Source organism: Panulirus ornatus, chromosome 64 (genome assembly GCF_036320965.1).
Source record: "Panulirus ornatus isolate Po-2019 chromosome 64, ASM3632096v1, whole genome shotgun sequence".
In the NCBI taxonomy this organism is placed as follows: Eukaryota; Metazoa; Arthropoda; class Malacostraca; order Decapoda; family Palinuridae; genus Panulirus; species Panulirus ornatus.
In genome coordinates this window covers 1152913-1297091 of record NC_092287.1, presented here as the reverse complement: position 1 = coordinate 1297091, position 144179 = coordinate 1152913, and the positions used below count along the sequence as shown (strand labels likewise).

The window sequence follows — 144179 nt, the reverse complement described above, 5'->3', positions numbered from 1 at the left end:
GGCTGGCGCCAGTGCACTGTGGGGAATGACGAGTGCTTCCGCAGACTTACGTACGCATACCTCACCTCTCGTGTCACAATACCTCACCTCTGGTGTCACAATACCTCACCTCTGGTGTCACAATACCTCACCTGTGGTGTCACAATACCTCACCTCTGGTGTCACAATACCTCACCTCTGGTGTCACAATACCTCACCTCTGGTGTCACAATACCTCACCTCTGGTGTCACAATACCTCACCTCTGGTGTCACAATACCTCACCTCTGGTGTCACAATACTTCACCTCTGGTGTCACAATACCTCACCTCTGGTGTCACAATACCTCACCTCTGGTGTCACAATACCTCACCTCTGGTGTCACAGTTGTTCGTGTCCTACTTACTGAATCAACGAACTGTGTTCTTTGTTGTAGGTCATCACAGGTAATTACACCGAAAGTTTTTTTTTTTCTTAATTTACGTTTGGTAGCACACTAGAGTTCAGGGTGGAGTTCTTCTGTCTATTTGTACGAGCGATGCGTAAATGTTTGCACCTACTGATGGCAGACTTCGTTTGTCACGTGTGGACGAGACCATCAATTTGTCTTGTCTTGCCGTTGAAGACGACCAGTTTCTGATGTAGCTGAACCTCACACTTTGATAATCTCTGATATTTTCTTATATATATATATATATATATATATATATATATATATATATATATATATATATATATATATATATATATATATATATCTTACAACGCAGACAATTATCACTTTGATTAAATACACTAGAAAGAGAATCGGTCACAAAACTGATCCCTGTGGCACACAACTTGTTACGTGTAATCATTGTGCTTTTTAGTCGTGTAGTCACTACAGCATCATCATCATCTGTATCATCATCATCATCATGTGTATCATCATCATCATCATCATCATCATCATCATCATCATGTGTATCATCATCTGTATCATGTAATATCACCTATTCTGTGTAGGTAATCCACCATGTATGTTCACAAGCCATGCACTCTGGACGATACTTCCTTCTTCCTCGCTGGTGTCGTAAAGCGTTAACATGATCGCGTTCTCGTCCTCTCACTACAGACCCACCTGAGGTGTAGTAAGGCCACGGTTGTGCACATCATGTCTGGAAGCCACGGGGCACGCCAGGTGCGCCTGCTGAAGCTGTTCTCACGTGCAAAAAAAGAAAAAAGTGGAATTAGCAAATACGAACAAGTTACCACTGAGCACAACGAGAGAGAGAACTTGGTCAAGGAATTAAGGCGAGATTTGCTGTTAGAGCTAATTAGAGGCGCTGTGGTAATTACATCACACACCTCCCACCAATCTTTTATTGAAGTGGAAAAAAAAAAGAAAACATTTATCGTAAATTAACAAGATACGAGGTATGAACATCTCTTGTTCACCAGCAGATCCTGGCCCACTTACCGTGCTGTTATGTGTTGTGGCCAAGTTGGTTATGGCCAGCTGGCCGGAGGAAATGTTATAGTGATTCCTGGATGGTGTGTGTGTGGGGGGGGCGTGGTCGCCCCCTGTGTCGTATCTTTCCCAACCTTTGTCGTTGGTGGCCCAGACTGCCTCTCCCGCGTGAGAGGAAGATCATGTGAGAAGTATCAGGTGAGAAGTATCTGGTAAGGAAGTATCAGGTGAGAAGTATCTGGTAAGGAAGTATCAGGTGAGAAGTATCTGGTAAGGAAGTATCAGGTGAGAAGTATCTGGTAAGGAAGTATCAGGTGAGAAGTATCAGATCAAGAAGTATCAGGTGAGCAGTATATGGTGAGGATCAGTTGACGAGTGTGATGCGAGAAAACATTTTTCAGTGATCCAGCAACGTTGGAGAGATCTCTGAGATGTGCCTGCCACAGCACGCTGCCTACACGTATGCCGCCCTTGGTGTGACCCTTGTACCCTGTGTTGATGCTCACCTCACGTGTGTGTCAGTTAATCTGTTGTAGGTTTGTACAGGTCCAGTTGTGTACAGGTGGAGGATGTAAGTGCAGTATACATGTCCAGCAGTGTACAGGTGGAGGCTGTAGGTGGAGAATACATGTGGAGAGCGAGACACACCTGCAACAGTAAAGAATTTTGTTTTAAAAGAGAGGAAATGTTGCTGCTCTGTTTCCTGGTGGTCTTTGAGGTGTGTGTCCAGCTGGGTAGCCGCGTGCTTTGTGTTAAACGCCCCTCCCTTCCCCGCTCCCCCTGTGTGCCCAGGGTCCTGAAGACGCTTGAAAAATGTATATATATAAAAAAGGAATATGGAAAACTCGGCGGCGTTGGAGCAGAGGCTGTGCCATTAGCTGAGACCCCGAGGCCTTTGTCTGTGGGCTGTGGACGCAGACAATGGCCTGGGGGGCATTTGGGGGTGGCTGGGGCCGGGAATGGACGTACGCAGACACCCCCCCCCCTCCCCTCCCCTTCTCCCCTCCAAAGACTTCTGGGAAAAACTCAAGGTGGGAAAGTTCATTACACTGTGTATATAATGTGCTAGTGTAGTGGGCGGGGTGTGTGTGTGTGTGTGTGTGTGTGTGTGTGTGTGTGTGTGTGTGTGTGTGTGTCCCAAGACGTGGCTTGACGGGTCACGGGACTACGGTGGCGTGGAGGACGTGGAGGGACAGTGGGGACTATGTGGTGTCCCCCCCCCCCCCTCCCACACATTATCCAGGAAGTACAGTGACACTTGACAGCTTATCTAAAGTAAAGTGGAGTGGTGTTGAGGCGGGTCCCGGGAGGGAGGGGAAGTGGCAGTGGGTGGAGGGGGGAAGTGGCTGTAGACAGTGGAGGGGAGGAAGTGGCGTTTTAGTGTGAAGAACAGAGGGTATATGGTTCACAGTGGCAATCTAGTGGAGAGAGAGGGGAACTCTCTCTCTCTCTCTCTCTCTCTCTCTCTCTCTCTCTCTCTCTCTCTCTCTCTCTCTCTCTCTCTCCCCACACCGCAACAGTATCCCAACACCCCGACAGTGTCCCCACCACTGGACAGTGTCCCCACCACTGGACAGTGTCCCCACCACTGGCCAGTGTCCCCACCACTGGACAGTGTCCCCACCACTGGACAGTGTCCCCACCACTGGCCAGTGTCCCCACCACTGGACAGTGTCCCCACCACTGGACAGTGTCCCCACCACTGGCCAGTGTCCCCACCACTGGCCAGTGTCCCCGGGGATGACATGCCCTTCCGTCTGGTTTTAATCATAACAATATCCACGGCAGCCAACACTAACAAATATGAATAGAAATTTGAAAAATTGTATTTTCGTACGTGGTCATAGTGGACTCATGCTGGCGACGAGGTATTTTTATTACGACCATAAGAACATTAGTGAGTTGTATCCAACACAAATAGCAAGGACATGTATTGGCAGGGTTATAGATGCGATGGTAACTAAAGTTTGTAGTTATGTATAGATACTGTGTTGAGAATGAGGCGCCACATGATGTAGGTCACGGTCACATGGTGTGCTCACCCACGTCAAGCCCTGACCTTTGACCTGCCACCACAGGGTCACGATGGAGACCATCAGTCGTGAGGGTCATCGTTCATGTCATCTCTCGTTAAGATCCTCTTTACTTTTCTTGACCTTTTGACCTCAGAGTTAAACCATTCCAAAAATATAAAATTACTTGTTGTTAAGTGTATTTGTTTACTAATTATGGTTTGGAAAGATCGGAATTAACAGAGAGACAGACACGAGCGTCGACCCTAGCACAGCACCCGGTGGGTCTCACACGACTCAAGATTAATAAAAGAAGCAAAGAAAACACCTTGTGTTGTGAGGGTGACAAGAGCCTGACCTATGACCCCTGCCGGAGGGCCTCCATCCACACATACACACACTCACCTGGCATACCAGCCATCATCCACACACACACACACACACCTGGCATACCAGTCATCATGCACACACACACACACACACACACACACACACACACACACACACACACACACACACCTGGCATACCAGTCATCATGCACTCACACACCTGGCATACCAGTCATCATGCACACACACACACACACACACACACACACACACACACACACACACACACACACACACACACACACACACACACACACCTGGCATACCAGTCATCATCCACACACACACACACACACGCACACCTGGCATACCAGTCATCATGCACACACACACACACACACACACACACACACACACACACACACACACACACACACCTGGCATACCAGTCATCATCCACACACACACACACACGCACACCTGGCATACCAGCCATCATCCACACACACACACACACACACACACACACACACACACACACACACACACACACACACACACACACACCTGGCATACCCATCATCGTCATCCCAAGACTTGTCTCCTATATATAATACACAGAAATGTGGCTTTCTAGTCACAACTGACTTCCCAGGGAAGCTTAGCATCTTAACCTTAACATTAACCTGTAATATTCACGAAGGAGTTCAGCAAAGCTTCTTAACTTTATAAGTTTGTTCATAGTTTACGAAAGTCTGTTCCATGTTGGGCCAACTTCCTCACTTATTGACACAGGTAGTCCAAATGCATCTCCAGGCTTCCAGAAATGATATATATATATATATATATATATATATATATATATATATATATATATATATATATATATATATATATATATCTAGATAGTTAGATATATAGACAGAGAGAGATAGATAGATATTCTGCTCAGTCAGAGGACGGTAAAGATTTATTTGAAAGTAAAGATTGACTGTACAGCTAAAGCAATTATTAGTAAAGAAGATTATCTTTGCTGCTCTCTGAAAAATATAGTTTTATGAATGGAGAAATAAATTCTTGTGTTGTTATTTTACGCAGTGTTTGGTAGCGTGTTTGATTACTAGTGACAAGAACTATTTATGTGTTACTCTTGTATGTTTGTACCTTGTCTTCACTCCTGTATTTGTACAAACACACACACACACACACACACACACACACACACACACACACACACACACACACACACACACACACTCCAGCCTATGCCAGTTACCCATTCTATCTACCATCCCCTAGAGGAGGATGAACGGCTAGGTGAACTGTGGACCGGCTGCCGCGACTAGGATTCGAACCAGGCGGCCCTTGCATGCATCCCGGTCAGTAACGCTAACCACTACACCACGGAGGGCCCGTCTCTGTGCATGTGTGATCCGTCATTAAGCAAACACTCGCTATAAAACTCATGATCGTGTGGATCACACGATCATCTATCACTCGAACCAGACCCCCGGTCTTTAGCACATGGCCTGGTAGTCAGTGGCCATGATCCCCACGGGAGGGCCAGGTAAGGCCATGATCTCCACTAGAAAGGCACCACAGGGCCAGGTTGGGGCCATGATTCCCACCAGAGGGTCACCAAAGGCCACGTGCGGGCCATGATCCCCACAAGGGGAACACCACAGGGCCACGTGGGGCCATTACTCCCACTTGAAGGCCACTATAAGGCCAGATAGGACCATGTTTCGCAGAAGAGGGCTAGGTGGGTCCATGATCCCTATTAGAGGGCCAGGTGCGGGCCATGCTCCCCACCAGAGGGCCACCTCTGGACCATGCACTAGTGACACCACTGCCAACCTACCTACCTACCTACCTACCTACCTACCTGCCTGCCTGCCTGCCTACGTACCTACCTACCTACCTACCTACCTACCTACCTATCTCCCTACCGAGCGACACGAGAGGAAGTTGATTTTGGTGTGAGCGACTTGATTAAAGGTGTTTTCTGATGCATTCCCGGCCACGCAGAAATGAATTCCTCCCTCTCCCACCACGGAACTAATGTATGCTCCCCTCCCGGTTCCCTCCCCGCCAGCGGAGGATGAAATAAAAGAGTGATATTAAAGTTACGTCATATAATAGATGTAGGAGTGTGATAGCTGGGCGACGCCACGCCAGCACGGCCCGTATCACGGGTCTGTGAAAATGTTCTTGTGAAACATGGCCGTCGTGAAGCGGCACATCTTGTCTGATGTTCACACTGGGGTGTTTGTACTTCTCTCTTGAGATGTACGTGATCGTGTACTGTACGTGTGACACACACACACGCACACAAGGGTGAAGTAGTGGTAGTGTGATGTGAGGGAGCAATATTTGGTTGGTTGTGTGGAAACCTAACCTGAAGGTTGAGAGGTGGTAGAATGGTTGAGGAATGTCCGGTGTGGTTGACGCTCGTGATCAACAAGAGGATCATGAGATGTGAGTGTAGGGCTGGATGGTGTGATAATTGAAGTTATGTGTGGAGGGCATGTGGTTCCTGCTGAGAATGAAAATGGGGAACAGTATGTCCAATTGTGTGACTGAAGAGGAATGATGATACATTTGGTCTAAATAACATACATATGTTCCGACGGGTGATAGATTTGCTTGATAACCTCAGTATTAGGAATGTTTTTCATGCTGAATACGAATCTGGGGCTGAAGTGGTGTTTGGACGTTAATAAGAACCGTAATGAAGCATTTAAAGATTCTTATGGTTATTTGCTTCCTGTTTATTGGGTACTGGAGTGAGTGAACAGTATTGACATGGTGTACACGTACGACGTGTGGTTGATGCGGTGAAGCAGGGCTTATGACGCGATCTGGGAGGAACATGTAGTAGTCTGATGGAGACTTGGCCGTGGACAAGGGGGATATGGTTTCGTGTGCATGACGCATGACAAGTAGAGAGTGGGTGTATGTGTGCACATCATGCCCTGCTTCGTCTGCTGCGGACACTACTACCTCGCTGAGGCAGGAAAGGCAACCATATATTTGCTTTTCACCTCCTGGGAACCATAGCCTTAAGGAAGAGAACAGATATTAAAAGAAAATGGAAGTGTTTTTCCAGTGTGTGCCTGAAGTGGCCCATACTTTTAACAACCTTCTACCGTTTCTACTTCGTCACTCTGGTGATAAAAGATACAAAGTTATGAAAAGTTTGTAAGATACAGGAAGTAAAGTCAGGTTAGGTTGCTCAGATCTTCCCCACAACACCCCGGGAGAGAGGGTCGTGAGCGGTGAGTGCAGCTTACGCTCCCTCGCTGGATAGTTTATAGTGAGGGAGTTGGCTGCACCCTGGTCCTTACTGGCTGCGTTTACCCGGGAGTCGAGGGTCATTAAGGAAATGGAGGTCATTCTACAACCCCCGGGACCCCGGCCTCTCTACACCAATTGGAACAAAATGATGTGACGGTTCCACGTCACCATATTTTGCTCAGGTCTCTCCTGCTCTCGGAGGTCGGTAACACCACCTACACTTTCTGTGTAGCGGTCAGGTTGAGGTTCGCGCCTGAGGTGATGCTGAGCACTGATCCTCCTGCTGGTCAGCAACACCTGCTTCGTCCCTGCTGGTCACAATGTAGCTCATGATAAAAATGATGATCCACGTTTGGTCCGCGGGTTTAAAAGGCTTACATATGGATCTGTTGATAATTTTAATTTTGATAGATGTTCAACGATGAATTTGGATGGGGTGAGGGCTGGTTCAGGTTAGGGCTGGACCAGGTGAGGTCTGGTTCAGGTGAAGGCTGGTCCAGGTGAGGACTGATCCAGGTGAGGACTGGTCCAGGTGAGGGCTGGTCCAGGTGAGGACTGGACCAGATGACGGCTGGGCCAGATGAAGGGTGGTCCAGGTGAGGGCTGGACCAAGTGTGGGCTGGCCCAATACCGGGACATCTGAGGCTGGCCCGTTAGGGTAACCTCATTACATCGTCCTCAACAACATGTTAACTTTTCCCAGTTCAGAGGGCGAGGCAATTTCTGGGGCGGGGGCGGGGCGGGGGGCGAGAGAAGCTGTTTTGGTGGTGTATGGTGTGAGGAAGTCAAGACGGTACATGTGCCCCACAGGCTCAGGCTGGAGTGTAGGTAGGGGCGTCCCTCTCCCTCACTGGCTTCTACCCTGACGTGGCTGTAACCCTCCTTCTCTCTCTCTCTCTCTCTCTCTCTCTCTCTCTCTCTCTCTCTCTCTCTCTCTCTCTCTCTCTCTCTCTCTCTCTCTCAGATACTGCTGACCGATGGTTTTGAAACTGTTGGCAAAGCCTCATCATTGGGCTAATGAGGTTACTCGGGTTAGATTGGTTGGTTAAGCTTATGGAATGATGATGAGCACATGTGGCCCACTTGGCGCCTCTCCACGTAGGCCCACAGCTTCTACGTCGCCGAGAAAACTTTGTATTGTGTTCACGTATTTTGTAACTTCATAGATTAGGTTATTCATGTGAGAAATGTTGAGGTATTAAAAGCCTTGTTATGAGCCGGTCTTATCTCACTACAGTGGGCTAATTTCTCAGATAATTTCTCATCTTATTTTCATAGTAATCTATACAACACAGGCATATATGTATGACCCAGTCAGTGCCATCTCGACCAAACCCAGGGGAAGGATGAGCAGCTCGGGTTGGTTGTGGGCTGACTGCCCTGCCCAGGATTCGAACCACGGCCTCTCATGATTCATGGTCAACGACGCTGACCACTACACCACGGAAACCCCGTCTGTGTATGTTGTGGGAGACTTGTTTGGTGCTGTCCCTGGTAGTATGTTGTGAGGAACACAACACGTGAGGCGACATCCTCACACCACACACGTGACCCTTGACCGGGAGAGTACAAGGGCACGACGCGTCGACCGCTGAGGAGGGTGGTGCGGTCCCGGAGCACTGGGTTACGACCCACGACTACCTCTGGTCCTTTCAACACGACCACTGAGCACGACGTTATGTCTCGTGAACACGACAGTACGACCCTTGGGTATGATGGCCTGACCTCTGACCTAACCCAGAGGGTACACTCGTGCAGTCATGCTCAAGCTGTTGTACCGTCGTGCTCAAGGGGCTCTACCGTCGTCATCATGAAGATAATCCACTCAGTCTTCCATAGTCACCCTCACCCTGTCACTACACCTCCCCACACACCTCCTGCCCTCACACTACACCTTTCCACACACCTGCTCTTACACTACACTCCCCTCGTCTCTGTCCATTTAAGCTAACAGAATCCAAACATACTCGGGGCCTCGTAATGCTATCTGAACACCGACACACACGACGGAGGGCAAAATCTATATCGCCTTCCTCCCATCGGTAGCAAACCAAGGCACTGGCTGGAGCCGATCCTGCACACAGTGTATAGGATCGGTGGTCAGCGGTGGGGTTAGGAGAGCCTCATAAAGCCCGTCTGGCCTCTGTGAGTGGCCAGTGAGGGCCTCTTTCTCCCTCTCATGTTTTGTTGACTCCGTCCGGCGCCACAGTTTTATTGCCTCGAGAATTATCAATAGCCGGGATCGTGGGGGAAGTAATTCAAGACTTTGTAAACTTGTGAAATGTGTTTTGGATCTGAGGGGTTATTGATTAGGGGGGAGCAGAGTGTTGAGAGACCTAAGAGTGTGTGGGAGGCTTGGCTGGCTGCTATGGGATATTGGGGGTATGCGAGGACCTTGCGGTGCGTTGGGATATGTCACGGACCTCGAGTGTATTGGGATACCGGGATATATCTAGGGTCCCGGGGATGTATTCTGAAACTGGGTGTGTTGCAGTCGTAGAATATGTGGACGTCACACACAGTGTTGCCATAGAGCGTCTTGAGGTCACAGAATGTCTTGTAACAAGAGTGTGTTGAGGTCACAGAGAGTGTTGAGGTCACAGAGTGTGTTGAGGTCACAGAGAGTGTTGAGGTCACAGAGTGTGTTGGGATGTTACCGAGGGAGTGGATGAGGGCAACTGTTGTGCTTGAGGGAGGAGGTCGGGACATTCCAGCAGACCTCAGGTCTGTGTTCGTGAGCAGTGTGGCCTGCAAATAAGATTTAGATGACCCGACAGCAGATGGATGACTCCCGGCAGAGGACGAACTACGTAAGTGTGAGGTAACTTGTGTTCAGTGAAAGGAATTACACGTAACTGATTCTTTTAGACTTGTATGACAGAATCAGCTCCTGTGTTAGCTGACAGCGACGTATGGGTAGACCATAAGGTCTTGAGCTGTTTGAAGGCATGTTTGTCATAGTTTCAGACAAGAAGCTGGATTAAGGCAATGAGTTGTCCCACCATGGAATATAGAAGAGACAAGGTAGACTTGATAACAACCCTTACGTTTATGAATCAGTCCAACTCGACAATAAATAGTTCTTTGCAAGATGCAAGCGAAGAAGAATGAGAGGCCGTCGGGAAGAAATTGTACGAAATAATGATTAGAAAAAATGTAAAGATGTACATACGTGTGTTTGAGCTGGTGATTGATGGAAAGAATGATGGAAACTACGACTTGTGACTGTAGACAGGTGACTGTAGACAGGTGACTGTAGACTGATGTTTGGAAGTTGTACCATACCAGAGAAAGACCAAGAGATGGGGGTGGGTCTGTGCGCATGAGTGTAAACTTCCCTCCGGGAACATTGCAGATGGTGAGTTAGACATCACGTATGTGTGGAGTGTTCGTCGTCTGGTCACAAACCTGGTGACCTGGCTGGTAGTGCTGACCTGATACCAGGTCAGCATTTGTTACGTGCAGGCCACGCTATACTCACGATCGGTGTCAGGAAAAACAATAAATATGCATTGGTGGGCTTAATGGCTCGCTTGGCCTGGATGTTCCAGTTGATGCCCTCATATAGAGGCACAGTGGCAGGGTAAGCCTGAGTTTAGGTTGTGACCACACCATAATTGATGCCATGGGTCGCTGATAGATTTAGGTGGACTTGCACATGGTATAGTGATACACGTTCTCCCACATATGGCTATGGCGGGACGCCACCCAGAATCATTTACATTTACAATAATGCGTCAAATTAATGATGGACTTGTTCGATATCCAGTGTTAGTCTGGGGCCCACACACGTCATGTGCATCCTCGCGTTATAACACGTTCCATTTTTCGAGGAAACAGTTCGCAGAAATATGGTGTGTATATATATATATATATATATATATATATATATATATATATATATATATATATATATATATATATATATAAATTCTTCTTCCTGAGAGTAGGGGAGGGCCTTACTGCCTGTGGTTAATTAGAGATTAACTTTCTAATATTTACTCCCTGGTTATTAAGGAATTCCTCAGTGACACCATAGCCTAAAGACTAAGATTAAATTCTCATTTAAATTCCAGTTTACATTTTTTTTTTCATTTGTGATGATTGAGTAGTGGAATTAATTCGTTTATGTATATTCATGTGTATATATATGTCTGTATATATGTAGTAATTTATATGTGGCATAGAAAACTGTTCATACTCCCCAGACACCCCATATATATATATATATATATATATATATATATATATATATATATATATATATATATGTATATATATATATATATATATATATATATATAGTCTTTAGTGTCGAGGCCAGAAGATGTCACATGGACCCCAAACACACACCACAAAAATGGTTATGAATATATTTGCCATCCTCTGTTTATATATGTATAGATTTGTATTTTCCTGACGTCCACAGGTGAATGGTGTGTGATCCCTGCTTCCGCCCCACGAAATCATACAAAACAAATACTTGAAAGTATTTTATGTGGGACGCTGATGTCCCGCATCAAGACTTCCCCAGCTGCAAACGTATGTACACTTGTATTATTGTACACTTATAGTACTGTACACTTGTAGTATTGTACACTTATTACTGTACATTTGTAGTGTGGTACACTTGTATTATTGTACACCTATAGTACTGTACACTTGTAGTATTGTACACTTTTATTACTGTACATTTGTAGTGTGGTACACTTGTAGTAATGTACACTTTTATTACTGTACATTTGTCACCCCAAACCCCGATCATGTTCACCCCACAAGCCTAATCATGCTCACCCCACAACCCCGAACATACTCACCCCACAACCCCGATCATGCTCACCCCACAACCCCGATCATGCTCACCCCACAACCCCGATCATGCTCACCCCACAACCCTGATCATGCTCACCCCACAACCCTGATCATGCTCACCCCACAACCCCGATCATGCTCACCCCACAACCCCGATCATGCTCACCCCACAACCCCGATCATGCTCACCCCACAACCCCGATCATGTTCACCCCACAAGCCTAATCATGCTCACCCCACAACCCCGAACATACTCACCCCACAACCCTGATCATGCTCACCCCACAACCCCGATCATGCTCACCCCACAACCCCGATCATGCTCACCCCACAACCCCGATCATGCTCACCCCACAACCCCGATCATGCTCACCCCACAACCCCGATCATGCTCACCCCACAACCCTGATCATGCTCACTCCACAACCCTGAACATACCCCACAACACCGATCATGCCCACCTCGTATCCCAATAATCGTCACCCCCACACGTCGATTACTTCTCCCCACCTCTCCCCGCACCGTCTATCTTCTCCCCATCTTAGATTACCTCGAACTAGGAATAATCACTGAGATAGATACATACGAATTAATGCAACAGGTAGATAGATGATTATTCATTAACAAGTGAGTGGTTGTTTCACATGTCCTGTTCCATTAATAAACATGACCTCGTCTTGTCCTCGCGAGATTATGTCCTATAGAGACCGTGTTCTCGCCATATGCTATACACGAATGGGAAAATTATATACGCTCCGTATAGAGCTAGAACGCTATACGTCACACACCACCTATCGCTAGAGCGCTATACACCAACTATCGCTGGAGCGCTGTACATCACACTATAGCTGGAGCGCTATACATCCCACTATCGCTGGAGCGCTATACACCACACTATAGCTGGAGCGCTATACACCTCACTATCGCTGGAGCGCTATACACCACACTATCACTGGAGCGCTATGCACGAGAGTCAGAGTACAGAGCGGCAGCTAAGCTGGCTTTCAAATCCGATCTATTTGTCTTTTTAAAATTAATGTCAAAATATTGTGGATTGGTTTTATCGGGTCTGCTGAGAGAGAGAGAGAGAGAGAGAGAGAGAGAGAGAGAGAGAGAGAGAGAGAGAGAGAGAGAGCTGGTGTCTTTTATATTTTTGTATATTTTCTGAAATTGAATATTTTCCTTCTTCGTGTATGTGTTGATTATAACACAGTGCGTCACCAGGGGGCAAACTGGACCCTGCTGGGGTAGTTAACACCTTCAGGTGAGCTCGTTAACACCTTCAGGTGAGGTTGTTAGCACCTTCAGGTGAGGTCGTTAGACCTTCACGCCCTTACAAGATGCAGAGGAAGACGAGTTAAGGAACAGGTGTGGCGACATGTGGTAGACGTAGCGAGATGTGGTAGATGTGGTGGCAGGCACCTGCCTAGTCTGGTGAGATGTGGCAGATGTGGTTAACATAGATCTCCTCACGTGCACGAGACGAGCAGAGGTGTGTGGCGGGATGTGGTAGGAAGCATCTACCACACCACACACTACACTGTGGTGGAGCAGGTCGCCCCTCGGTACCCACTGTGAGAAGTCCTCAACCTCACTACATGTTTTACAACCTTAAATGATTAATTTTCCTCGCGTAAATTAATATTTTACATTAGTGTCGGTGTTGCCATATGGCGGGGAAAAATGCTAATTAATTTATGCATGCACGTTGGTCGGTATCGGTCAGTTGGTATTGGTAGTTAGGTATCGACAGTCTCCAGCCTGTGGCTTTTCGGTAATTTTCGGTTGACCTTTTAATAGGGTACGACCTGTGCGACCCTTAGGTAGTAGGGCCTGACCTTTTGACCTGACCCTTAAAGAGAAGGTCAAAGATCAGGCCAATATTCCTAAGGGTCGTGCTTGAGGGGTCGTAAGGTCGTGCTCAATTGGTTGATATTCATAATGATTGTAACAGATGAAGAACTGAATGTACGAGAGTCTGTCATCATGATAACATGGTCAGTATGTTAACTGGCAACACACACACACACACACACACACACACACACACACGAGCAGCCTGCTGTGTTGACCTAGGTATAAGGCTCGGTATTTCAAACACCGCGACTGTCATGACCACACGTCATGCACAAGACTCAGGCGATTGGGGTTCGTGTGATGCACAAGACGTGGCTGGCTGGGACGTGGTTGTCCATGTCATGCATTAGACTCAGGGCAAGGCCGTCCGTGTCATGCATCAGGCTCGGACCATGAGAGTCCATATCATGCATTAGGCTCTGGCCATGAGACTTCTTGTCATGCATTAGGCTCTGGCCATGAGGGCCCGTGTCGTGCATTAGGCTCAGACCATCAGAAAAACAAGCAGAAGCCGGTGCATGGTAGTGCATGACTCCTTGGCGGGGGAGAGAGCCTGTTCAAACATTCTCTTGGCATCACTTTATCTAATGCTCGCCTTTGATCTTGTATGTATTGGCAGACGCTGCCCGGGAGAGAGGCTACCGTCCCTTCTTCTGGAGTTTCCATTTTCTTTCGATCAAAGTCGTTTGCATTTTTTCTTTCCTAATTCTATTTACGAACAGAAACGTTGTGTGTCAATAAGAGGGGAACCAAATATGGAACTAGGGTGTAGCGGGACCAGTTTGGATGGTTAGCTGTCTTCCTGTGTACACAAAGCCTGACCAGAGTTATGTGAGGGCGACCTGAGGAGTACGTATTATGGCTCGATGATTTACACACACACACACACACACACACACACACACACAGACACACACACACACACACACACACACACACACACACACACACACACACACACACACACAGAAGATTGTATGAGATACTTTATAAAGTCGCCTGGGAATAATGCGTGGAAGATCAAGGTGGAGGAGATAGTGGTCGAGGAAGCCCACAGGGACGCCCTGGAAGGCCGCGGTAGCCCCCAGAGACGCTCTGGAAGGCCACAATGTCCACAGAGACGCTCTGGAAGGCCGCAGTAGCCCCCAGAGACGCTCTGGAAGGCCACAGTGCCCCCAGAGACGCTCTGGAAGGCCACAGTGCCCCCAGCGACGCTCTGGAAGGCCACAATGTCCACAGGGATGCTCTGGAAGGCCACAGTGGACCCCACTTACGTTCTGGAAGGCAACAGTAGCCCCCAGAGACGCTCTGGAAGGCCACAATGTCCACAGAGACGCTCTGGAAGGCCACAGTGCCCCCAGCGACGCTCTGGAAGGCCACAGTGCCCCCAGCGACGCTCTGGAAGGCCACAGTGCCCCCAGCGACGCTCTGGAAGGCCACAGTGCCCCCAGCGACGCTCTGGAAGGCCACAGTGCCCCCAGCGACGCTCTGGAAGGCCACAATGTCCCCAGCGACGCTCTGGAAGGCCACAATGTCCACAGGGATGCTCTGGAAGGCCACAGTGGACCCCACTTACGTTCTGGAAGGCAACAGTAGCCCCCAGAGACGCTCTGGAAGGCCACAATGTCCACAGAGACGCTCTGGAAGGCCACAGTGCCCCCAGCGACGCTCTGGAAGGCCACAGTGCCCCCAGCGACGCTCTGGAAGGCCACAGTGCCCCCAGCGACGCTCTGGAAGGCCACAGTGCCCCCAAGGAACTTCCCTGGTAAATGCTGGCGAATTTCTGATTCCGGTCATGATCGGAGCCTCTAGTGGGAGGAAGAGGCGGTCGTGTTGGGATGGTGGGGGAGAGCGGGAGCCAAGGACTGGAGAATCTCGCCTTCTGTATTAGTGCTTTGTAAAGAGAAGCAGCCAAAAGAGGAGTTTTTGTTGAGGGTCGTCAGTCTTGTGTTCCTTACGCTACCTCAGTGTGAAGGTCACCTGCGAGGAGCCTGTACCATCATCAGTTGGCGAGGAAGACCTTGCCATTGTAAAGTGGTCCAACTGACTATGCACCTGCGTGGAGTGCAGCCTTCGATCTGGAGGAGCGTTCTAGAAGGGAGTTGGGATAGCATATGGCAATAACAATATGTTTATGAATATCATTTAACTTGTGGTATTCGTTACTTGAACACATTACGAAATTACGATATCATGTTGGGGTTTACACATCAACAACAGTAGCCTCATTTGCATAAACAATTAGCCACAAACTGTGTAATACATATTGTAATAAGATCAGTCCTTGGTATTGACTGAGGCAGCAGTAGCCGGCCAGACATATAATGGAACAGCTTGGATTATGTCACACTGGAAAATTAATGTTTCCTCTGTCTCTCCCTCAAGGAGTCAAGTCATTAAAGTCAGATTTGTGTTTCCATCAGAAGGTTTTACGTCTGGTGGCGTGGCGATGGTGGTGGCGTGGTGGTGGTGGTGGCGTGGTGGTGAGTGGCGTGGTGGTGAGTGGCGTGGTGGTTGCTCAAGCTGGTCATGCTCCTCTCCCTCAGGGATTGCTCGTGACGCGTAATTACCCTACCACTGTGGTGTGACCCCAGCTAACAACCTCTGGTGAGATATTAGCTTGGCCCTGTGCTGCAGGTGTTAGCTTGGCCCTGGTGCTGCAGGTGTTGGCTTGGCCCTGGTGCTGCAGGTGTTTGCTTGGCCCTGTGCTGCAGGTGTTTGCTTGGCCCTGGTGCTGCAGGTGTTAGCTTGGCCCTGGTGCTGCAGGTGTTTGCTTAGCCCTGTGCTGCAGGTGTTTGCTTGGCCCTGGTGCTGCAGGTGTTAGCTTGGCCCTGGTGCTGCAGTTGTTAGCTTGGCCCTGTGCTGCAGGTGTTTGCTTGGCCCTGGTGCTGCAGGTGTTAGCTTGGCCCTGTGCTGCAGGTGTTAGCTTGGCCCTGGTGTTGCAGTTGTTAGCTTGGCCCTGGTGCTGCAGGTGTTTGCTTGGCCCTGTGCTGCAGGTGTTTGCTTGGCCCTGGTGCTGCAGGTGTTAGCTTGGCCCTGGTGCTGCAGGTGTTAGCTTGGCCCTGGTGCTGCAGGTGTTAGCTTGGCCCTGGTGCTGCAGGTGTTTGCTTGGCCCTGTGCTGCAGGTGTTTGCTTGGCCCTGGTGCTGCAGGTGTTAGCTTGGCCCTGTGCTGCAGGTGTTTGCTTGGCCCTGTGCTGCAGGTGTTTGCTTGGCCCTGGTGCTGCAGGTGTTAGCTTGGCCCTGTGCTGCAGGTGTTTGCTTGGCCCTGTGCTGCAGGTGTTAGCTTGGCCCTGGTGCTGCAGGTGTTTGCTTGGCCCTGTGCTGCAGGTGTTTGCTTGGCCCTGGTGCTGCAGGTGTTAGCTTGGCCCTGTGCTGCAGGTGTTAGCTTGGCCCTGGTGCTGCAGTTGTTAGCTTGGCCCTGGTGCTGCAGGTGTTTGCTTGGCCCTGTGCTGCAGGTGTTTGCTTGGCCCTGGTGCTGCAGGTGTTAGCTTGGCCCTGGTGCTGCAGGTGTTAGCTTGGCCCTGGTGCTGCAGTTGTTAGCTTGGCCCTGGTGTTGCAGTTGTTAGCTTGGCCCTGGTGCTGCAGGTGTTTGCTTGGCCCTGTGCTGCAGGTGTTTGCTTGGCCCTGGTGCTGCAGGTGTTAGCTTGGCCCTGGTGCTGCAGGTGTTAGCTTGGCCCTGGTGCTGCAGGTGTTAGTGTATGGTGTTAGATCATGATGATATTCGTCCACATCATAACCTCCAGCTACAGAAGGAGTCGTCCCACCCCCCCTCCCCCCACAGTGGGTCGTGCCCTGCAGGTGTTGACACAAGACAGCCAGTCACAGGTGGTGTCGACAGCTGTGTTACACGTATTTACCATCTGCCATGTGGAAGCCTATGATGTGAGAGCGTGTTCCAGCTGCCTTCTTTACCTCCGTTTTCTCTCCATCTTATCCCCTGACTTGTGTGTGTGTTTGTGTGTGTGTGTGTGTTGGGGAGACTTCCTGTAGGCTGGGCAGCCAGCGGTCAACCCTACATAGGAAATCGATAATATTTGTTAGCTTTGGAAGTTGATACCAGGACCTTCATCAGGAGCTGTGGTGGTGGTGGGGTTTTTTCGCAGATTCCCCCCACCCCCTAACCCCCTGCCACTGCTGTGTCAACACCGATGGTGTTCGCTACACAGGGATGGGTCAAACACACTCACACCCTACACCCAACACCTCCTTACACCCTGAGCAAGTGTGGGAAATAGAGATCTTGTGTGGGAGGGTGTAGCGTACCAGGGTTACTCTGCGTCGTCCATATGATCCTCGAGCAACACACACACACCAATCAACAGTTGACGTGGGAAGGTGTTTACACCTGTGGCTGGCAGGTCCGCTGTGGGGGAGGGGACGCCGGGGGGACAACCACAACCCCACCTCCCCCCTTCCCAGAGTCACCCACACCGTGAGGGTGTCCCCTCCCGAAGCGCGACGACCATTTACCACGACGGTACGACCCTTAAACACGACGGTACGACATTTGACGACCCTTATTCTGTGGTAGCAACACAATTACTCCCTCCCCCCCTCTCTCTCTCTCTCTCTCTCTCTCTCTCTCTCTCTCTCTCTCTCTCTCTCTCTCTCTCTCTCTCTCTCTCTCTCAGCGTCGCCTTAAGCCTTGAGCCTCGAGCAACACAACAGTAGAGCGTAAGAACCACGCCAGGAAGGCCAAGAATCCTTGTACACCACCAGAGACGCCACTTGACTTTTCCAAGCCTATATTCTTTTTTAATGCTCATGGAAAAGGCGTTGAAGGAAACGCGTGAGAGGCCCGGCGAGCGAGAGGCGGGGAGTGGGTCTAGTGAAAGGTGAAGTGTGTGAGCTATTGTCGCGTGAGGCAGGTGAGGGACTCAACAACTTCTTGAAGCCTCGTCGTCTTCTCGTTATGTTGTTACCAGCACCAAGATATCCTGGCCTGCTCACCTCACACTTGAGATGGTGCCCACCTCCGCCGCCAGCCTGACGGTGTAATGGTTGTTGTGCTTAGAGCACAGGCAGTTGCTCCCGTGCGCTCTCATCATCCCCAGCTCACTCTTACAGACGTGAAGGTCACTCGCTCAGACCATCAGAGCTGCCGTCAGTGGGGTAACCTGACCTTGACCCTTCCTGTGACGGTACCCCTGAGCCTTCCTGTGACGGTACCCCTGTGATGGTACCCCTGAACCTTCCTGTGACGGTACCCATGTGACGGTACCCCTGAACCTTCCTGTGACGGTACCCCTGAGCCTTCCTGTGACGGTACCCCTGAGCCTTCCTGTGACGGTACCCCTGAAGGTGTGGGTCGGGTCATTAGCTGGTGGTGGTGGTGTTGGTTACCGAGCTGGGTTGTGCGTCTGTCTGTCTGTGTGTCGTCACCATCTTGAGTCCCCCACCCCTAAGTCAGCCAGGCTGGCCGACCCTGCCAACTGCCACTGGTGACGCGGACCGGCGCACTGTACACTGCTCTGATTATGATGTTGGCTTCGACGGGTCTGTGGCTAGGTCACGTCCTCCAAGTAACTGAAGTGTCTCTCTCTCTCTCTCTCTCTCTCTCTCTCTCTCTCTCTCTCTCTCTCTCTCTCTCTCTCTGCACTGATATATGTGTTATTTATTTTTCCCTTTTTAAGTTTAACTTTTTTCGTGACATACTTGGCAGCCTTCATCCACCACCCTTCCCTGTTCTTCTCTACAATATGTTCACCACATGTGTCTCGTTCATCCTGTCAACATTAACATCTGATAATCTGATTATGATCATTTTCACACATTTTCGTGTTCATTCATCGTTTACTGTTCCCGTGGCTTAGTGCTCCTGTAGTGCGTCATCCACCTACCCTTGGCTGTGTATTCCTCCCGTCCTGAGCTTGTATGGGCCTCACGTAAAGCGACTCCTGCAGCAGGAATGCAGTATCTCTCCTCACAGGATTTCGCCTCGTGCTTCCTTGTTAGGTATTCTGAGGAGGCTGGAGATGACCGGGGCTCCTGCCTCCTTCACCCGAAGGATGCCACAACCAGACGTTCACTCACACCTGGGAATATATATATATATATATATATATATATATATATATATATATATATATATATATATATATATATATATATATATATGTCTTTCTTTTTTTCTTTCAAACTATTCGCCATTTCCCGCATTAGCGAGATAGCGTTAAGAACAGAGAACTGGGCCTTTGAGGGAATATCCTCACCTGGCCCCCTTCTCTGTTCCTTCTTTTGGAAAATTAAACATCAGGATTGTCATTTTGACTAAGGTATTGAAAATTTACGATTAAGTCACGCATACAGATTCCTGCAGCTTATTTCTTGCTGGATGATGTTGGTAGTGAGGCCTTCAGTCACTGTGTCTCATCTTCTGTATTGTGAATCTGTTCGGACTGAATTTCATCATCCATGTAACAGGCCAACTCTGAAGAGTGTCTGGGCCCTCTCGTAGGTGGATGCAGTATTCATCACTTTGTACTCCCCTCCTGACTTCGGCATCATCTGCAAACATGTATAAGTATGGATCTAATCCCTGGCAAATCATTTACGTAGAGTAAGAAGATCAGTGGTCACAGAAATCAGCTCTTCGGTACGCCCCCAGTGACTCAACCCATGTCGAAAAGGCCCCTCAGACATACGTCTTTTGTTCCCTTCCACTAAGGTAATTTTCTGTTCATCTAAGTAGTGTCCACCCTGTTTCAGCCTGAAGATCCAGTCGTATAGTGTCAAATGCTTTCAGGCAATCCAGACACACACAGTCCACCCGTCCCTCTACTGTCCATCTCTCAGTTTCTCTTGCCTGTCGTCGCTCACTTGCACTCAACAGTCCTTCATTTTGCTCGTTCTCATCCACAGTTGTCTTATGATCCAGGTGTTTCATCACCAAGTAAACCTCCACCAGTCACGACTGCCTTTCATATCACCTCGGAGTCACCACCCTGGACTTACGGTCGCCACCAGTTACTACTACCCCTGACCTCGGGGTCACTAAGAGGGGGTCAGGGTATTTGGTGTCACGATACATCACCAGTGTCAGGCCGGCCGCCAGGGGTCGTGCGGTCCAGGAATTTTTGCATTTTGGAATAGCGGCGGTGCATTGTTGATCCTACCATCAATCTCAGCCATCTCCCTCCTGCTCGCCCCCCCCCCCCCCCCCTTCCCTCTCCCTCCTCTCCTCCACTCACTCGCCTCCTCCTGCCGCCGTCCACCACAAACTCCATCATTCAGCAACATTAAGAACTGTTTTCAACACCGATCAAAATCTGATCATATTGCCGTGTGTCTGACAGCGACTCACTGTCTTAGAATACGTGTCCGAGTAGACAGGTAGGGAAGATTATGTGTCCTGGTAGACATGTAGGGAAGATTATGTGTCCTGGTAGACAGGTAGGGAAGATTATGTGTCCTGGTAGACAGGTAGGGAAGATTATGAGTCCTGGTAGACAGGTAGGGAAGATCATGTGTCCTGGTAGACAGGTAGGGAAGATCATGTGTCCTGGTAGACAGGTAGGGAAGATCATGTGTCCTGGTAGACAGGTAGGGAAGCTTGTGTGTCTATAGGCTTGGTATGAAGATTAGGTAAGGTCAGGATTAAAGAAATCATCATTATTAATAAGGTGGTCAGCTATATATTGATCTGGTCAGAGAAGATTAATTACGTAGTTAGCTATAGATTGATCAGATCAAAGAAGAATGATTAGGTAGTTAGCCTATTTTTATATTTCGTATTTTTGTGAGGGTGATACATTTTCTCGTAAACCTCAGTATATGGACTATTTTTCATGCTGAATTTGAACCTGGGGTTGAAATATATGTTGGGGGGCGACGTTAATACCTATAAATATATTAAATATTACTCGTTTAGAAATTGTTGTGATTATTGTGTTCGTATTCACTGGAACCTGTGGCATTAGGGAAGTAGTATGAGAATCTTTCCGTGATTCTTTTGTTTATAGAATTGTTTTTATCTGTTACAGATGAGTGGATGTCAGAAGACACTGGGGATAAATAAAGCACTTGATTCGTGCCTTTTGGTTTACTGAAGATGGTTCATTAAACCGAAACGGAAGATCTTTGAGTACGAAGGTACGACCCTCGAGCACGACGGTACGATCCTTGAGTACGACGGTACGACCCCTGAATACTACGGTACGACCCCAGCAACACGACGATACGACCGTTCAGCACGACGGTAAGGCCCCTGAGCATGTAGGTACGACCCCTGAGCACGACGGTACGACCCTTGAACACGAATGTATTAGTTCATGGCTATGACAGTCGAACCTGTAACTTGACCTTCAGTGGTCGTACTGTTGTGTTCCAAGGATTAACTTGTTTTTTTTTTTTTAAATCGTCAAGATTTAATTCATTAGGAGACAGACTGGAGCGAGATAAACAATCAAAAATGATGAAGGTAATATTGGAGCCTACCTGTAACGGCTCTGTGTAGGTTTGGACTAGAAGGGACTCCGTGATTGGCTTCGTCAGCCACTTTTGGACCAATAGGGAAGCCCTGATTCCCTGATTGGCCTGATGAACGACATTACGGCCAATAAGAATCGTGATAACAGCCAGGACAACATGGATGTTGTCATCCTGCCCTTCCAGTAGTCTTGGTAATTACCTTTGTTCATCTACCTTACGTGAGGTCTTGTTCACCTTGTTTTTATTGTGTAGTTTGAAGTGTAATTATTGATGGATGCAGTACCATGTAACTCAATCGATTTTGCCGTTTTCTTTCTTGGAGTTTAGAAAATGATTGTGACTTCTGCCTATGGGAACTTGTAGTGGTGAGATTACCGCTTAGAACTATGGACTCACGAACGGGCCCGCCCGGGTTCGATTCCCACGTAGGCCCGGGATGCGACTGTATATATGTGCTCGAGTACTTCATTATGTTGGAATGATGTGTAGATGTAAGAGTTTGAATCATTGATGTTACAGTCTTAAGTGTGTAGTTGTGTACCCACACACACACACGAGTGATGATGACAGCGTGGCCCCGGGCTCACTGTGAGAAGGGTGGTAAGTAAAGAACCACATCACAATTTCCACCATCGGCCGCCCCCCCCCAAAAAAAAATCCCAAAGCCTTTGTAGTTGGTGAGGTAATCTCTCGTGTGTCCAACACTTAGGCGAGAAAACCCGAAGATTGCTTCCCGGGCTTCTTATGGCGCCAGCTACGGATATGACCAAGTCCTGCACACACACTTTGATCACGGACCAAATGGTTTAGTGAGGTGCGCGTCCTGGTGGCTGGCTGTGGTCCTGGTGGCTGGCTGTGGCCGGGGTCCTGGTGGCTGGCTGTGGCTGGGGTCCTGGTGACTGGCTGTGGCCGGGGTCCTGGTGGCTGGCTGTGGCTGGGGTCTTGGTGGCTGGCTGGGGTCCTGGTGACTGGCTGTGGCTGGGGTCCTGGTGGCTGGCTGTGGCCGGGGTCCTGGTGGCTGGCTGTGGCTGGGGTCTTGGTGGCTGGCTGGGGTCCTGGTGGCTGGCTGTGGCCGGGGTCCTGGTGGCTGGCTGTGGCTGGGGTCTTGGTGGCTGGCTGGGGTCCTGGTGACTGGCTGTGGCTGTGGTCCTGGTGGCTGGCTGTGGCCGGGGTCCTGGTGGCTGGCTGTGGCCGGGGTCCTGGTGGCTGGCTGTGGCCGGGGTCCTGGTGGCTGGCTGTGGCTGGGGTCCTGGTGGCTGGCTGTGGCCGGGGTCCTGGTGGCTGGCTGTGGCCGGGGTCCTGGTGGCTGGCTGTGGCTGGGGTCCTGGTGGCTGGCTGTGGCTGGGGTCCTGGTGGCTGGCTGTGGCCGGGGGCCTGGTGGCTGGCTGTGGCTGGGGTCCTGGTGGTTGGCTGTGGCTGGGGGCCTGGTGGCTGGCTGTGGCCGGGGTCCTGGTGGCTGGCTGTGGCTGGGGTCCTGGTGGCTGGCTGTGGCTGGGGTCCTGGTGGCTGGCTGTGGCTGGGAGCCTGGTGGCTGGCTGTGGCTGGGGTCTTAGCGTTGATGGCGTCTCGTGGCGTGGTAATAGGAAGGGCAGCCATGCGTGCACAATATATCGCATCATAACATACATAAAACATCAGGAGAGGAACCTTCATTTTTACTTCACGAAGAAGTCTTCGCTTTCTTCTTGTGCGACGGACGGTCAGACTCCAGCGGGTCTGGAAGGGCCTGCTCGCTGGGCAGGCTACCTCACAACCACCATCTCCGCGGGAGGGTGGCATCCTGCGATAATATCCACAATGATAATCGTAACATTTCAGAGGCTGGAGTAATGTTGGCTACGAGTCGTGCTTCACTTACCCCACGACACGGGTGATGGTCCTGTTAACTCCACCTCTACTGAGTACCTACTGGCCAGGATCCAGGGTTCGAATCCCAAATAAGGCAGTCAGCATACACCTAGGGTGTACGTGTATATATATATATATATATATATATATATATATATATATATATATACATTTTCCTCAGATTTTCAACTTCCTCAGATTTTAATGAAAATCTGTGTATAGATGTTATTCTACATGGTGATTAAGTATCTAGAGTCAAATGACTGAATTTCGTAATATTAAGCGTTTGATTAACACTTGGATTAATTATGATAATATTCATATGCTAATTACTCGACTGATTATACGAATTTTTAGGTTTTGACCACAGATTTATATTCACCATACTTAGAAGCATATATGTTATCCATTTATATGTATATATATATATATATATATATATATATATATATATATATATATATATATATATATATATACGCATAAGGTTAAGAGAGGAGACAATACGAGAGTAAAACTAGCTGCCGTACCACACAAACAGTTTTGGCACTCTGTATGAAATCAAGCGAGCGTCCTTGATGATAACAGCAGGTGCTGTTTGATCCAGACACAGTCTGTGTTGTGAGGAACACTTTTCTGTGCACATGAAAGGAAAGCCCTTGAGCGGAGGCTAGGCAGGGTTGGTGGTGGAGAGGCCCACGACAGCCCGAGCCCCACCACACACACACACACACACACACACACACACACACACACACCTGCTCACGACAGTGTAAGTGGAATTCTGTCAGAAGCCTTGAAGATTGAGCCGACCACCTGCATTGTGCTGTGCAGGTGGGCGGACACACCTGTGCTGCTCCCCCTCACCTCCACTGTGTGCGTGTGTGTGTGTGTGAATGTCACTGTGTATGGGAAGGTGAATCATGCTCCGGTCTTACCATTTGTTTCCAAGCCTCGCCTCATATGTTCCAGGCACGCCTCATATGTTCCAGGCACGCCTCATATGCTCCAGGCACGCCTCATGTGTTCCAGGCACGCCTCATATGTTCCAGGCACACCTCATATGTTCCAAGCACGCCTCATATGTTCCAGGCACGCCTCATATGTTCCAGGCACGCCTCATATGTTCCAGGCACGCCTCATATGTTCCAGGCACGCCTCATATGTTCCAGGCACGCCTCATGTGTTCCAAGCACGCCTCATATGTTCCAAGCACGCCTCATATGTTCCAGGCACGCCTTCCAGCCATAGCCCCTGTCCTCAGACAAGGATGGCTAGGTTCTATACTGTATTGTAAGTCTGAGTGGACGTACGTTATTTACCCAGGGAGAATGATAATGCCAGTCGTTGTTAAAAAATGATTTAGTTATGTTATTAAGCGTCCTGCATGTGGAGCTCAGTGGGGGCTCGAGACGAAAGCCTGTCCAGCTCGGGGCTTAATGTGAGCCCTGGACTCTTGTGGAAGGGGGGGGGAGGGGGAGGTAGCAGGCTGTTTGAAAGACGTGGTAAACTAAACTGTGGTAAACCAGTATGAGAATTTCTCCCTGCTTTATTGGCAAATGTCAACAGGACATACTTTAATGATTCGGTTATCATGGAAAAGTAATTAGAAAATAAAAGTAGATAGCAAGGCAAATTGATAGTTAGATGTGTTGATAATTAGAGAGATATGGGTTTTAAATTATTGGAGACTGAATATACTAGAACCATCCCTGAGAATGTATAGAAAACACGACGTGTGGGGCTTCTTAAACTGTTATCATTATTATCATTATTATCAGTTTTTACATGACTACATCTGCTATGAATTATATATATATATATATATATATATATATATATATATATATATATATATATATATATATATATATATATATATATATATATACTTTTGATATAGGTAGAACATGTGGCAGTTTTTATTTAAATTGGACTTCACCATTTTTTCTTTGTCACATTCAAGTTATATGGTTTTCATTCTTCGTTCAGAAAGAAGTTATAAAAACTTGATTCACCAGCGAAAACATTTGCAGACACATGAATGTGGCTTGTCTGCTGTTGAGCCACATAGCTGGTGCTGTGTGGCAGCTGGTGCAGCGGAGCCGCCTTACATACACATACCCCATCAACTTATGTACAAAATCGGGTGACCAGTTTGTTTTTTTTTTTTGCCTCGACTGCCGATCGTCCGATCATGGCCAGGCTGCCTCCCGATATTATGAACCTGGATAATGTCTGGTTATCGGCGGAATCTATAAGACATTTTCTTTTGATAAGTTTTTGGAAAACCATTGGTGTATAGCTGTGTATTTCAGTGTATTGATGTACACAGAACTGGCAGGTCATGTCAAGAGGTCATGACCCGACAGGTCAGGCCAGGTCGTGGATCGTGACCCGTCAGGTCAGGGGTCGGGAGCCCCCCTCCCGTCCTGGCAATTGTCTTAGTGAGTTGGTCTGTGTAGGGAAGCCTTTTATCACGTGGCAGCAGGCGAGGCCCGGGCCACGGTCTGAGCTGGATCATAATCCACGGGAACTCACTCCTCCACCCCCCGGGAACTCCTCCACTCCCGGGAACTCAAGCATCCCTGGGAAACTCTTACGATCCCAAGGACCTCCTTCATCCCTGGGAACTCCCGTGTCTCCAGGGAACTCCTGTATCCCGGGAACTCGTAATGTATCCCAGGCCGTGAGTGACCTGGATGTCTTGGGTTTTGACTCAGACTAGCAAATTAAGCGTTTCTTGTATGATTATTTTTTGTTCACATTGTCACCTTGTTAACGATGAGATAACAAGGTCATTAGTACGCATGAATGGTGATGAATTAGGAAATGTTCCCCCCCCTTCCCCCACCCGACTCGTGGAGGATTATGACAATTACAGATATAATAACCTTCATTACTGTCAGGTGATGACTACCCTAAGGGAGATTTGTTTATTTACCTGCTCTGTTATCAGGTTCATTCTTTCCATTTTACTCTCGTCCTGACTCTTATCGTTATATATATGCACAAGCCACTGGCTGGGCCACCGTCATAATGGCTCCGGACGATGATATGAGAGACATAGGACGGTCTTTGTGGCACCAACACCGCGGGGCAGGAGTCAACACTGGTATAACACTTGGAGTAAATATGGCAAAGTTTAGGTGTGTGCTATCAACATGGCCGGCTTTGTTATACTCTTGTTCAACATGGCCGGCATTGTAATGATGTTTTACGAGCTTGTGTGAATCTGAGCAGGACGGTACGACCCTTCGTTGTGATGGCCCGACCTTTGACCTTACCCATGAGAGCCAGGTCAATGATCGTACCGTGGTGTGCATAGGAGTCAAACACTTTACGAGTGTACATGCGTTCTGCGGGTGAGAACAGCTCCTGAGAACAATAACTTGGACCTTTAATGAGGACCTGAGCTGTGAATCGTTATATGTGAGGGCAGGAACATGGCGGTATGAGGGGTCCATGAGAACTGTGAGGGAGTGAGCGGACGATGAGAGAGTCATCAACCGCTTTGTTCATGACCTGTGATCGTGGCGGCCACGCCTGTACCTATATGTGTGGGTGTCAACACCCCAGACACACACCTCTTCCCCCTCTTGACGTCACAACCCCCCCCCCCCCCCCCCCCCATACTGACGTCACACTCAGAGCTCTGCTTACGTCTTACGTAGCGTCCTGGGCCGTCCCTGTGTGGCATGTGATCTGACGCATATATATATATATATATATATATATATATATATATATATATATATATATATATATATATATATATATATATATGTTTGTTTGTGTGTGTGTTTTTGTGTGTGTGTTTTTTTTTTTTTTTGTGTGTGTGTGTGTGTGTGTGTGTGTGTGGCAGATACCACAACGGTGATGAGTTCTTATTATGAAAAGTTGGAGGATCTCGATGAGTGAATTTATTATACTTCAGTTCTACAGACAATTATATGCATTGATTTGTTAACTTTATTAAAGATATAAGAATAATCAACAGTGGTACAGCAGTCTTATCATGGTATGATACTGCTCTTCTATAAAGCCACAGAGTATTATAGGCCACATAAGACTCGGAGAACAGGACTCCATAACACAGGCTTGAAGCCTTTCATATAGATGACTCTTAATCTATTATGCTCTGTAATCAATTAGCCTCTCCACTGGTGGTCACTAACCTCGCATTTAAAGGTGCATTGAGGCCTTATACCTGGTTTCCTCCACCGTCTTGGCCACGTCAGCATACGGTGGATCGTTTGCCGCGTCTTTGTGGGAGGCGATCTCCTCCAGCTCGTATGCTATCTCCTCCACCCTCTTACTGGCCTGGGCAGTGCAGACGGGGTCACAGTGATCCCTGGTCACACACCGCCCCTTACCCTCGTCCATCACCATGCCAGCCTTGCACTCGAAGTGGAGTTCCGTCGAGGCAAGACCTTTCTCGAGACAGATGTAGAAACTTTGACAGTCTAAAGGATCAGGGATCTGGATGTTGCCCTCCATGCAGTAAGGGACGCAGGTCTCCCTGCAGCAGGCGCCGTCGCTCTCCACGCAGTACCGACCGTTGAAGTAAGGCCTGTCGGAGGGGCAGAAGAAAGGCCCGTGCTTCTGATCCGTCTCACAGAGGTAGTAGGCTGAGCAGTCGAAGGGATTTGTGAGGAGGTCGTTGTCTCCGCCACACTCGTAGTGGCAGGTGCTGGTGGTGGTGGTGGTGCAGGAAGGTGTGCAGCCATCGTCAGGCACACAGTCGTTATGTGTGGGGTCAAACTTGTGGTCACGGGGGCACCTGAGGACGTGGTCTGTGGGCCTGCCGCCCCACATGCAGATGTAGTACTGGTGGCAGTCGGTAGGGTCCACAGTCCACTCATGCGCTTCCTTACCGGTACAATCAGGCTTACAGGAGGGGTTCTGCCCCGCCGCCAAGCCTGCACACACTGCCTGTAGGAAGGACACAGCCCGTGTTACACGTCATGACCCACACACACACACACACACACACACACACAGACACGCTCGTCATGCGTCGCGAACCACACACATACTACGCATCATGAGCCATATACGTCACAAGTCATGAGGGACGCCTGTCACACGTCTGTCACAAGTCATGAGGAACAGTAACGTCACAATATTGCTGTACTGGCAGCAGTGGCTGGTCTGTGTCTCGTGTATGTACGTATGACGTGGGTGTGAAAGGTGTATGAGAGGTGTGGCCTACACGTGAGGGGTGTGTACACAGCACACTCGTGTAGGATGGACAGACATGTGAGCAGTGGGAAATATATGTATGTATGTATGGTGTGTGTATGTGTTGCGTGTTTTGTGCAGTGCTGTGTTTGTGTTGTGTGAGGGAAGTGGGGGGGGGGGGGAGTGTAGGGTGGTGTATGTATGTGGGTTACCTTATCTTAGACACAGTAGCCCAAGCAGGGATGTCATGACGCCAGTTACGGTAACAATAACCGAGGACATGAAAAATGTGTAAGAGACTTCGATGTTGTCATTCATAGATCATGTGTACATTGTTAGGTCCATAGATCATGTGTACATTGTTAGATCCATAGATCATGTGTACATTGTTAGGTCCATAGATCATGTGTACATTGTTAGGTCCATAGATCATGTGTACATTGTTAGGTCCATAGATCATGTGTACATTGTTAGGTCCATAGATCATGTGTACATTGTTAGGTCCATAGATCATGTGTACATTGTTAGATCCGTAGATATGACCTGTGTGGGAGGTCGAGGAAAAAGCGTGAAATTGTGTCGAGTAAGAAGCTTGGTGAGAGGCTGCAGGTGAGTGTGCAGGGAGAGAAAGGAGGGAGAGGTGAGAGTAACAAGTACACAGACCGGTGTGCCAAGCGAAGTGAATGGAAGAAAAGATCAAAGTAACTGGGGAGAGAGAGAGGCAAGAAAGACGAACAGGAATTGGGGAGAAAAACTCCGAAATATGCTCTTGAGGTGTGAGGGGAGAGGCCAGGGGGAGGCTGAGGAGAGGGAGGAGGCAAAGAAGGGCTGGGGGAGAGGCAGTAGGGGAAGTGAAGGCTTGAGGACGACCTCTCACATGTGCACGTGGCAACAAGAATTCACAAGATTGCTTCTGTTCAACTTCATGAATATCGTCCTCTCACTAGATATTCTTCTCTCACTAGATATTCTGCTCTCACTAGACATTCTGCTCTCACTAGACATTCTGCTCTCACTAGACATTCTGCTCTCACTAGACATTCTGCTCTCACTAGACATTCTTCTCTCACTAGATATTCTTCTTTCACTAGATATTCTTCTCTCACTAGTTATTCTTCTCTCTAGATATTCTTCTCTCACTAGATATTCTTCTCTCACTAGATATTTCTACAGACTTTCTGGGACCTGAAGACCTTATCCATGCGATATACTTCCGCCACCACTGTACCTGCGCTGTCACATACTCTCCCTACCACCATGCCTTCTCTCTCATACTCTCCACTGCTGTACCTGCTCTCACACACCCTCTGGTTACATCATGTACTTCATTAGCCTCTCCCAGCTTGATGTCTCTCACTAGTTGATTTAGTAGGTACTTCAGTTTCCCCTTCCCCAGCAGGGTTCACATTTCCCCCTCACCCTACTCCACCCCATCAACTCTTCCAATCACCCCATCCATGCCCCCATCTGCTTCCCAGGAGACACCCCAGGATTCTACCCTGCCAGTGAGGGGGGAGGGGGGGGGGGGTTGGTCATCATCACCGCCAGCTCCCCTCGTTAGGGTAGCCAGGGATGGTTGTTCAGGGAAGACCTGACACACTCCCTCGGCTGTGTCACTTCCCCAGCTGTGCAACTTCACTAGTGAGTAAATGTGTGGTGAGGACAGGACACAGGTGTGTGGTGAGGACAGGACACAGGTGTGTGGTGGGGACAGGACACGGGTGTGTGGTGAGGACAGGACACGGGTGTGTGGTGAGGACAGGACACGGGTGTGTGGTGAGGACAGGACACAGGTGTGTGGTGGGGACAGGACACAGGTGTGTGGTGAGGACAGGACACGGGTGTGTGGTGAGGACAGGACACGGGTGTGTAGTGAGGACAGGACACAGGTGTGTGGTGGGGACAGGACACAGGTGTGTGGTGATGACAGGACACAAGTGTGTGGTGAGGACAGGACACAGGTGTGTGGTGGGGACAGGACACAGGTGTGTGGTGAGGACAGGACACAGGTGTGTGGTGATGACAGGACACGGGTGTGTGGTGAGGACAGGACACAGGTGTGTGGTGAGGACAGGACACAGGTGTGTGGTGGGGACAGGACACAGAACCTACTACCATCAGGCACCACCGGCCTGTCAGTAGACCCACCAGCCATAGTAGCGGTAGACGTCGGTCCATAACCACGAAGATGGCGTCTCTTGTCTCTTGCAAGGTAGATGGTCACTAGGGTAGATGGTGGCCAGGTGAGAGCGGCTGAGCCAATGTGGGCAGGTACAGGTGAAGGTGGCTGTGTATGAAGCTGCTGCAATGATAAGTGTCTGTTTGACAGGGGTGTGTGTGTGTGCTGCTGATGATAGCGGCTTATCTCTGTTGTGTGGTCGGAGATCACCACAGGTGTGTGTGTGTGTGTGTGTGTGTGTGTGTGTGTGTGTGTGTGTGTGTTGAGGATTCACTGCGCCAGAAGCCATTCTTCAGTGTAAAGTTCTGCACGCTGGTCGCCTGAAGGACCGTATCTCTGTGTTTTAACTCGTTATCTTCACACACCCACCTGTGCCGCCCTGGATGCTGACGTCATACGTTAGCTCACGGAGACAATGGTGCTTGTATGTTATCGCTGTCTGGGGTTGCCCTTTCCTGCTGTGGTTCCCTGTGATTTTTCCCTCCACCCACGTCACGGGTTACCACAAAACACGAGTTAACTTAGGTCACTGGGTGACCCAAGCCACGGGCTTACCTTGGTCACGTGGTGACCCAGGTCACATCATGTCCTTCACCAGGACCAGCTTAAATGTCAGTTGTTATATTGGTAGGAGTCATACGTCCATCTGGCACTCTGACCTGACTTGCCCTTATTGTAAAACGATGAGTGAACGAAGTCCCTCAGAATGTGTTAGAACTATGGGAATTTCGCCCATACCTTCCAAGCTCCTTGACTGACAAAGAATGACGTAAGACATGTGTTGTGCCTTGTTCTGTGATGTGTAATCATGGTAATCAACATGACGATCATAATTCTTATAAAATGACAAATTGTTGAGAATTAATGTGCAGAGTAGTTGTGAACCCGTGACGTGGGTTGGTAATGTGGGTCACATGACTTCCCTGCCATGACGACTGTTTTGATGCAGTGAATTAGGCGCAGTAATCTTACATATTATTAACGCTCAGTGATAATTGTTTTGATGTCCACCCAGGGGAAAAAGTCAGGCCATTAAGGCGCTGTTGCTTCAACCATGGGAAGTGGTGGACGAGGGCTGGCCTGAGGTGGACGAGGGGACGGGCTCAGGTGGACGAGGGCTGGCCTGAGGTGGACGAGGGGCCGGGCTCAGGTGGACGAGGGCTGGCCTGAGGTGGACGAGGGGACGGGCTCAGGTGGACGAGGGCTGGCCTGAGGTGGACGAGGGGCCGGGCTCAGGTGGACGAGGGGCCGGGCTCAGGTGGCCGAGGGGCCGGGCTCAGGTGGGACAATACACAACAGCTGTTCTGGTAATAAAACTTGTTGAGCTTATAAGAGGGTAAAGTAATTAGGGACGTCCGCTGCCGTACCAGACCCACGCGTAATTATTTCTGCGTAGTTGGTGGTCGAGTTGATTATGTTGTGATGGCCAAGTTGACGTGAGGGAGCTGCATGGACGGAAGGACAACACAAGTAAGCAAGCATAGAGTTGTACAGATATTCCATGTTTTGCTGGTCTGTCTCTTCTTGTACGCGTAGCGACAACACATGTTCTTTCTTCTCTCGCGGAGTCAATAATAGTACAGTGTCCGCAAAAAACACTGTCCACCTCCTATTTATTTTCAAAGGCATCGCACGGCTAAGGTTTATTATGGATACAAGCATATGAAACTGTGAGGGTGAAATCATCGTGCATGTAGTCGCAGAGACTAATGGTTGTAACGGTGTGAGCACCAGCAACCCGCCTCAGTGTGCCTCAGGCTGTTTTTCTTTACTCTTCCAGGCTGCTACGTCATTGTGAGAATTTCGCCTCTGGGCGCTGTGTTTCTTCCACCTATGCTTCTGAATGGTTGGCTCTTACCGTTCGAAGCATGAACAAGTCCGAATTCTCGCCTGGAGGTAAGTAAATGTGGATACACGAGAGATGTGTAGGCCCACCAGGCGCTTAGAACGCACGATCACACGGCTGTTTCCTGCATTACCTCATCTGTGCCTCGCTTCATTCAGGAGATCAAGATCCTATGAACCCCAAACTTGGACCTAGAATACTTCAGGAACCTTATCTATTCCATGCCCAGACGTCTACAAATGATGACCAACCCTAGAGCAGAGATGAGAGAGTCATAAGACGCAAGTGTGACATCGCCTTTGAAAATATATACGGAGGCGGACAGAGTTATGTGCGGACGGTGAACTATTGTTTTGCGTGTGTGCTCTGCTGGTGAGGAGATGGTGATGTGGACGAACGAGGCGTAGGATGGTAGAGCGGTTTGTTCTGTGAAATGATCAAACATATGATGGTATATGGTGGGTTAGTAGTGGTAGAGTGGAACCATTGAAGGTCACTGACTGGGGTCATCTAATGGGTTATTAGCTGTGTAATCGAACTATTAAGTTCACTCGCTGATGGAATGGTGGCGGTATTAATGACACCGTAACAAGGGCTAACTACCAGACTGTACCTCAACAACTGAAGGGGTAGGCAAGTGCTCTGGGTCAGGGGAGGTTCCTCTCCTGACGCAGGTGCAGAGGCCTGCCAGGAGCAGTACACACAGTAGTCTAGCGTCTTACAGTTAGCCGGTGACACATGAAGAAGGTGGTCAAGACCTTTAATGGTCGGTCGATGGATGTAGTCTGAGGTCGCCATCGACCTTATAATGTCCACCCTGGCAGGTTACGGCAGGCCTAACTGCCCGACCAACCAATCAGCCAGGTCATCCCGGCCTAACAACCCTCACGTCACACAAACCCTACCTGGCCTCTAGGAAGATTCTCCCCCCCCCCCCATCTTGAAACTCCCCCCTCCCCTTCCTCCACTAGGCGGCCATCATTATCCCCCCCCACACACATGAAGGTCCCCCCCTCCCCCCGCTCTTCCTCCCTCTCTACCCCCCTCCCTCCCCCGCCACACCCACGCCACAGTGGTAACAACATTACCCACTGTACAGATCACGTTACCAGATTCTCATCTAATCACAGTCGCCAGTCAAACCCCCCCTCCTTCCCCCCAGCCCTTTAACAAGGTGTATCCTCTCCCCCAGACCCCAGGTTCATCAAGCTTACGTAACACAACACTGCCTTGCTTTCCACAACGATACGAAAGGCGGGACAAACAGACCCCGACAGTGTCGCAACGGCTGTCGTAACCTACAACCGTGACGGGAGGATACAACCGTGACGGGAGCCTACAACCGTGACGGGAGCCTACAACCGTGACGGGAACCTACAACCGTGACGGGAGCCTACAACCGTGACGGGAACCTACAACCGTGACGGGAACCTACAACCGTGACGGGAGCCTACAACCGTGACGGAAAGTACAACCTACGGAAGAAATCTGGAAAGAAGTTGTTGATGGTTCCACATTAAGTGTTTTATAATCAGACGTTTTCCTGCAGTGAGCCAGTTTGCACACGGCCTCCCCCCACCCCCTCCTGCTCAACGGGGCCAGCAGCACCAAGGGTCAAGTTATGTGAGGTCAGAGGTCATTCCACGCCTGTCATCCGGCACCACGACTCTAGCACCCTACCCCAGGCCAGTACGACCCCCGACACCCGGGAGAACGACTACATGGCCTTCCCCCCTCCTTCGTGTCGACCTTACGACCCCCCTCCCCCCGGCCGCGACACTCCCTGCCTACCATCTTCTCCCTGTGGACCATTTTCACCCTTGGTCTCCCCAGCCATATTATTGTCCTAGGCTTCCACCAAGCCACCCCCCCCCCCACCCACCGTGCACACGGCTCCCTACCTACGTCTGGAGGAAGCCTCTCCTCCCCACCCCTGGCCAACATGGCGGGGGAGTGGGGAGACGGCTGCTCTCCTCCCCACAAAACAATTACCAGACTGGGGAAGTCACACTGCCAAACTTCTCCCTGAGACTAATGTGGTAACTGTGGTGCCAGGTAGCCTGGGGTGGGGGTGCCAGGTAGCCTGGGGTGGGGGTGCCAGGTAGCCTGGGGTGGGGGTGCCAGGTAGCCTGGGTGGGGGTGCCAGGTAGCCTGGGGTGGGGGTGCCAGGTAGCCTGGGGTGGGGTGCCAGGTAGCCTGGGGTGGGGGTGCCAGTAGCCTGGGGTGGGGGGTGCCAGGTAGCCTGGGGTGGGGGTGCCAGGTAGCCTGGGGTGGGGGTGCCAGGTAGCCTGGGGTGGGGGTGCCAGGTAGCCTGGGGTGGGGGTGCCAGGTAGCCTGGGGTGGGGTGCCAGGTAGCCTGGGGTGGGGGGGTGCCAGGTAGCCTGGGGTGGGGGTGCCAGGTAGCCTGGGGTGGGGGTGCCAGGTAGCCTGGGGTGGGGGTGCCAGGTAGCCTGGGGTGGGGGTGCCAGGTAGCCTGGGGTGGGGTGCCAGGTAGCCTGGGGTGGGGTGCCAGGTAGCCTGGGGTGGGGGGTGCCAGGTAGCCTGGGGTGGGGGTGCCAGGTAGCCTGGGGTGAGGTGCCAGGTAGCCTGGGGTGGGGGTGCCAGGTAGCCTGGGGTGGGGGTGCCAGGTAGCCTGGGGTGGGGGTGCCAGGTAGCCTGGGGTGGGGGTGCCAGGTAGCCTGGGGTGGGGGTGCCAGGTAGCCTGGGGTGGGGGTGCCAGGTAGCCTGGGGTGGGGGTGCCAGGTAGCCTGGGGTGGGGGTGCCAGGTAGCCTGGGGTGGGGGGTGCCAGGTAGCCTGGGGTGGGGGGTGGCCAGGTAGCCTGGGGTGGGGGTGCAGGTAGCCTGGGGGTGGGGTGCCAGGTAGCCTGGGGGGGGGGGGGTGCCAGGTAGCCTGGGGTGGGGGTGCCAGGTAGCCTGGGGTGGGGGTGCCAGGTAGCCTGGGTGGGGTGCCAGGTAGCCTGGGGTGGGGGTGCCAGGTAGCCTGGGGTGGGGTGCCAGGTAGCCTGGGGTGGGGGTGCCAGTAGCCTGGGGTGGGGGTGCCAGGTAGCCTGGGGTGGGGGTGCCAGGTAGCCTGGGGTGGGGGTGCCAGGTAGCCTGGGGTGGGGGTGCCAGGTAGCCTGGGGTGGGGGTGCCAGGTAGCCTGGGGTGGGGGTGCCAGGTAGCCTGGGGTGGGGGTGCCAGGTAGCCTGGGGTGGGGGTGCCAGGTAGCCTGGGGTGGGGGTGCCAGGTAGCCTGGGGTGGGGGTGCCAGGTAGCCTGGGGTGGGGGTGCCAGGTAGCCTGGGGTGGGGGTGCCAGGTAGCCTGGGGTGGGTGGTGCCAGGTAGCCTGGGGTGGGGGTGCCAGGTAGCCTGGGGTGGGGGTGCCAGGTAGCCTGGGGTGGGGGTGCCAGGTAGCCTGGGGTGGGGGTGCCAGGTAGCCTGGGGTGGTGGTGCCCAGGTAGCCTGGGGTGGGGTGCCAGGTAGCCTGGGGTGGGGGTGCCAGGTAGCCTGGGGTGGGGGTGCCAGGTAGCCTGGGGTGGGGGTGCCAGGTAGCCTGGGGTGGGGGGTGCCAGGTAGCCTGGGGTGGGGGTGCCAGGTAGCCTGGGGTGGGGGTGCCAGGTAGCCTGGGGTGGGGGTGCCAGGTAGACTGGGGTGGGGGGGTGCCAGGTAGCCTGGGGTGGGGTGCCAGGTAGCCTGGGGTGGGGTGCCAGGTAGCCTGAGGGTGGGTGTGCCAGGTAGCATGGGGTGGGGGTGCCAGGTAGCCTGGGGTGGGGGTGGCCAGGTAGCCTGGGGTGGGGGGTGCCAGGTAGCCTGGGGGTGGGGGTGCCAGGTAGCCTGGGGTGGGGTGCCAGGTAGCCTGAGGTGGGGGTGCCAGGTAGGCTGGGGTGGGGGTAGGTCTACTCACAGGTAGACTGGTCGCCTGGCTCCGCCTGGTGCCGTTGTGATCACCTGACGGGAAGGTCGTGAACGCGGGAATATAATTTAATAAAACCGACTAATGTGACCAATCGAGGTGAGTGATGGCAATATAGTGACACACCATGTGGGGGGGGGGAGCCTCTCGCCCCCCCCACATGGTGATTCTCTCTCCCCCCCCCCCCCCCCCCCCCCCCCCCCCCACGTGGTGGCGGGTACCACAGTACGAGATAACTCTGGGTAAGTGGGCGGGGGGGAACGACGAGTTAGGGTCCTAACTACCTGTCCGCGGCGTAACTACCCTCGACCAACTACCACACAACTTAGTTAAGGAAGTCATTAACCACTTCCAGTAATTGGCTGGCCGCGGTCACGTGTGCAGATGGTCGGAATGTTGGTTGGGCAAGTCGGGAACTCCGGCCATAATGACGAGAGGTCGCCAGTGACCAGATCTGTGTAATTACCACCATGACGCACTGGGCCGAGTGTGTGGCCATCCTACGACGACGACGAGGAGGAGGAGGAGCCACTGTGTTATCTCTACCATCCTGTGTTAATAAGAAGGATGTAGTGTGGTGTGCGTGGTGGGTCTCAACGTAGAGTGACCCCCAGGTGTGACCCCCTCAGAGTGCAGTAACTCTGGTGCAAAAAATCGTTGTATAAATCTTCGACGGTTAAGCCAGGCTTTGAGTGGCCCGGGCCAGGAGCTGAGCTGGCCCTCAGAACGTTGGTCAACACCTGTGGACCAGACAGTACACACACACACACACACACACACACACACACACACACACACACACACACACACACACACACACACACACACACACACACACACACACACACACACACACACACTGCATGGCACGTAATTAAACTGATTAATAACATCGCTTCTTTTTGGAAAAAAAAGTTCCCGAGAAAAAATTATCATCTTGTTAGTTAGTTATTTTGTAATGTAAAGAAAATGATTGGTTCCAGAAGTGAGAGAGAGATTAATGATTAGTGTGAACAGTGATCGGGATTAATGATTAGTTTCAGCCATGAGAGGGATTAATGATTAGTTGCAGCAGACAGATTAATGACTGGCTGGAAACAATGAATTATGTAAGTATATGTGTATGTGCTTATTGTGTGTTCTTTAATGTCATGGGGACCGGTAGCAAGGATTGTAGGTAACGAAGTAACACGGCTTTAAGTAACGAACTAAGACGGGTTGTCAACAACGAGTGAACAGCACTTGGTTACTATCATCAAGTTAATTATGCAGGAAGTTGCCTTTCTCCGAGTACTTCAAATTTTCGCTACTCTTTTTACTCATGTATTTTTATCGGAGGAAAGATAACTTGATTAATTTTCTTCTCTGTCTTTCCAGGCGTCTGACTGCTCTCTGGCTGGGTTGTGGACACAAGCACTGCCTTCCTCGAGGGTCGTACCGTCCGTCCTCAGTGGTGGCACCATCGTGCTCAAGGGTCGTGGTCATTCATCTCAGACAAGAACTGTACACAATCATCTCCCATCACTTGAGCAGGTCGAGCCGCCAGGAAGAGGGTGAACATGTTGGATATGAAGTATCTCAGGTCAGTATGTGGTGTCAGAGGTCAGTATGTGGTGGGAGATGTCAGTATGTGGTGTGAGAGGTCAGTATGTGGTGTGAGAGGTCAGTATGTGGTTTGAGTTGATAACATATAGGGAACGTCTGTGTATGAGAAAGGTGTGGTAGAGAGCGAGGCAGGATATAGTAATGATAAGGGGTTTGCAGAAGTAGTTTGGGACATATGAAGAGGATGAAGGAAGAGAAAGAGAGACTAAGATGGTCTTCCTGTCACAGGTGGAGGTAGGGAGTAGGCGGGAGAGACGTAGAGGCAGAGGAAAGGAGGAGTGAAGGAGGCTTTGGGGTATCGGGGCCTGAATATTTCAGGAGAGAGAGAAGCGTGCATGGGATGGAATGAATTTGATCAGCATGGTATATGGGGGGTGCAACGTACTGTCGTCAGTAGACTGAACCCGAGTGTATGAAGCGCATGACCCTGGATGACCTCCTGACCTGGAACTACCATCACTGCCATAGTCGTACCATCACAGAGGCAGTAGAGAGAGCGCGGGTAGTAGGGCAGGGTAAACTGAGGAAAACCTCCCCGGTCCACGTCGTACGCAGGCTTCCTTGAGGCAGTAACATAGGATGAAGAGGAGGAGACGCCTTAGTTCCTCCCTTCCGGCCGCAGGATATGTCCCGTCCTGCGACTAGCAATATCCTGCCTCCCACCAGGTACCTCCTGACCTCACCAGGACCTCAGCCTGGCCTCCTCAACCCCCCCCCCCCCCCCTTTTAACGTTTGGGACACAACAATACATGTCTTTGAGCTTTGTTTTCATTGGCTGAAAAATATCAGGAAAGTTTTTAATGTTTTTTTTTTTATTATTATTATTGGCTTAGGTAATACGCAGAAGGTTACGACAGCAAAGCACACGAAGTCTGCGTCAGGGACGGACGGACGGACGGACGGACGGACGGCGATCCAGAACCAAAAGCTCTGGTGCGGCGAGTGGGGTGGGAGGGGGGGGGGAGGTTCGTCTGTCGGCATCACACAGTTCACACATCTCTGTCAGTGATAACAGTGTTTTCATTCGATTACGGACGTACACAAATTATTTACTTTATAGCCATTTAATGGTTGGTTCCACTTGTTGAATGGCGGATAAAACTATACAATACACATTATTCCAGAACACCAGTTGTTCCAGGCTTACTCTCTTATGTGTAATTCATTGATATGTTTTCCAGTGGAGAGCAGTAACGACCCACAGCGTTATGTTGGCAGACACACCATCGTAGTGCATCACCAAGATTCCCATCATGAAATGTGTCGTCATATTGGAATGGTAACATTGTAGGACCTGCAATGGTAATGTGATAAAACCTAGAATAGTAACATGGAAGGACCTGGAATAGTAACATGGAAGGACCTGGAATAGTAACATGGAAGGACCTGGAACAGTAACATGGAAGGACCTGGAACAGTAACATGGAAGGACCTGGAATAGTAACATGGAAGGACCTGGAACAGTAACATGGAAGGACCTGGAACAGTAACATGGAAGGACCTGGAACAGTAACATGGAAGGACCTGGAACAGTAACATGGAAGGACCTGGAGCAGTCGTGCCTCCGTCCCACCGTTATACATCTTCACTCCTAAATTCGTACAAGAAAGTGAACTTGTTTGTAAATGGATCGGTTGAAGGTTAACGATTTCCGTCAGTATGGTAATATACATCGAAAAAGGAGTATAATTATGGTGGCAAAGTGCATACTAATTTGTTTACTAATATTTAATAGTTAACGTCTGGGACACCTCCTAGGGATGACGGGGGAACACACATCCCAGGGACGTACTTTTATAACTTTGCCGTAAACTTTGTAACTTTCCTGCCGACTTTGCTTCGTCTAAAGCGACTTTCCTGTTAAGTTCACTTATCGTTTTTCCTTTATTTTAACGACCAGACAGACAGGCCACGGGAGGGTCGCGGACCCCACCACGCTTCCGTAACCTTAACAATGATAAAATAAACGGTACGACCCTTTGAACACACCGGTACGACCCTTTGAACACAACGGTACGACCCTTTGAACACGACAGTACGACCCTTTGAACACAATGGTACGACCCTTTGAACACGACGGTGCGACACGCTCGAGTATGGTCTTCAAGCCACCGTGTTGTCGTACTCAAAGGTCGTGCAGTCGCGCGGCGTAGCGTTAGTACAGGACTTTAGTTTTGGTCGACGATGACGTCACAAGAGTTCTCTAAGGAATTATTTGAAGAACAGCGACATGTGGCAAAGAACAGTCGAAGAACAGTGACTCATGGCAGCCTTGCAGGGAGTGAAGTGTCATGCAGTCATGAGGATCCATCGGTTGTAAAGGATGAAGATGTACGTTTAAGATCGGCATTGGAGACAAGCGGCGAGAACAGGTAATGGTGCTGGAGAGGACCATTTCAACTTCACCGTGGCAGAAAACATGTTTATCCTCGCTACGTGTACATAATAGCCATCGTAGTTGCCTCTCCTTAGCTCCGCAGTGAATCGCCAGGAAGACGGTAATGTTGAAGATAACATCTTGGTCGTAACATCTGAAGACGTGGATGAAAAAGATGTCAGGAGGTCGAGCGATCGCGTTTTTACAGTGACCGACGTGTCACATGCAGAGTGAAGCATGCTCCAGGTCAAAGACTATTGAAAAGGAATAAAATGACAGAGAAAAAGACTAGAACTTAATCATGGCTCGGCAGGGACTTGCAGATGTGACTGTTTAAGGTAGAGAGGTTTTAGGAAGAAGGAAGGACGAACGGAGGAAGAGAATTATACCACAGCTTACCTGTGTGAAGAAAGGTGACATCATAACGGTCAATCCTCGAGCGTTCGATTTCCACATAGAAACTGTGGGAGGCTGTAGCTAGACGCGTGCCTCAGGTTTGAGCTTTAGAGGCTGGGACACAAGGAGGAAGGCTCTCAAGAACAGTGACCAAAATGATACCTGTAGAACAGATAAAACAAGAACATCGCGGCTTGCAGAAAAGGATGGTTGAAGGCTTCCCATTCCGCTCTGGTTAATAGAGAGGAGGAAGAGAAACCACTCCAGATATGTGAACAGTACTAGTGCGAATAATGCCCGCTGTGGACAGGTGGCTGCAGCCAACATGAGTGTATGGACTGTTAACGGATAACGTGGGTGTTAGGAACACTCCTGTCAACTTTCTACGCCTATCAGTCTCCTCCCCCCTACCTTTCAACTCTTTCCCCACGACTATCAGCTCTACCCACTACTGTCACTTCCCACAACCATCAGGTGCTTCCACACCTGTCAACTCCAAAATTAGCATTAATGTTCGTGCGTCAATTTGGGTTAGTGGAGGGAACGCGCCAGATGGTAACCTAATAAGAGAATATCCAAATGACAACAGCTGGTGCTACGGGGTGATCTGGCCTAGGTGGTGGTGGTGTGGTCTGGGTGCTGGTGGTGCGGGCCAAGTGTGGTGGTGCGGGCCGGTTGGTGGTGTGAGCCAGATGATGGCGTGGGTCGGGCGGAGGTGTGGTACGGGTGGTGGTGGGAGCCAGCGGTATTGTGGGCCGCGTGATGGTGTGGGCTGGGTGGTACTGTGGGCCAGGTGATGGTGTGGGCCGGGGGGTGGTGATGTGAACCAAGCGGTGGTGTGGGCCGGATGATGTGAGCCAGGCGGTGGTGTGTGGGCCGGTTGGTGTGTGCCGGGCGGTGGTGTGTGCCAGGCGGTGGTGTGTGCCGGGCGGTGGTGTGTAGGCCGGGTGGTGTGTGTCGGGCGGTGGTGTGTGGGCCGGGTGGTGTGGGCCGGGCGGTGGTGTGGGGCAAGTGGTGATGGTGTGAGCCAGGCGGTGATGTGAGCTGTCAGAACCATTATGTGGTTGGTGTAGTTGCTGTATTTGTATATCTGTCATTTCCGCCGTTCTGTCTCGTGATCTCTTGTTTTATGGAAAGCCTTATAGATCTTCCACGAAAATGGCTTCTCCATAAAACAAATTCAGAGCAAGGGAGGCCGGTTTAGTAACGTTGAATTTTAGTTTTGTTACCCCCGTAAAAAGCCAGTTTTCTTATATGATTACCTCAAGGAAAATGGAAGGTTTTGACCGATGACTACTGATACTTGTGAGGAAAATTTGAGTCTTCATGTTAGGAGGTTTCTTTACTTAAAAACGGAGAAAGGAAAAAACATCACAATTATAGAAAAATGCAAAGTTTTGCTTCGTCTGGCCCGCCTTATACGTACCTACGGTTTTTTAAACAGATGGTTTAAGCATCTCGCAAAAAAAAAAAAAAAAAATTCCTCCGTTGAGGTCTCGCCTGCATTCCAGGACAGTCGACTCTTGAGAATTGTATGTTTCAGTCACATAAATTTGCCAACAAATCCACGACACTGCGTATTTGTACGGGGAGGGAGTTCTACGTTCGGGGGGGCCCACTTCAAGAACATTTCAATTATATAACATTTTAAACGTGTGTTGGCTGTGAATATAGTTGCACTTCTATCAGGTAGCTGTCTTGATTTTCTGTCTCTGCCTCCACCACACGTGGACTACTGGTATTCTGACCACAAACATACAACCTCTCATTTTCACACAAAACATTTGTCAACACTTAACACAGCTTACTCTTCGTAACTCTAGACTTTCCTGCTGTGATCACTACGCGTTAGTCCTGCCTTTTGGCAAAACTGTAGGAGGTATAGGTAGGTGAAGGCAGGAACACTAGGTAGTAGTAGATAGGAATATTTGGTAGGAGTCACAGCAAACACTGAGCTAGACTAGCCCTCTGCCAGTGGCCTGCACAGGGTGAGGCACTAAAGGTTAAAAGAAATGGCACTGGAGTTCACTAGTTATGGAGACTCTTTTGCCATGGCAATACCTTCAGGGAGTTCCAGGTGGGAACAGGCATCAGAAATATAGACAATCTGAATGATGGCACTATAATTATTAGTTTAGGTGAGGGGAATGACTAGTAATTGTGCATTCCAAGTATCTGATGTTGCGTCATGATGGAACGAACGCCTTTTTTCCCAAATCAATTTTCTGTGACTTCAAAAATTGAAGTACAGTGTTTGATCAGGTACCAACAGATGGGTATGTGGTTGAAGCGTGTGATAGCTTGAAGAACCTGTTCCTGTTGTAACAGACATCTCTTATTTCAGGTTGGTTGGGTTCGAGGGCTGCAGGCCTGTCAACTGCCAGGGTTATTAAGACCAGCAACATCAAGCCTCATCAATCAACCACAAAAATCATTAATATCCAATTCACGTATTGGAAATAATTCTCAGAACAAATACACAAGAAAAGATTGATAAATGCACACAGAGACAACACCTATATCATTTTTTAATTAAAGAGGTGAAATTTAGCAATCAAAACTTAAAATGTTACACGAGTTTATAGACGTGCCATAAGAGCAGTTCATTCATCCTAAGGAAAACTGAAAATGCAACTTGGGTATATTTTGTAAGAAAATATAGCAATTAATGACAGTAGGTTAAGTATTATATAGGAAAAAAAAAATTTGCTGTGAAATACTGATACAGGAGGAGCTATGTACCAACCTCAGTCCATATCTAATATGAAAAATCATGAAACTAAATGGCCTGTAGATATTCTAAGGGTTATTAACGTAGCCAGAACACAGCTTTAAGATTTTGTCTTTATTCACAAAGATGAACAGCAACTACAGGGCGAGAGTAGCCTGTTCATATCAATATATAAATAACTTGATACAAAATATATATTTGTGCATCATACATTTTTTGCAACTCGTCTTGCAAAATGTCGGCAAAATACTGTACGTTTACATATATCAACAGTAACGTGCAATAGATGTCCCTGCATGCATATGGCAGTCAAAAAAACAATTTTTCAGCGTTTTACAGAGCCACGCGACGATGCAAAGTTCAATAGTTGATTAACGAGGAGAAACATCCTTTTAATTCTCACATTTAAACTTGAGGGAATTCCAGCCGAATATGAGAAACGAATCTAAACCCCTTTCAAATCATTGTATTGATCAACATATAACAACTGGTACATTCCACCAACCTCTCAATTGTGATGCTCTTAATGATATAGCTGAAGCCTACGTTGCCTGGTAATTCAACTTATGCTACAACACTATTTTTTTCCGCTTTAAAACAAGAAAATCATTATTAATACCTAACCTAATCTTCCCTTTTAAGCAATTCTTGCATGTGAATATGATGGCATTTCATAAAAAAATAACCATATGCAAACTTTGAATCATCACTAGCGTACATCATATGACTTAAGATCTTTGCATATTAATTTTTTTTTTCTTTTTACTGTATAAAAAAACAATACCATATAACTATAGTGTTAAGCACACCGCAATCCTTACCCTATCAGATAATCAGTGTGGTACGTGCAATTCCTAATATGATCACTCATCATCTGACAATCTGTTGGAGACCATTTGATAAACGTCAATTGAGACCATTTGATAAACGTCAATATCATCTCTCTCCTTAACCAGCCGAATATCACAGTCAGCTCTGAGGTGTTATACATTGTACTCTTTAACTTCCATCACTGAGACGAAGGCGAGAATGAGCAACATCATATGGTGGGATGAAGCAAGAAGGTATGAGCTTCAGTGGCATCGAAGGCAGGTCTAACTGTTATATAGTCTGGTAGGCTGAAGCTTTTGCAACTTGATGCTATCCCACAGCCATCCGACCACCACTCTTTTTCCTTTGTATGATGCTGGTGATGACACATCCTGAGGAAAGAAAGAAAAATATGTCATTTTCTACTATTATGCCCGTGGAGAATATGCAGACTGATGATGGTTACGTTAAAGCTGGAAAAAAATTCAATGATTTGAATCACGAAGACACTACACTGCATCCACCCTGTGACTTATAGACTAGAACTGGAACAAAAAACACTCATGATGGGGGTCTTAAAATTATGAACACTGTGCAACAATGAAAGCCAACAAGATACGAAGTCCTACCTCATGTTGCAATATCAAGCGTAGCTTTTATTCGCCAATGGTACTTGGATAAATATGGTCTAAGTTATTAAATAGTACAGTACATCAGTTCATGAAACATTTTCATCGCTTACAAAAAAAACTAACTACTACAGGTACTCCAACAATGTGTTGATGCTTTCAAAACTTCTGCCCCTATTCTCACTCACACTCTGTTTCTAAAGCATGGGTTTTCCCACCTAAATCTAAAACTACAAATATTTCATTCTGCTCTTTCTAAAACAATAATGTTTGTCAAACAACCTGACCCTAACAGTACATGTGGATCACTATTTTGTAAGAACGGAAGGAATGACGTGTACCAAACACATACACATCAAATTTCCCCTTCTCTGCTTACACTTTAAGGATAAGTCGATCTTCAAAAATCCTTTATATATATAAAACCATTACTGTACTACCAAAAGTATCAGTAACTGATCAATCTAACAATTTATACCAATTTCTATAAACCCCCCGATCCACATGAACCTTAACACGGTGGTGGGGTTTGTGTGGAGCAGTGATGGCTTGAGTTATGGCAGAGGCATCTTCCTTTCCCTGGTACGTAGGTTTAACCATGCTCCAAAGGTCAAGCTTAGAGCTCTCACACCAACACATGTAGGCTATCACCACCTATTCTTTCCGTTCTCCCCTTCTTAACCTGTAAAAACTGAAACTGGCCATTAGTTTTGAGTTAAAATGAATTTCCAAGAATACTCTAAAACTCTTCAGAACGCTAAATAGCCTTAGGTGCTCCAGTTCTTGGCTTATAAGCCTTTTATAATCCATTTCTATAAAACCGATAGCCTCATCATAATTAGTACTTATCAACCAAATAACACAATTTCTCATAAATATGCATAACTATCCAACAAAAATAAAATACGACAGTGATGCTATATATCTTGACAGGAGCCTATACTTCATGCAGAAGATAATGTAGAAATCCAAGTCATTTTAAGAGGCCACGCGCTCGCAGGCCTGTTCAAATGTATCTTTAGCCACATCATCTTGTGCTATCACCTTGATGGGGTAAAAAAAAAAAAAAAAAGTATCATTAGCTGTAATATCAGACAAGTGCAGCACACAGCTAATAAAAAAGTATTGCATCAAACCTAACCATTTGCAAAGCACAACTCTTCGACAGTATGATAGTGCAGCAAACCTCATCACTGGTACTGAAGGACACCCCACCATGCTGTGCAAGTAGAGCAGAACTTACTAGCTGTGTAATACAACACGGATATCAAGCAGTACAAAAGAGAAACATAAATGACAAACGGTGAACTCTTTAACTAATCTGCAAGCACAGCATATCTTAAAAGTAGCACAACTTGCCAGTAGAAGAGCACAGCTTAGTAAAGTGGTATAACAAAACTTGCAACTAATGCAAGCACAATTTAGCAGTAGATAAACAAAATTTGCTGTTAGTAGTACATCACAACTTACCCCCATAACAGTTAAATTTACCAGTAGTACAACACAACTTACCGCTAGGGCAGCACAGTTAACCAAAGGCAAAGTCCATGGACGCTCACTATAAGGTAACTCACCTTGCCAGTGACGATAAGGTGCGTAGCATCACATGACTGATGATCCGGCAGCACGACGCCTCCGTATCTATATAGTCATCAGTTAAGGAATATTTCTGCAATAAACACGGTAAACACATCCAGGACGGTCACTAATACACACTTTACTCAACTATTTTCATAGTCCAAGGATTACTACCGGGACCTCACCTCACTCAAGGCTGATGTTAAGCTTTCAAAATTCTGGATCATACTGTTATATTCAAACGACAGAAAAGCCAAATGCCCTAATGCAGCAACTACATCACCACTGTAGATATACAAAACTCGATACAAATGAACAAGTGTATTTCGGTTGAGCCTTGGCATGTATTACCTTCCTGCTTCCTTCACAAGCGTTTTTCATTAACGCACTCCTAAGAACAAACCTCCCCCATAAATTCCTCCCAAATTCTTCAGTCAACACTCCCAAGACCCCTCTAAAACTATGATCCCATTCCATAGTCTTCTGTCTTCAGAAACACGTCCATTCAATCAACGATAAAACCTTATACCAGCCAGATAGGCTTTAGGGTTAGCTCCGACCGGATCAAAGGCGCGCTCCCGCCTCAGCAGGAAGGAGACAATTCTGCACTCACAGGTGGTTGACACACCACATTACAGAGACCAGAGATGCCTCGCCCTTATGGCCATCACTAGTATAATTACTTACCACAACGGAGAAGGGTCACCAATCCTTTTCAGATACTTGCGGGTAATGGTGTTGCACCATTCTCTTTATCGACTGTGCTTCACCGGGGAAAAGAAAAGGCGTTGGATTAGTTATGTAAACTGATAAATAGAAAATAGTTGTAATGTTTTGTTTCCATATGGTACGTTGGTTGTGAATCCCCGTTATCCTGTGTGGTGATGAGTTTTGTTGGTTTATAGAGGCTGTTTGCGTGTCAAATGATGATGCGTTGGTCTAGCATGTCAAGTAGCTACACTTACCTGAGAACTGTTTAGCAGTATATGAACATAAGACTGGAGCTCCTCTCATGCCAGTGAGGTTCAATAAGTACTATGTTCCATGTTGTACTGTCAAAAACTTGTGTCTAGTTTATATTTCTTTGTCGTCCTCTAGTTTGTGTGTGTGTGTGTGTTGATTCTCAGACACTAGCACCAACTGGTTTTAAAGTCTCATATGTCGTCGTCAATATTTTCAGTAAACAAGCGTTTCTCACCTGTTACATGACGTGGAGACTGTGTACCTGGAGTGCGGAGGACAGATGGATGCGACTCCACCTCATCGTCTCCACACCAACCGCACATCAACAAAGGTCATGCTGGCAACTTCAGGGTAGCTATTGTTCAGTATATGTATGTACCCAACCTTGAACCTCAAACCCATGAACATTACACATCTAAGTCAAACACGATAACTATGCCATTTTTTTTTTTTTTAACTTGTACATAACGTAATGAACCTCTGTAATTCTACACACACTAATATACTTTGAAAAAGTAAAACAAGATATCTCTATACGATCATGAAATCAATTTGTATTCATAAAGGGTGGATTATGCGCAAACACACACACACACACTAACGTTACCAAGCGTAACTCTAATGGCTGCAGCTACACGTATCTTATCAATCAGAAACTACCAAAGACCAACAAGTTATTAGAAAAGGTGTCTGATACACGAACTCTCCCTAATCTGTCTCGGAATTAACTATTTTATAGTATTATCAAAAGTAAATGAATTATGATAATCCACGTCAAAACATGGAAAGCAACAGCCTGAGCTGTCAAGGTTGCAGTGGTGAAGGATCTGGTCCGTGGTACACCAGCCAGACAGCGAGGTCGCACATGACCAACATCCTACTAATGCTACCGCCTCTCTTATTTATATTTCTCAAAGTTGCTCTATAATATACCTCACTTTCACACAATCCTCCATCTTTTTTACTTTCTCAAATTCCCATCTTAAACCGTCTTCTGCTATCTTATGACAATATCACTAGTGGTCTTACGATTTTAAGAACAAATTGAGCGTAAGACAACCAGCCCATTAATATGACGGTCAAGGAATAAAAATTAGAAGAGAGTGTGCGGAACAAACAGGAAGCAGAGGTAACTGCAGCAGTCACTGGCAACCCAAAACACACCTAAATACGGTTATAGCCGATATGGTAAAAGATGGAGTATCTGACAAGGCTTTTCAATGTCATTTTTATATCTGTAAGCCTAGCTTTATATATATAACATGCAATCAATCACCTAATTAACCTCCGTTCACGATACTGAAAAAAAAAAAAAAAAATCCTCCCCGATCAAGGTCGCGGCTGCCGCCACTCGCTGATCTGTAGCCTCGCCCTACATGACGGCTGTGGAAATGCCTACTAGTTATCACATTCTCACCAGATTCAACGCAATAAAATATTTCAAGAAAATAAGATAAAAATATGAATAATTCAACACAAAATATTTCACGAAAATTATATTAGAAATATGAGTTTTAGAACGGTGATGACACTAACCTTTGAGTCAACTTTACCTTGTATATATATATATACAGGAAAAGCAACCATTGTATTTAAAGGAGCCAAGCAAGCAGGAAGTCACAATTCGAAGGATTGCTAGTTTCACGTACGTGAAATCCGATTATCAAATTTCTTGAAGTACCTGATGTCGGTAACGCTTTCAGGTAGGAACGAACCCCATCATCCAGACGACACAACGATATACTATGCACGAGGGTGAACATGAGGGGACTGTTGGGTAAGAAAAGAGTAACATCGAATGTTATATACCATATAAGGTACTGACGGTGAATAATATGGACACATATGAGACCATTAGGCTGAAACAAATCAACTATTACTTACCATGGGACACTCAAGGCATCTCAAGACCTTCATTTACTTACGCTAATCACTTCATAATCAGCAAAAATTTCTAATTGTTGTAGAAACGCCACCAAAGGTAATCTAACGTCTCGAGGGTAAACATTAAAAAAATATGTAAAGCTGGTCTAGTTTATTATAACTTAGTGTACATTAAAGTATCTAGCTGAACATTACGAAAACAAAGGTACTTTAATTCGCTATGACACGGGTATCACTCATGAGACACTGCAGGGGATGAGTCGCCAATTTTCTTCACAGAAGAAAATAAACACGTAACACCATCACCAATAGGTTCCACTTTGACGCTTTTTTTTCCTTTTTTTTTTTTTTTGCAAAATTCAAACAAGTTACATTACCCCATATATATATATATATATATATATATATATATATATATATATGACCAGCGGTACTGGCGGTTGAGTCAGGGTTACAAGGGAGATCGGTGCTGGCGTTTATGTCAGGGTGACCCAGGTTTCGGGGCATTGAGAGCGTAGCCGCATCGCTTGAGTGCAGCCAAGATGTCATCGTAAACACTCGGGTCCTCGATGGTAGGAGAGATCTTGATGGTTTTATCCCGGGCCAAGTCGGCGATGCTCTTCCTAGCGGTTTTCCCCGAGCGGGTTCTGGGGAGGCCCTTCACCCTCGCACTCAACCTGAAGGCGGCCACTGGTCCCACTACCCGCCGCACCACCGACACCAGCTCCTTGGCCAACTCTTCCTCCGTCATTTGGTTACCCTCCCTCGCCACGTACAACCCAAGGGGAACTTCACCCTTCATGTCGTCCGGGACGCCCACAACAGCTGCGTCCACAATCTCCGGGTGGTCCAGCATGGCCTCTTCCAAGCACAGGGTGCTCAGGCGGTGGCCTGCCACGTTGATAACGTCGTCGTCACGTGAAACGATGCTAACGTAACCCTGTGAGTCGTACATACCTGCGTCCATGGTGTCGTAATAGCCTGGGTAAGCGGTGAAGTAACTGTCCACGTAACGTTCCGAGGCGTCGTACAGGGTCGACATGCACCCTGGGGGCATCGGGAGCCGGGATACGATACGACCCAGCTCCCCTGTGGACGCCTCGCCACCCTCGGGCGTCAGAATTTTCAGGTCGAATCCGACGAAGGGTTTGCCAGATGCGCTACGAGGGGGGTTAAGGGACATGTTCATGCCGACTGCGTGAGCTGTGATGGCATAGCCCGTCTCAGTCTGCCACCAGTTGTCAAGCACCGGCACCTGGAAGGTCTTCTCTGCCCACTGCCGCGTCTCGTGGTCCAGGGGTTCACCAGCTACAAACAAGTATTTGAGGGATGAGATATCATACTTGCGGCGTAGCTTTGCCTCCGGATCCTTACGTACGATGGCCCGCAGCGCCGTCGGTGCCGTAAACATGCCCCTCACCCCGTGCTCTTCGATCACACGGAAGAACTGACCGGCATCCGGTGTGTCCACGGGCTTACCCTCGTACACAATGGTGGTGTTGCCGTTAAACAGGGGAGCATAACAAATATACGAATGGCCCACTATCCAGCCCAGGTCCGAGGCTGCCCACCACACCTCGCCTGGCTCCATGCCATAGATGGCCTTCATGGTCCAGGGGAGAACAGCGGCGTGGCCTCCCGTGGGCCGCACGATACCTTTGGGTTGGCCAGTGGTGCCAGAGGTGTATAACACGTAGCAGGGATGGTCAGCGGCCACAGGATACGGGTCCACATACGGCATCGTTTTCATGAGATCCTGCCAATCCAAGTCCCGCTCAGGGATCAGGGACGCCTCCGGCAGACCCGGCCGCTGCAGTAGTACGCAGTGGCGGGGCTTGTGGGAGGCCAGTTCGATGGCCTCGTCTAACATAGGCTTATAGTGAACTATGCGGGAGCGTTCCACGCCGCACGAGGCGCTCACCATCACAGTGGGCTGTAGGTGCGAAATGCGGGTAGCCAGTTCTCGAGCAGCGAAGCCCCCAAAGACAAGGGAGTGCACGGCGCCCAGCCGTACGGTGGCCAGCATGGCAACTACCGCCTCTGGCACCATGGGCATATAGATCATGACGCGGTCTCCGGGACCCACACCCAGCTGCGCCAGTCCGCCAGCTAGCAAGGACACCTCCTCCTGCAGCTGAGAGTAGGTCATCTTGCTAGCAGTGCCAGTCACGGGAGAGTCATGGATTATAGCCACCTGCTCTCCTCGGCCAGCGTTAACGTGCCGGTCAACAGCGTTGTGGCACGTGTTGAGCTCGCCGCCCACATACCACTTGGTGAAGGGCTCCTGAGAATTATCCAGCACTTGGGTGTACGGTTTAAACCACTCTACCCCCCGGCCCACCTCGTCCCAAAACCCTTCTTTGTTGTTAAGTGACCGTGAGTGCAATTCGTCGTAGCTACCACTTGGCCCCCTTGAGTGTGCTGGGCGGTTGGGTGTTATGCGAGTCTTCACTACTGAACACACCCCATGCGGAGCCCATTGCTGCCCCAAGAAAACTGTTCTGTTCCTCACACAAGCACTGACATATCTTCTTACACACGTCGTTCTGATATTCAGACAAGCAATAATGGCTTTGTTCAATCCAGTCTTACAAACTAACATTGTTTCGTTATTTCTCGCAAATAAACACTTAGCTACAACAGGTGGCCACAACGTTGGTGATGCTAGCGCACACGAACAACTGTCGTTGACTGCCCTGAGTTTCTGCCACAGAGTTCGTACTGCAATATTGTTAACATCACCATTACTATAATATCATCACCATGATGTCGCGCAGTAGGTCTGTGTAAAGTGTCAGCGTCAATGTAAAATATATGAAAATATTCAACAACTCCAGCAGAAGACATTCGTTTATACTTTCAAAGTTCCTGATGTGCTACGTCTGGCAGTGCATGGAGTCGTGCGCTCGGCAACAAGTTGTTCAGAGTTGGACTTTCCTCCTCAAGGTCGAACACTCATCTACCTCCTCAACGAAAACAACGTCGTTTTTAAAGGGAGAGGGACGATGAGGGATTGACATAAAAAAGTAACTTTCCAGATAAGTTTTCCTCAGACAAGCTACTAAACTTGTTTGTTTGAACCTCTGAAGCATGACAGTGCGACCCATGAGAACAACGGTATTACCCTTAAGTGGGGTGACCCATTGGATCAAGTAAAGAAGTAGGTCATCATGCCAAAGGTTGTACTTTCGTGCATAAGGATAGCATTCTCGTACTCGAGGGGTCAGTATACAGATAAATTGTAGTCGAAAGACTTGGTCTGTCCAGGGTCTTTGACGACTATCTCGGATGGCCATTGCTCCAGCGACACAAAATAAGGTCTTCAAATCCTCCACAGGACTTCCAAGTACTTTAAGAAATAACATTAAATGACAACCACATTAAAGATAAGGCGAGATAAATCTAATCAGTTCTATAGATACCTAAGAACTTATAAAACGCTTTCTCCACACTCACAATCCTTGAACATGACGGTATGACGGCCTGCGCTTTAACCTGAATTCTCCCAACCCCCACAAAACATTTAGTTCAATGGTACTTAAATGATAATACAATATAAATAAGAAATGTGTCTAAAACTTGACAAATCCTTCATGAACAAATTAGATAATCTACACCCGTCTTGCTCATGGCGTTCACGCAGACCAGGAATAAATAGATGCGGGCTGTAAATGGATTGGGGTCACAGCGGAAACAAAAACAAATACATCTAGGACACTTGTACCATGGCTGGTGCCAAGCGAATAAACCAGTTGTACCATCGACCAACATAAAGCCACGTAAAGTATCTAAGCAGAGATCTAGTGTATATACTGTAAGATGTGTCAGCGTTTCACGTGTTACGTGAAGATGCTGCTCTCCCTCAAAGAATCAACTTCGTGTGTAAAGTGAAAAGGCTGTATGTACCTGATCCACAACCGTAAACTGCTGACTGACAGAAAGATGCATAGACATATATCGCAGATTCACGCGCTAAAACAGCATGAATGAAATGCAGACTTGAGGCCGGGTCATCGTCCGTTCAAGCTGTTCAGGGCCACCGAGAGCTGTGGGCCCTAGGCACGGCCAATGAGAGGGGGTGCAAGGAGTACACATCATACATGGGGCCCGGGGGTCCAAAAGGGGGCTCGGGAATTTCCTGAGATCTCAGAAAATGCATAAATTAAACAGAGCGCTCCATTCCACCCTTCTCATCTTTCTTACCCTTTTTGTCCTTACAGCTCATGGCATAAAACCGTAATGGATGAAAAAAAAAAAAAAAAAGACGTGGAGAAGGGAAGGGGGCCCGAAAGAAACTTTGTACCCTTGATTAAATTCCTCACAGGTGCCCTACCCTAGGGAAGAGTTGGCATACTGTCGCCCTGGAGTTGGAGGGCCCTGGTAAGGAAAAGAAAAAAATTGTCGACTATGTACATTTTCTCTTGTTTGGTTAATATATCTATTTTTCAATTTCGTCACTCCTCCTCCGCGCCCCAGAAAGGCCCGGTGCCACGAGGATTGTGCCCGGTTTTTCCCGCCCCTCGCCTCGGTAGGCCTGACCCTGTTCATCGCTTTATAAAAACTATACATTTCATAAGCAGTCATATCCGAAGCTCCTGGCTGTTTTCCCGTCACTAACAGCGTACAATATCACAACAAACAACCAAGGAAATGTGGTTTCAATCCGTAAAACATCAAAGGACTTTCATCAACCACATTTATTCATTCACGTCATGGCAATACCACTGCCGGTTACAATAGTTTCCCGTCAATTATCAATAAAGTTGCCAAACATTACCAGCCATCTGATATCATAGCTCCAATTGCAGGACATTATCAACCTGCAACTCACCTCCCTACTTAGAGTAAGTAAATAATAGAATACGTATACTTAGTAAGTACGTCTAAGATTATTTGGGATTTATGGTTACCTACCATCTTTGATTTCTTTTCTAAGTTTACTTTAGTTTTTCATCGGGATTTAATACAGTATACTTATTTTACTTTATACTGAACGTTTCCCAACTTGGTGGTGAGAGAGAAGGTGGCTTTCAGGTTCATACATTCCAGTCTCCGTTACTTACTGGACAGTATAACTAACACAACCGTTAAATAATCTCTCCACAATATATCAATTTGCATTATGTACAGCAATAACTTAAATATCTACATCACAAGTTCCCGAAGACTACTCATCGTAAATCTGATCTCTATTTATCCCCCCCCCAAAAAAAAAAAAAATGTTTTATCAGCAAAATAATAAATCATGAAGCCATGGAAACAATAATATCCAGGCTAACTTCCAGCACGAAATCAGGACGACCGTAAACATAGTTCCCAAGGGCAAAGATAAGTGAAGATATGGTGACGTTCCAAGCTCTCTACCGCGAGCAGGAAAATGTGCCACACTGATCCAGTTATCAAATTTTGCGGTTTTTATGTCAAGCTCAAGACAAGCTACCATTCATCGGGCAACCAACATTCCTCTTAATGTGCACCTCAGGTGCAAGTTGAAGCACAAACATACATACGCAGGTTTGTGTGTGCATTCATACCAAGGCGTAAAGACATGATATATTTTTATTTTATTTTGCTTTGTCGCTGTCTCCCGCGTTAGCGAGGTAGCGCAAGAAAACAGACGAAAGAATGGCCCAACCCGCCCACGTACACATGTATATACATACACGTCCACACACGCAAATATACATACCTATACATCTCAATGTACACATATATATACACACACAGACATATACATATATACACATGTACATAATTCATACTGTCTGCCTTTATTTGTTCCCATCGCCACCTCGCCACACATGGAATAACAACCCCCTCCCCCCTCATGTGTGCGAGGTAGCGCTAGGAAAAGACACCAAAGGCCCCATTCGTTCACACTCAGTCTCTAGCTGTCATGTAATAATGCACCGAAACCATGTAAGGGTAAGAGAGATGTAAGGAAATAAAAAGAGTGTGGTTGAGAGAGCAGAAGAGGGTGTTTTGAAATGGTTTGGTCACATGGAGAGAATGAGTGAGGAAAGATTGACCAAGAGGATATATGTGTCAGAGGTGGAGGGAACGAGGAGAAGTGGGAGACCAAATTGGAGGTGGAAAGATGGAGTGAAAAAGATTTTGAGTGATCGGTGCCTGAACATGCAGGAGGGTGAAAGGCGTGCAAGGAATAGAGTGAACTGGAACGATGTGGTATACCGGGGTCGACGTACTGTCAATGGATATATATATATATATATATATATATATATATATATATATATATATATATATATATATATATATTATCCCTGGGGATAGGGGAGAAAGAATACTTCCCACGTATTCCCTGCGTGTCGTAGAAGGCGACTAAAAGGGAAGGGAGCGGGGGGCTGGAAATCCTCCCCTCTTGCTTTTTTTTTTTTTCTCAAAGAAGGAACAGAGAAGGGGGCCAGATGAGGATATTCCCTCAAAGGCCCAGTCCTCTGTTCTTAACGCTACCTCACTAACGCGGAAAATGGCGAATAGCATGAAAGAAAGATATATATATATATATATATATATATATATATATATATATATATATGCAAAGGTGAGTAATGTGGCAGTTGAGGGAATCATTGGTGTACATGGGGTATGGGGTGTTCAGTGTTGTAAATGGAAATGGTGAAAAGCTTGTAGATTTGTGTGCTGATAAAGGACTGGTGATTGGGAATACCTGATTTAAAAAGAGAGATATACATAAGTATACGTATGTAAGTAGGAGAGATGGCCAGATAGTGTTATTGGATTACATGTTAATTGATAGGTGCAAGAAAGAGAGACCTGGATGTTAATATGCTGAGAGGTGCAACTGGAGGGATGTCTGATCATAATCTTGTGGAGGCAAAGGTAAAGATCTGTAGAGGTTTTCAGAAAAGACGAGAGAACGTTGGGGTAAAGAGAGTGGTAAGAGTAAGTGAGCTTGGGAAGGAGACGTGTGAGGAAGTACCAGGAGAGACTGAGTACAGAATGGAAAAAGGTGAGAACAAAGGACGTAAGGGGAGTGGGGGAGGAATGGGATGTATTTAGGGAAGCAGTGATGGCTTGCGCAAAAGATGCCTGTGACATGAGATGGGAGGTAGGCAGATTAGAAAGGGTAGTGAGTGGTGGGATGAAGAAGTAAGAGTGTTAGTGAAAGAGAAAAAAGAGGCATTTGGGTGATTTTTGCAGGGAAATCATGCAAATGACTGGGAGATGTATACAAGAAAGAGGCAGGAGATCAAGAGAAAGGTGCAAGAGGTGAAAAAGAGGGTAAATGAAAGTTGGGGTGAGAGAGTATTGTTAAATTTTTAGGGAGAATAAAAATATGTTTTGGAAGGAGGTAAATAAAGTGCATAAGACAAGAGAACAAATGAGAACATCGGTGAAGAGGGCTGATGGGGAGGTAATAACAAGTAGTGGTGAAGTGAGAAGGAGATGGATTGAGTATTTTGAAGGTCTGTTGAAAGTGTTTGATGATAGAGTGGCAAATATTGGGTGTTTTGGTCGAGGTGGTGTGCGAAGTGAGAGAGTCAGGGAGAATGGTTTGGTAAACAGAGAAGAGGTAGTGAAAGCTTTGCGGAAGATGAAAGCCGGCAAGGCAACAGGTTTGGATGGTACTGCAGTGGAATTTATTAAAAAAGGAGGTGACTGTGTTGTTGTCTGGTTGGTGAGAATATTCAATGTATGTATGGTTTATGGTGAAGTGCCTGGGGATGGTGGAATAAGCTTGTTGAGTATTCCTGGGAAATCATATGGGAGGGTATTGACTAATAGGGTGAAGGCATGTACAGAGCATCAGATTGGGGAAGAGCAGTGTGGTTTCAGAAGTGGTGGAGGATGTGTAGATCAGGTGTATGCTTTGAAGAATGCATGTGAGAAATACTTCGAAAAACAGATGGATCTGCATGAAGCATTTATGGCTCTGGAGAAGGTATATGAGAGAGTTGATAGAGATGCTCTGTGGAAGGTATCAAGAATATATGGTGTGGGAGGTAAGTTGCTATAAGCAGTGAAAGGTTTTTATCGAGGATGTAAGGCATGTGTACGAGTAAGAAGAGAGGAAAGTAATTGGTTCCCAGTGAATGTCAGTTTGTGGCAGGGGTGTGTGATGTGTCCATGGTTGTTAAATTTGTTTATGGATAGGGTTGTTAGGGAGGTGAATGCAAGATGTTTGGAGAGTCAAGTATGCAGTCTGTTGTGGATGAGAGGGCTTGAGAAGTGGTCATTTGTTGTTCGCTGATGATACAGTGCTGGCGGCTGATTCGGATGAGAAACTGCAGAAGCTGATGACTGAGTTTGGTAAAGTGTGTGAAAGAAGAAAGCTGAGAGTAAATGTGAATGAGAGCAAGGTTATTAGATTTAGTAGGGTTGAGGGACAGGTTAATTGGGAGGTAAGTTTAATGGAGAAAAACTGGAGGAAGTGAAGTGTTTTAGATATATGGGAGTGGATTTAGCAGCAGATGGAAGCATGGAAGCGGAAGTGAGTCACAGGGTGGGGGAGAGGGTGTAGGTTCTAGGAGCATTGAAGAATGTGTGGAAGGCAAGAATGTTATCTTGAAGAGCAAAAATGGGTATGTTTGATGGAATAATGGTTCCAATAATGTTATATGGTTGTGAGGCATGGGCTATAGATAGGGTTGTGAGAAGGAGGGTAGATGTGTTGGAAATGAGATGTTTGAGGACAATATGTGGTGTGAGGTGGTTTGATTGGGTAAGTAATGAAGGGTAAGGGAGATGCGTGGTAATAAAAAGAGTGTGGATGAGAGAGCAGAGGAGGGTGTATTGAAATGGTTTGGTCACATGGAGAGAATGAGCGAGGAAAGATTGACAAATAGGATATACGTGTCAAGAGGTGGAGGGAAAAAGGAGAAGTAGGAGACCAAACTGGAGGTGGAAGGATGGAGTGAAAAAGGTTTTGAGCGATTGGGGCCTGAACATACAGGAGGGTGAAAAGCGTGCAAGGAAGAGAGTGAATTGGAACAATGTGGTATATCGGGGTCAACATGCTGTCAGTGGATTGAACCAGGGCATGTGAAGCATCTGGGGTAAACCATGGAAAGGTTTTGTGGGGCTTGGATATTGAAAGGGAGCTGTGGCTTCAGCGCATTACACATGACAGCTAGAGACTGAGTGTGAAAGAATGTGGCCTTTGTTGTCTTTTCCTAACACTACCTTGCATGTGCGAGGGAGAGGGTGGGGGGTGCCATTTCATGTGTGGCAGGGTGGTGACGGGAATGGATTAAGGCAGCAAGTATGAATATGTACATGTGTATATAAGTATATGTCTGTGTATGTATATGTATGTATACGTTGAAATGTATAGGTATGTATATGTGCATGTGTGGGCATTTATGTATATACATGTGTATGTGGGTGGGTTGGGCCATTCTTTCGTCTTGTTTCCTTGTGCTACCTCGCTAATGCGGGAGACAGCGACAAAGTATAATAAATGAAATAAATATAACTGTTCTGAACACATAATAAGACCCAGTACCAGTTTGTCATCACCTCAACCATTCCTCCAATACACTTGATCACCTTTTATGTCTCACTCTTTGTCATGATGCTCTTTATGAAGAGTTCAGTCATAAAATCTAAAATAAATGGGTTACAGAATTTCATATCACTTACCTGATGCATCTTCAACGTGAGAGATATCAAAAGTATATAAAGGATACGCAATTATGTATCTTTTCAGCACATCGATCTTGTCTATGGTGTGTGGAATGCTGACTTGAACACCATGAAATATATCAGGCAGTGGCTGCAATTGAAAAAAAATAATATTATACAAAAGATAATCAGATACAGTAGTTCTAATATTTGGAAATTACACAGTGTGGTATTTATGAGAAACAGTAATAAGAAGCTAAATACAAGTACAAACACTGAAATAGAGACTCCGTGTTTGAATTCACAGGAAAGATTTGAGGAAAATAAGAAATATGGCAAACCCTTCCAATGTGCATGGGATACTTTTCTGTAAAAAAAGAATGAATAAATAAAAAAATCTTATAAAGGAAATCCCTTCACATGTAACTTAACTTCTTTATGGAATAAGTCAACAAACTTTAGACATTGTATATGTGGCGAATATGTATGAAACAAAAAAAAAATGTGGATAGGGAGCTGTGGTTTTGGTGTATTACACATGACAGCTAGAGACTGTGAACAAATGTGGCCTTTTTGTCTGTTTCCTGGAGCTACCTCGCTGAAGCAGGGGGTAGCGACGCTGTTTGTGTGGCGGGGTAGCCACACAAATGGCTGCAAGGCATGGGCTATAGATAGGGTTCTATGGAGAAGGGTGGATGTGTTGGAAATGAAATGTCTGAGGACAATATGTTGTGTGAGGTGGTTTGATCAAATATGTAATGAAAGGATAAGAGAGATGTGTGGAAATAAAGAGTGTAGTTCACAAGCAGAAGAGGGTGTCTTGAAATGGTCTGAACATATGGAGAGAATGAGTGAGGAAAGACTGAAAAAGTGGATATATGTGTCAGAGTTGGAGGGAACAAGGAGAAGCAGGAGACCAAATTGGAGGTGGAAGGATGGAGTGAAAAAGATTTTGAGCGATCGGGGCCTGAACACACAGGAGTGTGAGATGCATGCAAGGAATAGAGTGAATTGGAATGATGTGGTATACCTGGGACGACGTGCTGTCAAGGGACTGAACCAAAAATGGGTGTGTTTGAAGGAATAGTGGTTCCAACAATGTTATATGGTTGTGAGGCATGGGCTACAGAGAGGGTTGGGTGAAGGAGGGTGGATGTGTTGGAAATGAGATGTTTGAGGACAATATGTGGTGTGGGGTGGTTTGATTAAGTAATGAAGGGGTAAGAGAGATGTGTAGTAATAGAAAAAAAAAGTGTGGTTGAGAGAGCAGAAGAGGGTGTATTGAAATGGTTTGGTCACATGGAGAGAATGAGTGAGGAAAGATTGGCCAAGAGGATATATGTGTCGGAGGTGGAGGGAACGAGGAGAAGTGGGAGACCAAATTGGAGGTGGAAAGATGGAGTGAAAAAGATTTTGAGTGATCGGGGCCTGAACATGCAGGAGGGTGAAAGGCGGGCAAGGAACAGAGTGAATTGGATCGATGTGGTATACCAGGGTTGACGTGCTGTCAGTGGATTGAATCAGGGCATGTGGAGCGTCTGGGGTAAACCATGGAAAGTTGTGTGGGGCCTGGATGTGAAAAGGGAGCTGTGGTTTCGGGCATTATTGCATGACAGCTAGAGACTGAGTGTGAACGAATGGGGCCTTTGTTGTCTTTTCCTAGCGCTACCTCGCACACATGAGGGGGGAGGGGGATGGTATTCCGTGTGTGGCGAGGTGGCGATGGGAATGAATAAAGGCAGACAGTGTGAATTGTGTGCATGGGTATATATGTATGTGTCTGTGTGTGTATATATATGTGTACATTGAGATGTATAGGTATGTATATTTGCATGTGTGGACGTGTATGTATATACATGTGTATGGGGGTGGGTTGGGCCATTTCTTTCGTCTGTTTCCTTGCGCTACCTCGCAAACGCGGGAGACAGCGAAATCGCAAAATAAATACATAAATAAATATATATATATATATATATATACATACTTACATTTATTGTTGGAGGTTTAAGACAAATTGGTGCTGGATGTTCATACAGATGCAAGTGAGCCACATTTTCATTATGACAACTGACACCATACTTGCATGCCTGTGGAATGTGAAATTAAAGCAATGAAAAACCAGATGAAACAAAAAATATCCTGTATGAATAATATGTGGAGTGGGAGGGGAAGAGAACAGAGGAGGGGAAGAGGCAGAGGAAGAGGAGGGGGAGGGGGAGGGGGAGGAGGAGGAGGAGGAAGAGGAAGGATAGGTGGGATAGTGGAATGAGGAGAGAGGATAAAGAATTACATTACAACTAATGACATATCTATCTATCTATCTATGTCTCTGATACCTGTTCCTTCCAGGAAGTCACATCAAGGGGGTGGCCACACCATAAGAGTCTCCACTTACCCCTGTCCTTACATGCCTCCCTTGCACACAACATTCTAGGCATTCTTCCACCATTTCTCTCTCTCTATTACTCTTCCACTCTTATTTCCATATGTCACTCGTGATCTTCTCACAACAAACCCATTAACTGTCCTATCATACATTCCCCATGTAAACTTCCTGTCTTGCATTCTTTCCACATGCCCAAACTACCTTAAAGTATTGTGTTTCACTCACTCTACCATTCAACAATTCATTCCCATTTCATTCCCTACCATACCAAATCTCTCAAACATCCCCTCATTTCTTTCCTCATTCCATTTAATCATCCACATGCTTCTCTCAAACAGCTCTTTGCACAGCCTGCATTCTTGACCTATGTGACTCATCCCACATCCATGTTTCAGATGCTGTCCCTTAATCCTACTAAGTCACCTTAATTTTTCTTTTTCTTTTAACTATTCAAAGTTCTGGTTTAGTTCTACTATATCTCTCTTTCACAACCATCTACCTGAATCCTACTTGAAATTTTATTTACTGCACATCATTTCTGACCTTGGTTCTTTCATATTAATGTATGAAGATAATGAATGTTGCTTTGATAGCATATATCCATATCCCAGTTAATTACCATTCAGCATATACAATATATCCATAAATTTAGGTTTTCTCATTCCTTCCGTCCAATTTTAACTTTTTATATCTATAAACATCCTAACTTACTGCTTATGATCTTGCTTCCTATACATTCACACCTCATTTACTCCTACAGTATCACAGGTATCTCAAACTGTCCCATGCATGATCAGTGTCAGTCAAGTTTCTTGTCATTCTGGAGTCATGAGGTCACACCTCTACAGGACCTTTTAATCCTAATATTGCTACCCTTTTATGGATGATTAAGCTATGATTTTGAAGATGAAAATAACGTTTTCATACCTTCTTTAATGGAATATCTTCTACAGAATCATCTGATTTTCTTTTCCCTTCCTTCTTGTCATACTTTTCTTTATCTTTCCTTTTCTGGTCTTCATTTTTATCCTCTTGCTTCATATTTCCACCTTTATGAAGTCCACTAAGAGTTCTCTCAGCCTGCAAGCAGTAAAACAGTAATAAATATTTAGTCATTACTTATTACTAGTACAAAGCTTAGCCTCCACTTCATAGGTAAAAATTATCACAGTGGAAGTAAACAAAATGTCAAATATTTTTTATTTCACATTGGCTTCCTTTCTCCATTAGTACATTTTATGGCATCAATCATCTGGTCTTTCAAACTATCTTCAATACACTTCATTCCATAAATCTGATATCCTTCACATTTCTAGTTTTCATCAATTACAAAGAAAATGCAACTAAAAAGCCTCTCACTTTTAAGCACTAGAATTTGTTTAAAACTGCAATCATTCTAAAATGTTTCTGCATAGTTCAGCAGTTTACTAATCCAGTAAACTCAAAAAGAAAAAAAAATCTGCAGTGATTTAACTGTATCTTATTCAATCATTCTCTCTGTCATATCATTATCCAAACCATAAACATAAGAAACAGTAACACTTCACAGCCCTTGTATAATAGCAAATTTGTATAAAAACATGTTTTAAACCACTTTCCCAAATAACTACTTCCTTCACAGCCTGACTACTTCAAGAGAAACTTTACAGCATTTAGCAGCCTCACATGTACACCTCAAAAATCCTACATGTCTGTATACTATGTGATTCTTAGACTTGTAAATGTCCACATTTATGTAATGCATCACGTGTTTTATCTAATTCGACAAATATATCAAATACTTTAGTCTTATTATCTACTGCTTTACCTACAACCAATTGAAATGTTCAAAAACAAGTCTAAACATCCTCTTAGCACTTCCCAATAACCTCCTTGCTCTTAGTTAACAATCTATCAAACAATACAAACTGTGATAAATTTCCTATTTACATTCATTTCCAAATCTTTATAAAACAGAAAAACACTACTTTTAACCATCTATAATACATTCACTCAACCATATATAATCATATCCATCATACTACTGCTACATCCATCATCTGATTTGCTGTCTTTCAGGCATACTACTGATCCCCTCAACTACTCTTTTTTTCAAGTTCTTCAGTTCCATCTTCCTCTAACCACTGTTTCTATCATACCTTTACCCATTCTTTAATGTCACTCACAAGTTCCTTCAATTAATTTTTTGCTTTCCATCAACTTTCATCCTCTTTCATTTATATTTTCCTAATACTGTACTAATCTGACACTTTTCATAAGTATCTTTCCAATACTTGCCTATCCCATAACCAATAGCTCATCCATCTCTGCAACTTCCATTTCTTAGTGTTTGACAAAATAATTAAAAAACAGGAATTGCCAGTTAAGGGATTAACTATCTTAATAACATATCCAGAGATGATTACTAGATGGATAACCATACAGTATACAAAGGGATGAAGGGAATGTACACAGCTTGTGGACTAAGGTTACTCATATTATGGAGATAATAAAGGGATGTAAGAAAGAAGGATGTAACCGACTTCAGATTTTTTTTTTTTTTTTTTTTTTTTGCCACTGTCTCCCGCGTTTGCGAGGTAGCGCAAGGAAACAGACAAAAGAAATGGCCCAACCCACCCCCATACACATGTATATACATACGTCCACACACGCAAATATACACACCTACACAGCTTTCCATGGTTTACCCCAGACGCTTCACATGCCCTGATTCAATCCACTGACAGCACGTCAACCCCGGTATACCACATCGCTCCAATTCACTCTATTCCTTGCCCTCCTTTCACCCTCCTGCATGTTCAGGCCCCGATCACACAAAATCTTTTTCCATGACATTTCCATCCTGGCATTCGCTGCAGTTCCTTACAGATTAAAACACGACTCCTCCATTTTTCTGCTATCATTACTCAATTGTCTGCCACACTTCAGACCTAATAGCTTGCTTAATTCCATTTCTCTGAGTTCTTCTTTAAAATCTATTACAAAAGGTCAAAAGTTTGGAATTTCATAATCATGCCACATTATATGCAGGAACAACACTGAGTAGTTCACTTATAACAGAATACTGCCCCTTTATCTGATTTATAACAAAACAAACAATAAAACAGGCCTGGAACATCACAACACTGCGAAATACATAGAAAAAATCATTACATCCATAAGACAATGGGCTTAACCGTAAGGATTTTTCCCTTTAATGCTCAGCCTAGTGCTTATATTCCACGCATCCTTAATGCTAAATGCGTGAATAATGTATAAAAAGGATGTAAGGCATGTGCTACCAGCAGAAAGAGAAATGTGACTCTCTACACTTGAAACTACTGTCTTCGCCAGGGTCGTGATGTCTCTAATGCTTTTAATTTTTTCTAATGGTTTTAGGGATGTGAATGCAAACTTTATGGATCGAGATGGGCAAGTTGCATCTATCCCCTTTACCTTTGTACAATGGCACTACGCACGCATTCCGCCAATCCTCAGGCACCTCACCATGAGTCATACATACATTAAATAACCTTACCAACCAGTCAACAATACAGTCACCCCCTTTTTTAATAAATTCCACTGCAATACCATCCAAACCTGCTGCCTTGCCGGCTTTCATCTTCCGCAAAGCTTTTACTACCTCCTCTCTGTTTACCAAATCATTTTCCCTAACCCTCTCACTTTGCACACCACCTCGACCAAAACACCCTATATCTGCCACTCTATCATCAAACACATTCAACAAACCTTCAAAATACTCACTCCATCTCCTTCTCACATCACCACTACTTGTTATCACCTCCCCATTTGCGCCCTTCACTGAAGTTCCCATTTGCTCCCTTGTCTTACACACTTTATTTACCTCCTTCCAGAACATCTTTTTATTCTCCCTAAAATTTAATGATACTCTATCACCCCAACTCTCATTTGCCCTTTTTTCACCTCTTGCACCTTTCTCTTGACCTCCTGTCTCTTTCTTTTATACATCTCCCACTCAATTGCATTTTTTCCCTGCAAAAATCGTCCAAATGCCTCCCTCTTCTCTTTCACTAATACTCTTACTTCTTCATCCCACCATTCACTACCTTTCTAATCAACCCACCTCCCACTCTTCTCATGCCACAAGCATCTTTTGTGCAATCCATCACTGATTCCCTAAATACATCCCATTCCTCCCTCACTCCCCTTACTTCCATTGTTCTCACCTTTTTCCATTCTGTACTCAGTCTCTCCTGGTACTTCCTCACACAAGTCTCCTTCCCAAGCTCACTTACTCTCACCACCCTCTTCACCCCAACATTCACTCTTCTTTTCTGAAAACCCATACAAATCTTCACCTTAGCCTCCACAAGATAATGATCAGACATCCCTCCAGTTGCACCTCTCAGCACATTAACATCCAAAAGTCTCTCTGTTTATCTTCACAGGTTCCCTTAAAGAGTTCATACAAAAGCAGATCTTAGGGAAAAATTGTGCTGAAAGTGTGAACAGAATGAATGAGGGAGAACATCTGACAGAATAAAATATATTTCATGAATCTACAAAGAAACATGAACCAAATGAGTATATCTAATTAGACCAGAGAGAGACAGGCAGCAAAGTGAACTAACTAAAGAAACATGAACCAAATGAGTTTATCTAATGAGCCCAGAGAGAGATAGGCAGCGAAGTGAACTAAAAATGCCAAAAGCCAAAGGAAGAAATGAATCTACTTTAAAGGATAAGTAAAATGTTAAGAAATATGAAAAGAATGTGATATGCAATCGTATATCAGCAATATTCATGAGAAAAATTGAGAAAACAACATGAATAGTTTAAGGTACCTTATTCTTGTTTTTCTCTGTGCTTCGCTTATTTAGTGATGATGAACTAAGCGATCCATGACTTGCTGATCCTGCATTTGCTGGAGTTCTTACAGGTGTAGATGAACCAGACCCTCCACTCTTCTTGCTGCTATCATCATCATCTGTCCTGCCAGCACTGTCAGAGGCTAATGCTTCAAATTCCATAGCTTCTCTGGAGTTCTTATAAAGAATCTATTAAGAAAGGGCAAGAAAGTTAAGGAAATTCATATCATGCCAATTAATATTGAAGGACACTACAGAGTATGATTCATGTATAACAGAAGACACCTTTATCTGAGTTTATAACTAAAACAAACAATGAAACTATGGGGCGGTATAATCAAACAATGATGAATATAAAGAAAAAATGCATACATCCATAAGAGAAGGGGGCTAAGTGAGGATATTCCCTTTATGGCTCAGTTCTCTGTGCTTTATTCTACCTCGCTAATGTGGGAAATGGTGAATATGTATGAAAAAGGATGTAAGGCATGTGTACCAGCAGGAAGAGAGGAAAGTGACTGGTTCTCAGTGAATGTAGGTTTGCGGCAGGGGTGCTGTGATGTCTCTATGGCTGTTTAATTTGTTTCTGAATGGGGTTGTTAGGGAGGTGAATGCAAGAGTTTTGGAGAGAGGGGCAAGTATGCAGTCTCTTGCAGATGAGAGGGCTTGGGAAGTGAGTCGGTTGTTGTTCGCTGATGATACAGCGCTGTTGGCTGATTCAGGTGAGAAACTGCAGAAGCTGGTGACTGAGTTTGGTAAAGTGTGTGAAAGAAGAAAGCTGAGAGTAGATGTGAATAAAGGCAAGGTTATTATTAGGTACAGTAGGGTTGAGGGACAAGTCAATTGGGTGGTAAGTTTAAAAGGAGAAAAACTGGAGGAAGTGAAGTGTTTTAGATATCTGGGAGTGGATTTGGCAGCAGATGGAACCATGGAAGCGGAAGTGAGTCACAGGGTGGGGGAGGGGGCGAAAGTTCTGGGAGCGTTAAAAATAAGTGGAAGGCAAGAACATTGGAAAGCAAAAATTAGTATGTTTGAAGGAATAGTGGTTCCAACAATGTTATATGGTTGCAAAGCATGGGCTATAGATAGGGTTGTGCAGAGGAGGGTGGAGGTGTTGGAAATGAGATGTTTGAGGACAATATGTGGTGTGAGATGGTTCGATTGAGTAAGTAATGAAAGGGTAAGAGAGATGTGTGGTAATAAAATGAGAGTGGTTGAGAAAGCAGAAGAGGGTGTTTTGAAATGGTTTGGTCACATGGAGAGAATGAGTGAGGAGAGATTGACAAAGAAGGTATATGTGTCAGAGGTGGAGGGAATGAGGAGAGGTGGGAGACCAAACTGGAGGTGGAAGGATGGAGTGAAAAAGATTTTGAGCAATCGGGGTATGAACATGCAGGAAGGGGAAAGGCGTGCAAGAATAAAGTGAATTGGAATGATGTGGTATACCGGGGTTGACATGCTGTCAAAGGATTGAACCAGGGTATGTGAAGCGTCTGGGGTAAACCATGGAAAGTTCTGTGGGGCCTGGATGTGGCAAGGGAGCTGTGGTTTCAGTGCATTATACATGACAGCTAGAGACTGAGTGTGAACGAATGTGGCCTTTGTGGTCTTTTCCTAGCGCTACCTCGCCCACGTGTGGGGGAGGGGTTGTCATTTCATGTGTGGCAGGGTGGCGACGGGAATGAATAAAGGCAGCAAGTATGAATTATAATCATGTGTATATATGTATATGTCTGTGTATGTATATATAGGAATACGTTGAAATGCATAGGTATGTATATGTGTGCGTGCTATGTATATACATGTGTATATGGGTGGGTTAGGCCATTCTTTCATCTGTTTCCTTGTGCTAACTTGCAAACGCGAGAGACAGTGACAAAGTAAAATATGTAAATATATACATATATATCCCCTGGGGATAGGGGAGAAAGAATACTTCCCACATATTCCCTGCGTGTCGTAGAAGGCGACTTAAAGAGGAGGGAGCGGGGGGCTGGAAATCCTCCCCTCCCGTTTTTTTTTAATTTTCCAAAAGAAGGAGCAGAGAAGGGGGCCAGGTGAGGATATTCCCTCAAAGGTCCAGTCCTCTGTTCTTAACGCTACCTTGCTAACATGGGAAATGACAAATAGTTTGAAAAAAAAAATATATATATTCCTATGAGTCTTTCTTTTTCATACATATTAGCCATTTCCTACATCAGCGAGGTAGTGTTAAGAACAGAGGACTGAGCCTTAGAGGGAATATCCTCATCACTTGGCCCCTTCTCTGTTCATTCTTTTGGAAAAATTAAAATGGGAGGGGAAGATTTCCAGCCCCCCGCTTCCTTCCCTTTTAGCCGCCTTCTACAACATGCTGGGGATATATGGGAAGTATTCTTTCTCCCCTCGCTATTTCATGTGTGGTGGGGTGGCAACGGGAATGGATGAAGGCAGCAAGTATGAATATGTACACATGTATATATGTATATGTCTGTGTATGTATATGTATGCATACACTGAAATGTATGTATGTATATGTGTGTGTGTGTGTGTGGGTGTTTAAGTATATACATGTGTATGTGGGTGGGTTGGGCCATTCTTTCATCTGTTTCCTTGCACTACCTCGCTAACACGGGAGACAGCGATGAAGTATAATAAATAAAATAAATAACTTTAGGAATACATGGACAGAGTAACACTATATTCCTATGAATAAATGGTTGGGGACATAAAGAGTGTCTATGACAACATATGAAAAGTACAATGATTATATTAAAAAACAGGAGTAAAGAATGTGTGACACACCTTGAATAAACAAAAGATATAAGGGTTACAAGAGTTCTGCCATTAAGGCAGTGCCTTTAGCAAGGATGATACAATGGAAACATATACAACCAATGGAATCAGGCATAAAATATGCTGGAGCTACAAAAGTGTATTAAAGAGAAAAAATGTGATCCATTAGTTGCAGAAAAGTTTACTGGAAAAGAGTAGTGCAACTCATAACATTAGAAGCTAGTGAAATATGGATCTGTGACATCTGAACGGCTAGTAGACTGCAAGCAGCTAAAGATGATTTTTTAAGAAAAGGTTCTGTAGTTTAGACAGTAGACAAAGTGATGAAATCAAAAGATACAGCAGTGTGAAGCAAGTTGATGCTAAAGCAGATTGAGCACTAAGGACATATGGCCCAGTAGAGAGAACAGATTTGGTGAGGTTAATCAAAAAAGTTTACCAGAATTAGTTACATGAGAACAGATGTAAAAAGCATACGCAAGATAGAAGAAAACAGCATGGGTACATCTATGTAGGATTTTGCAGAAGTGTATAGTTATGTAAGGAGATTCTGCAAAAATCATTCTTTTGTATAGCAGAGGAAGATGTGTAACACTTGTACAACTGACTGATTGTTTATACATCATTAATATCTCACTTGGAGTTCTGCTAAATTTGTGGCCTCTTCCCATGTCTTGTCACTACGTTCTCTGGTGACACGTGGAAATCTAATTGAGATTCCATCTGCTGTGTGGATCTGGTGACGAGTAAATTCTGCTCCAGTAATTTCCCAAACTGGTGATGCCTGAATATGAACCAAACAATATATAAATACAAAAATAATGGACTTACAACTGTCTACTAAATAACCCTACTACCACCTAAATCATTGACTTAGCAGAATAACATCTGACTGAGTAAAGTAGGCGTTAAAATTGTATAATTCAATTTGTCAAAAATTTATAAATACACAATATGTACTTTAGTTCTGAGCTAATAGCCCAGTGTTTAATTGTGGAGCTCACTTTAAAAGGCACCAAAATATATGCAATCTCAGGTGAATATAAAAGATGCAACTTTTGATAATGGCAAAGCTTAACAAAATAATCTACTTTAAGTTCAAACAGAAAATCACAAATATATAAACCTACTGAAGTTATCTATTTTATCATATTTATTATACTTTGTCGCTGTCTCCCGCATTAGCAAGGTAGCGCAAGGAAACAGACGAAAGATTGGCCCAACCCACCCACATACACAAGTATATACATACATGTCCACACACGCACATATACATACCTATACATTTCAACGTATACATATATATACATACACAGACATATACATATATACACATGCACATAATTCATATTTGCTGCCTTTATTCATTCCCATTGCCATCCCCCCACACGCGCGCAAGGTAGCACTAGGAAAAGACAACAATAGCCACATTCGTTCACACTCAGTCTCTAGCTGTCATGTATAATGCATCGAAACCACAGCTCCCTTTCCACATCCAGGCCCCACAAAACTTTCCATGGTATACTCCAGATGCTTCACATGCCCTGGTTCAATCCACTGACAGCACGTCAACCCCGGTATACTACATCGTTCCAATTCACTCTATTCCTTGCATGCCTTTCATCCTCCTGCATGTTCAAGCCCCGATCGCTCAAAATCTTTTTCACTCTACCCTCCCAAATCCAATTTGGTCTCCCACTTCTCTTCGTTCCCTCCACCTCTGACACATATATCCTCTTTGTCAATCTTTACTCACTCATTCTCACCATGTGACCAAACCATTTCAATACACCCTATTCTGCTCTCTCAACCACACTCATTTTATTACCACATATCCCTTTCATTACTTACTTGATCAAACCACCTCACACCACATATTGTCCTCAAACATCTCATTTCTAACACATCCACCCTCGTCCACACAACCCTATCTATAGCCCATGCCTTGCAACCGTATAACATTGCTGGAACCACTATTCCTTCAAACATACCCATTTTTGCTTTCCGAGATAATGTTCCCACTTTCCACACATTCTTCAAAGCTCCCAGAACTTTTGCCCCCTCCCACACCCTGTGACTCACTTCTGCTTCAATGGTTCCATCCGCTGCCAAATCCACTCCCAGATATCTAAAACACTTCACTTTCTCCAGTTTTTCTCCATTCAAACTTACCTCCCAATTGACTTGACCCTCAAACCTACTATACCTAATAACCTTGCTCTTATTCACATTTACTCTCACCTTCCTTCTTTCACATACATTACCAAACTCAGTCACCAGCTTCTGCAGTTTCTCACCCAAATCAGCAACCAATGCTGTATCATCAGCGAACAACAACCGACTCACTTCCCAAGCCCTCTCATCTGCAACTTGCCCCTCTCTCCAAAACTCTTGCATTCACCTCCCTAACAGCCCTTCCATAAACAAATTAAACAACCATGGAGATATCATGCACCCCTGCCGCAAACTGACATTCACTGAGAACCAATCGCTTCCCTCTCTTCCTACTAGTACATATGCCTTACATCCTTGACAAAAACTTTTCACTGCTTTTAGCAACTTGCCTACCAAACCATATACTCTTAATATCTTCCACAGAGCATCTCTGTTAACTCTATCATATGCCTTCTATAGATCCATAAATACTACATACAAATCCATATGCTTTTCTAAGTATTTCTCACATACATTCTTCAAAGCAAACACTTGATCCACACATCCTCTGCCACTTCTGAAACCACACTGCTCTTCCCCAATCTGATGCTCTGTACATGCCTTCATCCTCTCAATCAATACCCTCCCATATAATTTCCCAGGAATACTCAACAAACTTATACCTCTGTAATATGAACACTCACCTTTATCCCCTCTGCCTTTGTACAATGGCACTATGCATACATTCCTCCAATCCTCAGGCACTTCACCATGAGCCATACATATATTGAATATCCTCACCAACCAGTCAACAAAACAGTCATCCCCTTTTTTAATGAATTCCACTGCAACACCATCCAAACCCGCCATCTTGCTGGCTTTCATCTTCTGCAAAGCTTTCACTACCTCTTCTCTGTTTACCAAATCATTCTCTCCGACTCTCTCACTTCACACACCACCTTGACCAAAACACCCTATATCTATCACTCTATTATCTAACACATTCAACAAACCTTCAAAATACTCACTCCATCTTCTCACATCACCACTACTTGTTATTACCTTCCCATTAGCCCACTCCACCGATGTTCCCATTTGTTCTCTTGTCTTACGCACTTTATTTACCTCCTTCAAAAACATCTTTTTATTCTCCCTAAAATTTAACAATACTCTCTCACCCCAACTCTCATTTGCCCCCTTTTTCACCTCTTGCACCTTTCTCTTGACCTCCTGCCTCTTTCTATTATACATCTCCCAGTCATTTGCACTATTTCCCAGCAAAAATCGTCCAAGTGCCTCTCTCTTCTCCTTCACTAATAATTTTACTTCTTCATCCCACCACTCACTACCCTTTCTAATCTGCCCACCTCCCACACTTCTCATGCCACAAGAATCTTTTGTGCAAGCCATCACTGCTTCCCTAATACATCCCAATCCTCCCCCACTCCCTTTACGTCCTTTGCTCTCACCTTTTTCCATTCTGGACTCAGTCTTTCCTGGTACTTCCTCACACAAGTCTCCTTCCCAAGCTCACTTACTCTCACCAATCTCTTCACCCCAACATTCTCTCCTCTTTTCTGAAAACCTCTACAAATCTTCACCTTCACCTCCACAAGACAATGAACAGACATCCCTCCACTTGCACCTCTCAGCACATTAACATCTAAGTCTCTCTTTCACACGCCTATCAATTAACACATAATCCAATAATGCTCTCTGGCCATCTCTCTTACTTACATACATATACTTATGTATATCTCCCTTTTTAAACCATCATCAGTCCTTTTTCAGCACACATATATACAAGCTCTTCACCATTTCCATTTACCACACTGAACACCCCATGTACACCAATTATTCCCTTAACTGCCCCATTACTCACCTTTGCATTCAAATCACCCATCAATATAACCTGGTCTCATGCATCAAAACTGCTAACACACTCACTCAGTTGCTCCCAAAACACTTGCCTCTCATGATCTTTCTTCTCATGCCCAGGTGCATAGATACCAATAGTCACCCATCTCTCTCCATCAACTTTCAGTTTTACCCATATCAATCAAGAGTTTACTTTCTTTTACTCTATCACATACTCCCACAACTCCTGTTTCAGGAGTAGTGCTACTCCTTCCTTTGCTCTTGTCCTCTCACCAACCCCTGACTTCACTCCCAAAACATTCCCAAACCACTCTTCCCCTTTGCCCTTGAAGTTCTTTTCACTCAGAGCCAAAACATCCAAGTTCCTTTCCACAAAGAGACTACTTATCTCTCCTTTTTTCTCATCTTGGTTACATCCACACACATTTAGACACCCCAATTTGAGCCTTCGAGGAGGATGAGCACTCCCCACGTGACTCCTTTTTTTCCCCTTTAAGAAAGTTAAAATACAAGGAGGGGAGGGTTTCTAGCCTCCCGCTCCTGTCCCCTTTAGTCGTCTTCTACAACACACGGGGAATGCATGGGAAGTATTCTTTCTCCCCTCTCCCCAGGGGATACAATACTGAAGTTATTTCTGCATTAAAAAATATGCCAACTGTTAATGATGCATTATTTAGATATCTAAAATAACTATAGAAAAATTCAAAGCTGTGATCACAGTTTTCCTCTTTAATGAAAGCTAGCAGTTTGTTCTAAACCTTCTGTATCTATCGATATCTCTGATGCCCATTCCATCTGGGAACTCTGTCAAGGAAGTGGCCATGGCAAAAGATTCTCCACAACTGTTGAACTCCAGTGCTGCTTCTTAGCCTTTACAAGCCACTAACAGAGGGCAACTGTAATGCTGTGTTTTCAGAGGCTCTTATCTATGTTCCTACCATCTACTGCTACCTAATGTGTCAATCTAATATTACTGCCTAATGTTCCAGCCTACTACTTCTGCCTAATGCTCCCAACCAATGCTCCTATCTACTATAAATACCTAACATTTATTCACTCTTTGGTATATTACTACTGTTAGGGATTAATTTGACTTTATCAGAGAATTTTCAATTATGACTGTTTCTAAAACTGTGTCTGTTATTGAATCTTTAAAGAAATTAACAATCTAAATCATAATTGCCTTTATCTATAAATAAAGACAACCCAACATTAGGTTATGTTATCGTCAGCTTCTAAAATTTCAAGGTTTGCATATATCACGTGAAGTCACATCTTTTCAGACTTGCTATTATTGAATTAATCCTACAAAAATATTCAGGTACATACCTCAACCTCCTTACTGCCTACACTTGAAACATGCAATTGGGAATATGACAAATTTTACATGGGAGCATGAATTATCAGTATTTGATATCAGCATGGAAGGCTGAGCAAGTATACATATGTGACAGAAAGGAATACACCACTAAAGGCATAAAATAGGCTTACAGGATGAACTCTTCTCTGTTACACCTGAATTTTTCACTTGGTAGTGCTTCTGTATTGTCACCAAGGGTTACACAATCAATACCCATTAATATATATAATATCCTAACATAACTGTCTTCCTCATAGGGCAAAAAGGCAATTGAGTTCAGATGTCATCATTTGGACACTTCAGTGTAATTCCAGTGTAACTGTTACTATTACAGTAATATGTGCTGTTAATGGGATGAACCAGGTCATATGAAGTGGAAAGGTCTGTAGGGTTTGGTTGATGATATAGGATCTGGGTTCAGGCACATTAAACATATGGAGTGGTAGAGTGGGTGAAATGTAATATTTTGAGGGGGTTTGGGCATTTGGAAAGAATGCAACACAGAGTTTACATAAAGAGTGTATGATTGTACGATAAAAGGGGTTGGTGTGAGAGGAAGACCACTTGTGACATGGGGAAATAAGAGTGAAAGAGTACAGGAGGGAGAAAAATGGTGGAAGAATGCATAGAATGATGTATGTAAGGGAGACAAGAATGGAAAGCGGTAAGTGGAGACTTTTATTGTGGTCACCCCCTTCATGGGAGTTCCCCAAGGGAACAGGTATCACAGATATAGATAGGTAGAGAGAATGGACATGAACAAATGAGGCTATTTCTACATCTTATCCTGGTGCTACCTCACAAAATGGGAAATGGCATATATTTATGATGTACAATAGAAAAAAATCCATGATTCTAAAATCCGTAAACTTCTAGAGCTTGTGGTCAAGCACACTGAAATTTACCATGAACTCACAGCATGTGTTTCCACCAAATGATTAAAGTAAATAATATCAAACATCCAGTAAAGGATACATTTATACATACTAAAAAGAAATAATATTTAGAACCAGCATTATAAAATTACAATATGTTCAGGCCAAAATCTGTTGTCCACATTTCTAAAGTCTATAAAATTCCAAAATCAGCCCTAAGGAATACAGGGATAGGGGAGAAAGAATACTTCCCATGTATTCCCCGCATGTCGTAAAAGGCGACTAAAACAAGAGAAAACGGGGGCTGGAAATCCTCCCCTACAGTTTACACTTTTCCAAAAGAAGGAACAGAGAAGGGGGCCAAGAGAGGACTTTCCCTCTGAGGCTCAGTCCCCTGTTCTTAACGCTACTCGCTAACGCAGGAAATGGTGAATGTATAAAAAAAAAACCTGTATCTGATTCTCTTTTCCTGTTTACACTTGCATACTCCCACCAACTACACAACATCATGCAATGTTATATCTACAGATTCTTACTTTTGGATCTGTAGCCACAAAGTCAGGAACCATGGGTTTATTACATTTTAACCATGAGGGGACACGGTCTGCATCTTGACTGATCTTCACCATATCTAATTCTGTTTGAAGCTGCTCCAAGCGTGCATCATCAATGCCTGTATGCACCTGTCGTACAGTATGCCAAAATGGTTCAAACACATGTTTTTGTTCATCTAGAATCATAACAGCTCAAGAAAATTTGTATATGAACATCTAAAACTTCTTCAAAGTTATAAGTACACACTCCAAAGAAAGGCTACTAAAGTCAGAAAGGCGAACTCAGAACATGAAACTAACAAGTAAATGCATACTTCAAAATACATAATGGTAACTAACAGTTTACCTATATCAAACCAGCCATTTCTGAGAGGACATGCAGAATCTTCTCCAAACATGTCCTCACTCTATAACTACAACTACTATAAGAGGACCTAAAAGTAAAATTCAAAGTATCTGGTATAACTTAACTAAGGAGCTGCCTTCTAAACTGTAAGAAGTTATTGTTATCAATAAAAAAGTAAATGAGGTAATCTTGAAAGATATGGAGATAAGAATGTTATAAAAGGATACAACAAGCTTACAAAATAAGACAGTCATAAACAGCACTGAGTTTCACAATAAATGAATAGAGCACTGAACAAGACTGTTGCGTAATGTTTTAAAAGAAGTAAAAGCAGTAATGGGAAAAATGCCTCAAGGAGGAAGTGTAATATTCTGCCAATTCTCTATTCCTCCAATCTGTATTAGCATTTCCTGAGGTCACTTGGACCATCTTATCAACTTCTTATGTACAATGAATCATGCAAAAAACGTCTATACTATAATGCAAAATGATAAAACATAATAATCCTCCTACATTACCTTAGTGACTGTGCACCACTTGTTAATTCTAGTATCATAGCATCCCATGAGAAAAACAGACATCATTCCTCCTATAAAGAAAGAGAAAAGCTTAGCCTAGATCAATAGTAAAAACTAAAAACTGGAAAAAAAATAGCTGATTAGAAATTCAACCATCAAAAATGGGTCCTAATTGATATTCTGCACATAGCTATTTCCTAAACATCTTTAACTGTTTTCATAACCAGATCCCAGTTAGCAAGCAAACTATATAAAAATGAATAAAATTCTACTAATGTGATAAAGTCAGTGCTTTTTAAAATTCTATTTGAAGTTAAAACATTCAGCATATTCAAGAAAATTTAACCATGAGATTATAAGAGTGACAGCTACATATGTACTATCATACAAAGATACCAATGTGGTGACCATCTACTCTCCATGATGCTGTCACAACAAAAACAGAAAATATGATACCAAATATTTTTCTGCATATAGGACTTCTGAGTGCTGATGACAAATATATGCATACTATACTGATCATAAAATGTAAATGATGATATTGCACACACATATATTTCTCATGTTCTAATCCAGCCTCTTATTTGGAGGGATATTACTCAGGAAGAAAATAAAGTGTCTAAACTATATGTTAACAGATCTATATGGATTTGTATGTAGCATTTATGGATCTGAAGAAGGCATATGATAGAGTTGATAGAGATGCTCTGTGGAAAATATTAAGATTATATGGTGTGGGAGGCAAGTTGTTAGAAGCAGTGAAAAGTTTTTATCAAGGATGTAAGGCATGTATGTATACGTTGAGATGTATAGGTATGTATATGTGCGTGTGTGGACGTGTATGTATATACATGTGTATGTGGGTGGGTTGTGCCATTCTTTCGTCTGTTTCCTTGCGCTACCTTGCAAACGCAGGAGACAGCAACAAAGTATAATAAAAAAAAAGAATAAAGATCTATATACACTTTACAAGCACATGCATATGCATACATCTAGGCATGGTGTACATGCAAGTATGGGTATCAATAAGTGAACTCCCTTCCCATACAATACAAATAGGTAGTTATATACACAAACACATACTAACACACACACACACACACACACACTCAAAAACCACAGAAGTTTAAGTTGTCTTACAAAAAATGTTCAAGAGATGAAGCCCCATGAGTGTAAAACTTCCTCCCCATACAGAACAAATACACATACACAGTCTTTCTTGCTATCAGTAGTTATGCAAAGTATCCAGTGAAGTCAGGAGCTTATGGCAAGGTTTATACATACCTCTCTAAAGAAGAATGATCTTTCAGGTGTCCCTATTTCCAAACACATTCTTCCACCTGCCATCAATGATAAAAATGGATACAGAAGATACCCTTTTAGGTGCTGTCTCAGGCCCGAAGCCTTTTGGTATTTATGTTGGAATGCCTCTTATAACATCAAACAAACCTTTTTTGCCAGTTCCATACCAGGCCCCCAATATCACCAAGTCAGCAGTATCAGCCATTGCTCCATCATTCAAGTAGTCTTTCTTGATCTTTAGCCAATGACGCTTTCCAGGTTCATAAATACTCTGCAAAAAATGGTTACTCTGCATTATACATTAGAATGAAATAAGGATAACATACCTATATACATCAACACTCAAAAAGACTGAACAAGAAGATGTAGTGCATATACAAAAACTAGCATGATAAAACAATACATATGTCAGTCATTACAAACTTAACTAATGACATTTGCTTTAATTTAAAAATGTGATGAAAAAATTCAAGGCTGATACTGATAACAACTAAATACACACAAATTATCTGGAGGATATTTTTCCTTTTTTTTTTCCAGCCAACTTACATTAATATCTTTAAGAACTAGTCCTTCAAGTCCCTGCTTCAGTACTCTGTTGATCATATCCCGTAAGTCCACTTTTTTGTTGATTAGTTTCATCTCTGAGAACATGATATGATTTTTTATCTCATTCATGTTCTCCTCAAGGATCTTACGGCGTTCTTTTAGAGGCCTGAAGAAAAGATGATGAAATGAGATGCTGTCTTTGGTATAAATCAGCTAATCACTAAAAAGTTTTATGGTTATGCAACACAGCAACAGTATTTTTCCCATGAAATTCATTTATAAGAGATGAACATAGGTAATGTTCACAATACAGTTGAAAAATGCTCTTGATATGGAGGAACACTTTCCTAAGTTATGACAGGGAACATATGACTGATCAAGTATTATAGCTTCTCCATTACTAATGACAAGCCTGATAGTTTGCACACTGAACAGTGTAAACAAACCCTACACTGTTGTCAAAACTTACCAACAGAAGGCAATAGACTACCTCAGACAAAGCAGATTTCCATTCGGAGGAACTAAGAAGGCAGTGGATGCTGTCTTGGGTTATGCCATCAGGAGATGTGGGAAATTTAGCCTCAAATTAAATATGAATGTGTAAACTGGTTACTCTTATCAATTCAAAAGTACTGTAAACATGAAAAGTTTGCTGGAGCAATTATGACTTTGGAAATACATTTATTCAAGAAAAGGATACCCACAAACCCAAGTAATGTACTTAAAGACAAGACAGGGTAGAAAAGAGCATGCCATATAATTCTACTTCTTCAAGAGAAAAAGATGGCATGTTTGAAAAGAGGTCTACCAGAGGAGTAGCTGGAGATCATATGACAGAAATACATAAGTTAGCCTTGTATTTTAGAGTCTAGGAATAGAAATAACTAGAGGTTAGGGGTACAGAAATCTAAAATGTGAAGTAAAACTTAAACATCCAAAAGAGTCTAAATGAAAAGCTAAGGGTTACTGTAAAAGGCTGCAACAGAGAAGAAAGAGAAGAACGGCAAAAAAGGGAAAATCTAAGAAAACTGGTTGGGGTAGTAAGAATTTGAAAGAAGCAAAAACTTGAAGAAAACACTGAGAATAAAGGGCATGGAATGTAAACCAAAAAATCTTGAACAGGAAAGTAAAAATTTGATGCACATGAATAAAAGGAATTCAAATTAGAATCTATAGAAAAATAGGCTAAAAATCCAGGAAGGATCATATTCCTTCCTGGATTTTTAGCCTATTTTGGAGGAAGGTTAACCAATGCAGAAGTGGTAAGAAAAGTGAAGGTTCTGCTATCAAAGTATGGAAAATCGTACAAAATTTGTACATCATAAGATTGAACGAGCACTTTTGAGAACTGACTGAACATGACAGTAAAAGAGATACAGGTAATGGTTCAATAAAATCCAAGGTTAGGATAATATGAAAAAGTATGGAAAAGCAGAAGGTACTTATGGATTGGCAAAAGATATGGTGAAGAGTGAAGGCAAGACTACTGCAGAATGGAATCTGAAAGAGCACATGGAAATACAGAAAATTATTGTGTGCCTGATGGTAGGGGGAGTAAAACTGCATACATGTATTACAGAGAAATAAGCATCATCAACACAATTGGCAAGTATTTGGTAAGACTGTGGGTAATCTTGCTAAAAGGGGATAGTGAACCTCTTTAATGTGAACAACTTTAATCTACATAAGGAAGTGGGTATATAGTCCAGATTTCTGCCTACAGGTATGGAGAAAAAGTTTTAAAGAAAAAAAGAAATATACAGCATTTATAGATTTTGAAAAAACACTTAATGTGAAAGCAAATAGGAAGTTTTGATTCTACACTAGGGAAGGAAGGCCTCTAATTACTTTATGGGCTTTCATAGTGGAAGTAGAACTTGTAAGAAAGAAAATGTGGGATGAATGAGTCGTCTAAAAAATGGTGAGAGTATGTGGTCTAACATAAATCATAAAAAATATAAAAGAAAGATACAGTACATCTCAAAAACTGGCTGAACAATTCTTAAATCCTCTTAAAATATCATGTTATTTAAAGCCTATCTTTGTGAACTCAATCTTAATGCTCCTCCCTGATCAAAGCAATCAGCCAAGAACTATTTGAAGAATACTTAATGAAATATAATTACAATAAAAAGGCTGTAGTCTCTTTACAAAAATAAAAAGTAAACATACTCAAAATTCAGAGATACATATCAAAGAAATAATCTTAAGACACATGGAATAAAGATAAAAAAGGGGGTTAATACTCTGCCAAAATACCTCCACTTCTATAAGAGGCTTGGAAAAATTATATGGTAATCACAAACATCTTGTTACCTGGGAGGGCTGAAGTTCTAGCAAGGATAATGGTATAACTGTTAATTTGATTAAATACCATAGCATGAGAGTGATGAATTATGAAGTGAAAACAATCAACCTACTTGTTCATCAAATCTTCTCCATTATAATGAATACAGTCAAAGACAAAAAGGCACACGTTGGCATCCTGGAACTCTGCTTTCTGAAAACAAAAAAGAAACATCTCCATGATACATGAGGATTACAGTTCTTATTACAGTAACATATTCTGTATTATGATACACACACACACACACACACACACATTTTTTTTCATACATATTTGCCATTTCCCGTACTAGCGAGGTGGTGATCAAGAACAGATGACAGATCCTTAGAATGAAGACTCCTCACTTGGCCCCCTTCTATGGAGGGAAGGATTTCCAGCCCCCTACTCCCATCTCTTTTATTTGCCTTCTATGACACACACACAGAATACTTGGGAAGTATTCTTTCTCCCCTATCCCCTGGGATAACACACAAACACACACACACATATTTTTTTCATACTCAACTGCCATTTCCTACATTAGTAAGAAACAGACAAAGAAAGGTCACATCTGCTCACATCCATTCTCTGGCTGTAATGTGTTATGCACAAAAACCACATCTCCCTATACAAAACCATGCCCCACAGACCTTTCCATGGTTCACCCCAGATATCTGCTTCATTTTATGGACAGCATTTTGCACCTGTATACCACATCATTCCGATTCATTCTATCTCATGCACACCTTTCACCCTCTGCATGTACATGCCCTAATCACTCAAAATCTCTCACTCCAGCCTTCCATCTCCAATTTGGTTTCCCCATTCTCCTTGTTCCGTCCACTTCTGACACATATATCCTCTTCACTCACTCATTCTTTCCATATGTCCACACCATTTCAGCACATCCTCCACAGCTCTCTCAACCACACTCTTTTTATTACCACACTTTTCTCTAACCTTTTCATTAATTCCTTAAGCAAACCACCTCAAAACACATACTGTCCTCAAATATTTCATTTCCTACACATCCACCTTCCTCTGCAAAACCTTATCTATAGCACATGCCTCACCTCCATATAATACTTTTGAGACTATTATATCTTCAAACATATCCATCTTTGCCCTCCCAGATAAAGATATCTCTTTCCACACATTCTTCAGCACTGCCAGAACCTTCACCCCTTCATCCACCCTATGTCGCACTTCTGCTCCCATGTACATAATATGAAAATTTCCTAAACTCTAATTTCTAGTAATATCTAATGCTTATGAATAAACATAAATATGAGAAGGAAAAAAATCAATGAACAAGGAATCATACGTCAATATATGTTACTTTTACCTTATGGACTCCTAATGTTCCAAAGGGCAAAGGGTTTCCGGTTCTAGTATCAATTAACAATACCTCAGAATCAAGAATGAGATCTTTGCCATGAGGGAAAGCCTTTGGTATGTATTCCTTGAAATGGGAAACCTGTAAAACATGTCATAATCAGCTTATATTCAGCAATCAATCAAAATTTTTGTAAATATCTCCAGCATGAATAAAATTACTCCAAGTAATTTACAGATTATTACAGGGTACTTCAATATATCAAGTACACTACCACAATGGACAATACCTTGTGAGGCATCACAGGTTTGAGAGAACGTGAAAAGTATGCAAATTTGTTGCCATTCTGATGGACCTGAACTCTTTCTCCATCATACTTTATCTCAGCAAACATAGCTCCACTTGGACACTTCTTAAATGCATAATCTACTGATTTACATGCCTCAGCCTGCAAAGAAAATAAAGGATAATTATCATATTCAAAATATCACTTATTTCAACATACATCCACTGGCAAACCTGTAAACCTATAACTCATTGTATCATGAAAAATAACATTATCAAAATAATACAACCCCAGAACCCTTTTTCTGGGTTTTTTGCAGCTTCAAGGCTGCACTCCACACATGAGCAATGAAAATGTGGACACCTCTGATGTAAGAAGTTCCTCAAAGAGACTTTAATCCCCTCTGTCCATTGACAATGACACAGACTCACAGACTCAGGAGAAAAACTCCAGAAGTTGGTGTCTCAATTTGGGAGTGTGTTTGAACAGAGGAAGTTGAAAATCTTGTGAACTACAGTGTGGTAATGAGATGTTGTTGGGGAAGCAAGACAGGATGGTTTGAAAGCACATTTGAACCTTGAAGAACAGGAGTGCCTTAGATAACTAAGAATGAAAATGACAATGGAAATGTCAATGGGAGCTAAAGTGAGTCAAAGGATAGGAGAAAGCTTTAAGCTCTTAGGTACACTAAAGAGTGTGTGGGAAAGATCAGTGTCTGTTTGATCACAGATTGGCATGTTTGAGGGTATAGCAGCTCCAATGGTATTATATGAATGAGAGTCCTGGGCCCTGAATGCAAAGTAACAGAAGAAGGATGATGAGTTAGAAATCAATTTCAAGGGGACAATACATTGTGTGAGGCAGGTTAATCATGTCAGAGTGCAGTCAGATTGAGAAAGCTGACCGTGGTTTGCTAAGATAACTTAAACATAAAGAAGGATGAGTGAAGAATGACTAACAAAGAAGACTTTTGCATCAAAAGTGGAGAAAGTAAACATTAAAAAAATTCAAACTACAAATTAAAGCAACCAGAACAATTATTAGTTGTTTCACAATTCTACAAATTTAATACCTGGAAAACAAAACAAATAATACTCCCAATATAACCCCACTTCAATATACTTGCCACCCAATTTTGCACAAGAGCTCTAGCACTCTCCCACCAAGACGATTCATAACCATTCATCAGACACAAAAAAAACAACTTCTCACTGCCATCTCACTCTTCAGCATTCTTTATTCATAAATCTTCTAGTCCTTAAGAAAATAACACACAAAAATTTTCAAAATGTAGAGTTTTGTCAAAAGCTGAAAACCTCCCCAATCTCAGTCATGAATTCCATTCCTAAGAAATACATCTATGTGAAACTACACTCCCAAAACATGAATGAATCACACTTTCTCATCTATGTTCTAGGCGTCAAACCATCTCTTCAACATTACAAACATCAATTCACCATAGTATATGACTCCTTCTACCCAAAATGCAAAATCCATACTGAAGACATCAAACACCTACTCAACTGCTCTCCACTCATCCCACCAAGAAAAACAAATGTCACAACACTTCTTGATCAATGGTCCGGGCCAGAGAACATCGATGGTTTTCTGGGTAATGCAGAGGCCCCACAAAAGGGGGGTTCTGGGGCAGCATAAATTAATAAATGAGTATTGAATAAATGAGCAAAAAATTTACATCTTTACTATCATTTCACATACCAGCATAGGGAGAACAGGAGTCATGACTTGTGCTGTCATTTTCAAGTTGACATCAGAACTACTTGCTGACAGAATCTGGTCCAGTACTGCATCTATGTTACGTGTTGTCTGGAATGCTTCATAGGCATCACTATGAACAGCATCCAAGCTGCAGAAATGGAAGTCATGTTTTACAAAAATGACACAGGTCAACATACAAAACAATGAAACTGTTCTAACAGACAAACTGAGAGGAATGCCAAACTCCATTATATCCTGAGTTTTTCCCCAGGGACATTAGGTTGCTGAAGTGTGATGTAAGGTAAGCCTTGTATCTCTACCTGGGGATGGTGGCAGGTTATGTATTGCTGTTGCAAAGAACTGAGTGCTGGTCATAATGAGATGACATTGTATTGGAAGTATAGTATTGATGTTTAACTGTGGAAAAGTTGAATGTTTGTGGTTCCTTTTTAAAAAATAATTCAGACAAAAGGTGTTTCTTATATTTCTCAATTGCAGGTCTTCCACATGCAACTAAGGCTAAAAAATTCAGAATATGATGAACCAATCAATTTCTCATCAATACAGCAAAACTTACATGTGTTTGGCTCCCGCATTGATACGCAAATCTGCTTTGATCAGACGGACCACCATCTTTAAATCATTAGCTGTACACCTGTAATTCACGAAAGAATCTCATCAAATATTAAAAAGTGAGGTCTTTTTGTTTTCATGTTCTATTCTTGAGAAAAATTTCAATTTGTACAGTAAAGCAAGAGAAAAATGTCCAAAAAAGTTAAATGAACAAAATAAACCACTACTCAATAATATTTTCAAGCATCCAGAACGACTGTAAGTCTAGCAAATACTAAACTTTGTTTTTCATTAAGTTCAACACATACTACAAACCAGAGAAGCAAGAAAATTTATACAATGGCTTGGTTGTATAGCAAAAAGGATGCAAATTAAAATATCCCGTTTGTCTAGTTAACCTATAAAATTAGTTTTATACAATTCTGTCACACTTGACAACAATGAATTTACAGGGCCATGGACATACATTTGTACACTGCCATTTTTGTTTTTCAAAATAAAATATACAGGATATTTTTTAGGTTCAAAATCAAGTATACAATGTATGTTCAAAAGTATACAAGTATACAATGAATGTTCAAAATTATACAAGTATGTTCATAATCAAGTATACAATGAAATGGTTAGATGTGAGCATCTAGATGTTCAAAACAGCAAAACAAATATCTATTCAGTAGATCATTCCATTTCCTAAGAATGCTGTTGAAGAAAAAGTACTTTTCCTCATTTGAAGTGAAACATGTGCCCATGAGTGTGTATCCATCACTATGAGGGAATCACACAAATTTACCCTTAAGTTGCTTCTTAGATTGATATTTTCAAAACCTTTGATAATTTTGATAATCTTTATCAAATTACCTCTTAACCTATTCTTCTCTTAGCTAAATAAGTTAAACCATTTGGCTGGGTCTTACAAGACTTCTCAGTCCCAGGACCATCTTGAATGCCTATCACTCTATTTTCTCCATTCTGTTACTGTCTTCTTTAAGGAGGATGACTAATACTGAACACAATATATAATATTCAAGTTGGGATACACCAGTTAATGCAACTTCTATGGTATAGCAGTGTTGCTGCTCCTGGGTGTGGCAGCTCATGCGAGAAAGGGTAGTGAATGGTGGAACGAGAATGTTATGTCACTATAGCATTACTTGCTGAAAAGGAGTGAGTATGATTTAGAGATGTACATGAGAAAATGCTATACAGTGACACAATACCTCCCACTCCTCCAAAGCTAGATGACAATATCTCCTTGTATAACCTCAATTACTAAATCTGGAAAACACGATTCACATATCACATTGTTCAACCAGCAACATGTTCTCAATAAAGCACCAATAGAACTATGCACCACATATGATGCACACTAAGATGGTGCCTAAACTAAGATTGCTAAGCTACAATGAGAGGCTGAGGGTTACAAGGCTGCCTACTATGGAGGGAAAAGAGCGAATGAATTTCTAAATCAAGATGGATAATACTGACAGTGCACTGTCATTTAAGAGATACAGCACCACAGTGACCAGAGGGCATGACAAAAAGCTGGGTAAAAAGAAAGAAAGAAGGTTCAGATGTATTGGTCTAATGGAAAGATGTTGCCATAAAGTGACTAAGGAGACTGAGAATACCAACAATTTACAAAGGTTTAAGATGATATTTGATGCCATATAATGTTTAGAGGAGACAACCCCACAAGAGCAGAACTCTCTCCCTGAACTTTACAAATAAGTAATAACACACAGATAAATACACATGACATTATTTCCTCACATTAACATCAAAACAATGGCAAAATAAAACTAATCCATACAAACATAATTTGTCAAATAAAAAACTTTCCATTCTCTACAATTAGTTCATGGAAAAAACCACAACTGACAGAAACTTCAAACAATCAAGAATGAAACTCTCAGAACAATAAAAGGATGGATCCAAACCACCAACACAGATCACCTACATGAAGAAACTTAGATTCTACCAATGCAGATGCATTCAAACATGGGTACACAAGTTCTTAAAGCTGCACACAACCATACTCACACCCACCCGAAAGCAAGAAACATACCCTAGCTATACAGTTCAATCACCTAAACAACCAAATCTCCTTTCCATAACAAATGCTGGTATAACCAATTACATTCATATACACATATCCACCAAACACGAAGCTGTTACCTCCCTAACATTATTCTCAACACACCCCCTTCCAAGGAGAATCTTTTATATCTAAAGATATCTAAGGAAACAGATGTCAGGCTATCATGCTACCATCCATAAAGGGAAGCATACAAACAAAACAGGCCCAACAAAAAAATCCATTGTTTCACCATCACCAAAACTTAATCCTCATCTGCCCATTACCAGCCCAGCACAGTAAAAGATTCAATATCTCTTCTACAATCTTAAGGACCAAACAGATGTGGTAAACTAACTGAGAGCTAAGGGATTCACAACAAATATAGATGACTATGCAAGGAACATGTGGAAATTCTGATAAGACATGAGAGATTTTACTAAATGGTTGACCAGAAATATCTAAACTCTACATATCACTTACAAAATCTAATTAGAAGAGAATGTTGAGGAAATTGAAAAAAGAAAAAGGTGAAAGATAGAGATCCAACAAAAGCTCATTCTGATGGGTGACATAAGTTGGTTGGCAGATTTACTAAGAAAAGAAAAACCATGAAGCTAGAGGGTCCCAAACAAAATCAACAAAGTTGAAAGGATACATGAAATTTGTGTGACAGAAGGTATGAGTTGCTAACACACTCAACACAAGGTTATTCATGAAAATATTTACTATAGGAGAAAGATGAAATGCTGATAAGAGAAATTAAATTAAGAGCTGAGGTGTTTTCATTTTAATAATGAAGTTAATTGCCACTTTATATAAGGTACAATATCATACATAAAATTCCATAGCCCTCAGTGGCATATCTAAGGTATGGCAGGTGCCCTAGGTGCCACTTGAAGGGGAACACCACTCAACAGGTTTGTCTTTTGACATATGCTACCCGAATGACATTTTCAACGGTTTGGTTTTGTGAGATAATTCGCCTACTTTTCAACTATAGTAATATTTTGCTACTATCAGCTGCATTACTGCTTCTACGTTACAATTTTGATCAAATAAGTCTTTAACTTTAAGTCTTTAAGAGTTTATATAAATCTAAGTTTGCCCTAACTCCTCAACAGTTTATAATTACACTGTATATATCTTTTTATACATCCACTGTATGTACATTTTTAATCAAGCCTGGGGCGCAATTTCAGTGCTTGCCATAGGCGCTATTTCCCCTGTGATAACCCTGCAAATATTGATAATACATCATATTCTCAACTCCAACTACGTTGTTTTATCAGTTGTCATCAAGACTAAAAAATACAAACTAACTTTTTTGCACTCTTCTTAAGAACCATAGACTGTTCCTCATCTCTTGTCTTCCCCACCAATTCCTCTAACAATTCATCAACTTCTTGGATGGACAGAAAGCTCTTCTTAATGGGGGGCAAAATGGTGGACTGTTCAAAAAATTTCCTTACTGTCTCTGCTACATCACCCTGCTCTAAGTCTTCTATCATCTCCTCTAGATTAGTGCCAAATATCTGGAAAAAATTTCTTTTTAGAGGGTAACTAATGGTTATCCAAAATAAGAAAGCTTGGAAATAATACTTTGTTCCAAAGCTTACAAACACTGTACATGGGATTCCTTAGTCTTTAAGGGAGGATTATCAGGTAGTACAGACAGAAGAAATGATATCATCAGTAGATCTTAACCTGAGAACGTCATGCTGATAATCAGATAAAAGACATGTTCAAGATGCTCCGTGATATAGAATATAAGGAAAGGCTCAGGGACTGTGGAGAAAGAAGTCTCAAAAAATAGGGTAGTAGTCAGAAGGGGTAAATTGGCCACCTCCTTTGAAATGGGATGTATCAAAGTATGTTTCCATAATGAAAAACAAGTATGAGCATAAGAAAAGTTTGGAAGCACACCCTTAAAACATATGAATGAGTGCCATCTAGTCTATATGCCTTCCAAGCATCCAAGGAGAGAATTGCTTTTTGGGCTGTACAAAAACATGTTCAATAAGGTGTATGGTATTAATAACATGTGCATCAGAAGGTAATGGAAACAAATAATCATCTAAAGTGGCATTAGAAGATAAACAAAAAAAAATGAGTGGATTCAGCTGAAGAAACAGCATACTGTAAAACGATCAATATGATAAAGTGAAAGAAATATAAGGCAACATAAGTTGCTGGAAAGGTCTATGGGGCCTGGATGTGGAAAGGGAGCTGTGGTTTCAGTGCATTATACATGCTAGAGACTGAGTGTGAACGAATATGGCCTTTTTTGTCTGTTCCTGTTGCTGCCTTGCTGGATGGGGGAGGGGATGCTGTTTTGTGTGTGGAGGGGTGGTGATGGGAATGGATGAAAGCAGCAAGTATGGATATGTACTTGTGTATATATGTATATGTCTGTGTATGCATATGTATGTACATTTGTGTGTGTGGGCATTTATGTATATACATGTGTATGTGGGTGGATTGGGCCATTCCTCGTCTATTTCCTTGTGCTACCTCGCTAATGCAAGAGACGGCGGTTAAGCATAATAAATATGAATAATATAAGTCATTAACAGACACTTTTAGCAAAAGGTATGAGAGACCAGCAGTGAAAATGGTGTTACAACACAAATAAATAAAATATAGATAAAATAAGTTAACAGGGCAGCAGGTTTGGATGGTATTGCAGTGGAATTTATTAAAAAAGGGGGTGACTGTATTGTTGACTGGTTGGTAAGGTTATTTAATGTATGTATGACTCATGGTGAGGTGCCTGAGGATTGGCGGAATGCGTGCATAGTGCCATTGTACAAAGGCAAAAGGGATAAGAGTGAGTGCTCAAATTACAGAGGTATAAGTTTGTTGAGTATTCCTGGCAAATTGTATGGGAGGGTATTGATTGAGAGGGTGAAGGCATGTACAGAGCATCAGATTGGGGAAGAGCAGTGTGGTTTCAGAAGTGGTAGAGGATGTGTGGATCAGGTGTTTGCTTTGAAGAATGTATGTGAGAAATACTTAGAAAAGCAAATGGATTTGTATGTAGCATTTATGGATCTGGAGAAGGCATATGATAGAGTTGACAGAGATGCTCTGTGGAAGGTATTAAGAATATATGGTGTGGGAGGCAAGTTGTTAGAAGCAGTGAAAAGTTTTTATCGAGGATGTAAGGCATGTGTACGTGTAGGAAGAGAGGAAAGTGATTGGTTCTCAGTGAATGTAGGTTTGCGACAGGGGTGTGTGATGTCTCCATGGTTGTTTAATTTGTTTATGGATGGGGTTGTTAGGGAGGTGAATACAAGAGTTTTGGAAAGAGGGGCAAGGATGAAGTCTGTTGGGGATGAGAGAGCTTGGGAAGTGAGTCAGTTGTTGTTTGCTGATGATACAGCGCTGGTGGCTGATTCATGTGAGAAACTGCAGAAGCTGGTGACTGAGTTTGGTAAAGTGTGTGAAAGAAGAAAGTTAAGAGTAAATGTGAATAAGAGCAAGGTTATTAGGTACAGTAGGGTTGAGGGTCAAGTCAATTGGGAGGTGAGTTTGAATGGAGAAAAACTGGAGGAAGTGAAGTGTTTTAGATATCTGGGAGTGGATCTGGCAGTGGATGGAAACATGGAAGCGGAAGTGGATCATAGGGTGGGGGAGGGGGCGAAAATTCTGGGAGCCTTGAAGAATGTGTGGAAGTCGAGAACATTATCTCGGAAAGCAAAAATGGGTATGTTTGAAGGAATAGTGGTTCCAACAATGTTGTATGGTTGCGAGGCGTGGACTATGGATAGAGTTGTGCGCAGGAGGATGGATGTGCTGGAAATGAGATGTTTGAGGACAATGTGTGGTGTGAGGTGGTTTGATCGAGTAAGTAACGTAAGGGTAAGAGAGATGTGTGGAAATAAAAAGAGCGTGGTTGAGAGAGCAGAAGAGGGTGTTTTGAAATGGTTTGGTCACATGGAGAGAATGAGTGAGGAAAAATTGACCAAGAGGATATATGTGTCGGAGGTGGAGGGAACGAGGAGAAGAGGGAGACCAAATTGGAGGTGGAAAGATGGAGTGAAAAAGATTTTGTGTGATCGGGGCCTGAACATGCAGGAGGGTGAAAGGAGGGCAAGGAATAGAGTGAATTGGAGCGATGTGGTATACCGGGGTTGACGTGCTGTCAGTGGATTGAATCAAGGCATGTGAAGCGTCTGGGGTAAACCATGGAAAGCTGTGTAGGTATGTATATTTGCGTGTGTGGACGTATGTATATACATGTGTATGGGGGTGGGTTGGGCCATTTCTTTCGTCTGTTTCCTTGCGCTACCTCGCAAACGCGGGAGACAGCGGCAAAAAAAAAAAAAAAAAGTTTGTTGAGTATTCCTGGCAAATTATATGGGAGGGTATTGATTGAGAGGGTGAAGGCATGTACAGAGCATCAGATTGGGGAAGAGCAGTGTGGTTTCAGAAGTGGTAGAGGATGTGTGGATCAGGTGTTTGCTTTGAAGAATGTATGTGAGAAATACTTAGAAAAGCAAATGGATTTGTATGTAGCATTTATGGATCTGGAGAAGGCATATGATAGAGTTGATAGGGATGCTCTGTGGAAGGTATTAAGAATATATGGTGTGGGAGGCAAGTTGTTAGAAGCAGTGAAAAGTTTTTATCGAGGATGTAAGGCATGTGTACGTGTAGGAAGAGAGGAAAGTGATTGGTTCTCAGTGAATGTAGGTTTGCGGCAGGGGTGTGTGATGTCTCCATGGTTGTTTAATTTGTTTATGGATGGGGTTGTTAGGGAGGTGAATGCAAGAGTTTTGGAAAGAGGGGCAAGTATGAAGTCTGCTGGGGATGAGAGAGCTTGGGAAGTGAGTCAGTTGTTGTTCGCTGATGATACAGCGCTGGTGGCTGATTCATGTGAGAAACTGCAGAAGCTGGTGACTGAGTTTGGTAAAGTGTTTGAAAGAAGAAAGTTAAGAGTAAATGTGAATAAGAGCAAGGTTATTAGGTACAGTAGGGTTGAGGGTCAAGTCAATTGGGAGGTGAGTTTGAATGGAGAAAAACTGGAGGAAGTGAAGTGTTTTAGATATCTGGGAGTGGATCTGGCAGCGGATGGAACCATGGAAGCGGAAGTGGATCATAGGGTGGGGGAGGGGGCGAAAATTCTGGGGGCCTTGAAGAATGTGTGGAAGTCGAGAACATTATCTCGGAAAGCAAAAATGGGTATGTTTGAAGGAATAGTGGTTCCAACAATGTTGTATGGTTGCGAGGCGTGGACTATGGATAGAGTTGTGCGCAGGAGGATGGATGTGCTGGAAATGAGATGTTTGAGGACAATGTGTGGTGTGAGGTGGTTTGATCGAGTAAGTAACGTAAGGGTAAGAGAGATGTGTGGAAATAAAAAGAGCGTGGTTGAGAGAGCAGAAGAGGGTGTTTTGAAATGGTTTGGTCACATGGAGAGAATGAGTGAGGAAAGACTGACCAAGAGGATATATGTGTCGGAGGTGGAGGGAACGAGGAGAAGAGGGAGACCAAATTGGAGGTGGAAAGATGGAGTGAAAAAGATTTTGTGTGATCGGGGCCTGAACATGCAGGAGGGTGAAAGGAGGGCAAGGAATAGAGTGAATTGGAGCGATGTGGTATACCGGGGTTGACGTGCTGTCAGTGGATTGAATCAAGGCATGTGAAGCGTCTGGGGTAAACCATGGAAAGCTGTGTAGGTATGTATATTTGCGTGTGTGTGGACGTATGTATATACATGTGTATGGGGGTGGGTTGGGCCATTTCTTTCGTCTGTTTCCTTGCGCTACCTCGCAAACGCGGGAGACAGCGGCAAAAAAAAAAAAAAAAAAAAAAAAAGTTAAGACATTTTTGGCAAAAGGTATGACAGACCAGCACTGAAAATGGGGTTACAACACATACTTCATACAGAAAAATGCTTCTCAAAACACTAGAGCAGCAAAGAAATTAGTAATGAATGCTGAATCAGAATCATCCAACTATATAGTTATTATGCAGGTACTTTACAACAGTCCATGTGACCTACTACCTCCACTCCTTGATCAGATAAATATAATCTTCACAATTGGTATACTTAAACCAGCTTGAGAGTTTAAGATGCAAGAATGAAAAATCTGAAGAGAATAATTCTAAACATGCAACTTTCTAAATTGAAATAGCTTAGAAATTCATCTCAAAAGATATCAAGCTATGCTAAACATGGGGAAAAATATGCCATTGGCCTTGCAATATCAAAATGTCTCTGTCCAAAATTCCGCTAAAAATGATGAGCAACAAACTGCCAACAAGAGAACAAAACAAATTCTTAATGTCAAAGTTATATGCTAATCAAAAATTTATTCCTATGCCCTCTATGCATTATCAAAAGCCATTACATCCAAAACAAATGCAATACCCATAAAAGATTTAAATATGCCAGCCTCTGATAATACTCAAGTTAACAGACTGAAAAAGCTGTAAAATTGTACATTCCCCTATATGGTTAGTGATAAAAATCTACAGTAAATCTAGAATCAATGCCATCTTCACCAACCCACGAATACTCAACTGTATACATTACAATATCACTTCAAAGCTTAAGTAAACCATTATGTGTACCCTTGGCATACACTTACTTGGGAAAAAAGTTTGATGAGCTGCTTGGACTGGAGGTTGTAGACCCGCTTTACAACTCCTGGGAGGAGAAGCTTCACCCACAGTCTTAAGTCACCCTGAAACTCAGCTATATATATATATATTTATTTTTATTACACTTATTCACTGTTTCCCGTGTCAGCAAGATAGCGCCAGGAAACAGATGAAGAATGGCTCATCTACTCATATACACAGACACACACACAGACACACACACATACATTATTTATTTATTTATTATACTCTCGGAAAGCAAAAATGGGTATGTTTGAAGGAATAGTGGTTCCAACAATGTTGTATGGTTGCGAGGCGTGGGCTATGGATAGAGTTGTGCGCAGGAGGATGGATGTGCTGGAAATGAGATGTTTGAGGACAATGTGTGGTGTGAGGTGGTTTGATCGAGTGAGTAACGTAAGGGTAAGAGAGATGTGTGGAAATAAAAAGAGCGTGGTTGAGAGAGCAGAAGAGGGTGTTTTGAAGTGGTTTGGGCACATGGAGAGGATGAGTGAGGAAAGATTGACCAAGAGGATATATGTGTCGGAGGTGGAGGGAACGAGGAGAAGAGGGAGACCAAATTGGAGGTGGAAAGATGGAGTGAAAAAGATTTTGTGTGATCGGGGCCTGAACATGCAGGAGGGTGAAAGGAGGGCAAGGAATAGAGTGAATTGGAGCGATGTGGTATACCGGGGTTGACGTGCTGTCAGTGGATTGAATCAAGGCATGAGAAGCGTCTGGGGTAAACCATGGAAAGCTGTGTAGGTATGTATATTTGCGTGTGTGGACGTATGTATATACATGTGTATGGGGGGGGGGGGGGGGGTTGGGCCATTTCTTTCGTCTGTTTCCTTGCGCTACCTCGCAAACGCGGGAGACAGCGACAAAGTATAATGAAAAAAAATAATAAAAAATATAATTATACTTTGTTGCTATCTCCCGCGTTAGCAAGGTAGCGCAAGGAAACAGATGAATGAATGGCTCAACCCACCCACATACACGTGTAAATACATACACGTCCACACATGCACATATACATACCTATACAAGCTCTCTCATCCACAACAGACTGCATACTTGCCCCTCTTTCCAAAACTCTTGCATTCACCTCCCTAACAACCCCATCCATAAAAAAATTAAACAACAATGGAGACATCATGCACCCCTTCCGCAAACCAACATTCACTGAGAACCAATCACTTTCCTCTCTTCCTACACATACACATGCATTACATCCTCGATAAAAACTTTTCAGTGCTTCTAACAACTTACCTCCCACACCATATATTCTTAATACCTTCCACAGAGCATCTCTATAAACTCTATCACATGCCTTCTCCACATCCATAAATGCTACATACAAATCCATTTGCTTTTCTAAGTATTTCTCACATACATTCTTCAAAGCAAACACCTGATCCACACATCCTCTACAACTTCTGAAACCACACTGCTCTTCCCCAATCTGATGCTCTGTACATACCTTCACCCTCTCAATCAATACCCTCCCATGTAATTTCCCAGGAATACTCAACAAACTTATACCTCTGTAATTTGAACGCTCACCTTTATCCCCTTTGCCTTTATACAATGGCACGATGCATGCATTCCACCAATCCTCAGTCTCTAGCTGTCATGAAATGCACCGAAACTACAGCTCCCTTTCTACATCCAGGCCCCACAAAACTTTCCCTGGTTTACCCCAGAGGCTTCACATGCCCTGGTTCATATATTTTCAAAGTTTCCATCATAATCAGCCCACAGTTATAGCAGTAAGCTACTAGTGACATCTATGGGTATCTAGAGGTAGCAAATGTTAGTTAAGATTTCATGTGAAAGTGGAAGCCAATAAGATATGCAACGTAGGCTGCTATGTAATGCATCTTATGATGCCAAGAGCAATCATAGGATTAGATGCCTAAGATGCACAGTGTTTAAATGGCTATGGTTGTTTAACTGGCTCATAACACTTATTTTCATAATTCAACTTTTGCTGATGTCACATTCAAAAAGACACGTAGTTTTCCCAGTTCAGCAGCCAAAGGATTAAAAATGCTGCTAATTCTAACTGTAATTGTCACAGAGACATGTAAAAGACTTACTTTTATTAGTGCCATACTTGAAGAAATTGGAAAGTATTTCAGTTTTGCCCAAATAACTTGACTCTTCTGCAATATTTGCACAAATCCGACGAAATTCCCTAAAGGCATTGTCTTTGTGAGTTCTATCCATGCCAGGGTCCATCCTTGGAGGAGGTGGAGTTTTGGAAGGGCTAGGCTTTATTCCTGAAGGCGGTGAAACTTTTGAGGGGCTAGGATCTGTAACAAGTTTTTACTTATATCAATAGTGTTGTTATGAATCATAATGAGAAGCATAATATTGATAACTATAAAACTCCCCAAGTTGCATCAGTATAAATATCATTTAGAGTGATGAAAAATATTCTACAAAAGGAATCATACTGACATGAAACTAATCATTCTATTCTATTTACATGGGATGGAACAAGCATAAAAAGAGCATGGACCTTTTTCAGGAATCACTTTTGCAGAAATGGAATCCCTAACCCTAATCCTTCAGGCTGACAAAGCACACAGATGCCCAATTCCTTTCAGTAAACTTGACATCCAGCTGCAACAAGACATGAAAAGGAATTGGTGCCATAATGGAACTTGGAGGCAATGGTTTTCACTCCCAGTCCCCACCCCTTCCTTTTTAAGGTGTAGCTTAGAGTTGATGGTTTTCACTCCCAGTCTTCCCCCTTTTTTTTAAGTGGTTTGTAGAGGGTTAAATATCTTCTTTGAATCCCTCATCATTCAGGAATGATAACTGCTCAAGACTATGGTCTGTTATTACATATATTTCAGGATTAAAGTGAATAAAGATGTTGCAGCTAGTATTCCCAGTATTCAATGTTTAAATTCAGTATACCATGTTCCATATCCTACAGGATGATAGATGCAGTCACCTCTATGAGTGCCTGTCTGTACAAAGTTCTAACACTCCCCATGCTTATATCAACCCAACCGCTCTCCCTCAATCCATCTTTACAATTTCCTACTGGTGTCCTTATTTCACCCCTTCCTTTCTTTAATCATACATAATCTTGTCTTCCGGCATCCATTTCCCCAGCATAGCAAAATTTCCCAAATCAACACATTCCATTCATCACTTTAACAAAAATCAGTCTATCATCTCTAATTATATTCCCATTCATATGAAGGAGAACAACAGCACACAGCTTCCTTATTCACCTACACTCATCCTTAACTCTCAACATGGCAGTCTTAATATCCGCTTCGTCCACAATATTCTCATACGTATAGTAAACAGAATGTCTCTAAGTTTATGATGATTAACTAAAACATAACTTTCAAATTAAAGTGATATACAACTTAACCTGGTGAAACATCATCTATATGAGCTATGTGCCCTTTAACTTATGCTGCTCCACTGCTCCGCATATGAGGTATTCCAAGAGTAATGTTGGGCATATGTATTATTTTTGGAAATATCTTTGTCACAAGCAAATATGGTACTAATGATTTTCATCATCTATATCTATCATCTTGTAAATGTGTCACAAAATATTACATCGTGTGAGGGAACAGATCTCAAGCAAGCTTCCTTGATATCTCTAAATAAACTGACCTTGGTAAGGAAAGGTTTTGGCTATAAAGTCTGATACTAATGTATAGGATGCCACTCTAATCAATGAGAGTTGTACATTTTGCTACTTGGCTGTGGCAGGCAAATGAAGAATTATCAACATACATGCCCATGCTCCAATGAACATAAAAAAAATACCAGAGTGTATATTTCCCATCCAAAGTAAATATGTTCATCAAAGGCCAGTGTACAAAGTGAACAACAGGAAATATAAATGCTACTTAATTCTTCACTTTGCACACACATCAACAAAGAAATGCAATCAGCTGAGATATATTTCTTAAAAAGTGAGATTATCCAAAATATAAGCCACAAAGAATAATAAGGTAATAAATGGGTTATTGCAAAAGGGTTGATTAAATGAAACATGAATAGGCAAGGGTGTGAGAAGTCACCATAGTTATTCAATTTGTGAACGAATAGGGTGATGTGAGAGGTAGATGTGATTCTTGGAGAGAAGGGTGAGTATGCAGTCCGTAGGAGATGAGAGGGCCTAGGAGGAGATTCAGCTGCTATGTATTTCAGATACCTGGCAGCAAATGGAACCATAGAAGCAGAAGGGAGTCATAGGGTGGGTGAGGAGGCGAAGGTACTGGGAGTGTTGAAGAATGTGTGAAAAGAGAATCTTATCTGGGAGGCAAAAATGGGTATGTTTGAAGGTATAGTCCCCACAATATCATTTGGATGTGAGGAATGGGGTATAGATAATGCTGTGTGGTAGAGGGTGGGTATGTTGGAAATAGAGTGTTTGAGAAAAAAATGGCATGAGGTGGTTCAATCAAATAAGTAAAGAAAGGGTGAGAGAGAGGTGTGGTAATAAAAAAGTGAGGTTGAGATGGCTGAAAAGGATGTGCTGAAATGGTCTAGGCATAAGGAAAGAATGAGTATGGAAAGGCTGACAAAGAGAAATATGTGTCAAAAGTGCAAGGAACTAGAAGAATAAGAAAACCAAATTGGAGATGGAAGGATTGAGTGAAAAAAAGATTTTGAGCAATGGGGCCTAAACATGCAGCAAGGTGAAAGGCGTGCACAGGATAGAGTGAATTGGAGCAATGTGGTGTACTAGGGTCAATGAGCTGTCAATGGTTTAAGCCAGTACATGTGAAGCATCCAGAGTAAACCATGGAATGGTCTGTGGAGCCTGGTTATGGATAAGGAGTTGTGGTTTCAGTGCACTACACATGACAGATAGAGCATGAATGTGAGCGAATGCTAAATTTCTTCACCTCTTCCAGGCGCTACTTTGCAAATGCTGGAAAGGGCAATCAAGTAAGAAAAGAAATGCATATCTAAATCATGAGCATAAGGAAAATGTTTAAAGAGTGACTGAAAGAAAGCAAATGAAATGAGATAAAAAGTCAAGGAAAAACTGAAGGCAAAGCAAGGAAATATCAAGAAAAATTTGTAGGGAATGAAAGTGAAAGGGAAGAGAGGGAAAGACAATTAATTAGGAAGGATGTACAGAGAAAGAAAGTATGAGAGAAGTTACATAGAAAGCACTGACTGTGTGTGGAGGAGATTGCAGTATGCACTCTACTGCCCTGTGGGGAAAGGCACATCAAATACGGATTATCTTTAGGCTAGCAGAGATAGCATGGGCAACTGAATGCCTTAATCGAGGCTATCTCATTTATGCTACAAGCAATTCATCCACACCACTTCAAACTATGCCCTCACCTGAATGGTCCTTCATCCTTTTAAAAGCAAATATAAAAAAGCTGGAAACCACGCAAAACAGTGCACTATAACAATCACTGGTTGGCTAACATATCACAAACACTCAACGCCTACATCACACAATACAATCCAACTCAATTCTGTGCATTAGCACAAGACCCCTCCCATCTGAACTACTCCACAAATAATCACCAAACTCAAACAGAAACAAAAAAACTTACCCCTGCCTCACACTCCTGTAACCAACCCCAAATATATATAACACTGACAAAACACATACACTTGAAACAACCCAACAGCACTAAATAACCATCTCCAAACTCAGTCTAAAATTTCAACCCACCAGACATAAACTTATTAGAAGCCACACTTTTCAGACAAATACACATCACAAATACATTTTCCTGTCTAAGCTCTGGACACCCAACCATGCAACACTACAAACACCTTTTCAACATATCCTAAGACCCTTCAAGCCCATAATGCAACTACCACAATGAATACACTCAGCACTTTTTCCTAAAATATCAAGTACTTCTGCATATAGATGCACACACATATTATCAAATTTTACGACCTGTGGTCCTGACTGGCTTTCAGTACCTACCTGGCATTGCTGAAAGGTTTTGCTTGACTTTCTTCTGACTTTCTGCAACTGCATTTTTTGATGTCTGTTGACCTGCTTTTTTGGAGGGAGTTTGCTTCTTGGGCGTGTTTTTTTTCTGAGATACAGTTTCCTGAAGGTCTGTAGTAATGAGAAATTTGTTATTCATCATTTGTTGGTGTTTTGTACCATGTAAAATAGCCAGGCAGCAGATTAGAAAGAGATCACAAAACTCTTGAGAAATGATACAACACCAAATGAGATGAGAAAGAGATCACCAAAGTTGAGTAACAATCAACCACCTAATGTGAGATGATCAATTATCAGATAATATTCTACTACATAACCAGTGAGAAGTAACCACCCAAAAGATATGACGAAACGAGTCATCAAACAGGAAGTGATTACCCATCAGATAAGGAAAGATCATCCATTTGGTAAGAAGTAACCACCTGACAAATTACGAATGTTAATCTTATGCAAAATGAAGATCATATTGACTTGGTGACAAGTCACCTGATCCTAAAAGTTATCAACCAAATGATGGGGGATAGGGGAGAAAGAATACTTCCCACGTATTCCCTGCGTGTCGTAGAAGGCGACTAAAAGGGGAGGGAGCGGGTGGCTGGAAATCCTCCCTTTTTTTTTTTTTTCTAATTTTCCAAAAGAAGAAACAGAGAAGGGGGCCAGGTGAGGATACTCCCTCAAAGGCCCAGTCCTCTGTTCCTAACGCTACCTTGCTAATGCGGGAAATGGCGAATAGTATGAAAAAAAGAAAAGAAAAGATTTCTCTTAAATCATGGTAAATGATCATCTACCCAATGATATAAGCAACAAATTGAAAAGTATCAAACCACAAAATGAGATAAAAAGCAATTACCCCTAAAATGAAAAGTGACTGTCTGCCCGATAAAATAAGATCCTTCTTACCACAAAATAAGAGGAGAGCCAAAAAATGAGAAATTATTTCCCACCCGATGAAAGAAGACTACCCACAAGTTAAGAAATTATACATGTGAGACATGATCATGTAAGAATCATTGTCCTATGACCATTAATGAATACACATGAAAAAGGCAACTGATTATGTAAAAACCCATAACTAAAAATTTCTCCTCACAGAATAAACTGATACTATGCTTTAATAGACAGGAATACGAGAAAACAATAATTAAGTTTTTTCCGGGCATGAACTCATTCTATACACACTTAACCTAATCACATTTGAATTTTTTTCATGGCGATGCTGTTTCCTGTGGGGCGGGATGGCACCGGGAATGGATGAAGGTGAGCAAGTATGAATATGTACATGTGTGTATGTATGTATATGTATGTGTATATATATACATGTGTATGTGGGTGGGTTGGGCCATTCTTTCATCTGTTTCCTTGTGCCACCCTGCTAACACGGGAGACAGTGACTAAGTATAATGAAAAAAATTAAAAATGTATATGTATGTCCCAGGAGTTGTGGGAGTATGTGATAGAATGTAAGAAAGTAAATTCTCGATTAATATGGGTAAAACTGAAAGTTGATGGAGAGAGATGGGTGATTATTGGTGCATATGCACCTGGGCATGAGAAGAAAGATCATGAGAGGCAAGTGTTTTGGGAGCAGCTGAATGAGTGTGTTACTGGTTTTGATGCACAAGACCGGGTTATAGTGATGGGCGATTTGAATGTAAAGGTGAGTAATGTGGCAGCTGAGGGAATAATTGGTATACATGGGGTGTTCAGTGTTGTAAATGGAAATGGTGAAGAGCTTGTAGATTTATGTGCTGAAAAAGGACTGGTGATTGGAAATACCTGGTTTAAAAAGCGAGATATACATAAGTATACGTATGTAAGTAGGAGAGATGGCCAGAGAGCGTTATTGGATTACGTGTTAATTGACAGGCGCACGAAAGAGAGACTTTTGGATGTTAATGTGCTGAGAGGTGCAACTGGAGGGATGTCTGATCATTATCTTGTGGAGGAAGGAGACTTGTGTGAGGAAGTACCAGGAGAGACTGAGTACAGAATGGAAAAAGGTGAGAACAATGGAAGTAAGGGGAGTGGGGGAGGAATGGGATGTATTTAGGGAATCAATGATGGAGTGCGCAAAAGATGCTTGTGGCATGAGAAGAGTGGGAGGTGGGTTGATTAGAAAGGGTAGTTAGTGGTGGGATGAAGAAGTAAGATTATTAGTGAAAGAGAAGAGAGAGGCATTTGGACGATTTTTGCAGGGAAAAAATGCAATTGAGTGGGAGATGTATAAAAGAAAGAGACAGGAGGTCAAGAGAAAGGTGCATGAGGTGAAAAAGAGGGCAAATGAGAGTTGGGGTGAGAGAGTATCATTAAATTTTAGGGAGAATAAAAAGATGTTCTGGAAGGAGGTAAAGAGCGTGCGTAAGACAAGGGAGCAAATGGGAACTTCAGTGAAGGGCGCTAATGGGGAGGTGATAACAAGTAGTGGCGATGTGAGAAGGAGATGGAGTGAGTATTTTGAAGGTTGGTGAATGTGTTTGATGATAGAGTGGCAGATATAGGGTGTTTTGGTCGAGGTGGTGTGCAAAGTGAGAGGGTTAGGGAAAATGATTCGGTAAACAGAGAAGAGGTAGTAAAAGCTTTGCGGAAGATGAAAGCTGGCAAGGCAGCAGGTTTGGATGGTATTGCAGTGGAATCTATCAAAAAAGGAGGTGACTGTATTGTTGACTGGTTGGTAAGGTTATTTAATGTATGTATGACTCATGGTGAGGTGCCAGAGGATTGGCGGAATGCGTGCATAGTGCCATTGTACAAAGGCAAAGGGGATAAGAGTGAGTGCTCAAATTACAGAGGTATAAGTTTGTTGAGTATTCCTGGTAAATTATATGGGAGGGTATTGATTGAGAGGGTGAAGGCATGCACAGAGCATCAGATTGGGGAAGAGCAGTGTGGTTTCAGAAGTGGTAGAGGATGTGTGGATCAGGTGTTTGCTTTGAAGAATGTATGCGAGAAATACTTAGAAAAGCAAATGGATTTGTATGTAGCATTTATGGATCTGGAGAAGGCATATGATAGAGCTGATAGCGATGCTCTGTGGAAGGTATTAAGAATATATGGTGTGGGAGGCAAGTTTTTAGAAGCAGTGAAAAGCTTTTATCGAGGATGTAAGGCATGTGTACGTGTAGGAAGAGAGGAAAGTGATTGGTTCTCAGTGAATGTAGGTTTGCGGCAGGGGTGTGTGATGTCTCCATGGTTGTTTAATTTGTTTATGGATGGGGTTGTTAGGGAGGTGAATGCAAGAGTATTGGAAAGAGGGGCAAGTATGAAGTCTGTTGTGGATGAGAGAGCTTGGGAAGTGAGTCAGTTGTTTGCTGATGATACAGCGCTGGTGGCTGATTCATGTGAGAAACTGCAGAAGCTGGTGGCTGAGTTTGGTAAAGTGTGTGAAAGAAGAAAGTTAAGAGTAAATGTGAATAAGAGCAAGGTTATTAGGTACAGTAGGGTTGAGGGTCAAGTCAATTGGGAGGTAAGTTTGAATGGAGAAAAACTGGAGGAAGTAAAGTGTTTTAGATATCTGGGAGTGGATCTGGCAGCGGATGGAACCATGGAAGAGGAAATGAATCATAGGGTGGGGGAGGGGGCGAAAATCCTGGGAGCCTTGAAGAATGTGTGGAAGTCAAGAACATTATCTCGGAAAGCAAAAATGGGTATGTTTGAAGGAATAGTGGTTCCAGCAATGTTGTATGGTTGTGAGGTGTGGGCTATGGATAGAGTTGTGCGCAGGGGGGTGGATGTGCTGGAAATGAGATGTTTGAGGACAATGTGTGGTGTGAGGTGGTTTGATCGAGTAAGTAATGTAAGGGTAAGAGAGAAGTGTGGAAATAAAAAGAGTGTGGTTGAGAGAGCAGAAGAGGGTGTTTTGAAATGGTTTGGGCACATGGAGAGAATGAGTGAGGAAAGATTGACCAAGAGGATATATGTGTCGGAGGTGGAGGGAACGAGGAGAAGTGGGAGACCAAATTGGAGGTGGAAAGATGGAGTGAAAAAGATTTTGAGTGATCGGGGCCTGAACATGCAGGAGGGTGAAAGGTGGGCAAGGAATAGAGTGAACTGGATCGATGTGGTATACCAGGGTTGACGTGCTGTCATTGTGAATTGTGTGCATGGGTATATATGTATGTGTCTGTGTGTGTATATATATGTGTACACTGAGATGTATAGGTATGTATATTTGCGTGTGTGGACGTGTATGTATACACATGTGTATGGGGGTGGGTTGGGCCATTTCTTTCGTCTGTTTCCTTGCGCTACCTCGCAAACGCGGGAGACAGCGACAAAGCAAAATAAATAAATATAAAATATATAAGAACAGAGGACTGAGCCTTAGAGGGAATATCCACACTTGGTCCCCTTCTCTGATCCTTCTCTTGGAAAAATTAAAACGGGAGGGGAGGATTTCCAGCCCCCCCCCCTCTCCCCTTTTAGTCGCCTTCTACGAAACAGAGGGAATGCGTGGGAAGTATTCTTTCTCCCCTATCCCTAATAAACTTGTCCCTTAACCCTGCTGAACCTCATAACCTTGCTCTTATTCATATTTACTCTCAACTTTCTCCTTTCACACAGTTTTCCAAACTCAGTCACCAACTTCTGCAGTTTCTCATTTGAATCAGCCACCAGTGCTGTATCATCAGCGAACAACAACTGACTCAATTCCCAGGCCCTCTCACCCCCAACAGACTGCATACTCGCATATTGTGAAAAATGCAGTACTATCTGAACCTGATAATCAAGTCTATAAGCATATATTTTCTTCCTAATAAGTGCATCACAGAATAAACTCCATTATGAAGTATAAGCACAAATAAGAACATTTTGCTGCTTAGCCTAAGCAAAGATTGACTCTATCTATATATCTGTTATCATCATCCCAATACTAATTTAATGGGAAGGTTCATGTATACACAAACTCAAAACATCACTCACACACATTCTCAATCCATGTCTATGTACACTTAAGAAAGGTGTTGTACTTTACCATCTTAAACAGCAAGGTGACTCATCAAGTGAGACAAACATCTGCATTCATATAATTTCCATGTACAAAATGCTTTCACTGCCTCTAATCCCAAATTGTTCCTCAGGAAATCTTATCTGAAGTATTCCTAGTCATGAAAAATTCTCTCTATATCTATTCATCTCTTCCATGGTCTACTTCTCCTCCTTGTATCTTATACTGTGCTGTTATATACCTTCTTGACCAACTGACCAACCAGTCGCCTGCCATATGTTCTACATCCTAAAAGAATATAATCCATGCAGTTTTCTAAAAAAGCCCTCATACTATGTATCCTTCTAACACTTTCATTCTTCATTCTGTGTATCCCCTAAATTCCAACTATACTACACAAACTATCCATCTCCACTGCTCTTAACTCTCACTTACCCTAACCTATAAACACTCGGGTTTCATATTTATAGATAAAAATTGGGACAAACTCTTTCATGCACACTTCTTGCACATTCTTTACTTAATTTTTCCCATTCTCAAGAGCATTCACTGCACTCCAAGTTTTTCTCCCATGCATATAAGTCTACTACTAATTCAGCTTTCCCACAACCATCCTTACTAAACTTTACACTCTAATATTCATACTCATCCCTAACCCTAACCCTAAGCCCTAACCCCTAAAGCCTTGCAACAGAAGCAAGGATGCCCAATTCTAAAAGGAAGGCTTGCAGCTAAGCCACCCCAGATAATTGAAGTTGATAATCTAAATCATGAAAAATATAACTTTAGTCTGAAGATCCTCTTGTCTTCAACAGTAATTTGGAAATTATATTAGAATATCTTTAGAGCACAATGAATTTTTCCTCTACAAACAATACATCTCCTTTCTTTTAATTCTTCAATAAGCATTTCCCTATTAATCAATGTACAATAACAGGATTATTCATCAAAATCACAAACTCAGAAAGTAGTTACATAAAGCAGATGTACATTCTACAAACCATCAATCAAGAGACGAATCTTTTTTCTATCATCTTCTTCTACTATTTCCCAACCTTCAATGTCTTCTACAGGGTCTTCTATCTTCTTAGTGGTAGCTCGGGCACGTTTGAACATATCAAATATGCAATCTACATGATGCCACTGCTTCATGTCTCCACCAGACTCCGAAAAGGGATTGGGAACAATTTTACCTATTCGTAAAGCCCCTATAAAAAGAGATACATTAAAAGAAAACTGTTTTTGGATTGCAAAGTGATCATGATATTTGCTAAAATATGCATATTGAGATCAAAATGTTTGACAAAGACAAAACAATGAATACCTCAAACTTACCAGTAAATATTTTCAGTTGCATGGTATAATAATAATAATCCTGTACTCCGAATTTCAAATATTGTAAGTTAAATGAATGTCTGTAGTGTTTTTGTTCTCTATGAGCCCAATAAATATGTAAAAATGGCATATAAAGAACAAACTACGCAGTCAGCTTTACCTATGTGTCTGAATAACTGTTATATCAAAACCTACAAAAAATCTGGCACTGTCTGAGCACACTAAGGTCTATTCACATCTTCATGCCACATGTACCAAATCACTGTAATTCTCTGTATCTTACATGTTCAGGCCTCAATATCTCAAAGCCTCCTTCCCTCTATCCTTTCACTTTCTTTGCTTCTCCCTCATGCATATACTATCTAAGTCAACCTTTCTTCACTTATCACCTAAATATGTCCAAACCATTTCAAAACACCCTTCTCAGCTCTGTCAATCATATTTAGCTCTTTTTCATAGCAAATGAATGCCCTAATAAAGGCCATCTCATTAACATACACCCCTGCTGCAACCGACCTTCACTGGGAACCAATCATTCTCCTCTCTTCCTACTCATACAAATGCCTTACATCCTTGATAAAAAACTTTTCACTGCTTCTAGCAGCTTACCTCCCATGCCATATATTCTTAAGACCTTCCATAAAGTATCTCTATCAACCATAACATATGCCTTCTCCAGATACAAAAAATGCTACGAAAAAATCTATCTGTTTTTCTAAGTATTTCTCACATACATTCTTCAAAGTAAACACCTGATCCACATCCTCTACCACTTCTGAAACCACACTGCTCCTCCCCAGTCTGATGTCTGTACATGACATCACTCTCTCTATCAATACCCTTCCATACAATTTTTGAACACTCATCTTTGTCCCCTTTGCCTTTGTACAATGGCACTATACATGCATTCTGCCAATTCTCAGGCACTTCACCATGATCTATACATACACTGAATAACCTTACCAACCAATCAACAACACAGTCACCCCTCCTTTCTTCATGCATTCAACTGCAATACCATCCATTCCCACCACCTTGCCGAATTTCATCTTCCTCAAGGCTTTCACCACCTCTTCTCTCTTCACCAAACCACTCTCCCTCTCCCTAACACTTTGCACACCAACCCAACCATAACACCCTACATCTGCCATTCTATCATCAAACACATTCAGCAATCCTTCAAAATACTTACTCCATCACTTCCTGTTATCACTTCCCCTCCTAGTCCCTTCACTGATGTTCCCATTTGTTCTCGTCTTTTACACATTACTTACCTCCTTCCAAAACATCTTTTTATTTCTCCTAAGTTTAATGATACTCTCTCACTCCAACTCTCCTTTGCCCTCTTTTTCACCCTCTGCACCTCCGTCTTGACCTCATGCTGCTTTCTTTTGTATATCTCCCAATTATTTGCACTCCTTCCTTGTAAGGATCGTCCAAATGCCTCTCTTTTCTCTTTCACTAACAACTTTACTTCTTCATCCAACCATTCATTATTCTTTCTAATCTGCCCACCTCCCACCTTTCTAGAGGCCTGAACATGCAGGAGGGTGAAATTATGTATCAGATATAAACTCAGTATATGAAATATTATACTTCTACATAACAGATTAATCAAGATAAAAAGGAAACTTTATAAATTTACCTTTTTCGCATTTCTCCTTGCATTTCTTACATTTTGCAGCACCCCTTTTGTCATAATCTGCACAGAATGGGAAGGATGACATTTCTGAACAGCCAAGAAGATCTAAGTTGAACAGGTGACTATGTGCAAGTGGTCTCAAAATCTTTAACGAAGAGTAAAGAGACCTTGAATTTACATCAGATGAGCTTTGAAGCTTGTTTCTGATGAGAAATTTACCCCTGGTGAAGGTGGGCAGAGCAATACCATAGGCAGGTTCTACAGCCCTCCTGGTGCGTGTTAGTATAAACTTTGCCAAAGCTTTATCAAACTGGTAAGATGATGTCAGTGGTCCTCTTATCATATGTTCTGAATCTGTAAACAGAAGAAATATTAAAATCTATTGAAAAGTTCAAATAACTAATCTTCCAACAAGGGTGTTACTTAACTAAACTTACTCAAGTTACACCAAGAGTGAAAAGTCATCTTTTGCAAGGCTGTATCACTAGGAATACAGACTTGTCATAGAACTTCTCATTCCAAAGGAATCTACATTTCTCTGCTAATGAAGGTAGCACAGCCTTGGGCTGCAAGTACCTTTAGAAAGAGATCCTAGGTAACACCAGGGCTCTTTCTTAAAAAGTGGGCCTGGGGCATTCATAAATAAATAAGTAAATAAATCAACCAACTTATACATGGATACAATGAAACTATTCCAGGCAGAGAATCTCTGCCACTGAACATGTCAGCAAAACAGTATGCAGCAAATACATATAAATCAAATTCCCTGCAGGTGTTTGCAGACCTGACTCTTTAAGGATGGAAGGGTACATGAAGAAGAAATTTACATTTCTTTTTTGTTAATAAATGGAGATAAACTATTGTCAGGTGCAAATGAATCAATAAGCTGTATGAGAACAAAATATAATGTACAAGTTTTAAACTTCAAAAATTAGTTATATAGAATGTACCTGCAACAACTTTTAAATGACTCTTATGATGTACACCCTTCCTTATTCAAGAGTCTGTGCACTAACTTTCTCTGTTGACATGAGCTTCAGTATGGGCTTCCTGGATATCATAAGATTTTATCAAACAGTTGTGTCATGAGTTCTGTAGTGGAGACAGTTATTAAAAACCATTCTGAATTTCTAGATTTCTGATGAGGCATCCAAGGTGGTAAGAAACAACAAATGACTTCCGGTTAACATGCAAACATTATGTCTGATTCTTCTGTGAATTAACTTGAAAAATTCAGCATCCAACTTGTCCTTTTATTTGTTTCAGTAATATCAGCTCAGTGAGTTTGAGATATGATGGCATCATAAATGTCAGCCAAAAGTGAAATGCATGACTACAGTGCTACACTCTATTCCATGTATGCCTTTCCTTCCACTCCATGTTCACGCTCTGATCACTCAAAATCTTTTTCACTCCATCCTTCCACCGCCAATTTGGTCTCCCACTTCTTGTTTCCTCCACCTCTGACATATATATCCTCTTTGTCAACCTTTCCTCACTTGATATCTCCCTATGTCCAACCATTTCAAAATACCATCTTCTGCTTTCTCAACCACACTCCTTTTATTACCACACATCTCCCTCAACCTTTCATTACTTAATCACACCACCTAACACCACCACATATTGTCCTGAAACATTTCACTTCCAACATATCCACCCTCTTCCACACAATCCTATCTATACCCTATGCCTCTCAACAATATATCATAGTTGGAACTACTATTCTTTCATACATACCCACTTTTGCTCTCCAAGATAACATTCTCTCTTTCCACACATTCTTCATCACTCCCAGAACCTTCAACTCCTTCCCCACCCTATAGTCACTACCTACTCCTTTACAATTTCAACTTCCTACTTGCAGCTGAGTGTACTGATAAACACAGCATCAATTCAAAAGAGGACAAACACAATAGAGTTTGTGTCCATCCTTGAACATTCTCCCATTATCATCTAAAGGCATGGGTTGCCACATTTTTTTTGCTTTAGGTGGTGCATATTACTGTACTTCTGCCAGCACAAAGGCCAAGGGGTTGCATCTCAGTAGCTCCTATGCATGAGCCACTGTTGGACATACTAATAACATACTAATAATGTTTAAAATATGTTGTCTCCATTCAATGTAAATATGTTTGTTTCTAAGCCACAAGGACAACAATGATATCTCCAAATACTGCAAATAGTGCATTACGGTATCTATGATTGCTCTTAGCTGCAATGGGAAGCTAGTTTAGGTGTAAAAAGGATTTGCTTATTTTGAGACACATTTCACCTATCATTAAATAACCCCATATTTCTTTTAACCTCCATATCCCTCCCAACTCAACATATCATGGCAAGATAAAAGGTAGCTACTAATCACTATCCACAGGTCTAAAATTACTCTCCATCCAATACAATACCTTCATTTTCACCTTTGATATCTTTGTGACAAGACTCTCATCATGATCAACAAGAATTTACTGAAGATGAGTGGTACACCCTTAACTGCATCTTCACGGCACCTTCAAAAATCTCATTCTCACTACATTCTCAACACACATCTTCATTTCATCATCCCGAAATTTACCTCACCCAACATTCTCAGTTCCCTCACAGATGGGCAACGGCACAGAGAGGTGCTGCTTTCTAAAAGAAAATAACAAGAAAAACAGAAACTGAGAAAAATATGTCATCTCTCCTAAACAAGAAGGCAGAATAGTTTTAAAAGTATCCCAGAGGACAGTCCCCACACAGGAATGTTGTCCCACACGACATATGTGAAGAAAACAACCAAGTCAATTGTTCACCCGAACCTAACCAAACCTAATGTTGAGGGTGGGTTAGAACACTACCTAAGGTTGCTCTTTTAGAACATGGACTGACCTATGGGGCGGCGGCTCTGCTTCAGTACCCTACCTAAACTTTTAATTCATCCTCCAAACACTGTACTACAAATACAAAACAAAATAATTCATTATCTAAAGCTGGTGTTAATGTGTGGCTATAGTCGTAAATAACCCACATAAATACAAAATTCCTTCCGTGTATTAATTTTGCCATGGTAAAATTGTATATCAATGGATACTTACATTACTGTGCTTGGTCAAACAAAGCAATGAGCACTGTTCTGCTGGATGATTCAATAGTGTTTGTTACAATCTACTTCAGTACTTAAATATTTAACAGCAATATTGTTAACATGAAGCCTTGTGTGTTGTAACATGTTTCTTCGTTGTGCTGCAGTGTCTAACGTACGAAAAATACGAAAGCTACCAGCAACTTCACTTACAATTAATTCACTAACCAATCCTAATGGCCACATTACATTATCACTATTAAATATGTATATGTAGAAGAATTAATTCATGAACACATGGAACAATACAGGATAATAACTATACAATAACTACAGATACAGCGATAGGCAGCAAAACAATATGTCCCGTTACTTACTATGGCTTCATCGTTTACAAGATGGGAAATATCTTGCTGCTGTTAGACAATATCCGCTATATAGAATAGAATTTATAATATTCAATAAAATTCTCATCTATCAAGAGAGTTATTGTAAGAAAATTAGAGAATATGATTATAGCCAAACCATTTTGAAAGCCTGGTGACAGTCAAACGAACTCCCACTATGAAGGCAGCTTGCCACACAGTTCAATTACACTGATTTTGGACGTCTTGTTCTCAAGAGAATTGGGACCGTATCCATCTTGGTGTGCTTGCATTGTAATTCATCAATTTCAACTGGTTTTTGCACATGGAGGAATAACATAAAAATTTTGTGTTTACAGTACTACCAAAGTTTGAGATCAATCATTTACTATGTCAATTTAAACAATTATTTAACCAAGACATCATCCTTACGCCTATTCTTCCCGTAAATATGATATCCTACTCCTTAGTATAATCGATCATATTTTAAATAACTACAAAGAAAATTCCCCCACCTGCGATTGGATGATTACTGCCAGGGCCAACAGTAAAAACATAGTCTTGGAACACCTCCAGGTATTTAAAATGATAAACGCCTTCTGCATTTATTGCACTTCTCCAAGAGAAAAAAAATATTCACTGAACAAGTAAAAAAGGCAGTCTTTCTATTTGCATATAACATACAAACATTAATGGTTGTAGATTTACACAAACTGAAATGCTTGTCAGGATACTTATTCAAACAAGAACAGAAATGAATACTTATCCTTAAGCGTAAGAATAAATCTTAGATATCCTAACACAAATAAAACGCATCGAAGGTAACTTCATGGCAGGAGTTTAAAATAAACTGGGAAAAAATCAGCTATAAACAAGTAAGTTTCCTGTACTCTTTTCCTGGAGACCGTAATATTCTTTTCGATGCTAAAACAACTATGTATCAAACTTTTCCTGGAGACCGTAATATTCTTTTCGATGCTACGACAACCATGTATCAAACTTTTCTGCTATCTGCCCTGACGTATAAAAATGAGTTCTGGACCATTCTAGAGAAAATAAGAATACAAACGATTGACATGAAACCCTCCTGGTTTCTGCAATTTCAGTGTTGTATCACAATCAGTAGCAGGAAATGGATGACTCCTTTGGAAAGTTCTTTGACGAGATTGTACGCTGATGACTTTTCACTGGTGAGTTTCCAATATATGTACATGGAAATCTCTTTTATCGTAAAAGACGTTACATTAAGGAAAATACAGGTCATAGCTGTGATAATTTGAATCCGTTTCCATACGCCAATTCTGAAAGAGTCTGTAAAACGCTTAATCAAAAACCAAGGAAATGTACATCTTTCTTACCGACAAAAGTGACTAATTTGACAAATGAAAGACACATTAACATGTTCAGTATGACAGCAAGCATGGTCCATCATACTTATAGGTTTTACTCTTTGTATGTCCCTAAATTATATCAGGATGAATGGTTAAAGTAGACATCAGAGCCAATCACGGTATGATTTCAGGTCAGTCTAAGTCTGGCTTAGTGTCATCTTCATGGCAATTGTTAGCAATGGCTTAAGACGAGTTTCGGTCAGGTATAGATCACGTGACGTCTCTGCATCAGGTCTGGTTCCACGTATGATGAAACATGTAAACCTATGGTCGTAAGTAAGTGGTTGCAGCAGCGCCAACAATAGGCAACGTAACCAAAAGGATGTTCCTGGTTAGACCAGTTGTTCGGTGAACAGGTTCCTTCCTCACCAGACCGCGCTTGCTCTGTGCCCTCCTCCTAGCGGCCACCATCATTCCCTCTCCCACCAGCGTCGCGTCAGGAGTCCTACATTTTCGTCATGAAGGGCGTATTGCTGCCCTACTTCCTCCTGCTAGGGCTCTGTGACGCCTCCGCAATGGGGCCCATTGAAAGCCTGAAGGAAGGTCCTCAGGAGACAATGACACCAAAACATCCAGACTCGAGTTTATCGGAGCTGGGCGAGGCGATCGTCACAGCCATGCACGACATGCTGGTCAGGCAGGAGAGGTCCATCAACGATCGTCTTAAACAGTTAGAACTGTATGTCGACCGGACGTGTGGGAATTCTCAGGCGTTAGACACGGACTTCGTTGCGAACACTGTGAGGGACACCACGTCTGATACGCTGGACAGGTTTATGGAGAAGATGTCTTCCATGGCGGTGCGTTTCGCTAACGACCTACGCCGGGCGTTCCATGCCGAAGTCCACCAGTTGGTGAAGAGGCTGGAAGAGCAAAGAGACTCGCTAGCAACAAAGTCCGACCTCCAGGAGATGCAGGTTCGGTCATGTGCCGACGCCAGGAACACTCTGTATGAAGACAACGGTAAGGCATTCACTCCGGCGTCCGACGGCGTCGTTGACGAGCTGGGGGTCGCGAACCATCTACTGGCGAGCATATTGACCCTTATGGGTAATGTCTCGTCAGCAGATGTTTTTCACTACACCAGGAAGATCTCCAGGTCACTGGAATCACTAGAGCCTCTTTACCAGGACCTGGTGAAGGTAACTAAGACCTGCATCCCAAGAGAGGAGGAGCTACGGAACCTGAGCCATCTCGGGGCACTGCTGCAGCAGCTGACGGAGGAGGTGGACGAGAACGGCAACGCCCTCTCCGGCATGACACTCGCCCTCGAGGACGCCGAGCACATGCTAGTGGACAGGCTACAGACGCTCGAGGACCTGACCCAGCAACTCACCGACAGCATGGCAATATCGTCGCCAGACATGACCTCAGAGTCGGACAGCAGCACCACGACCCCAGGTACGTGCTGATGCAAGGTCAGAGGAGGCCAGGAAGCAGTATAGCTATACACACAGGTCAGAGGAGGTCAGGAAGCTGTATAGCTACACACAGGTCAGAGGAGGTCAGGAAGCATATAGCTACACACAGGTCAGAGGAGGTAAGGAAGCAGTATAGCTACACACAAGCCTACACCAACACACATACTGACGAACACTCAGTAAACGACTAGAAACCAATATGGCGAGCAACTATAATACATCCCCCCCCCCTCAGGCCTCGATAACCTAAGTTCATTTCAGAGGTCATTTTCACTCTACCTTTGTCTTCTCTACGCCCACACCTTCACTACACTTTTATCTCCACTACACGCTTACAGGTTAAGTCAAAAGCCATCTTCATCACACTCACAACACCACTGACCTTTGAACTAACACTACACCCTTTTCGCCACCACACCTTTGACTCGACAAGCCTTTCACATGATCATTTACCGGTCAGGTCAATGATAGGCTTCGTTATATCATCATCTTCACTACAACAGACACCCCTGACCTTCAGTAAAGATGAGTTTGACATGATCTGTAAAGGTCCAGTCAGGTGCATCTTCACTAGATAACCAGGATTAAAATGCTGACTGTTCGAAAGACAATAAGAATAAAGAAGCAAAACAAAATATGTTTCCCTCTTGGGAAAACACCTGCTTAGTTTCCTGGTATGTTCCTACATAGTTTCCTGGTATGCCTCAGCTTGGTTCCTAGTATGTTCTAGCTTATTTCTTGGTATGTCCCTGCTAAGTGTCCTGGTATGTCCCTGCTCAATGTTTTGGCATGTCTCTGCATATTGTCCTACTGTCCCCTGTTTCTGGAGTCCCCACAACTGCCCTGTATCATCGTGTTCATGACCCCTGGGTATCTAGAGGTGGTTATCAAATCTCCAGATATCAGTCAGTGTGACCAAAATTAAGACCTTAATCCTCTCTTCATATTTATTAATTTCACTGACCTTGAAGAGCGCACTTGTATTCCAACTGACCTTCTTCAGCAGTTCCACGCGTTTTATCACGCTTGGAGATCAAGCTGATGACCCTACTTCAGCTTGAGTCGAATATGATGCCTCGTCTTATCGCTCAAGATTCTATCTTCTCTTTCGTTGTCTGTATCTGCTACTCTCAATACTATACCCTTGCCGATACATAAGAATGCTCGCGACCTCATGAGCAAAAATTACACTCTTTATAAAACATCATTTGCATGAGCAACACATTGTTTCCATCGACGTTGCTGAGGTTCGACAAATGTTCCACCAGAGGTTGTGTTTAACTGCATTCTACCTCTGAACAACACAGTTTGGCAGCATACCTCACCGTCACTTAACGCTTGTGGGCGGTAATGCACAGCTTCGAGAATGATAAATCATCACCGTGACAATTCAGTTATCAGCCTCGATAACTCCTAAACATGATAATTCTATCTCGTTGCTATGCAACAATCCCCGAGTGCGATTTCTCTAACCTTGAGAATAAAGCCTAGCTTCACGTTCCCTATGTCCCGGAACGTAGACTAGGTACCAGCTCCTGAGTTCCTAGGATGACTAGAGATCAGAGTACGATAACTTTCTCGTATTACGATGCACATTGAAAAAGGTGTTCAAGATTTTTCAGCTGGTTGTTTATAACTTGACGTTGACGATTTGAATGACTGACCTTGGCAGTCGATTATGTTTACAGCATAGATAATCCTTCAACCAGAAAGTAGCGAAACGCTTGTGCGATGAAAACTATTTGAGTACGATATCAACGCCAAGATAAGATAATTCACTCCCTAAACGATTCATTATAACATTTGGAGGTTGCAGTAGCTGTGTGAGTACAATGAGAACCTCAGCGCCGAGAATACAATGCTTTCCCCCCTCTTAGTATAGCGTTGCAATATCACAAAATGAATTGGTAAACCCAACTGAACGGGTATATGATGACAACCATTTGCATACGATACTTCATTTTTTTTTTCTTGTTCTCTGACAGTTAAACCTGTGTTCCTCCCTACAGGTGCTGTGAGCGCTTGTCTGAACAGTCAGTTCATCGGGGTCCAGGCGTACGGCGACCTGTGCAGCACGGCTGTACGGTACAAGAAATGTTCCCTACAGATCGTGGCGTACCACTGCTGCCAGACCTGTACCGAAGCCCGCCAGATCCCTGAGATGGGACCCCACCGCTTCCTGCATTACCCACGCCGGGTCAGTCTGTTCCTAGGACGGTAGACAACGTTCACATAAACGTGCTGATCTCTTTCTAGGACGGTAGACTACGTATGGACGGCCAACCAATTCTTTTCCTATGAGCATAGACGACTAACAGACGGACAAGCTATTCTTTTCCCTAGACCGTAAACGACGACGCACAGACTGACGTGTTATACTCTGCCTAGGACGGTAGACGAGGTACAGGCGAATATACCTGGCTTTTCCTGGGGACCAGAAAGCAGAGTAAGTACGACCCATACTCTTAGTCCATACGAAGTACGACTGTAACACAGCAGAACAACACTTGAGCACTACGGCAACCATACTTGACGCGTCGGTACCGTTTTTGAGGACGACAGAATAACCCTTAAACATGACAATACGACCCTCTAAGAACGTTGCCACGACCCTTTGAACGTGACGGTACGACCTTAGGGTATGATGAGCTGATCTTAAACCTGACCCTTATGGGTTGGGGTCAAAGATGACTTTACATCGTGTTCAAGGTCGTATCGTCCTCGTAGCACCGTACACAACAGACAGCCACGGACGTGACCGGTCTCCTCAGACAATACCAGACTTCAAAAGGGAAGTAATTAACCATATTACGGACAGATTCTATTAACCATAAGGAGGGGGTTATTTCTCCCCACTTCCCCCCACGTCAATGGCTAGCGGTGTCACTAACCAGCTCTCAGGGGCCATATATCACGCCACTAACCAGCCCTCAGGGGCCGTTTAACACGCCACTAGCCAGCCCTCAGGGGCCATTATCATGCCATATTAACTCAGGAACCACAAATGATTGGTTCCTGCATGAAGAAACGAACAAGTGGGCGATGGATAGTGTAGAGACTGATCACTCATAGTAGCATATACTGGTGATGATGGGTCGTATATATCCTGGTGATGATTAATGGTATATGCTAGTAAAGACTTGTGGTATACCATGATGATGGTCAATGGTATATCTTGAAGAATGGTATATCCTGGTGATGATCGATGGTATATCCTGGTGATCTGGATAAAGTACGATGTAGCAAATATTATACAAACATCTGTAAGTAATGTACGATGCAGCAAATACTGTACATCAATCTGTGTGTTATGTACAATGTAGCAAATATAGTATATCAACTCTTGAATGATGTACGATTTAGCAAACACTGTATAACAATCTGAGAGTAATGTAAGATGTAGCAAACGTTGCACAACAATCTATGAGTAATGTACGATGTCGAAAGCACTGCACAACAACCTGTGAATCATGTACGATGTAGCAAACACAGCACAACAATCTGTGAGTAATGTAGATGTAGCAAACACTGCATAACAATCTGCGAGTAATGTAAGATGTCGAAAACACTGCACAACAATCTGTGAATAATGTACGATGTAGCAAACACTGCACAACAATCTCTGAGTAATGTACGATGTAGCAAACATTGCATAACAATCTGTGAGTAATGTACGATGTAGCAAACATTGCATAACAATCTGTGAGTAATGTACGATGTAGCAAACACTGCACAACAGTCTGTGAGTAATGCACGATGTAGCAATCACTGCACAACAATTTGTGAGTAATGTACGATGTAGCAAATAAAAATGTCATAAAGAATGTGTAAATAATTTGGCTTGCAATATTTCCCCAAGGTTTTAATCAACTGGTCTGGAATAAAAAATCTATGGTATTCCCCTTAGGCACATTGGTACGACCTTTGAGCACGATGGTACCACCCTTGACCACAATGGTACGATCACTGAGCACGATGGAACGACCCTCAGCACGACTTTACGACTCAAACCAACGAAGAACAATATCGTATCATCATTCGCCGAACACTGACAGTCAAGTTGAGGTGTTCTGTTTTTTGGAAATATATGCAGGTTAACGTTAGTCGACTGATTTCTTGCAGCTGCCTCACGGAGCTACTGCATCTGCACAGCTGTTAACAACTGTACCACAGGACTAATCCCGCTGCAATCAGAACTGTTTTCTTATCATTGTGTCCATACAGAGTGCAACCTTCCCTTTCTGGGCACCTAGCTCTCATCCTTATATTTTCTTTTTACAAGTTGGCTTTTGCTTTGCATCACCGGTATCTTTATGAATCTTCTCTTCCTGCAGTAGCAAGTTTACGTGGCCACAACTCTGTTGCAACAAATAGAAATGCTCTATCATGTCCCGAGTCCAAGGATCTGTCCTTACCCCTAGCTCTAAGTGGTGTAACCCCCCTCTCCCCCTACCCAGCTCTAGGTGAATTCTCCAGCCCTAGATGATGCTCCCAACCAATAGCCCCGACTGGTGTCCTCAGCCTTCAGTAGGTTATCCAGCTCTGACCCAGCAGCAGGCTGGCCCAGGGACAAGGACTGTCAGCTCCGAACGGGCCAAATTTGCTTCCCGTCCCGTCGACCAGCTGAGGCCTGAACCCCCCCGCCCCCCTTACCCACCCGTCCCAGGACCAGGACGGGTGGCGGCGTCTCCTGCCATAAGGAAAGTTGCGAGTTAAATGACCAATACAGAGGCAGCCCTCAGGGCCGAGCGGGCACAGAGGCACCCCTCAGGGCCGAGCCGGACGGGACAATCAGCTACAGATGAGGCATTGCAGGCAACCCAGCCTCGGCCTGAGTGTGTGTGTTGTGTGTGTGTGTGTGTGTATGTGTGTGTGTGTGCTGTTATGAATCTGCGTTGTTGCATGTATAGGTGGTCGTAGGTAATGTTTATGTTGTAAGTAATGTTTATTTTCTAGGTTTAAGGCGGCGTAGCGGCTAGGGATCTGCAAGGTCGAGCTTAGCGAGCACTTCCCTCCTTCGCGACGAGGGTATGGTTCTCTCTCTCTCTCTCTCTCTCTCTCTCTCTCTCTCTCTCTCTCTCTCTCAACGCTTCCTTGTCCTCAACAGGCTCCTAGTCCTATGCTAGGTCGACATGTTTCGTGGAGACAATCCACCTCATCAGGTGCCGGTACTTAACAAAGTTATTCAAATCCCAACATCACACACTTGGTTCCCGCCGTCCAACACCAATCGTTCTAGACCAAGTACTGTCTGCTTTGTCTGGTCGTAATCCTTGTAAGGGAGAGTGATTAAGGGGGTCATGGGGTGGGGGTTGACCTGGGTTGCTGAGTGTGTCATGAATAACTTTTTTTGTGTTTTCGTGTTTTGTCAATTCTCTCATAATGATTTGGTTAAGGTTAGGATGGGCTTTAAAACTGCCTGAGGACAAATTAAAGTTCTTAGTATTAGCAATTAAGACAGATTCAATGACGCAGGAAACGGCGAACAAATTATCAAATTACCAAATGGCGTTCCAGGTACGTCTCTTCGTTGTATATTAACTGATCGTTATATTTCTTTCTTGTTTCTTCCCTGATGAAATTATTACACGAAAGTGCACTTGGGAACCTGTTTCATTTTCCCGTGGACTCATAAGAATATATATATATATATATATATATATATATATATATATATATATATATATATATATATATATATATTTTTTTTTTTTTTTTTTTTTATACTTTGTCGCTGTCTCCCGCGTTTGCGAGGTAGCGCAAGGAAACAGACGAAAGAAATGTCCCCCAACCCCCCCCCCCATACACATGTACATACACACGTCCAGACACGCAAATATACATACCTACACAGCTTTCCATGGTTTACCCCAGACGCTTCACATGCCTTGCTTCAATCCACTGACAGCACGTCAACCCCTGTATACCACATGACTCCAATTCACTCTATTTCTTGCCCTCCTTTCACCCTCCTGCATGTTCAGGCCCCGATCACACAAAATCTTTTTCACTCCATCTTTCCACCTCCAATTTGGTCTCCCTCTTCTCCTCGTTCCCTCCACCTCCGACACATATATCCTCTTGGTCAATCTCTCCTCACTCATTCTCTCCATGTGCCCAAACCATTTCAAAACACCCTCTTCTGCTCTCTCGACCACGCTCTTTTTATTTCCACACATCTCTCTCACCCTTACGTTACTTACTCGATCAAACCACCTCACACCACACATTGTCCTCAAACATCTCATTTCCAGCACATCCATCCTCCTGCGCACAACTCTATCCATAGCCCACGCCTCGCAACCATACAGCATTGTTGGAACCACTATTCCCTCAAACATACCCATTTTTGCTTTCCGAGATAATGTTCTCGATTTCCACACATTTTTCAAGGCTCCCAAAATTTTCGCCCCCTCCCCCACCCTATGATCCACTTCCGCTTCCATGGTTCCATCCGCTGACAGATCCACTCCCAGATATCTAAAACACTTCACTTCCTCCAGTTTTTCTCCATTCAAACTCACCTCCCAATTGACTTGACCCTCACCCCTACTGTACCTAATAACCTTGCTCTTATTCACATTTACTCTCAACTTTCTTCTTCCACACACTTTACCAAACTCAGTCACCAGCTTCTGCAGTTTCTCACATGAATCAGCCACCAGCGCTGTATCATCAGCGAACAACAATTGACTCACTTCCCAAGCTCTCTCATCCCCAACAGACTTCATACTTGCCCCTCTTTCCAGGACTCTTGCATTTACCTCCTTTACAACCCCATCCATAAACAAATTAAACAACCATGGAGACATCACACACCCCTGCCGCAAACCTACATTCACTGAGAACCAATCACTTTCCTCTCTTCCTACACGTACACATGCCTTACATCCTCGATAAAAACTTTTCACTGCTTCTAACAACTTGCCTCCCACACCATATATTCTTAATACCTTCCACAGAGCATCTCTATCAACTCTATCATATGCCTTCTCCAGATCCATAAATGCTACATACAAATCCATTTGCTTTTCTAAGTATTTCTCACATACATTCTTCAAAGCAAACACCTGATCCACACATCCTCTACCACTTCTGAAACCGCACTGCTCTTCCCCAATCTGATGCTCTGTACATGCCTTCACCCTCTCAATCAATACCCTCCCATATAATTTACCAGGAATACTCAACAAACTTATACCTCTGTAATTTGAGCACTCACTCTTATCCCCTTTGCCTTTGTACAATGGCACTATGCACGCATTCCGCCAATCCTCAGGCACCTCACCATGAGTCATACATACATTAAATAACCTTACCAACCAGTCAACAATACAGCCACCCCCTTTCTTAATAAATTCCACTGCAATACCATCCAAACCTGCTGCCTTGCCGGCTTTCATCTTCCGCAAAGCTTTTACTACCTCTTCTCTGTTTATCAAATCATTTTCCCCAACCCTCTCACTTTGCACACCACCTCGACCAAAACACCCTATATCTGCCACTCTGTCATCAGACACATTCAACAAACCTTCAAAATACTCATTCCATCTCCTTCTCACATCACCGCTACTTGTTATCACCTCCCCATTTACGCCCTTCACTGAAGTTCCCATTTGCTCCCTTGTCTTACGCACCCTATTTACCTCCTTCCAGAACATCTTTTTATTCTCCCTAAAATTTACTGATAGTCTCTCACCCCAACTCTCATTTGCCCTTTTTTTCACCTCTTGCACCTTTCTCTTGACCTCCTGTCTCTTTCTTTTATACTTCTCCCACTCAATTGCATTTTTTCCCTGCAAAAATCGTCCAAATGCCTCTCTCTTCTCTTTCACTAATACTCTTACTTCTTCATCCCACCACTCACTACCCTTTCTAAACAGCCCACCTCCCACTCTTCTCATGCCACAAGCATCTTTTGCGCAATCCATCACTGATTCCCTAAATACATCCCATTCCTCCCCGACTCCCCTTACTTCCATTGTTCTCACCTTTTTCCATTCTGTACACAGTCTCTCCTGGTACTTCCCCACAGAGGTCTCCTTCCCAAGCTCACTTACTCTCACCACCTTCTTCACCCCAACATTCACTCCTCTTTTCTGAAAACCCATACCAATCTTCACCTTAGCCTCCACAAGATAATGATCAGACATCCCTCCAGTTGCACCTCTCAGCACATTAACATCCAAAAGTCTCTCTTTCGCACGCCTGTCAATTAACACGTAATCCAATAACGCTCTCTGGCCATCTCTCCTACTTACATAAGTATACTTATGTATATCTCGCTTTTTAAACCAGGTATTCCCAATCATCAGTCCTTTTTCAGCACATAAATCTACAAGCTCTTCACCATTTCCATTTACAACACTGAACACCCCATGCATACCAATTATTCCCTCAACTGCCACATTACTCACCTTTGCATTCAAATCACCCATCACTATAACCCGGTCTCGTGCATCAAAACCGCTAACACACTCATTCAGCTGCTCCCAAAACACTTGCCTCTCATGATCTTTCTTCTCATGCCCAGGTGCATATGCACCAATAATCACCCACCTCTCTCCATCAACTTTCAATTTTACCCATATTAATCGAGAATTTACTTTCTTACATTCTATCACATACTCCCACAACTCCTGTTTCAGGAGTATTGCTACTCCTTCCCTTGCTCTTGTCCTCTCACTAACCCCTGACTTCACTCCCCAGACATTTCCAAACCACTCTTCCCCTTTACCCTTGAGCTTCGTTTCACTCAGAGCCAAAACATCCAGGTTCCTTTCCTCAAACATACTACCTATCTCTCCTTTTTTCACATCTTGGTTACATCCACACACATTTAGGCACCCCACTCTGAGCCTTCGAGGAGGATGATCACTCCTCGCGTGACTCCTTCTTCTGTTTCCCATTTTAGAAAGTTAATACAAGGAGGGGAGGATTTCCGGCCCCCCGCTCCCGTCCCCTCTAGTCGCTTTCTACGACACGTATATATATATATATATATATATACCTTCTTTTCTGTGGACGGCTTCTGCAAAGGACAAATGTCCTACTCGTCGTTGGGATATGAACCAAAGAAAATCAACTCTGCCAAGTTTTATGCCAACCTGAGTAATGAGCTGGAGGGAGTGTGAGTTAGTGTAAGGCGCCATGGGTAATCCCGCTCGACCTAAGCTTCCTAGAAGCTCGGAACAAGGTGCCTCTGTGTGTGTGTGTGTGTGTGTGTGTGTGTGTGTGTGGGGGGGGGGGGGGAGGGGGGAACACAAGGAAAACCCTGCCACGACTGACCCCCCCCCCTCCCCTCCCCCGACTCAGCCAGGCTTAACCTAACATTAAACATCACCAGTATATCTCTAGCCTCTCCACAAAGGTCAGATTTGGCTCCATGAAGAGGTGATTCAAAATTTTTATTTATGACACACACACACACACACACACACACACACACACACACACACACACACACACTTCGAAGGGTAGTGTGTGTCTGTGTATACATGCATGAAAATAGACAAAGTACATGTATACAAGGTTAAGAGACGAGGCTACACGAGTGTAAAACTCTCTTCACAAACAAATAGGTAAAATATGATGAGGTGGGCTCACACTAGTGTAAAGTCCCACACTGTAGGCGAAAATAACAAAGCAAGAGAGAGAGAGAGAGAGAGAGAGAGAGAGAGAGAGAGAGAGAGAGAGAGAGGATGAAGCGGTTTTGGTCAGCAAGACGAAATCCTATTCATTGCCTTCAAGGTATGACTGGAAGTACGATAGACTTAAATCGTGCAAGTCTCTTGGATTGTCAGTCAGTGCGCGGCCATAGAAACACCGCTGTCATAAGTGAAGACCAAAATAGAAACATGTGTTCTGTTGCCTCAGTCGGCAAATGTAAGGATGCCAGAACAACAGATAACGTGGTTTCTGTCGGAATATCAAATCTTACGTAATACATAAACAGAAGTGAACATGAATATGATTAATTTGGCAACGCAGTGAAAACAAGCCCTGCATATGATAAAAGTAATGAATAAAGAGTTATAAAGACTTGATATAGTTAACTATTAAATGACCAGGTTAGTTCAAAACTATATCCAGTAGATGCGAGTTTGTGATATTCAAAGCATTAATCTACGTCGTAAAGAGGAGCAGCAGGACATGTGGGTCAGGCAGGCGAAGCCTGGAGTGCAGGCAACGTATGGGGCAATATAATAACACAAGTTACAACCAAGTTAAGTTCACAGTCTTGAAGTAGAACATTCCAACGCTTGAACTTGCATGGCATGACCGAAAGGTCTGAAATAACCTAATCTAAAGCGTGACATTACGCCACTTGCCTGTCACTTGTTTAATATTTAGAACCCATGTCAATTTCTGAATACTGAGGTCACATGTCTTGATGTATGTGTGACATTAGCCGCCATACTTGATAAGTTTGAGTTCACTGACGTCTATCATTTTCATAGATAACATTGCGTGCGTGTGAAGTAATCCTATCCCGCCAGGAATGCTATGAATGTATAATTCTACGTTTCTGTTCACATCAACGTAAAATTAAATCTTATAGGAATGAGATGAACAATATAAGATATCTTTAACTTCTGATAAGTAAACTGAGGGATAATGATGAAATCTCCCTGTACCTTACCACCCCTCAGTCTCAAACCCTCTTTTTTCCCCCCTTCTTTTCCTATATTGTAGAAAAGCAAAATGAACAAACCGCGTATCAGTTTCAATGTTACCATCTAGTGGTCACGGAGACGTGCGTATTCGCATTGCATCGTCGAACATTAAGGAAGAGCAGACACAATATCCCTTGCCTTACCGTGAAGATAAACAACCCCTTAATAATCTGAAACAGTTGAGCTTGAAAACAAGGGCTGGATTCAAGAAGGAAGTCCAGAATGAGTAAATTTAACCAGAAGATATCGTATTCAGCGGCTGAGCGGGGAACCTAATAAATTGAGTGAGAACGCTTCAGCGGCGTCAGTCCTACCGACGACATCGTCTATAGATAATCTTTGTTCGCGAAAAGAGTCGGACGGCGCCCAGTCAAGCTACAGTCATGTGGATCACTCTCCTAGGGACACTGCTACTGCTGGGGTTGACCCAGGCCCAGTCCAGCCCGCTGGAGTATGATCGCGACGACGAAACGCCGAATGTTGAAACGCCATACTTCGTGACCCTGAATTTTCAGATTGAGAAGGTCTTGAATACGCTTCTGGCAGACCAACAGGAATACCTAGAAGACCGCTTACATACACTAGAGTCAAAGATAGAAGAAACGTGTTTAAGCAATCAAATACAGGGACAACAGATAGAATACGTTGATCTCGAAAATTTCAGTGTTGAAATGGCAGGAATAATGAATAAGATCGTGGCAAAGATGGCGGAAATGACAGAAATGACAGTTGGAAAGATAGATGAGAAAATTGGCATCATAACCAACGAGGTCGTAAGCAGCGTAGACAACAGAATATCTTCCCTTGCCAGCGACTTAGCTCAGATAAAGGAAAAAATACCGACCTTGGCCAGTAAGGAAGATCTGATCCAACTGAAGAGTAAGATATCAACAATGACCGTCACCTCAGTAACGGACGTGAAAAATGTCCTGTCTACCTTGGCATCTGAAACTCTGGTGTCCACTAAGATGCAGGAGCTGAAGGACAATGAGCTCGCTGGTATTAAGCAGATGATCAGAAACCTGGCCACAAACATAACAACCTGTGAGAATGAAGAGATCTTGAACAGAATATTGGCGTCTCTGGAGTCAACCAAGAATGACAAGGAGGAGCTGATAGCGGCTTTAGGGGCAGCCATCTCGGATGTGTCAGACAGTCAGGCAGAGAATGCCAGGAACTTGATGACAGTCTTCCAAAACCTAGCCAATGAAGTGGAAGAGAATCAGCAGGTCTTCAGCCTGGTAGACGCGACGATCAAAGAGATGAAATCTGATGTGGCGCCTCGTCTGACTGCGCTCCAGAATGGTGTAGATGAGATCAACGACAACATCCAGGCTCCGCCACCCACCACAACCACCACTACAGCCCGACCAACAACAACAACAACAACACCGGGTAAGTCATTCACTCTACCATTTAGACCAGTTAGGGCAAAGCATTCGTGACTAGCCCTTACTTTATTTCGGGCCCTGACATGAGTGACCTGCCTTTACTTTAGTCCGGACCCTAACGAGTGACCAGCCCTCACCACAGTATGAGCCCTGAGATGAGTGTCCAGCCTTTATGCAGTGTGGGGCCCTAACATGTGTCCAGCCCTCACTGCAGTTTGGGCCCTGACATGAATGTCCAGAGACATGAATGTCCAGCCCTCAACACAATGTGGGCCCTGGCATGAGTGTCCAGCTCTCACAAGAGTGTGGGCCCGGACATGAGTGTCCGGTCCTCACCAAGGTACATACATGTGGTAGCTACAAGGCCTTGCGAGAGTTGTAACATAAAGCCCCTCGAGGTGCCCAGTAACGTATATAAAAAAAAAAATTCTTGTACAAAATCCTGTTTTTCAGTTTGAGACTAACCAGAAATGATCTATGATTCAACCAGATTATCCTTTGTGAAATATGATGACATCCCTCTTTATATTTTCAGTGAACTTTATGTTCATCATCATAGTGAATGGTATCAGTTTTACGTCCTTATTATCTCTTAAAGGGTTTTATATTCTGGTTTTGTTTTGCTTCATCGTTCTGGGAAATGTATTAAATAACGTGATATACACTACAGGTACTTGAATGAATACTTTCTTGTTGACTAGGCTACTAGAACATCTGTAAGTTGCTGGTTACTATTATTAGACTATTAGGCTACTGGAACATCTGTATGGTTGCTGGTTATTATTATTGTGAAAGGAAGTATACCTCCTACCTTCGCTAGTAATGAGTAATGTTTGATCTGTTGCAGAGACTCTGCAGCCCTGTGAGGACAGCACCTTCAAGGGTAGTGGCAACCTTGGCATTTTTCACCCCAGTATCACGAACATTTGCGGCACTGCCGTCCGCTTCAAGACGTGCCACCTCCAGTTTGTCTCCTACCACTGTTGCCGTTCCTGCACCTCCGCTGGCCAGATTCCCCCCATTGGCCCATGGAGATACCTCAACTACTCACGAGAGATTAATGTCCTCCAGGCTCTTGATTTCATGAGGCCCTAGTCCAAGGAAGACCACTTTAGATGATTTCATACTTCACGGAAAAATAGTCTTTAATGGTGTGACTTCACCCAAAGAATGATAAGACAACAACAAATTTAGCATCTTGAACCTACGATGATTCGAGATACGACAAAAAGTTCTCGAGAGTCGAGATATCACTCAAATTTTAACCTCTCAGTGCGGGTAGGTTGACTTTACCAATACCTTGACTTTACCTACCGAATACATCAACTTCACCCCACTGAGATGATGCTTCATTCTGTAAGCACAAAACACGGCGCCCTTGAGGACGATGTCAAGTAGTACCAGGAGTGAGGCAACGTGACTGGCAGGTTACTGCTGTGTTGAATGCATCACAAGGCTGAGGAGGCCGCAATCTGCGGTCAGACGACCCTTCCCCTATATGTTATTTCCACTAGTTTTTACCCCTAAAGACCATATAAATAATTTGTGAAGTAAATGGACTTTCTCTTTCTATTATATATGTATTGTACAACGAAATATTTATTTAATATCTTTTTGGATCAATCTGAAAATCATGTTATATTCAAAGAGATTACAAAATTTATTCATATTTCTATAGCTCAATCGTTTTCCCACTATCAGAGTTCAAAGTAATTCTGTTCAAACATGCAATGATAAAAACATGTTAGACATAACCATGTCCTCAACTTTGTTCTGGAAGCCACAGAAAATCAACATCACAAGATCTACCTCCCAAAAGCTCAGGTATTATGAGCAGGTATTCTATACCTACATGGGAAATTTTCGCGTCACTAAGGAGTACTGTTCACACATCTAATTGGCTCTACCTCCAACTACCCCTTAGTAAAATAAAAAGCCGTCCGTCTTACCAATTCTCCAAGTATTGCCGTGATGTTGCTGCCCTATCTCCCTGTGCTACAGGTACTATTTCGTACACTGCTCTTGTAAACTTCCTTTGTGTCTCTACCACTAAGACTGGTTTGGGTTCGTGACAACCCTAGCTACTTGCTTCCATAAACTGTGTGGCTGGTACAACCCTAGCTACTTGCTTCCATAAACTGTGTGTGGCTGGTACAACCCTAGCTACTTGCTTCCATAAACTGTGTGTGGCTGGTACAACCCTAGCTACTTGCTTCCATAAACTGTGTGTGGCTGGTACAACCCTAGCTACTTGCTTCCATAAACTGTGTGTGGAGACCAGCGACTCGAGGATTGACCGTGACGCTTCCTCTTCCTTTCCTCGAACAGCGAAGCTGTGGACATTTAATCAGTATCTTCACTCTTTCATGCCCTGTCTTCATGCGGGATGACAGTGACATCCCGGTTATGAAAAAAGTTCATATACTTGGCCTTCTGTTTAGCATATCTTTTTGTTCATTATATATGAACACCGAAAAAACTACTGTTCTTTATGTGTTCATTATGAATTTATGTGGGTAATTCTCGATATATTTGTTCAACTCTCAAGCTTGACTGACTTAAGAATCCTGATACCTAACTGTACCTGAAAAAGGAACGAACTGTACGCTGCATTACTCTTGTACACTAATCGAACGGCTCATTAGGGCAGCTTAAGTTAAATGAACCCTTGACTAGGGCAGCTAGTAGGTAAAACATAATGAACTCCACGAGGGGGAGCTAGAACGTTAAGCCAAATGAAAACTACATAATATAGCAGATTCACAATGGGCAAATCTGTTCGTTATAGAGTATATAACATGAGTGATGTGATTCATATAAAACTGACAAAATAGACAGAAAATAAGGCTAGCAAACTCGGTGAAATTCCGAAAAGTTGATGGTTTAGAGTCTACCGCGCACGTTCCCTAGTATAGTATGTTTACCAAGTTATCTATGAATGTTATACCCATTTCCTTTAGCTTTTCGTTTAGTTAAGCATTTTTTTTTCCATTCAGGATATACCTATCAGTTGGTGTGTGTGTGTGCTGAATTCGGAGTTTCTCTGTGTCATTCATTTACCACGAAATCCCTGCCCTCGCTATAATGAAACTTCTGTCACTTATTTTTCCACACAACTGCTCATCATTCCAAAATGCAGGAGGTAAATGGTTACAACATTTTCGGCCTCTCAGTAATGTTTACATAGCTAACAGTGAATAGATATCTTTTACCACATCCCATACAACCACACGAAAACGTAACTGGAAAACGAAAGTAAATAATGATAATGATGATAATAATAATAATAATAATAATAATAATAATAATAATAATAATAATAATAATAATAATAATAATACTGTTGATGACAACAATAATAACATAGTGTGTTTATGGCCAAGATAATTAAACGATAAATGTGTGTTTATGGCCAAGGCAATTAAACGATAAACTGAAGCAAATGTATCGGGTGTTTGACAGCCTAGCTTCTGAAACTTGAGAACTCCGAGACTGCTGATGTCTGTCATCGTAATACAACCTTTCAAAACAGAATTGCGCAAAATTGATACTTGGGCACCTACCTTACAGAGTGAAGTGTTTACCATACTTAATGCTATCAAATGTCTAGAAACTGCATCTACAAATACTTCATTGTTTGCTCTGCCAAAAGATCAAGTGCGACCTGTGCGTTTCTGAGGGCAGGCACTGAGTAAAGTCTATACAGAAAGACAAGAAAGCTCTTATCAAAACTGATGTGAAAAATGATGTCATTTCATACAGCGACGCTATCGTCATCTATTGAGCCGCCGGGATATTGACGCTCTGGGAATCATAGGAAACGGCGAGCTTTCCTGTCTGTAAATGGTCTGTGGCACATACTCACGTAAGAAAGTGATTCCAATAAAATTGTCATAGATTCTCGCATAGGTCTACAAAGATACAGTAAAATGAGTTATATCAATTTAGATGTGTTTTTAAGATACCTTTGATATACCTGAAGATTGCAATACTGAAGGTTATTGATAAAGAAAACTAGCAGGTGAACTTAAAACACACAGAAGGCAACAGATATTAGCGTTGCCTCTGTCCAACGCAGTAAAATATATGAAGTAAGATATGTTTAAGGGGAAAAAGTAAGATAAGCCACTGCTATATCAATGTAGGCCGCAGCTATAAACTACTAATTAGCAGTTCAGATCACTACTCGATACCAAATGCTGAGTGTTACGTTGAGAAGATTTACCTTTCAGATTTAGGTGCACACTAACCTTGCAAGGATTAATAGAAGACTTTATTGTTGATTATATCAGACGAAAGTCTTAGGTGCTGTGTCCGGTATTGTTTCAGACAATAAACAATAATCATTCGAAAGGATTGTATCGTAATGTAGTGGAATACAAGCAAAAACATACCATTAGATCCCTTCCAGGTTGTCAGAGAATAATGTAGCTAAAGAAGACAAGCGTATGGAATTTCTATTTTTTTTAAGTAGACGGTCGGCCGGGAAGGGGCTCGGTATGGGACCCAGGAAACACTGTACGATGGGTATAATTATAGGTCAAAAACAAAATCACCAGACTTTCACTAACACAGGGTAGTTATTCCTGCACAAGGTGGTCTTACTGTTAGTGTATTCATGAAGGATGATTTAAACGTAATTGGTTTAAAACCATTTATTTACAAACCATAATTTTCAATGCTAATTAGTATATTCATTACTGAGGCAGCATATAGATCGTGCGAATACTCTCTCTCTCTCTCTCTCTCTCTCTCTATATATATATATATATATATATATATATATATATATATTCATTTTATATCTAGTATACGTTGTCGCTGTCTCCCGCGTCAGCGAGGTAGCGCAAGGAAACAGACGAAAGAATGGCCCAACCCACGCACATACACAAATGTATACATAAACGCCCACATACGCACATATACATACATATCAGCTTATACATACATATACATACACATACAAAGACATATACACACACATGTACATATTCATACTTATTTGCCTTCATCCATGTCCGTCGCTACTCCGCCCCACAGAAAACAGCATCGCTACCCCCTGCTTCAGCGCGGTAGCGCGAAGAAAATAGACAAAAAAGGCGACATTAGTTCACACTCAGTCTCCAGCTGTCATGTATAATGCACTGAAACCACAGTTCCCTATCTACATCCAGGCTCCACAGACCTTTCCATGGTTTACCCTAGACGCAGCTGACAGTGTAAATTTGATGAATAGATCTCATATCCACTCAAGGATATGTGTGTCCTTGACCAGCCCGAGTTTTGTTGATGTGTGGTGGAAGAACCCGGGCCAGTGACGCGGGCATGAACGGCCTCTTGTTGTGAGTTTGAGATGTAATCATAGTATGTTTAGGATACTAAAACTTTGCACATAAGTCATCAGATGGTTAGGTCTTATCACGCGGTTTATTAGGGAAAATGGTTGTAAAAGTAATTAAAAAATCTAAATATATGGCAGAGAGCATACTTTGAGGCCAACCTGCATTTTCTGGAGTCGAACGTAATTTGGAACTCTAATTATGAAAACGATAGACTAGTATTTTGATAATCTACTTTTTTATCATCTATGTTGAATCCAAGTGGTTAAAAAAAACATAAAAGTATACAACAACTTTACCGGAAGAAAATGAACAAGAGCGAAGAGACAAAAGAGTATCCAAGGGTAGGGAGGAGAGCGTCCTGCAGCATGTTACCACAAACCATCACCGCCTCTCATACACACACACACACACACACACCACACCACATCTCGCCATATATACCTGCATTTAACGACCACTTACTCTCAAGGTAAAGCCAGTAATCGATTATCTGATGCTGTGTAAAGTGTACAGAATGTGTCGGAAGGCATTTCCCCCCGTGGATGTAACTCACTCGGCATACATGCGGGCGTGCACCAGAGTGGATGTGTTAGACAGGCTATACGTGACCGGATATTCTTCGAGGGATATCGAGTATTGGATGGGTCAGGACACCACCAACGGGAACAATGATCGATGTAAGATTTTACAAACAGCTGATGAAATTTGCAACTTTCTCGTCGGGAAGAAATGCAGCAGAAACTTTACCGAGCTTATGTTTTTCTGGGGATGGCGTAAGCAAAACAAGCCATGAAAATTAGTCGCCATGTTACCATAAATAGGATGATGACAACAGCTGTTCGTGATCGTTGGCTTCTATTCCTCTAGAATTCACAAACCAATTTTCATAGGTGATCATTCATGATAATCATCCCCTTTGTGTCCCAAGAATTTAACTACCTATTTTCTTTTATAGATTTATATTAAATATCCACTTTCATAATAACCAACCGTAAACTACCTGTGATTTACATCTCGGAAAATTAGGCTCTAACTACAGTATAACTAAAGAGAACCGATGCTCGACCCGATATGAAACTTAAAGGTTTACCCTACTTAGATTTACACAAAGGTAAACAAGTTTACCTTTGGATTTCTTGAACAATGCAACACTAATCATCTAACTGCTGAGGAACCAAGGACACCACCGAGTTTCAGCTTTAACTACTTGACGAACTGTATACATGGAATGGGGGCGACATATTTAGATAAAAACACACACACACACACACACACAAACATATCAGCCTATGTTTGCAGATCCCTTCCCCCCCTCCCAACTAATGCTTTTCATACTTATGATCTCCACAAACACATTGACATATATATGACCCCACAGACACGCTGACAGACGTATGCCTTCACAGACACATACACTGACAGCCAGACAGACAAGTGGTAATACCCTTACTCTTCTAAATGTAGGGAGACAAAGGTAAAAGATATATCTTATAGATGATCTCAAGTATGACTTTCAAGGCAGTGAGGTCCGTACATTCACCACCGTTGTATAACTTAATTCAAGTTTAGCTGAACACATATGACAAAAGAACTACTGCTTTGCAAAGGAAGATATGTTAGGTTACTCTACTTATAATGTCTTGCAATTAATCATGAGCATGAATCAGATTAATTCTATACCCATTAATGATCATGTGTTCCTATGTAATATGATAATGGAACATCTTGCAAGAGTCTGGCAACCACAATCTGTTCCGCCAACTAAGATTTAGTTCCTTGTCAAGAATTTTTTTTTTTTTTTTTTTTTTTTTTACATTTTCAGCGGCTTTCTGTCTTATTTCATTTGCCTTCCACTTGTAACACCTGTGAACAGTGAAGTTTAGAAGTTAAGACTTTTCTGAAGGTTGACCTTTACAAATGATGTTCTGGTCAGCCGATCCCACATCAGACATCCAATGACCTTACTAAGGAATGACGACAATGACCTCACCAAGGAGTGACGACAATGACCTCACCAAGGAGTGACCTCACCAAGGAGTGACGACAAATCTCTTTTTCTTTTGCTAAGCTTATGGACAGACTCTAAAGATTAGCACCAAACGGAAAGATGTAAGACAATTATGTATCTTAAAAATATAGGCAAAAAATATATGCATACTACTTAATGCTTCTCCCGAACCTTCGCAGTCACTTGTATAATTATTTGTGAGAAATCATGCTCTAACGTTACTCTCACATTATAAAGATGAATTCATTACAGAATATAAAGGATTTTGACTCGAGCCTTATATCTATGATACTTCTTGGCTTCCTACATTACTGCTTCAAAAGAATAAAGAACTTGTGTTACTGTCGTTAAGGAACTGTTTGCATCCGCAAGACTCATGATGCTTATCGTGGTGAAGCTTTGGTGAGCTACTGGTGAAGTGTGCACACATGCAGCTCAAGCCTTGGTGATGGCACCGTAGCCTAGGTTGGTGCCGGTGGACAGGAGTAGTTCATCTGACTCCGAGCTTACTGAACTTCCACTTGCTTCTTCCTCATCCCGCTGTGCTGCTGGTCAGAGAAACATTAGAAACTTTTCTCATAAAATAATCCAACTGATATTTACTGGAAGTTTATATCTAAGAAATATTTCACATTACATAATCGTCAGTCAATAATGTGCAATAAATGGAAAGGGTTGGTCCTGTAATTAATATAATCTTGTGATAGCGGTTTGAGTTCAACATATGAAGTGTTTTTCTAATCTGTAGGTCCCATAGATATTGCTCTGAAATACTGTACATAAATACTGTAAACATTCATAATTAAAACCATCTGATGTTCTCTAAAATAAGATGTTGGAAACACCAGCAACGTCTCTCCCACACAGCAAACACCACAGTACATTTGATCGTCAAGGATATTAATCGCTGTGAAATATCAAAAATCATACATTCACTTTATTCCACAAGTAACATATTCTCCTTCTTCATGGAAAATGTTTCAATCGCAGTAATAGTCCTCATTAATTCCAGACTTTAGATGAAACATTAAAAAACTTAATGAGAAAGAGAAGTATGGAGAGAAGAGCTCAAATCTAGGAGCTTTCCAGGACGTACAGAGTTTGCCTTTAAAAAAGGGGTCAGATCACAGTTGTTAGTAATGACAAAGTAAAGAATTCCAAAGTTTAGCAGTGTAGGGAAAGAAACAGACGTTACAACGGTTTACCCTTTAGTTGCCAATGCCACACAAGTCAAGTGACAATGGCTTGTGGGGTATTATGTGGTCTAACTACTGGCGGAGGTGCACAAGCAGTCAGTTCTCAGGAGCATAATTTAGAGATAACTACAAATGAGCGAGAGAAAAGGAAAATCGCCACTGAGGCAGAAGGGAACATAGATCAAGTTCTGAAGTCAACTTAAGTGATTGAACGTTTCGGACTGCTTTAAACTCGACGCTGTCAGGTAAGAATGAAGAGCGAGAGACTCCCAAGATATCACACCATTACTCCAGTCAAGGATGACAATTCTCTGAACATCAGAGCAACTGTAAAAGGGAACCAGACTCCCAGATTCATACTTGTTTCAAGACTCAGCTGCTGTGTAATGTGAAGCTTCCACGATTGACTGGATGGTACAACGATGCCAAGAACGACTACTGTGTTAAGTGGTGGAATAACGAAATGACACAAGTAAAGGATGTCAGTCACTGCTTTGAGAACGAGAAATGGAGGGAAAAAATGTATCTTAGAGTTGTAAAACTTAAATGTGATCCATCTATCCCACTGGGCAATCCTATCTAGATCCAAGTTTCTGGAGACAGTTGTGACGAGACGAGTCACGTAGATTGAACCAGGGAAGGCGGAGCTACTTCGAAAGAAGTGGATGGAGGAATGCAGCTTTGAGTCGTCAGCAAATGAATGCATTAGGTCATTTGATAAAGAAAAATAAGATAGAAATCAGGAAGAACATGAGACAGAAGAACCCAGAGAAAACACCGCTATTGAAAAGGAAAGAAGATGAGACTGATTTGTCAACAATTACTCAGAGAGGTGTGAGTACTCACCCTGAACCAGCTTGCGGGTTCGTCCCAGCTTCTGGCGACTAATGAGGCAAATGGCGATAAAGCAAAACATAAGCGGCACGAAGATGCCCAGGCTCATGATGTGACGGTAATACGAGGAGCAGTTGGGCCCCTGACACGCTGCCCTGTAAGTGCGTCATCAGTTAGTCTCCAGTCATCTACCTAGCCATGTGGCCTCAAGGTTTCGTCAACCCCAACAACACAATCTGTTGTCGTTTCTAGTTTGAGATACGCATGTCTGCTTCAGCCTAACTTTATGTAGTACAACTGAGATGAACGTGTATGGAAACGTTCAATGTTATCATATTTCTTTGTTGTTTGAAGTACTCAAAAAGAATCCTCGACAGTTACAATGTTCTGGTGATTAAAGCTGTTAAGGATAACTGTTTAAAGATATCTTTGATTTGAAATGTCATACAGGCTATGGTCACAACATACGTCAGTCGTACAGACTATGGTCACAACATACGTCTGTCATATATGCTAAGGTCACAACATATAGTAGATAATGTGTACCAGTAAGAGAGGTTTACCTAGTAAGTTCCTGGATGGCAAAAACGGCAACGCCATTCACAATCTTGTCACCAAAGCTCATGCTGCCATACACAAAGGCTGAACTGTTCTGTGGATGAGGATAAGACTTGTAAGTCTGTTCAGTAATATCATACACACATACATGTCCAATATATGAAACACAAACAAGGAAATCTATGAAGAAATCACCTTCACTTAGTGTGAGTGTTTAATCCTACGAATAAATTAGTCATTAAGAGTATACGGTCATATCAGACGATAGAAAACAAGTCGCTGGTCTAACTGTGCTTCGTCCGATGAGGTCTGCAGTGAAGGCGAGGGAGATGATGACCAACAGAGACCCGGAGCTTCCCCAGAGGATGGCCACGCTGAAGACCCCCCACTCAGGCATCCAAGGTAGGGATGATAACGTGCAGGCCAATAGACCCACCAAGATCCCCACTACCACACTGGCCTGACAGACGAACATTTGCTGAATCTCAGTGTGACAACTGTCCTTTACTGCCAACCTCACACCATCCTCACCACAATCAATCTAAGTCTCTAGGCCAATCTAAGGCCCTCTTGAGCTAGCTCAGACCCTAGCTCTAGGATGGCCTAGACCAAAACTAAGTTAGACTACAATATAGATTGTGTTTTACATAAAATATCAATGAGAAATTACTCCTAAGTGCAACAAACAACAGAAATTTTGTAATAACACAGCCAGGAAGCTTGTGATGAATGTATGAACTATTGTACAACTGACCTTCTTCCCCAAGGCCTTCCTTAGTGCCCGCAGAAGGAAGGACGCCCCAACGCCAGAGAGACTCATCACCAGGGGCACAATCGCAGACAGCTCCTGCAGCAGCAGATACAGTACTTGAGAAGCAAGCCATATACACTGCCAACTAGAATGCAGAGGCTGAAGGATGGGATGCACAGATACGAAGAATGGAGGAATGAAGGAGAAATGACGATACACAAGAGAATGAATGAACAGATGAAGGATGAAGGCAAGCTTGAAGAAAATAGAGGATTGAAGAATAATGAGAAAGAAATTAGAATATAGGATGGGAATGAAAACTTTGATAACCAAAGTGAAAGATGTTTGGGACGATGGGAAATACACTGTCATAATATATAGAGTATCATTATTATCATTACTATCATTATAATTATCACAGTTATTATCATCATTATTATCATAAGTTATAATCATTATCATTAACATCTATTATTATTATCATTATTATCTGTAGTATTAGTAGAAGTATCATTACTATCACCGTAATTATCACTAACATTATGATGATCATGATAATATGGAAATTGATTTGGCTTACTATGCTAAAGCTGTTATGAAAATGGTATTAAAAGATTTATCTAATCACGTCACAAACTTATCTTTCAAAATTTCATATAATGTTTATTCCTTGAAGCTTAATATCTTGCTGAGAGGCGAGAAGGTTAATACAGAGTCGTAGACACTCACCTGTCTGGCATGAAGGGTTTCCTGCAGGTAGATTGGCATGTAGATGGTACTCAGGTTGGTCACCAGACGAGAGGCCGAGTACAACATAGTCACCTGGCATTGTTAAAGTTACTATACATATGAATACTTACTACGAACTCTATACTACACATTCTTACCACATCTTCCATACGATAAGGCGTGTATACATATCCTTACTGAGGCCACAACACGTCCGTACAGAGTACCATGTCTGTATGTGTTACACTGTATAACTCCATTACGTATGTACATATACATGTCATAGCTCTTTCTCATTCGTATATATACTTACTTTAACTGTTGTACATATGTATGTGTATGTTATTGCTACAAATCCAATAGGTGTTTATGTTCTCACTATAACTATGCATATGTATACATCATGAATACATCTCTGACACGTGTGTCTACACAGTTTTACAATAACCTCTTGTAACAAGTAAACTGCTGGTTAACCACTAACTACCGTCTGAAGGTCAAGAGGGAGGCACACAAGTTTTCCTTATCGCTTAACACGGGGATGCAAAGTGATGCTCAGCAGCAATATAAGCTTAACAGAAAGACATCTAAACACAGTGATGCTCTGTTCAGTGGATGGTGCTCCAGCAAGTGAAGGCCAACATGAGGCTACTCAAACACTTCCTTATCGAAAGCTCAACAGGAAAATGCTGACGTGTCATTTTCTGAGAGATGCTCACACCAGTAATAATAATTCAGTCAAGACACAAATCAATTCAGACTTGAAATCTCCCTCACTGCTTGAATATTATTTCTGCTTTAAATCTGTTTCCTGTAACCCATACTGCAGTCAGCTCTCTCTCTCTCTCTCTCTCTCTCTCTCTCTCTCTCTCTCTCTCTCTCTCTCTCTCTCTCTCTCTCTCTCTCTCCTCTCTCTCTCTCTCTCTCTCTCTCTCTCTCTCTATCTATCTATCTATCTATCTATCTGTCTATATATCTATCCATCTCAATCAAAGATGAAATGACTGTAAATGTGAACCCTTCTACTAGGTTAGGTATATTAAGAAATCCAATATTTTTTGGCGAATAAAACTAATGTCACCAACTGTACCATTTCGAATATTTTTAAAAGAATCTGTTGGTGCTTTGAGGGAAATTTGCATATGATGTCAATATCTCTAAATACGAGAGCCACGTATAGGACGTGTGGCTCACGTGATCACCTGCGTCTGGCCACCACCCTCACCTGATAGAACTGAGGTTCAGTTAGCCAGTCTCGCCACTGCATCTGGACCCTTGGTCTGTGAGGCTCCCGTTCCTGCTGAGGAGGGGCGTCTGTGCTGCTGGTGGGCCTCTCGGCCTCTGGGGTCCTCACCTCGTGGTAGGCCTCTGTTGGTCTCCTGGTAGAAGGCCTTTCAGGGGTCAGGACGTGGAAGACGATGGTGAATGCTGAGCCCACGATGATGACGATGATAGTGATGATCTGCAACAATGGTCAGACATGCCCTGAGTCACACTCATCAACCGCCTCACCCGTGCTTATGAGTCTCCTGAGTCGCACTTATGAGTCTCCTGAGTCGCACTAATGAGTCTCCTGAGTCGCACTTATGAGTCTCCTGAGTCGCACTTATGAGTCTCCTGAGTCGCACTAATGAGTCTCCTGAGTCGCACTAATGAGTCTCCTGAGTCGCACTTATGAGTCTCCTGAGTCGCACTTATGAGTCTCCTGAGTCGCACTAATGAGTCTCCTGAGTCGCACTTATGAGTCTCCTGAGTCGCACTTATGAGTCTCCTGAGTCGCACTAATGAGTCTCCTGAGTCGCACTTATGAGTCTCCTGAGTCGCACTTATGAGTCTCCTGAGTCGCACTAATGAGTCTCCTGAGTCGCACTTATGAGTCTCCTGGGTCACACTTATGAATCTCCTAAACAAAGTTACTAAGTTCATTCTTTACTACCCTCCTGAGTCAGACTTGCTTCCCTGATGGGTTAGACTACCTACTCTCCTAAACCACACTCATTATCCAGATACGTCTGACTTGACTCACGCCCTGGGTCAGACTTGTGAAATTCCTGAGTCAAAGGTTCTATCCTCCTCAGTCTGATCACCAAACTTCCCTGACATCCGATTATATAAAGATTACGATTTTCCTGATTCAGACTTACTAAACTACTCAGGCAAACTTAGCATTTCCCTTACTCAGACTTACCATGCTCTTGATTTGAAACTTATTGTCCTTATTCAGTCTTATCACACTTGACTCCAAGTTATCGTCCTTCCTAATCAAACTAATTATCCTCTTAAATCAAACTTGCCACTAGTGGTCTTACGTCAGACTTATCAAACTCTCGAATCAGACTTGTCACTATCATGAATCATACTACGATCCATCATCTCTGAATCATTCTAATATACTTCACTAACGATGAAAAAGACAAAAATGAATTACAGTTACTATGCAACACAAAGACAATAAGTAAGAAGCAGTGATATACGAAGCGACATTCTATAAATGAACCAACAAAAGCTTTACAAATTTGTGAACACCATCTACATATTGACCAGCAAAACTAATAATAATCATAATCTCATGACACGACATATCATCATCGAGTAGACTTAATTAGAATCAAAATCAGACGGTTCTCTCAACAAGGGAGCATGCATGTGTATTGCTCTCTGTGATGATGTAACGAGGCAGCATGCATGTATATTGCCCTCTGTGATGATACAATGAGGGAGCATGCATGCATATTGCCCTCTGTGATGATACAATGAGGGAGCATGCATGCATATTGCCCTCTGTGATGATGTAATGAGGGAGCATGCATGCATATTGCCCTCTGTGATGATGTAATGAGGGAGCATGTATGCATATTGCTCTCTGTGATGATGTAATGAGGGAGCATGCATGCATATTGCCCTCTGTGATGATGTAATGAGGGAGCATGCATGCATATTGCCCTCTGTGATGATGTAATGAGGGAGCATGCATGCATATTGCCCTCTGTGATGATACAATGAGGGAGCATGCATGCATATTGCCCTCTGTGATGATGTAATGAGGGAGCATGCATGCATATTGCCCTCTGTGATGATGTAATGAGGGAGCATGTATGCATATTGCTCTCTGTGATGATGTAATGAGGGAGCATGCATGCATATTGCCCTCTGTGATGATGTAATGAGGGAGCATGCATGTATATTGCCCTCTGTGATAATATAATGAGGGAGCATGTATGCATATTGCACTCTGTGATGATATTATTATGTTGAGTAAATTATAAAAAATATTGTACTAATCACTGAAATATTTTCAGAAATGTTGTAACATAAACAAAGGGTTTATAACATTATTCATAAAGCTCTTACAAACGAACGCACATACTGCAACCTGAAGGGGACTTTGAGTACGTACTTGTAAAATCTAACAGGTGGGTTGTAAAACGTTAATTAGGTATAATGAAAGGAAGAGAACAAACATAAATAAATATAGAAAGTACGATATTCTTTCTCCGTAAATAAATATAGAAAATACGATATTCTTTCTCCGTAAATAAATATAGAAAGTACGATATTCTTTCTCCGTAAATAAATATAGAAAGTACGATATTCTTTCTCCGTAAATAAATATAGAAAGTACGATATTCTTTCTCCGTAAATAAATATAGAAAGTACGATATTCTTTCTCCGTAAATAAATATAGAAAGTACGATATTCTTTCTCCGTAAATAAATATAGAAAGTACGATATTCTTTCTCCGTAAATAAATATAGAAAGTACGATATTCTTTCTCCGTAAATAAATATAGAAAGTACGATATTCTTTCTCCGTAAATAAATATAGAAAGTACGATATTCTTTCTCCGTAAATAAATATAGAAAGTACGATATTCTTTCTCCGTAAATAAATATAGAAAGTACGATATTCTTTCTCCGTAAATAAATATAGAAAGTACGATATTCTTTCTCCGTAAATAAATATAGAAAGTACGATATTCTTTCTCCGTAAATAAATATAGAAAGTACGATATTCTTTCTCCGTAAATAAATATAGAAAGTACGATATTCTTTCTCCGTAAATAAATATAGAAAGTACGATATTCTTTCTCCGTAAATAAATATAGAAAGTACGATATTCTTTCTCCGTAAATAAATATAGAAAGTACGATATTCTTTCTCCGTAAATAAATATAGAAAGTACGATATTCTTTCTCCGTAAATAAATATAGAAAGTACGATATTCTTTCTCCGTAAATAAATATAGAAAGTACGATATTCTTTCTCCGTAAATAAATATAGAAAGTACGATATTCTTTCTCCGTAAATAAATATAGAAAGTACGATATTCTTTCTCCGTAAATAAATATAGAAAGTACGATATTCTTTCTCCGTAAATAAATATAGAAAGTACGATATTCTTTCTCCGTAAATAAATATAGAAAGTACGATATTCTTTCTCCGTAAATAAATATAGAAAGTACGATATTCTTTCTCCGTAAATAAATATAGAAAGTACGATATTCTTTCTCCGTAAATAAATATAGAAAGTACGATATTCTTTCTCCGTAAATAAATATAGAAAGTACGATATTCTTTCTCCGTAAATAAATATAGAAAGTACGATATTCTTTCTCCGTAAATAAATATAGAAAGTACGATATTCTTTCTCCGTAAATAAATATAGAAAGTACGATATTCTTTCTCCGTAAATAAATATAGAAAGTACGATATTCTTTCTCCGTAAATAAATATAGAAAGTACGATATTCTTTCTCCGTAAATAAATATAGAAAGTACGATATTCTTTCTCCGTAAATAAATATAGAAAGTACGATATTCTTTCTCCGTAAATAAATATAGAAAGTACGATATTCTTTCTCCGTAAATAAATATAGAAAGTACGATATTCTTTCTCCGTAAATAAATATAGAAAGTACGATATTCTTTCTCCGTAAATAAATATAGAAAGTACGATATTCTTTCTCCGTAAATAAATATAGAAAGTACGATATTCTTTCTCCGTAAATAAATATAGAAAGTACGATATTCTTTCTCCGTAAATAAATATAGAAAGTACGATATTCTTTCTCCGTAAATAAATATAGAAAGTACGATATTCTTTCTCCGTAAATAAATATAGAAAGTACGATATTCTTTCTCCGTAAATAAATATAGAAAGTACGATATTCTTTCTCCGTAAATAAATATAGAAAGTACGATATTCTTTCTCCGTAAATAAATATAGAAAGTACGATATTCTTTCTCCGTAAATAAATATAGAAAGTACGATATTCTTTCTCCGTAAATAAATATAGAAAGTACGATATTCTTTCTCCGTAAATAAATATAGAAAGTACGATATTCTTTCTCCGTAAATAAATATAGAAAGTACGATATTCTTTCTCCGTAAATAAATATAGAAAGTACGATATTCTTTCTCCGTAAATAAATATAGAAAGTACGATATTCTTTCTCCGTAAATAAATATAGAAAGTACGATATTCTTTCTCCGTAAATAAATATAGAAAGTACGATATTCTTTCTCCGTAAATAAATATAGAAAGTACGATATTCTTTCTCCGTAAATAAATATAGAAAGTACGATATTCTTTCTCCGTAAATAAATATAGAAAGTACGATATTCTTTCTCCGTAAATAAATATAGAAAGTACGATATTCTTTCTCCGTAAATAAATATAGAAAGTACGATATTCTTTCTCCGTAAATAAATATAGAAAGTACGATATTCTTTCTCCGTAAATAAATATAGAAAGTACGATATTCTTTCTCCGTAAATAAATATAGAAAGTACGATATTCTTTCTCCGTAAATAAATATAGAAAGTACGATATTCTTTCTCCGTAAATAAATATAGAAAGTACGATATTCTTTCTCCGTAAATAAATATAGAAAGTACGATATTCTTTCTCCGTAAATAAATATAGAAAGTACGATATTCTTTCTCCGTAAATAAATATAGAAAGTACGATATTCTTTCTCCGTAAATAAATATAGAAAGTACGATATTCTTTCTCCGTAAATAAATATAGAAAGTACGATATTCTTTCTCCGTAAATAAATATAGAAAGTACGATATTCTTTCTCCGTAAATAAATATAGAAAGTACGATATTCTTTCTCCGTAAATAAATATAGAAAGTACGATATTCTTTCTCCGTAAATAAATATAGAAAGTACGATATTCTTTCTCCGTAAATAAATATAGAAAGTACGATATTCTTTCTCCGTAAATAAATATAGAAAGTACGATATTCTTTCTCCGTAAATAAATATAGAAAGTACGATATTCTTTCTCCGTAAATAAATATAGAAAGTACGATATTCTTTCTCCGTAAATAAATATAGAAAGTACGATATTCTTTCTCCGTAAATAAATATAGAAAGTACGATATTCTTTCTCCGTA

General features: G+C 43.0%; 6 protein-coding genes across 8 annotated transcripts in view; 2 read left to right on the top strand and 4 right to left on the bottom strand.

The window, feature by feature from the left end:
- Positions 1 to 27923: 27923 nt before the first annotated feature.
- On the bottom strand, positions 27924 to 31518 carry LOC139746146 (uncharacterized). Its single transcript, XM_071657010.1, has 2 exons — positions 31348 to 31518; positions 27924 to 28950 (listed from the first exon to the last, which is right to left on the bottom strand). Exons 1-2 carry the CDS (start codon positions 31375 to 31377, stop codon positions 28201 to 28203), a joined length of 780 nt encoding a protein of 259 aa, XP_071513111.1. The 5' UTR covers positions 31378 to 31518; the 3' UTR covers positions 27924 to 28200.
- Positions 31519 to 44324: 12806 nt separating this feature from the next.
- DNAlig3 (DNA ligase 3) lies at positions 44325 to 115659 on the bottom strand. Of its 3 annotated transcripts, none has more exons than XM_071657562.1 (23): positions 115285 to 115659; positions 108056 to 108406; positions 106077 to 106283; positions 100104 to 100241; positions 96253 to 96468; positions 94138 to 94244; positions 88862 to 89073; positions 85469 to 85546; positions 84892 to 85039; positions 83176 to 83334; positions 82896 to 83027; positions 81645 to 81724; positions 79225 to 79390; positions 78823 to 78946; positions 77374 to 77444; positions 76492 to 76638; positions 70326 to 70472; positions 66890 to 67102; positions 63012 to 63164; positions 61687 to 61785; positions 59764 to 59849; positions 47239 to 47305; positions 44325 to 45427 (listed from the first exon to the last, which is right to left on the bottom strand). In XM_071657562.1, exons 2-23 carry the CDS (start codon positions 108393 to 108395, stop codon positions 45320 to 45322), a joined length of 3198 nt encoding a protein of 1065 aa, XP_071513663.1. In that variant the 5' UTR covers positions 108396 to 108406; positions 115285 to 115659; the 3' UTR covers positions 44325 to 45319. The 3 variants fall into 3 exon arrangements, 2 of the variants coding, with proteins under 2 accessions (XP_071513663.1, XP_071513662.1); XM_071657561.1 differs by lacking the exon at positions 115285 to 115659 and adding an exon at positions 111127 to 111318; XR_011712142.1 differs by lacking the exons at positions 44325 to 45427; positions 115285 to 115659 and adding exons at positions 49790 to 49975; positions 111127 to 111329 and having other exon boundaries at positions 59717 to 59849.
- Positions 50226 to 54554, bottom strand: LOC139746367 (acyl-CoA synthetase short-chain family member 3, mitochondrial). The gene has a single exon (XM_071657568.1). The coding sequence runs from the start codon at positions 52689 to 52691 to the stop codon at positions 50571 to 50573; it is 2121 nt and encodes a 706-aa protein (XP_071513669.1). The 5' UTR covers positions 52692 to 54554; the 3' UTR covers positions 50226 to 50570.
- On the top strand, positions 113239 to 118114 carry LOC139746370 (uncharacterized). The gene is made up of 2 exons (XM_071657570.1): positions 113239 to 114270; positions 116300 to 118114. The coding sequence occupies exons 1-2, from the start codon at positions 113328 to 113330 to the stop codon at positions 116509 to 116511; spliced, it is 1155 nt and encodes a 384-aa protein (XP_071513671.1). The 5' UTR covers positions 113239 to 113327; the 3' UTR covers positions 116512 to 118114.
- A 7146-nt stretch (positions 118115 to 125260) lies between these two features.
- LOC139746227 (uncharacterized) lies at positions 125261 to 127912 on the top strand. The gene is made up of 2 exons (XM_071657204.1): positions 125261 to 126361; positions 127205 to 127912. The coding sequence occupies exons 1-2, from the start codon at positions 125350 to 125352 to the stop codon at positions 127450 to 127452; spliced, it is 1260 nt and encodes a 419-aa protein (XP_071513305.1). The 5' UTR covers positions 125261 to 125349; the 3' UTR covers positions 127453 to 127912.
- Positions 127913 to 133996: 6084 nt separating this feature from the next.
- Positions 133997 to 144179, bottom strand: part of LOC139746149 (major facilitator superfamily domain-containing protein 12-like) — a 16444-nt gene continuing 6261 nt past the window's right edge. The window contains exons 4-11 of the mRNA XM_071657014.1: positions 139426 to 139656; positions 139001 to 139237; positions 137776 to 137868; positions 137050 to 137142; positions 136585 to 136755; positions 136301 to 136389; positions 135750 to 135892; positions 133997 to 134252 (exon numbers count right to left, since the gene is read on the bottom strand). Coding sequence (XP_071513115.1) covers positions 134143 to 134252; positions 135750 to 135892; positions 136301 to 136389; positions 136585 to 136755; positions 137050 to 137142; positions 137776 to 137868; positions 139001 to 139237; positions 139426 to 139656 — 1167 coding nt within the window. The 3' untranslated portion in view covers positions 133997 to 134142. The remainder of the gene's footprint in view (positions 134253 to 135749; positions 135893 to 136300; positions 136390 to 136584; positions 136756 to 137049; positions 137143 to 137775; positions 137869 to 139000; positions 139238 to 139425; positions 139657 to 144179) is intronic.

Excerpts from the sequence above, each read along its gene's own strand:
- LOC139746146 (XM_071657010.1), bottom strand. The coding sequence starts at position 31,377 with ATGGACCGACGTCTACCGCTACTATGGCTG. Across the intron at positions 28,951-31,347 it reads GTCTACCGCTACTATGGCTG|GCAGTGTGTGCAGGCTTGGC; the intron begins GTGGGTCTACTG and ends TCCTTCCTACAG.
- LOC139746367 (XM_071657568.1), bottom strand. The coding sequence starts at position 52,691 with ATGTTAGTTTGTAAGACTGGATTGAACAAAGCCATTATTGCTTGTCTG.
- DNAlig3 (XM_071657562.1), bottom strand. The coding sequence starts at position 108,395 with ATGATAAGAGGACCACTGACATCATCTTACCAGTTTGATAAAGCTTTG. Across the intron at positions 94,245-96,252 it reads CAAGTATGGCACTAATAAAA|CTGAGTTTCAGGGTGACTTA; the intron begins GTAAGTCTTTTA and ends ATATATATATAG. Across the intron at positions 76,639-77,373 it reads AGTGGTGCACAGTCACTAAG|GTGCATACAGGCATTGATGA; the intron begins GTAATGTAGGAG and ends ACTGTACGACAG.
- LOC139746370 (XM_071657570.1), top strand. The coding sequence starts at position 113,328 with ATGAAGGGCGTATTGCTGCCCTACTTCCTCCTGCTAGGGCTCTGTGAC. Across the intron at positions 114,271-116,299 it reads CAGCAGCACCACGACCCCAG|GTGCTGTGAGCGCTTGTCTG; the intron begins GTACGTGCTGAT and ends TCCTCCCTACAG.
- LOC139746227 (XM_071657204.1), top strand. The coding sequence starts at position 125,350 with ATGTGGATCACTCTCCTAGGGACACTGCTACTGCTGGGGTTGACCCAG. Across the intron at positions 126,362-127,204 it reads AACAACAACAACAACACCGG|AGACTCTGCAGCCCTGTGAG; the intron begins GTAAGTCATTCA and ends GATCTGTTGCAG.